This window comes from Cervus canadensis, chromosome 8 (assembly GCF_019320065.1).
Source record: "Cervus canadensis isolate Bull #8, Minnesota chromosome 8, ASM1932006v1, whole genome shotgun sequence".
Classification (NCBI taxonomy): Eukaryota; Metazoa; Chordata; class Mammalia; order Artiodactyla; family Cervidae; genus Cervus; species Cervus canadensis.
Window position 1 is genome coordinate 50,811,964 of NC_057393.1, and position 101,267 is coordinate 50,913,230.

The 101,267-nt window shown below is 42.8% G+C and overlaps 2 protein-coding genes and 1 long non-coding RNA gene across 6 annotated transcripts; 1 reads left to right on the plus strand and 2 right to left on the minus strand.

Moving 5' to 3' along the window:
* Nucleotides 1-7,726: 7,726 nt before the first annotated feature.
* On the minus strand, nucleotides 7,727-16,342 carry C8H10orf99 (chromosome 8 C10orf99 homolog). Its single transcript, XM_043477178.1, has 3 exons — nucleotides 16,168-16,342; nucleotides 14,292-14,381; nucleotides 7,727-8,637 (listed from the first exon to the last, which is right to left on the minus strand). Exons 1-3 carry the CDS (start codon nucleotides 16,235-16,237, stop codon nucleotides 8,552-8,554), a joined length of 246 nt encoding a protein of 81 aa, XP_043333113.1. The 5' UTR covers nucleotides 16,238-16,342; the 3' UTR covers nucleotides 7,727-8,551.
* A 9,437-nt stretch (nucleotides 16,343-25,779) lies between these two features.
* GHITM (growth hormone inducible transmembrane protein) lies at nucleotides 25,780-39,251 on the minus strand. Of its 3 annotated transcripts, none has more exons than XM_043476217.1 (9): nucleotides 39,128-39,251; nucleotides 37,406-37,570; nucleotides 36,336-36,435; nucleotides 34,720-34,831; nucleotides 34,159-34,300; nucleotides 31,101-31,209; nucleotides 29,425-29,613; nucleotides 28,653-28,824; nucleotides 25,780-27,121 (listed from the first exon to the last, which is right to left on the minus strand). In XM_043476217.1, exons 2-9 carry the CDS (start codon nucleotides 37,532-37,534, stop codon nucleotides 27,037-27,039), a joined length of 1,038 nt encoding a protein of 345 aa, XP_043332152.1. In that variant the 5' UTR covers nucleotides 37,535-37,570; nucleotides 39,128-39,251; the 3' UTR covers nucleotides 25,780-27,036. The 3 variants fall into 3 exon arrangements, with proteins under 3 accessions (XP_043332152.1, XP_043332153.1, XP_043332151.1); XM_043476218.1 differs by having other exon boundaries at nucleotides 39,105-39,245; XM_043476216.1 differs by having other exon boundaries at nucleotides 38,982-39,224.
* Nucleotides 39,252-39,423: 172 nt separating this feature from the next.
* LOC122446842 lies at nucleotides 39,424-68,716 on the plus strand. 2 transcript variants are annotated; one of them, XR_006271005.1, is made up of 4 exons: nucleotides 39,424-39,793; nucleotides 40,865-40,975; nucleotides 59,085-59,139; nucleotides 68,659-68,716. It is a non-coding gene; the product is annotated as an uncharacterized LOC122446842 (long non-coding RNA). The 2 variants fall into 2 exon arrangements; XR_006271006.1 differs by lacking the exon at nucleotides 39,424-39,793 and adding an exon at nucleotides 39,813-40,687.
* Nucleotides 68,717-101,267: the final 32,551 nt, after the last annotated feature.

Here is a 101,267-nt window from a genome sequence, read left to right on the forward strand (position 1 = left end):
GGAGTTTGTCATTTTCTTGGAGCCCGACTGTCAAATAATAGCAGGGAAATAGCCCATCCTCAGCATGGGAGGATGCTGCCTGCTAGACTCTAAAAGAAATGAGAGCAGGGGAGACAAAGGGGCATGCATGGACTTTGGGAAGGGCATGGCCTTAAAAACCCAAATAGATTCCAAGGATGTGTCCCGGAAGGCTTGGGTGGGGAGGAGGAGGAGATTAAAAGACGAAGAGGAGGGTTGTGGTAGGAAAAGGGGGGAGATGGTGAGGGGTTATCAGGACCACATCTCTGAGATCTCAACCCATTCCTATTCTGTCCACCAAGCCAGACCAGCTCTCCCAGAGGGTCTGATTACTGGTCTGGTCATCTAGCGGGGGTCCGCATGTGTGGTGGACAGCAGAGAGGGCCTTCAAATCTGTACTAAGCTGGGAGGCAGATATTGCCAGGTAACAGTCTAACCTCCCTCCCCATCCCCTGTGCCCAGTCGTAGCAGAAGCAGCAAAGCCACGAAAGCCTTGCAAGGAGGGGTGAACTATTTGAAGGCAGGTCGGAACCCCACTCTAGGACAGACTTGCTAACAGAGTTGGCCAACACAGGTGTGGACTGTCCCAGGAGGGGTGAGCTCTCTGTCCCTGGAAGATGTTTGGGCAAAGCAAGGCACTGCTGTGGGGGCCCTGGATGCTGACAACTGGGAGAAACACACTCAGGAGCCTTCCTGGTTGCTGATAAGTTTCCCTGGGCTGGACCCTTTTTTCCTTGCTCTGACAGTAGCCTCTGGTTGAAGAAGCAGCCTGTTTTCCTTACATTCACAGGGTATACAGGGTGGACACTTCAGTCCCAGGCTTGGTCACTCTCCAGGATGCCCTTGGGAGGGTATATCCACAGACAGAAGAGACCTACTTTGCGTCCTCGCTGGAGAGGCCTCCCTGACTGGGGTCCCAATAGTTCTTCCCTGAGGGCCTTGACAGGAGCAGACCAACCCTCCTCTATCCCCCTGTAGCAGCCCCCCTCCATCTACTGTTAGCAACAGTTAGAGATTCAGGCCAAGGAGAAGGTTAATGAGCAGTCCTAGAACGCTGGGCAATTTTTAGGCCCCATTAACCAAAACCTTTCTTGTTCAATCCCCTCGGGCTTGGCCCTGTGGCTGGAAAGATGCACTTTATTTATTTATTTTTTGAAAAGTTATAACAGTAATTTTTATTTTATTGACATATAGTTGATGTACAAAATTATATAAGGTATAGGTGTACTGATTACAAATAGGGAAAGGAGTACATCAAGGCTGTATAATGTCACTCTGCTTATTTAACTTATATGCAGAGTACATCATGAGAAACACTGGGCTGGATGAAGCACAAGCTGGAATTAAGATTGCTAGGAGAAATACCAATAACCTCAGATATGAGATAACACCACCCTTATGTCAGAAAGTGAAGAACTAAAGAGCCTCTTGATGAAAGTGAAAGAGGAGAGTGAAAAAGTTGGCTTAAAACTCAACATTCAGAAAACTAAGATCATGGCATCTGGTTGCATCACTTCATGGCAAATAGATGGGGAAACTGTGAAAACAGTGAGTGACTATTTTTTTAGGCTCCAAAAATCACTGCAGATGGTGACTGCAGCCATGAAATTAAAAGATGCTTCCTCCTTGGAAGAAAAGTTATGACCAACCTAGATGGCATTTTAAAAAGCAGAGACATTACTTTGCCAACAAAGGTAGATCTAGTGAAAGCTATGGTTTTTCCAGTAGTCATGTATGGATGTAAGAGTTGGACTATAAAGAAAGCTGAGTGCTGAAGAATTGATGCTTTTGAACTGTGGTGTTGGAGAAGACTCTTCAGAGTCCCTTGGACTGCAAGGAGATCCAACCAGTCCATCCTAAAGAAAATCAATCCTGAATATTCATTGGAAGGATCGATGCTGAAGCTGAAACTCCAGTACTTTGGCCACCTGATGTGAAGAGCTGACTCATTTGAAGAGACCCTGATGCTGGGAAAGATTGAGGGCAGGAGGACAAGTGGATGACAGAGGATGAGATGGTTGGATGGCATCACCGACTCGATGGACATGAGTTTGAATTAACTCCGAGAGCTGGCAATGGACAGGGAAGCCTGGCGTGCTGCAGTTCATGGGGTTGCAAAGAGTCAGACAGGACTGAGTGACTGAACTGAACTGACAGGTGTACAATATAGTGAGTCACAATTTTTAAAGCTATTTATAGTTATTATAAGATATTGGTTATATTCCTTGCATTATACAATATATCCTTGTAGCTTATTTTATATCTAATAGTTTGTACCTCTTAATTTCCTGCTGCTACATTGCCTACCCCCTCCTCTTTCCCCACTGGTAACTACTAGTTTATTCTGTATATCTGTGAGTCTGCTGAAAAGATGCATTTTAAATTGCACAGACATTTCTGCAACTTTTGTGTTGCAAAATGATGGGACAATGCCAGTCAACAGACTTGTACTAGAGAGGGATAGAGGGATACTCCACACGCTGTGTCTGTGTGTGGTGTGAGTGTCCCTGCTTTCAAATGGAAGAAGTTAAGGCACAGGGAAGGTAAGTCACTTGCGCAGGCTCACACAGCCAGTGAGAGAGAGTGTGGATTCATGCCCGGTTTAGCCTGGCTGCAAAAATAGTTGAACCTCTTTCCATGGCAGAGGACAATCACCATGAAGTTCCTGACGCTTCAGTTCTTGAGCCCCTTGCTCACACTTGGTCCTTCCATAGCCAACTTTGTATTTGTAGTTTATATTCTTTTTCTTAAAAAGACTGTCCCCCTTCAGTTGTACCTGTTTAGATCTGCTAGAGTGACTGGTTTGCCTGGGACTGAAGTAATTTCCAGGGATATGGGATTTTCAGTGCTAGAACCAATAAGATTTAAGGTAAACTGGAAGGAGTTGGTCACTCTGGGCTGGCCTCTGTCCTCAAACAAAGCACCCGAGAACCAAGGAAAACAGCAGCTCTTAATGGAGATTCTCACCCTGGACTCTGATCTTGACCTGGTGGTTCTGAGGGTCTGGAAACAGCCTGGAGAGCTCAGTTTCTCATAGCTGGGAAGGAAGGTCCCACCTGCCCTGAGACAGGTGGCGTGGCCCTCACCCAAATACCCTGGGCAGTCTCAGCACACCCATTGCCTTGTCCTCTACACGCCCATCACCCCTTGCAGGGTGGCTGCTCCCTCTCCTCTGGGTCTCCCCCCCCCCCCCCCCCCCGCCCATGGCACCTGCTGTGAAATACCTCATCAGTCATCTCTAGGGCAGGTTCCAAGAGCTCTTCCTCAGGTAGATGTACAATAGCTGGTCCAACTCTTAGTTAGTGGGAATTTGAGTGCCAGCTGCCAGCCTAGGCATGCATATGTGTTCTAGCTCCATTTGCCAATATGCCAGGTTAGGCTCTTATGACCTCTTTGCTCATATCTGATCTGAGTGCCTTCCCCCATACTCACATACATTCACATAGCTGCCCCCAAACACATGTGAGTTCTAGTCCCATTTGTGCACACATATGTGCACACCCACATGTGCACACTCATACACCAGTGTATTGCTCATGTCTCCTCATGTAAATATGCATGCCCAGGTCATATGTGCACACGTGCACCAGGAGATGTTGGGTAAAAAGTTCTCCCAGCTTCTGGTGTTGAGGCTGTGGCGAGAAGCAGATGCCTGCTTCCAGGCTCATCTTCCTAATGACCCTGCTCTAGAAGGGGGAAGGGTAGGTCTCCAGCACCCTGCTACTACCCCAGCTGTCTGGGATGAAACCATCTAGAGACAGACGTCTGCCCTTGGTACTCGGCATCCTGAGCTCTTCTTTCCAGTTGCTGAGTTCCAACAAAATGACCGCTCGTGACTGGAGAGCTGTGGTCCAAGGTAGGATTTGGTCCTGAGGATGAAGACATAGAATCAGGGGGTGAACCCTCTTTGAACATGACTGTGAGGCTCCGCCTATCTCAGCTCAGGTGAGGTCCTGAGGACAGTCCTCCACAGGTCTGGACCAGGTGTACTCACCTGGCTGAACTGGGGAGTTGCTTCCCACAGCAGTGGGTTCTGGATATTACTTGGTGTGAAATGTGGCCACCTCTGTCCCCTTGCTGTGTGCAGGCCAGGTATAGGGTGGCTGCCTCAGTTTCCTCTGACATGGAGACGGCATTCCTCCTCTTTCTTACCTGTCTAAAGCCTGACTTGTTCCCCGAACTGAGAGACTCTGCAGGAATCTGGAAAGAAAGTGAAAGTGAAAGAAGTCTCTCAGTCGTGTCCAACTCTTTGTGACCCCATGGACTGTAGCCTGCACCAGGCTCCTCCATCCATGGGATTCTCCAGGCAAGAGTAGTGGAGTGGGTTGCCATTTCCTTCCCTAGGGGGCAGGAATCCGGAGCTGCCCCCTCTTTCCCCGGTCCCGATCCAGCTGGAACTAGTACCCACTGGCTGGGATCCTGTGTTATAGTGCTGGCTCTTGGTCACTGTGGCATCCACACAGGTGGGCAGAAGCTCCAGCCCTGACGTCACCTGTTTTCACCTTATAGCGGTCTCCATTGTTCTTGCATCCTGCCACATGACTGAGGCTGGGTTAGGACACTCCCAAAAATGTCTTCTCCTCCAGAAAGCTGTTTTTTTTTTTTTCCCCTGGCATGCTTCTGCCCCCAGATAGAACTGGTCCCTCCTTAAGACCTTGACAGGGCCCTTAAAAGAATCCAGTGTGTAATCTGTCTGCTTTGATGTCTCCCCCAGGGTGCCATGAATCATTTAGGGGAGCGACCATGTTTCATGCATAGGTTGCTTTTGTATCCACACAGGACCTGTCCCTCAGTAGGTCCTCAGTGAGCAGTTGTTGACTGGGTGAATGATGACTGAATACATGAATCAATGAACAGACATTTGAGGGTATTTTGAGTCTTGGTTCCTGGTCCTAGTCAACAGCTGACACTCTGCAGGCCTTTGAAATGCTTCGCCCCCTCCATCCATCCATAAACTGGTAGAGTGGAGTAGCCAAAGGGGATACAGTGAAATGCCTGCTGAGCCAGGCGGGACATGGAAAAGTGTGAAATAGTTGAGGGAACGGCTGTAGGGGCCTACTGCACACATATAAGCACCCATATCCAGAGCATATTTAAGCCCTGAGTTGAACAAGTGAAAGAGTTACATTTTAATGTGCGTAAGGAACTTTTCAGTTCTGACAGCTTGTAATTTGATAACTTCCATTCTCTGGCTCATACTTTGCAAATCCTAAGGGGTAGGGCAATTGGACAGATTAAACAGCAGATAAGCCAAAGACCTCATGCAGAGATGGAGCTGTTGATAACAAGCCTGCCTCTGGAGCTGGCCACACGTTACTAGAATGCTTATAAACAGGCAAGGTCCAGCCACCACTTGGGAGACTAGACTATATACCTAGACACACCCAGATTCTAGAAGTTTTATGATGTTTCCATGACTGGGCAAGCGGCTGCAGAGTCAGGGGAGTCACATGTGGGGTCAGGCGTGAACATTAACCAGCCGGGACTCCAGAAAGTGGTTCAGCCTGGACAGTCTGCCCAGAGATAAGCTCAGGTGAATCAGCAGAGTGAGTGGGCACGCAGGGCTGTAAAGTGTGTGTGGTTTCCAACAGGAAGTTCTGCCATAGCTGGGGATGGAATTGGTTCCAGAGGACCTAGTCTTGAGTGGAGGTGGAGAGGTGGAGAGTCCTGGATGCGTTCAGTTTAGTGGAAGCAAATGAGGCTACTGTTTCAGAGCCAGACATTCTTTACTTCCTGATTTCCTCTCCCTCGTGGGCCTCTGTGATAGGCAGTCTTAGCCTCATTTCCAGATGGGAAACCTGAAACTCTGAGAGGTTATCTGAACTTCCTGATGTCACATGACAGAGGACACATGACCGCGTCATCATTTGAACCCAAGTCTGTCTGAGAAACCTGTGCCTTGTCAGTTGCAGTGGGGCCCTACCCAGTCAGGGCAGCCCCTTCAGTTGCCATGGAGATTGCACTCTTTCTCTAGTGACACTACTGTCACCTGCCAATATGTTAAGATTCTTCAAGGGGATCATTCAGGAGATAGAAGAATTCCAGTTCTGTAATGCAAAGTCACTTCCAGATGTCTGGTTTTCTTTGTATCCTCTTAGGTCCCCAAGAGCTTTTTTTTTTTCCCCCACTTTTTTGGCCATGCCTGTGGCATGTGGGATCTTAGTTCCCTGAGCAGGGATTGAACACACACCGTCTGCCTTAGAAGCACGGAATCTTGACCACTGGGCCACCAGGGAAGTCCCCCGAGAGCCTTGAATAGTGTTCTTCATAAGACTCTCCCTGTCCATTCAATACCTCAAATCCCTCAGCTCTGTATCTCCCTCCGCCACCCTGCCTTAGCTCTACCTCGTTCCATCTCCTCCTAATGGTTCTTCCTGCCTGTGTTTTCTCCCACCCATTGTCCTCAGGATAAGCTCTAAATACCTGATAACTTTTGGGTGCTCTAATGGTCCCAGACTGAAACCTCCCCAGTGTTCCCCATTCTGCTGTCCAGTTGCTGGATTCCTCTCAAACACTCAAGTCTTACCCCTGCTTACACACACACACACACACACACACACACACACCCGTTTCTTCTCCAGCTGGAATGCTCCCAGGACTCAGCGCGAGCATCAGCTCTTCCTCTTTTCATGTCCACTCCTGTGCCCAGTCCTCTGTTCTTACCTCACAACTGTGCAGAGAAGTGATAGCTTCTCAGCCCTCAAGGACTGTATCTGCTCATCGCTGAGGCTTGGAACTAGCACATTCTGACCATTGCCTACCCCAGGAATGGGTGACTGAGTGAGTGAATGGAGGAGCTCGCAAATGAAGTTTCTGGAAGGAACAGAAAGGTCTGGCCTAGGACAAGGTGAGGACCTTGGGCTTTCCCTGGGACCATTGTCCCCATTGCTGGGTGCCAGGGAACCTCTGCTCATCAGCCTCACACCTGGTGGGTCTGGCCTTCTCAGACAGCTGTGGGATGACGTAGGGAGGGGCTTCTCACCTTGCCGGGAGAAGCAGATTAGAAGGAAATTTGTTGAGGGTTAAGCCTCTTAGACATGGGCCATCTGTTCCCTCTGAGCCTCCTCTCCCCAGTTGTGTGTTCACTTGGACATAAACATTCCCTCCAGGATGGGGGCAGGGAAGGCAGGGGCTTTCTGGAACCAAGCTCCTCTGTTTGTGCCAGGCCCCTTGTGGGCACTTTACATCTGTCTACTTGTTGGGGCCTCACGTTAGCTTCTCTGAATAGGTCTTGGACTCTCCATTTTACAGAAACGGGAACTGACTTGACCAGATCACATGAAAATCCTGGGGAATGCTGGTGTGTCAGACCGAGACCCTTGCTCCCGTCACTGTTCCTCACTCCCCAGCCCGCTGCCCCCTTTCATGGTTAGATTGTGCTGTGATGAAGGTGTTGCCTGCAGGAGAGGCCTCAGGGAGTGGGTTTCCTGTAGCAGACAGCTGTGTCTCAGGTCTTACCTCCTGTGCTGGTAGGAGGTCCGACGCTTTGTGACCCCATGGACTGTAGCCCGCAAGGTTCCTCTGTCCATGGAATTCTCCAGGCGAGAAGACTGGAGTGAGTTGCAATGCCCTCCTCCAGGGGATCTTCCCAAACCAGGGGTCGAACCCAGGTCTCCCACATTGCAGGCGGATTCTTTATCGTCTGAGCTACCAGGGAAGCCCAAGGTCCTACCGAAGGTCCTACCTCCCATTTTCTCAAACAACCATGTGCCACGTGTTTTGTTTATTTATTTACAATTTGTTTCACTGCATGCTCTTTACAGCAGACAAACATCAGAAAATCAGGCAGGGGTTCCTGCAGGGGCCGTGGGATGTGGGACAGTTAGGAGCTTAGGTGTGTCTCGGGTCAGCTGAGCCTCTGCATTGCTGGTTGGCCATTCTTGGGTCCCTGTTACCCTTCACCCTAGCAGGCTCGGAAGTCTTTGGATTTGTAGCTCTTCAGGTCACGATGGAGTCTTGACTATCCATGCGCAAGGGGCCAGATGGAGACTGAGGCTGGGTGGGCTGAACCTGGCTCAAAATGACTCTGACGGTTGGTGACGTGATTGATACCAGGATCTGGAGTTCTGGAACTATGCCAGGGCCTTTGCTGCCTGAGATGAAGCCCTCCAACACCCTAGCTCACTGCCATGAGGCTTGAAAGGGGTAAGTGAAGCCCGTTGGTGCCTTCCTTGGATGTCTTCTTTCACTGGAGTTTGTATCTCTGAAGCCAGCATGAGCCCAGAGGGACTAAGTTACTTGCTCAAGACCATACAGCAGGAAACAGGCATTCCAGAGCTTGGACTTTTGAATCCATGTTGTGGTTTTCAGAAGATTCTGGTTCAGGCTTTTCTAAAAAAAATTGTGAGCACAGTCCAACACAGTAGGCAAGAAATGTGTTGTGTCTTTAAGAAAGGAAGCTCAGGTTCATGGGCAGAGGCTTTGTCATCAGTCCTGACTTTGAGGGGAGCACCCTGGGGGAACCTAAGGCTTCTGGGTGCCTAAAGAATGGAGCATGAGGGTTTCAGTGGTATGGAGCCTGCTTGGGGGAGCACTACACCTGTGGGAGTGCTCCAGGCACCACCCAAAAGCGGGGCTTTGGCTTGAGTTTGCATGGTCTGCAGTTTCTCATATGGTGTCCTAGGAAGGAGCAGCGGGCAGACAAGAACAGACAAGATCAGACAAGAGGCAGAGAGGCAGACAGAGTCAAGGTGGGGGAAAGGGAGAAATACAATTAAGATTAATTTTTAGATATGAAGATATGTTTTAAAAAAATCAAAGCAAGTGTCAGATCTTACCCTCCTTCTGGGATGCCCAGAGGGGGCCTTTCATTGCAAACATGACCAGCCCAGGTTATTTCTATCCCATTGGGGAGAAATCTGATTGATTACCAGAAGATGGAGGGAAGGTAGTTTATCTGTTCAACCGTCTCTGTCAAGAGCAGAGTCCACTAAAATTGAGGGGTCTGGAAGGTCTGTTTTTGATGGTGGTGGTTCACCCACACCTATTTGCAGACGCTTGAACCCTCAGCTGTCTCCTCTCTGTCTCAGGTAATGTGTGTCTCAAGCTTGGTTTGCATCTTTTGGTGAACCAGTCCCATTTGTGGGAGGCATAATCCATAAGGAAAGAAAAACCTGCATGCATTAAGCTAGTCTTCATAGTTTTGTTTTTAGCAGCAGAAAAACATTCTGGAAACAGTCTGAATATCCTGTGGTAGAGAAATGGTTAATTACTAAATGGTATGTTGTGATGAAAAAAATATTTAACAGTGATAAAGCCCTGTGGCTATGAAGACTATACAACACCTTGAAGGAAAATGCATACAATGCAATGTTAATTTTAAAAATAAAAAAAAACAAGGTATAATAAAAATAAAGATAGGTAAACATGTTTGCATGAAAAAAGGAAATATGAATGAGGATGGTTATTAAATTATGGTAATAAGGTTCTTTTTTCTGTTTTAGTTTCTGGATTATTACTATATGCAAGGTGGTATGCTAGTTAAGAACAAGGAATCTGGAGCCAGATTACTTGGATTCACAGCCCAGCTCTACCCCTTACTTACTAGCTGGGTGACCTTCAACAGCTGACTAAACTTCTCTGTGCTTTGGTGCCTTGTCTGTAATAATAAGAATAGCAATAAAAAAAAAAAAAAAAGAATAGCAATAGTATCTAACTCTTTGGATTATTGTGAGGGTTAAATGAGTTAGCGGATGTAAGTGCTACACAGTAGTTGCTATATAATTACTAGCTATACAAAAAATAAATTTAATTATTATAATTCTTCCATAGCTTCATGTCTTAATCATAAATAAGTGCTAATATTGGTGTAATTTTCTTTTTCTTTCTATTTGAAAGTGCTTTTGCCTTCCCATAGTGATAATCATAGTAATATACAGTGTTAACTACTCCTTTCTATTAATATCATATTGTGAGAGTTTTCTACTAGCATTTCTGATGGAGAACCATGATTTCCTGACCACTGCTTCCCCTCTACCCCCTGTCCCCGCCCTCAGGCCCCAAGACTCTCTTCTCTGGTTCCTACAATAAATAATGTGGTTAACTGAGTGCAAATAAGGATAGAGTTCTCCGCCCTTCCTTTGCAATGTGACTTTGCATCTTCTCCCATCACAACAAGGGGTCTATTTCGCTGCTCCTCGAATATGATCTGGTGACTTGCTTTGGCCCAGAGAATGAACTGGAAATGCAGGTGGACCAGTTCTGAGGCCTGAGGAGGCCTTAGGTACTTCCGCTCTGTAGGTGGAGCCCTGCAGTCCCTAGGTGAACAAGCCTGAGTTAGCCCGTCAGAGGATGACTCTTCCACACCATGTGGAAGAGAGTTCAGTTGCTCAGCTGAGATCAACCTGGCTTCATCCCACTGACCCCCCAAACATGTGAGAGAGCCTGGCTAGGCTCAGCAGAAGTACCTATCCAAACCCGTGGAAAAATGAATGAGCCCATCCAAGACTGGAAGAACAGTTCAGCTGACCTGTAGATTCATAGCAAATGATAATTACGTATTGTTTTTGGGCCACTGAAGCTGGAGGTGTTTTATTATGCAGCCGTGGCTGACAACTATAATTACAGGGAACAAAACCGCTAATCTGAGCCCCTCTGATGGGTCCACTGGGCAGGATGGGTACCCTCTCCACCTCCTGCACTGTTGCACTGAGCCCTGGTGTCTACCTTGCTACCTTCCAAAGTTGCCAAAACCCTCACGTCATCACACTCAAGGTCCTCAGTGGATAACCTTTGTCTCTGTAGTCTAGGCTCCTTTCTGAAGACAGGGGCAACCCCATGGTGGGGAGGAATATCTCTGTGTCCCTTTCAGCCCCTGTTTCCCACTATAGTTCAAGTCATTTTGTGGGGTTTCAAAGCAGGGAAGGTAGCATGGAGCTCTCAGGCCCTAGGAAACCTGCAAGATGGACAGGCGCTCTCTCAGACCCCAGGGACCCTCCCACAAGGCCTCTCCAGTCCTCCCCAGGAGTCCCGTTACTGACAGCCTCAGGACCCATGGAAGGAGGGCAGTCTGACAGAGGCTCAGTATCACAGAGTTTCCCAGCTGGTGAGGCCTAGACAGCTGTCTGTCTGACCACAGCCTAAACCTGACACCCCTCAAGTCCCAACAGAACCAACAAATGGAACATTCCTTTAAAACAATGCTGCCATATAGATGGTTACCAACTTTTCAAATGCTTTAGAGAAAGCCCTTTTTTTTAGTAAATTGGTAAACAATTTACCAATTGTGTAAGTTCAGTAAACTGGCCACTCAACACGTTGATTTTTGATGATGGTTTTGTAGAATTAATCCAGAGTCCCATGCTTGCCACTTCATGTCACTGCCACGGGCCTAGCATAGCACTTGGGCAAGGCCGTGCTCCGGAAAGACGTCTTCGATTGGACAGTAGGTGATATTGGCCTGTGTGTGTCACAGCTGGTGATGTCAGCTCAGGGGCATCCTCCAGGCAGCCCGAGGCCACTTTCTCTTTCAGCAGACAGTGCACAGGCACTCCTGTGTCAGTGAACCAGGGTACAGAGGCCAAATTCCCAGAGCCTGGCACGCCCGGCGCCCCTGCTATTTATTCCACAGTGGTGTGCGAGCCGCAGGGTCAGCCCCAGAAGACGGTGTAAGGGGGGTGGAACTACTACACCTGGGCATGCTCAGACTTCCTCTGCGGCCACAGCAGAGCAAGTTTACCAGATAGCTGGTGCCAGGCCAATGCCTGGCTTTATATTCACAACCTCACTGACTATGGGGTAATAGACTATGATCATAGAGTCTATTGTTATACCCATTCACAGGGGAGAAGACTGAGGCTTAGCAGAGCTGAAGGACCTGCTCAAGGACGCATATCTAGCTGGTGGTAGAGCTGAGATTCCAACCCAGACAGAGCTTCCCTTCCAGGAAGTCCGCAATCTCCCTTGGGTACCTGCGTGTCTCCGTAAATATGATGAGGAAACGCCTTTCTCTGCAGGAGGCAGTTGTTGCAATGGAAGACCCAAGTTTCTGGCTCTGCCTCATAACCTTTCTGAGCCTCAGTTTCAAATCTGTAAAATGGACCGTGCTGCCCTGGGGTGGTTCCAAGGATTTAAATGAGACTGCATGATAGGGACCTAGTAAAAATGCTTGCTTTGCCCTTCTTGTTCTAAGTTGCTTGCGGATCCCTGCAATGGAATTTAAAAGCTATGGACATCGATAGAAATCTAAACTCAGGATGGGAGCCACACACAGATTATTCTGAAGTATTGTGTGGCTTGAAAAAAAGAAAGAGCTGCTCTTGTGCACAAGGAGTTAACTCTGCTGTGTTTTCTATGAGTTGTGTGTGCGTGCGTGCACATACATTTTCAACTTCTCTTTTCTTTATTGTAATAAAAAACATTTTCACAGGGAATTCCCTGGTGGCTTAGTGGTTAGGATTTTGGGCTTTCAGTGTCGTGGGAAGTCATTCTGGCTTATACATGTGCTAACTTGAATTTTATGCTAAATAAAATAGCCTTTGTGTGCCTATCAAACATACATTGTACATCTGCTTTGAATATTTTTTAAAAAAAGGGCACTCTGACCAGAAGTAAAGAATGTCCAAGTTTAAAGTGTAGATTAAATGCTCCCCTTCCTAGGACACCAATGTTAATCCTCTGATGATAAGACTCACTTCCCAGGTACCAAGGCCATATTGACTTGCTGTGTACAGGATGGTCTTTTTTCTTTCCCTCCTAAAGAAATCCTTGAAGAAATGTGACCCTGACTTGTTTAATGGTCTTATTCTGACAAGATATGAAACTGGTGAAAACTCTTCTTCTCTTGGGCAATTTCTCAAGAGTCAACTGGGAAGCAGGCTTCTGGCTAGTGTTCAGTTTGGCCCAAATACAACTCTTTTCTATTCTTACTCTTGATTTTTTATTGATTATTTTCATTGACAAGTGCTCCTGAGCAAGTCCATCCTGGGGAGGGCATTGCAGGGTCTGAGCCCAGCTTGGCCTCCTCGTTGGGAGGGACTCAGGGAAACAGCTCTCCTCTGCCAGGCTGGGGCCTCCAGGGAGAGCCGGGCTGCAGCCAGCCAGCCAGCCAGCCTGGGTGGGGGCCTTACACTCGGGTTCAGGGTGTGAGAACCGGTTATTTTTACCCAGCCCCAGTGGGATGTGATGCCACTCTGGAAACGGGGGCTGTCAGCTTCTCCAGAGAAGTGGCCCGAGGCTGAGCCATGCAGCCTGCCCCCCTCCCTCTGCTTCACACCCAGGCCTCCCCTTGGCACACAGAACTCTTGACATCCAGGAGGGGTGTGGAGGCTCCAGCTCTGGTCACGGGCTCTCTGAGCCATGGCCCCAGAGGAGTCAGCAGAGCTGGGCCTTCTTAGACCCCTGAGATGGGGCCTTAGGCTGCAGAGACTAAGTGGGGGATGGGGGACAGGAACCCTGGGTTTGTGTCAGGCCTGGCTGGCTTTTCCCCCGGGGACTCTGCCTGCCCCAGGCCCTAGGACCTTCTACCAAAGGCCAGCCAAGGTTCAGCCGTCCCAACCTTGCATCCTGGGGCAGGCATGCAACTCCCATGCATTAGCCTGCCCTGGCCTGGTGCCCCAGTATCGGGAGCTGGGTGCCTGTAGCCCTCTGTTGGTCTGTCTCCCTCACCCCTCAAAACCCCTGCCCCCCCCAGGCCTTGTAGGAGAGGGCAGCCTTGCTCTTTGAGGCCTCACCCTGGCAGGGAGTCCAGCTCTGCACCCCTAGCCTGACGCCTGGGATGGGTGCTGCCTGCCTGTAACTCGGGACTCCTTGGACCTGTGTGCCCCATCCCCTCTGGTCACCCCACCTCATGGGCCAACTCACTCACCAAGCCAGCCCTGCCTTGGTTCATAGCTTCTCTGAGCACCTCACGACTCCCCATCTGCTCTGTATTCATTCCTGCCGTTTCCCCTCCTGCACCGTCCCTTCCACACTCCTCCTGCTAGTGCCTTGGTTTTCTTTCAGGTCTCACAAAGGTTGGCCCCTCTGATGCCTCCCACCCAGGGTAAGGACCTTCTCCATCCCATTTTCTAATTGCATCCTGTTCTTTCCCTTGAGGGAATATATTCAGTTCAAGGTGATTAATCTTTTGACTTTTTTTTGGGGGGGTGGGCAGGTCAGTTTCCTCCACTAGACTAGAAAGATCCATGAGGCCAAGATCACATCTGCTCATGGCTTCTCCACAAAAGGACCTGATGCCAGGAATGGAGGGTAGGTGGGCAGGGGACGCGTACACAGCCTGTCCCACAGCCTCCCCAGGGCCTTTGCTTACACCTGGGCAGTTGTGCGGTGCTTACCTTTCTGGGTCATCAGGTCAGGGCCCGGAATTCGGGGACAGCAGGGCTTGCCTTTTCCGGGCTTGGCATGATGCCTCGGGTGTCTTCTCCCTGAGAGGGGACATAGGAAAAGAGTCCCTCCCTTAGCACGCTTGGGGACATGGGGGACAGGGTCTGTGCAGGAGGGAACTTCAGCCCCCAAGGCCAAGGGCTCGGGAATATTTATTCAGGGAAACTCAGGATGGGTCAGGCTACAGGAGGATCCAGGGAGAGTGGGCCTTGAGGCTATCTCTTTTCCATAAATAACAAAGTCAATGTGGGGAGATACTCTGCCCTCAAAATATGTTCTCCTCATCTTCCTGCCCAAGAAACAGTTCGACACCATCACTTAGAAGTATCTATGCCCTTGGGACTTCCCTGGTGGTCAGTGACTAAGATTCTGTGCTCCCAATGTAGGGGGCCCAGATTCCATTCCTGGTCAAAGAACGAGATCCCTCATGTTACAGCTAATAGTTTGCAGGTGGCAACTAAGACTGGTGCAGCCAAACTAAAGAAGTAAATGTTTTTTTTTAAGAAGGATTGTCTATGCCCTTTGACATAGTAATTCTCTCCCCTTGGCAATCTAGGAAAATTAGCCTCAGTATAGGATATGTTTTATACAGACCCATATTTTTACTGTGTACTTAAAATAGCTCAAAGTTGTGAATCATTTAAATATCTAAACATGTAAATTCATCACAGTACATTCATGTAGTGGCAAGTTATACCTAAAATTATTAGTTAAATAGCATCATTTTGGGGAATCTGGTAGAGACACTCCTAGGATAGGAAACTTAATGAGGAAAGACATTGATCTTCACTGAATTGTCATTAAGGTAGCAGTGGTAATCTCTAATATGTCCAACAGAAGAGGTCTGATAAATCATGTTGCTATTGGCCGTGTTTATGAGGAACTCTAATCACTGTTTTCCATGTTGTATATGTGGCAATGTTCATTGCAGAAACTTTAGAAAGTGAATACTTTCTATAATCCTACTTCTCAGACAGAGATGGTTGCTGTTGACATTCTGGTGTAAATGCTTCCAGGTTTCAATCGTAAACATTTTTTGGTGACTATAATAATACAGTGATAAAACAGACACAAGATCGAACATGCAGAGAGATATCCATTACAAAGATGCGTGTAAGCATACTGAAAAGAAATAAACAAAAAGTTGAACATGGCCATTCCTGAGTAATGAAATTATGGGTGTTTTTCACCCTGGTATTTCTATATCCCCAAATTCAGATAAATGTTAAAATAACCATAACTGTTAAAAAAAACCCAGTTTTTAGAGGGTTAGGCAAGAGAAAAAGTTCAAAATATTCAGCAATCTGAATTGAGAAAGACAGGAGAGCTAAACACTCGTACCATAAAGGTGCAAGGGCCGTGTGCCCCAGTTCTAAATGAACATGCCTCCCCACCACGTTCTCATCCCATCTGCCACAGGTGTAGATTTGGGGGTGTTCAGACCCAGACGGTCTACTAATTAATGTATTCACTCATTCAACACAAATTGACTGCATAATGCATATCAGAGTGGCTCTAGAACTTCCAGGGAGGTAGGAATTAGGTGCAGTGCAAGCAGTGTGCTTACCACACAGACACAAAACCGTTTCCTTCTCCTTAGTGTGTGGGTGTTTGGGGAGCTGGGGCTGTGGACAAATTGCGGGGCTTAAGCCTTCTGAGCCTCCCTCTGGTGCTGCTACGGTGCACAGAGGTGCCATATGGGTTCAGGGGTGATGTCTTTCAGGGCCCAGGACTGCCTGCCCTCCATTTCCTGATTCCCACCACCCGAGACCACAGAATCCCTGCCCAGGGACCGGCACCCTGGGCGGGGACAGGGGAGAGTCCTACCTTCTGCGGAGAAGACGGACAAGCAGAGAAGCAGGATGCAGAGCAGGCTGGTGAGGACTAGAAATCTCATGGTGGCGGGACAGGAACTTCGCGACCCGGGGAGGCTGCTGTGCTGCAGAAATCCTCCCTCGGGGCCACCTGGGGACTTTATAGAGCAGCAGAGACAGAGGTGTTTCCCAGTGGGCAGGGCACCAGCAGCCTTGGAATTCTCATACAGGGTAGAGTCAGCCCCTCCCAAGAAGAAAAAACCCAAACCAGCTTTTCGAGAAGTTGAGAGCATTTCATGAACTGTAACACGCAAAGCTATAAATGCCCAGCCCCAGGAGGGAGCTCCCAGCCCTGGCTTCAGAAAGCTCCTGGGAGGGAAGAGTCATTTCCCAGGGTTGAACATTAACTTTTAGTGTCAGTAATCATTCTATCAAACACAGATTTTCCTGTTTCTTCCTTGGATGTGGCAGGGAGGATCATAAAATCCTTTGCAAAATCTCAGGGGAAAAGTCTTCAGCATTGAGTGAAAAATAGGGAGCACAGGGCAAGGAATCAGACAGCCTGGGTCTGAGTCCTTGGTCTGCCACATATCCATGGTGTGTCCTTGAAGTGAAAGTCGCTCAGTCGTGTCCGACTCTTTGCGACACCATGGGCTGTATAGTCCATGGAGTTCTCTAGGCCAGAATGCTGGAGTGGGTAGCCTTTCCCTTCTCCAGGGGGTCTTCCCAACCCAGGGATCGAACCCAGGTCTCCCGCTTTGCAGGCAGATTCTTTACCAGCTGAGCCACCAGGGCAGCCCAGGTGTGTCCTTGAACTTGCCATCAAATGTCTTTGAGTTTGCTTCATATCTGTGAAATGGGTACAGTGCTCCCTTTCCCACAAACCTGAACAAGGACATGTGTGAGGAGCCAGCTGAAACACGGGAGATACTTGTCCAACTGGAAAGGAGATGGATTGGTGGCTGCACCTTGATGGGTATTTAAGATAGTAATGAAACAAAAGAACATGCAGGTTAAGGATTAACGTGAGAAAAGACGTGAAGAAAGAACATCCTATGACAGCAAGCATGGGGGAAAGTTGGTCAATGGCACAGGTGGCTTGAGAGTCACCTACTCATCGGATACACATCATGGGCTCGGCTGTGTACCTGGCCCGAGGGACAAGGAAGACACTGTGCCGGGTCTTAGGGAGCTTCTGTTGGAGGCAGTCATGCAGACACACAGAATTTGCATTTGCCCTTGTGATATCATGTCTATCTGTCCTTTGCCTTAGTAAGTGTGCCCTTCTCACCAAAGAGCTGGCTCTGGTTCCCAGCATTGAAGGGCATGTGGAGAGATGGTAGTATCAGGTTCAACTCTCTAGGATCACTTTGGTTTCAGGCAGTCAGTTCAGACAATACCCACAGCCTGGGACTGGCCCTCTTCCCTTGCTAGAGATTAGACATTCAATTTAGATCACATTCTCAGACAGCTTCCTGAGCAAACTGCCTGGCCAGGGGATTTCTGACAGTCAGCCTGTATACTTTGATGTGTTTTCAAAACCTTTAGAACCAGTTCACACAAGGAAACTAGTTGGAGCCACTGAGCGTAAGGACCAAATGTCATACTGTGTTAGTTACTTGCCCGGCCCCTGCCGGATTCCCTTTCCAGGCTGTGTTCTGAATCCTGCTGGCTGTGCTGAGTGGGCAGTGGCAGAGGGTGTGATCAGAAAGACCCAAGGGGTCTACCAAGGGTGGCTTCAGAGCTGGTGCCCAGGAGAGGCACTGTAGGAAGGAGAGGCCGCAAGAGGATGGGGCTGGCCTTGAGGCTGCATTCAGCAGCCTGCACATTGTTCTCTCTTAGATTGCTTGTTATAGGTTCCTAAACTCAGCAAAGTTTCCTGTAGATGCTTCCTAAGATTGCGATTACATCCATGACCCACATCAAGCACTTTACCACTATTTTATCTAATTTTTATCTGGGGTTACTTGGGGTGCCACTGAGTTCTCTGGGCAACAGCATACCGCTGGCTGCTACTCACCCGTTACCTGCTGAAACAGGCACTCTTTGCATTGGCATGGTTCCTTTTTCCTTTTGGCACACCATCATCGGAGGTGAAAGGAACAAGCTACTTGGCAGAGGAAGTAGAGACTGGCCAAGCTGAACTCTCACTGCTTAGCAGTGGTGCAGAGGTTAGGAGAGAGTCAACCCTGAAAAATCATTGGAAGGACTGATGCTGAAGCTGAAGCTCCAATACTTTGGAGCTCTTCCCTGATGGGAAGAGCCGACTCATTGGAAACAACCCTGATGCCGGGAAAGGTTGAAGGCAAAAGGAGAAGGGGGCATCAGAGGATGAGATGGTTAGATGGCATCACCGACTCAGTGGATATGAATCTGAGCCACTTTGGGAGATAGTGGAGGATAGGGAAGCCTAGCATGCTGCAGTCCATGGGGTCGCAGAGAGTCAGACATGACTGAGTGACTGAACAACCACCACCCAGGCTAGGGAAGAGATTTGTTGAGATTCACACTCTAACTAAAGCCAGGACTTGGGTACTTTTCTCAGAACCCTCAGCCACTCAGCCAGAGAGTCAGAAATAGACATTAGGTTTTCAGGATGGCTTTTTTGTCACCATAGGACAGAGCCATGGGGGCACTGAACAGTTAAGAGCAAAAAGAACTGGCAATCTCAGGAGACTGTTACTTACACACTCACACATACGATTCACAGATTCTCAGGTGTTCCCAGGACCATATGTTTAAAGAGAAGAGCAGATTCAGATGTCAGAATTCCACCTCCTTTTCAAATGCTTCTAAAAAATTACTGAAGCAATCTCTGATGCATTCATTTGAATAACACAGGGTATTAAGTATAAATTTCATCTGAAATCCCACTCCCCAGAGACAATTCCTGTTCACAGATTTTTCACCTGCTTTTTTAACATTTCAAAGGTAGCTGTCAACTTCTTTAAAAAAGGAAGAAACACCTCTGGCTCTTTAGAATATTTAAAATCTCATGTCGAACTGAGAGAGGTGAAAATGAGAAGCATTTTAGCAGGAACACCTGTTAGTTTTTAAGCATATGAAGTTTGGGTACAAAAATAATCAAATTTGAGGCTTTGAATCCTTTCCAAAGATGAACTGGAACACTTGGCAGCCTTCCTGAGAAATAAGTCTCTGGAGACACACCTAACACACAGGGGAATTTACAAGGAAGAAAATATTTTCAAGTTAAGTCTGTGATTTCTGAGGTCAATTAGGAAAATGCCTGAAGCCCTTTATGGTAAGAACATTCTGGCTCGGGTCCCTCACTTCACTCTTGGTCATCACGCTTTTCTTCAAAGATGCTTTATGGACCCCATGATTGACCAGAAATGACTCTTCCTCTTTTATTTGCCCAGCAAATTACAGGTCAGTTTATAATACAGGGAGGGGGTCAGCATCCGGTGTGGTCCTTCAGTTGTCTTCTAATTTAATTCTCCTCCCACCTTAGGGATGCAGGCATTTCATTTCCATCTTGCAACAAGGGAGAGGGAAGTTTTCTTTCACCTAAACATGTTATGGAACTTCTCACCTGGAACCAGGTGTTGTGCCTCCAAAGCTGAGGTTCTTTCCTGACTTGGTTCCACAAGCACTCGTTAGTTGGAAATAATCCACAATATTAATGTTAAGCTTACATGCCATCCTCAAATCGCACCCAAACCTGATACTTTCTCTATTTTTTACAGCTAATCTGAACTTCCTCATGAGCCTCCAACCCACTGGATCTTGCCTGCCTCTGGGTTGCACTGCGGCCGGGATCAAGACTGGTGGATCCAGGGTCTGCGGCCTCCACCTTTGCCCTCACTGGTCCCCTCGGTTCTCAATGATGCTGCGAATCCTCCCACTACTCCTCTTGCCTTCCTCCCGTTGCCTACCCACAGTCACAGCTGTGGGCTACCCTGTCTCACCATGGTGGCTGCCAGCAGACCCGTGGGCTCCTCCATGGGCACATGCCAGAAAATGATCTCTTCTCCCACACCATGAAGCCACCTGAGGAGACTAGAAGGCACTGTCTTCTCCATCCTACAGCCACTCCGAGGGGGCGCTGTAGCGCCTGTGAAGCCACCATCTCTGAGTCTCTAACGGGACTAGTCCCTTGGCTTTCTGCTTTCTCACTGGAGTTCCTGGCCTCTCACCTCCACCCCTTCACACCCACCACATGGTTTTAGTCTGGAGTAGGGGACTCAGGACACTGGCCATCGCTGTCTCCCTACCTTCCCCTACACTTGTGAAAAGTCCAGGCTCTACAGCCACGTGATCCAGGCTCTAAGCAGAGCCCCGCCTTACAGTCTAAGCTGTGTGACTCTGGACAAGTTGCTCAACTCCTCTGTTCCTGTTTTTCTGCTCCTCTGTAAAACAGTAGTTGGAGAACAAGAGATCCCTTTGATGAAAGTGGGATGGTAAAGCATCGTGTTACATGAAAAGGAGTTTTTGTTCCACTAGGCAGTCAGCTGCCAGCAGTGGAGTGCATAGCTTTCCCTTCCCTTTTCAATAGCAACCTGTCTCCAAGAAATACCAACCTCCCACTTGTGTTCAAGAATGTACTATGCTTCAACGTCAAACAATGACTGTCTTTTCTTGCCACGATTCAGGGCAAAGAGAAAATAAGCACACGGAAATTCAGGTCTAAACAACTGACAGCAGACTCATTGATGAATGAGGACCTTGATGGAGAAGGGTGAGAGGACCAGCAGAGCCGGTGCCATTAACTTGGGCGGTATGGAGGGGAAGGATGCTAAGATTTTCCACTTTTGCCAGCACTCAGAGCTGGAGAATTGCAGGTAGGGTTGGGATGGATCCTGTTTGTCAGCATCTCTTCTGTGCTTAGCAAGTTTGGTAGCAGGCTTCCCAGAAGAGAGGTGTCACCTTCCCTTACTCTCGCCCCCACACCCAGCATCACCAGGACCAGGTGGATGCGTAAGGTGCGGCAAGAGCTGTGTGTCCTGGGCTAAACTTCAACCCTGACATCACTGCAGACACAGCACATCAGCACGTCAAGGGCCTTGAAGGCTCTGGGTTCAGTCCCACTCGGGTGAGATGGTGCCAAAGGCCACAGGGTGGAGAGAGGTTCTGCTCTCCCACTAAGTTTCTAAAATTGGAAAAGCTTCTTTTAAAGTGTTTCAATGTATTTTCTCTCCTCATGGACTTTCCTTTCTAAAAAACTACTTGTTGTGTATCCGACTCTTGGTGACCCCATGGACTGTAGCCCTCCAGGCTCCTCTGTCCATGGGATTTCCCAGGCAAGAATACTGGAGTGGGTTGTCGCTTTCTTATCAAGGGGATCTTCCCGACCCAGGGATCAAACCCATGTCTCCTCCATTGGCAGGCAGATTCTTTACCACTGAGCCACCAGGGAAGCTCCCCCCACCCCCAAACTATTTAGGGGCAGATATAATGTACTGAAAAAGATACTGAACACCCCATTTCCCTTCCAAATGCCCATTTTTCTGCCACTCAGAATTAACAAGTGAAAATCTTGTCATAATTTCTCCAACTCTTTTTTTGTCATGCCTCAGGGCATGCAGGATCTTAGTTTCCTAACCAGGATTGAACCCATGCCCCACGCAGTGGAAGCTCAGGGTCCTAATCATTACACTGTCAGAGAAGACCCCAACTTCTTTTTTAAATGCTTCTTCCACTTAAATGAGGTAGGTGATCGTACTTCTGTCTTTTCTGAAGCACCCAGTACAATGGTGACATAACATGTGAGCACACAATTAGGCCCAGACGCATTTGGTTTGCAGGCAGAGGCAGGGTTCTCTGCAAAGTAGGTCAGGATACGTCCCATGATGCCTTCTGTGGAGGCCGCCCCAGACATGCCCCTTCCCATCAAAGCTGGGAGACCCCTCCAGCTACCAACCCTTCTGCTGTACGCAGGACATCTGTGTTCCTGTGAGCACTTACCTAATTGCTCCTTCTCGGAACTCCTGGAGCCATTAGTCTGGATAATGCTTTTGTAGTTTCTGAATAACTACCTCACAATTACCTTGGTTTGTCTGTTGCCATTTCTCCTATTTTAACAACTTGTCACCAAATACAGTGACTAGCTCTTCACCTGACTTCTTAAAAAAGTGACATGTAAAGATTAATGCTGTTGTGTTAGCCCCGAAATTTCCCACCAATGGTAAAGGCTTGTCTCCAGCATTCTCTGCTCAAAGGTCACCAGGGCCAGGGCCAGTGGCTGTCTCTCAGTTTGGGAGCTCTTCTGGCCACCACCCATCGCCTCTGCCCATCTGATGCTGTCTTCTAGCTGACAAGTTTCCAGCCAAGATTTGACAGGAGGGCAAAAACGGGTCTCCTTCATTGTGGTTTGTTTCCACAGTTGGTGCCAGTTCATTCCTTCAAGCAGTACCAAACTGAACCAACTTGTTAATTCCCTACTCTCCTTATGAACATATCATACCAAAGCACAAAAGCTTTTTCTCAGCTACCACTGGACTTTCTGTTCAGAAGTCATCCTGCATTGCTGGGAAATCAGTCCATTCAGCCTGTGTTAAGTACACGACTGGGTGGGGCCAGGTTGTTCATACTTTTCTTGTGGAAGATTCCCTCTGAATCATCAGATCCCTGTTCTTACAGGACAATGAACTATGAGAAACGGAAAACAAATCACTGAGAACTACCATTATTTCTCCAATTCTAAGATGCCACTGATTTAAAGATAAGCTATTTGGTTTTGTGGGGGAAAAAATTACAAAATCAAATACACGTTTCAGAAATGAAGTGTGAAAAATACTGCATCTGAGAACAGGCAGCATGACTAACACGCTAATATATCAAGACATGACACCCTTCCTAGGAGATCATCATTAGAACCTCCGGTTACCAAGCCCTGTGATGCTATGTAAAACTGCCCTGGGGTGCACAGGTGAGCAGACCACCTTTTCCAGGCATGTGGAAGGTTAGGCTGGAGGGATGGTCACCTGATACCACACTTACTGGTGATCAGGCAGATTTTAACAAGTCCTTAGTGGAAAGCATTTGTTTTAAATATTTAAAAATTGTCTGAATTTGCCCAGTTGTGAGATTGAATGTCACGTTAGTCATGCCAGAAAAAAAACAATCCTGTATTTCTGGGTGTAGTCAGACAGACCCTCCCTTCCCTCACCCAAAGGCTTCCAACTGTAGCCAGTAAGGCTGCAACACAACTTCTCAGTTGAAGGCAGAGGACTGAGAGGCCCCCTTGAGGGCTGATATTCCATTAGGTAAAGAAGCAACAAGCTATGAGCAAAGTAGAGTGGAATGCTGAAGCTGAAGGGAACACTCTCTGCTGGTCCTGCCATGGTGCTAACTGGGAGCAGCCCTGTGTAGTATCAGCTGAGTATAAACCTCCTCCTTCCATCAGACTTTTCACTTATTTCATCTTTGCTATAGACACAAAATGCTCCTTTTGCTATTTTCAAGTGTTAATAATACTGAGAGAACTTTCTCCATCTTCCTGAACTATTTCAAAAACTACAAAGTCCTCAAGATCATAACTTTCATCTTTCCCTGAAAATGGCTTCCATTTTGAGTGCTAGCTAAACTGAGTACATTTAAGGAGGATTTCATCTTACTGATTACATCAACCTTAACTAAATGGCTCGCTTTGTAGCTGGACTGGGCAATACAAGTGTTTCTAGTCCTCTATATAGTAGGATCTAGGAAGTAAAACATCGATTACCATCCATTTACCCTTCAATGATATCAATGCCTTTTGAAAACACTAAAATTCTAACGTTCCAGGTATTAGTCTTTTCAGCTAAACCTCAACCTATTTAACTAGTAGAGTTTTTGATTATCAAAATAGGACTTCAGCTCTACGGCATTCATCACAAACTTACCAGTATAACTAGTTAACTCTACCACTTTATCTTTCCCAGCTATGACCTTGTGTTGTGCAAAGACTGAACCTGTGGGCTTTGGTTTACTCCTCTGCAAAATGGGGGATGCAGTGCTTGGCTTGAAGGAACGTTATGATCATACAAAGGACAGCATACAACATGGAAAAATTTCAATTCAGTCATTAGCTATTAACAACATACCTGGATCCTCCTACCCTTTTTGAATGATACAGATCTTGGGTGTACTCAATTTCAGGGACTTTAACTGGGACACATCCTACACAGATGAACAATTTTAAGAAAAACATGCCTGCCTTTCTTCCCAGATTAACAATTAAAATGCACATAAAATACTCAAAAGTCCAGGGCTCTAGGCCCAGCAGACACCACCAGCTGTGAGCAGGAAATCGGGCTTCACATCTTGCCATCTTCCCCCATGTCTCCGCCCTGACTTCATTGTATTGCTGCTGTGTAAAATGCCCTACCTTTTTTATGTGCTGTTAACTATGTTTACCCTTGAAGACTTCCTCCTTGGACATCTTAGAAACACTTTGTTCACTTCTCTTATGACACTCATCACAATAGATTGGTTGTGTTTACATGAGGTTGCTGTGTTTTAGAAGGCAATTTCTACTCATTATTGTCTCCCCTGGGTCCTGTTAGCATGGTGTCTGCTATACTCACACCTTCTGAATGTTCATTAGATACCACTCTAAGCAAACAGGCCTTTATTATTTTGTGTGATTTTCTGAAATCACATATCTCAGTTATCCTTTAACACTTCAGGTGTTTTAGAAAATGAGAAACAGATTTTTGCCCCCCTAAAGCCTATCATCAGTAGGTCTCCACTCTTCCCTATGAGTCATTTAAAGGTGAAAAAACCAAAAACCCAGTGGTATGTTAACAAGAGCCAGGGAACTAGAGATTTTCTACTATTATCATTTTAGACCTACTATAATATTTTAATTTGTAAGTATTCATATTTTATAAAACTCACTTTATATTGAAAAGTCTTCATTGTCTTATCTACAATAAAATACCCCCCCCCCCACTTTTCTAGATAAGCCTTTGCCTGATACCCAGTGTTGAGATGACATCATTTTGCATTGTGTATGATACTATGCAAACGTAAGGATATAAACTGTGAATTCTAAAACATGACTGACAACAGGACCTGTAAGATGACACTTTAAGACCAAAACTAAGGTAGACTAGGGAAAACAAATAGATGTTTCACAGTTCTTAAAAAAAAACACAAAAAACCTTCAAAACCAGCCAGCAACAGCAAGTAAAGCTTAGACAGTGTTTACTGAGTGCCCGTACATTTCACCTTAACCCTGTCAGGTAGTTCTGTTGTCATCTTCATTTTACAGACGAGGAAATGAGGGAGAGGTGATATAATCTGCCTGCAGTCACAAAAGGAATAGAAGAGTTAGGGTTCAAACAAATGCAGTCAAGCTGGAAGTACCACGGTTATGCTCATGACACTGTAGCTCAGTGGTCAACAATCTGGCTGCCAATGTAGGAAGACGCGGGTTCAACACCTGGGTGAGGAAGATCCCTTGGAGAAGGGAATGGCAACCCACTCAAGTATTGTTGCCTGAATATCCCATGGACAGCTGAGCCTGGTGACCTACAGTCCATCAGGTCACAAAGAATTGGACATGATTTAGCGACTAAACTACTACTCTATATACTACGTCAGTAAGACAGTCAGTTGCTTTCACAAAACCCCTATTCAATGGTATGCATATGGGTCAGCTGGAAAAATCACAGACCAATCACCATCTGACTAGAACCTTTATTATTTCGGAAATAAACATCCTGAAGTGAGGTGGTAAGAACAGTTTTTTTCTGGATTACTGTAATAAATATTTGTTGATACACCATCTCAATAATCATACACTTATTTCATTCCTAATAACTTCCAAAAATAACTCTTCTGTATCAAAAAACTTACAAACGGCACAAGATAACGGTCTATGGAGAAGGAAAATTCTGGTGGGGGAAACTCTAATGAAGTCTTTTCTCCATTACATTTTTGATTGATATAGTTCATGAAAAAAGCCTCACTTTGCCTTCCTTTTTGAATGCAAGAAATCAAATCAAAGGGAAAAACTTTCATAATCTCAAGTATAAATCACAGACAGGTTTTTCTGATAAAGTTTTAAAGCTTGAATAAATGAGAACGGCAAGCACGCATTCCTTTAAGCATCTCAATAAATTTGCAAAAATTTCCAGCGATTATGCACATACTGTTTGCATACTTAAAATGCAATAACATTGACGCTTTGAGTATTTTTTTTCCTGAGTGTTTTAAGGATATTTTGTTCCAGGTGATTCAAAAGTAAGACTTACAACATACATGTTATAACAGGAATTCTCCATGTGGTTAGCATTTTGAACTCTCCTAACAGTGTGAGACAACAGGAAGTCAAACATGATCCCATCTGTATTATAAGGAGAGCCTGGAGAATCATCTATGTCTTTGTTATCTGCTCAATGTGTCTGGTAGGTTCAGCAGAGATACAGTCATGACTTGTTTCCAAATGTCCAGACTCCCTCACTTGCCCACCACCATTACCTAAGTGCTGAGTATTCAAAGAAAAACTGCAGGTGACCCTTTACTTCTCTCTGGTCCCTTTACCAAATCCTTTCATCACTTATGACATTACTTGTTAATAATCCACATTCCAAAAAGAAAACTGCAGGTACACAAGTTTGTGAATTTTCACTAAACCAAATAAATTTTAAAATAGATAAAACACTCAAATTCCTGTGAAACAAACTTTGGTTTTCACAATCAGAACATTTTAGAATTACTCAGACACGAGAATTGAAAATGCATATGCTATCTGGAAGAGAACTACTGAATTTATTCTCCAGGAGAAAAGCAGACCTGAAGCATCACATTACTGACAAGTTCTTATCTTCTAAACTTCAACGAAAGCTGCTTGTACAAACTATTTAATGAGTATCTGCCCCTATTAAACAAGCCAGATATCTGATGTATTAAGGAAGTCAGAAGCTGAGTCACTTCACTTCTTCCTGTTGCCTCCAGTTGCTAGAATAGTGGCAACACGCATAAATATGTTTAATGTATCCATGTAGATTCCCAGCATCCTAGAAAAGAAATTATGTCCATTAAATATGATGTAGTTCTTATAACAATGACAAAAACTACTCCTTAATGAAGTAGAGAAAGAGCAATACTGATTATATGTCCTAGATAGATGAAATGGAAATTTAAAAAAAAGATGTCAACTAAGGAAGTCCTGGGCTTCCCTGGTGGCTCAACGGTAAAGAATCTGTCTGCTAATTCAGGAGATGTGGGTTCAATCCTTGGGTCTGGAAGATTCCCTAGAGACGGAAACGGCAACCCACTCCAGTATTCTTGCCTGGAATATCCCAGGGAGAGAGGAGCTCGGCAGGCTATAGTTGGTGGGGCTGCAAAAGAGCCGGGCCACTTGGCGACTGAACAACAAAAAAGGAAGTCTTAGACTAGAAAACTGTCAAGATTTTCTTTTGGCAGATTAATCTTTGTTGAAGGGCAGTTTTAAAAAAAACTTTATATTCTCTGGTACTCTTGAGTACAGTTATTTTGTTAAAAATAAAAGAAAAGGGTGATAGACAATGAACTAATCTAAACAAGACCAAAGAAACACCTTTACAAAAATGTGTTAGACACAAGTCTGGCATTTTAAAACATATTTCCTCATTGCCTCCCTGCATCACCTCCAAAGAAACTTGCTACAAATCTGTAAGCACTATAGGAACACTTAAAAAAATACATTTTTTCTTTACTTTTAAAGTCTGTTAAATATAGACTACAAAAATAATTTACTGACAAGAGTTTTATAAGGCTAATTAACAAAAATAGGTACAATACTCTGAATCAACTGAATACACACCTAATTATCACACTTAGTTGCAATATAATCAAACGTTCCGTGTACACATAGCTTACTAAGGAGAGACCAGACCAAAAAATTAATAGCAATAAAATACTAAAATTCAACATGGTTGCAGGCTGAACTCAAAAGATACGTCAAGTCCTAATCTGTGTTATCTGTGAATGTGACCTTATTTTCGGGTCTTTGTGAATGTAATTAAGATGTGAATTAAGAAGAGGTAACACTGGAGAAGGGTGAACCTTAGTCCAATATGGCACCATTATGAGAGACATAATATGCTGGGAAAGATTGAAGGCAGAAGGAGAAGGGGACGACAGAGGATGAGATGGTTGGATGGCATCACCGACTCATGTTGCTGTCCATGGGGTTGCAGAGAGTTGGACACAACTGAGTGACTGAACTGAACGGATGAGAGACAGAGACACAGGGAGCACATCACATGAACACAGGAGCAGAGGTCAGAGTGATGAACGCTAAGGAACGCCAAGGATGGCTGGTCACAACAAGAAGCCAGGAGAGAGGCATGGGCCAGATGCTCCCCTGGAACCCTCAGAAGGTAACAGCCCCGAGGATACCCTGATGTCACACTTCTGGACTCTGGAACAGAATAAACTTGTTGTAAATCACCCAGTTTATAATTTGTTACAGCAGCCCCTGGAAACTAACAGTCATAAAACAAAATAGGCCAAACCAACACAAACATCCTTATGCAACAAAGAAAGACATTCAAGGCTACTTACGAATTGATGGGATCATATTTCTGAACTCCATACATTGGTACTACTTCTGCACGCTTAATTACTTTCTGTGTATCATACAGAAGAAACATGCTGAAAAGAGCTAATCCACCATAAACTGCCACTGAGTACAGAGTGGCACCAGCCACAGTGGTGGGTGGAAGAAACATCGACCCTGAAATCAAAACGGGAAAAAAATTCTTTTGAAAGGATTTTTCTGTAACTAGGATTTATAATCAACATTACTCACAGAACTTTTTCTTTGGTATACTGCACAGGTAAGGAAACATTTGAGTAAGTGCACTGCTAGTTTTAAATACATTTAGTTCAAAACCCATTATACTCACTCCTGCATTGGGTCACTTGTTATTGGGTAACCAATAGAATTTCAGAGCTTACTGTTAAACAGCAGGACTACAAAGTCTTCTCCTCATTTAGCTAACAGAAGCCCCAAAGCTCCTAAGGTAAAACTTATACCTATCCAAATTCTAACACTTGTTATTGGGTCACTTCCTATTATGTGGATAATAGGAAGGTTCCTGCATCAGAGAAATTTTCATGTTCTCCAGACCAACTTTCTCATTTAAGATGCATTTGGTAAAACCAGTAATAATGGTTTGCCATTATGCCAAATGAGTAAATCCAGTCAAACTGGCATATATCTTTTAATCAACTTTAAAAAAGGACATTTACTACAGTCTCTCCATCAGAATACCAGGGTATGTTAGATGATTTCAGGACATCAAGAACCAAGTGTCAAAGCACAGTGGCTTACCTAGTGAGGACACAAAGACGACACCGAGGCCCACGCCCAGGGGCGCCCCCATGTTCAGAAACTTCTCACTGGGTGCACACATGGCCACGGTGGAGAGGCCTCCCACAATGCCAGCCGTGTACCATGCAGCTCTGACGAGAAGAGGCCCCCCTAGTATCGTCAGCGGAGCCACCACAGCACCCATCACACCTGGAGAAAGAGCAAGTGGGCACTTAAGCATTTACTACATAACAACCAAAAGGAAAATGCTTCTAACTAACCTGCCTTTTGAACATATTAGAGCTTACTGTTCAACAACAGGACTACAAAGTCTTCTCTTCATTTAGCTAACAGTAGCCCCAAAGCTCCTAAGCTAAAACTTATACCTATCCAAATTCTAAATCACAACAGTAAGACCATTTCTAGCCAAATAGTCAATACTCACAAGTATAAATACTAGTCTAGATTTTTAGTAACCTTGTCAAATTCAATGTAGCTCATTATTTGGATCTGAGTCTACCAAGTTTTTACAATAACATTCACATTTAGAAGAAATGAGATGGCTTAAAATAACTTTTTAAAAAAGCAGCAAATGCATACTATGTTATAAATAATTTTCTTCTTAAAAGCAGGATACTGGTATTAAAAGAAAATACTGGGATCTCTGCCCTCCCATTCACTAAAGTTCTGTCCTGTAAAGCTCCATGGAAAATACCTATGGTTGAATTACCTAAGACCTGCTGGGAGAGAGACTTGAAAGCCAAGGTTGGGAAGTCATGCTGTCTCATATTCACCCAAACAAAGACAGCACATGAATATAAATGATGTATTTCACACTGGAAATTCATCATATTGGGTGCCCACAACCTAATTTCCATGTACTAACCCATGTTAAAAACATTTCCCGTCTCCTTCCCTGGAAGTTTCACGGTAATGCTTATAGAATTTGTCTTATTTTGCGGTAGGGAACAAGCATCTAAGAAGTGTTTTTGTTCTGCACCTGGCTGGCTCTTTACTCAACCCAGAGGCAGATACTTGTCATGGAAAATACTTTATGTAAACAAGCATGTGTTGTTCCATAATTAAGGAGACTATTACAAATACCTCAAAGAATAATAAAACTGTTCCAGAATACCAGGGTTGGACAGCCTCTGCCTTGCCGACAGTAACTTTGGGTCAAGAACTATCTAAATAAATATCGATCCAACTAATGGTGTCACATGAGCTGTACAGAAGTACAGCTAATTAGAAGTACATTTCCAAAGATCTTTTTGATTGCTTTCTTCCCTATATTCCACTGCAAAAACCTCTGCTCTTATTTTTACCTCCTCTTTCCCTGGTGGAGACCTTCAGTTTTTTATTTTCTGAAAGATACACAATAAGAGCAATTCCTAAGTGATGTGTACCAGATCTGAAATCCTCCTGGTATTAGACAAAATACATAAAAAGAAACCTCTGCCTATCTAGGCTATTACCTGAGAATAGTGTAACACCAGGGCTGTCCACAGTCTTAGTATCAGAAATATTAACTTGCCAGAATGGAGCTCTGGCAATAATACAACCAGAAATAAGAGCAGGAAACTAAGTGTTTAGTAGACATGAGGCTTAATTCAATTGTGTGTGTATCATTTATGACTGTGAAGAGCCCCCAAAAGAGGTAGTATTTAAGACTGTTTAATAACAATTTTAAAACATACCAGAATGGAGTAACCAAGCAAGGTGCTTTGGGCCTGGGCTCTGCTCATATGATATTGACTGTACCAGCATTCCAGCTCCAATCATGGCTGCAAAGGTTGCACCAATGGTCTGAAAGACATGTATTACTAAGAAAAACCAATCCTTACACAACAACAAAGCAGAACCCACAAGTTCCAAGTTCAGTTAGTCCTTCCAATAGACTATGCTTAAAAAGATAAAGAATAATAAACAGAATCCTTTATTTTTCTAGCACATTAAAAGGCCTTGTGCTTACTTCAGTTTGATTAAATTAGCAAGAGCACCCCCTACTGTCATACATAAAGTTTTGCAGACAACTTTAAGTAAACGAGCTTTTATTCTGGGCTTCCCTGGTGGTCCAGTGGTTAGGAATCCACCCTGCAATGCTAGGGGACACCTATTTGATCCCTGGTCTGGGAGTATCCCACATGCCACGAAGTAACTAGGCCTGTGCACCACAACTGCTGGGCCAGTGTTCTAGAGCCCAGGAGCCACAGCTACCGAGCCCACGAGCCACAGCTACCGAGCCCACATGCCTAGAGCCTGTGCTCCACGACAAAAGAAGCCACAGCAACGAGCGGTCACGCACCACAACTAGAGTGGGCCCCGCATGCGGCAACTAGAGAGCCCATGTGCAGCAACAAGGACCCACCACAGTCGAATAAATAAATATGTAAAAATAAATCTTTAAAAAATTTTATTCCTGTTAGACAGAGGTGTAACAAAACCACTTTAAAAATCCCAGAACAATTATTTTAGATTACATTTATTTTGGCATAGCACCAACATTAAAAACAATGTCATGATATACCAATTAGAACATATATGGTACACTGCCTTAAACTCTATTCTCTAAATGAAAACTTGAAAAATAGGAGCACATAAAAAAGATGAGAAATAAAGAGTCTTCGTTTCTATCCTCCCAGTTTTTTGGCTGAATTGGCCCTCATCCCTCTTCTTTGCCTGTGTTAGATTTCCACTGTAATACATTTATATATTCTGTGTGCACAAGAAAGAAATGTTTGTAAAGCAAGAAAGATGATAATCTTCAGGAAATTTAAGGCAGAAATTGCATACTTGCAGCCCTTTGGCAAGATTAGGCAGCAGACATTTTGTTTGGCCAACTATTCAAACAAACAAACAAAAGTGAATTCATTTAGTTGGGAAGGCTTTCTCTAGATGCCAACAATCCCGTGTAGCATACCAGGCCTGCCTCACTCATCTGCCTCATCTGTCTGAACCAAGGACATCTGAATGGTCAACCCCTGTGGTAAAGTACAGGTAAATGTAACAGCTATTTTTGCTGAGAATGGGAAAGTCTTCACTCATAATACAGAATAGCACACTGGATTCTACTCCAACATCTTCCAACAGAGAAACAATTCCGTTCATGGATCTCTGCATTTTCAGGGTATTTAACACAACTGTGTATTTTTCTTTTAAAATTCTTCATGACGCAGGTCCATTTTTTGCCTTTTACGTTCCCATACTCTACACTTCAGCTACAGTGAACTGATATACTGCAAACACATCCCACATTCATGCCTCTTTAATTCTGCTTATTGTGCCAAAAAATACCTCACTTCCTATCTGGCTGACATATTCAAGGATTACTTCCTTGAGAAAGTATTCCTAGTAGGTACCATGGCTGTTATAAGCAGCGTCAGATGTCTCTACTCTGTTTCAAAAGCACAAACTTTGTGCTTGGTACTTTGACATCATGCGTATGCCTGTCACCTTCCAAAGGCTTCTTCATCTCTGTAGCACCTGTCTGGCTTTCTAAACTATTTTACTTAAGCAGCCCTAACAGCAGGTGAGATTAATCTTATGCCCACAGGCACCTGAGAATACGGTTCAAGCACAAAACTTTCTTGAAGTCTTATTTTAGGGGTTAAACTCTTTTGTATATTTTAATCTTGCATGTTTGCTTTATTATAAAAGCACTGCTTTAAACTGTTTACCTCATTAAAACTGACATACCTGATGAGAGTTCAACAAGCTGATTCTGTGCCTTCAATAACCTTGAGGCTAGGAGAGTCTTATACCCATCTGAGAAACAAGACCCTAATACTCAAGCGTCCAAATGGCTATATAACTGCAAATGGTTCTCCTTTTGGAAAGTACAGTATAGTGGAAATATTACAGATTTGGAAGTCATGGGGATCTGGGTTGCCAAGAGAAGAATGGAAAGAATCAGTGGGAATTTGCCATGAGAAGTCTCTAAGTATATCAGATAAACTTTCCCATCTCACCTTCCTTTCCAGTCTCACACTACTGCTTTAGTTTGGGTCTTATCCCTCGTTTCAGACCTTCAAGAGGTCTTGCTTCTCGTCTCTTCCACATTAGCTCTTAAAGCTCAAATACATTTCATACTTTTGCTGTTCCAGTATCTGCAATGGCCTCTGTTAGGCACTCTCCTCAGCCTGGCAATCAAACACACCCTTTCTAATTGTGTCTTCTTTACACTCCAGATCTCAAATACTCAAACTTCACTTGAATGGGATTATAAAGTCACTTGTAGTGACTACCTTCTCTCCTCTTTCCAAACTGTTTTACAAAACTGGACTACTCTGTCCTCTGAAATGAAACTCTCATTGAATATAAAGCCTTATATAGGTTCAAGGAGAATTCAGAGTAACAGTAGTAGTATTATTCTACTCTTAGAGTAGCTTGGGTTTTTGTGACAGCTATTTTCCCTGATCTCTAAGATGGATTTTCATTTGCCTTATTTTTTAGTGAACTCCTATAAGATAGAGCTGTTTTAAATCTCCTACTAGATACATAGGATGTTTCCTCTAAGTTTAAGTTCCAACACCTTTACTGCTACTAAAATACATATTCAACATGGAATAATACCTGACTTGCCTAAGAATGTATATCCCACTTTGTTTCAGCTGCACCAACAATTCATATATTACCTGAGCAAAAACATATTTCATATAGTAAGGTATTCTTTCCACTTAATACCCCTGCTCCAATAGTTTTCACCTAATCTTTTGCTATTTAGTGGGAAAGGAAAACAAAAACAAGCCGACTTACTATCCAAGAGCCTCTCATCATGAAGTTCATGAGAGCAGGAGTTCTGCTCACTGCCACGGCAGACAAGGCTGTTAAGCCAATACTCCCTGCTAAGTACATGTAAGTGGAGTGAATTCTATCCTTCACATACTGAGGCCAGATTCTGTAAGAAACACAACATGGTTAATTTACAGGATTATGAATGGGAATCTTGGTTGAATCATTTACTGGCTGGGAGACCTGGATAATTTAGAGCATTTTATTGCTGTAAATTTTATTCCATTATCTAGGAAATAATGATGTGTATGTTGGAGTTATGATAAAAAGTAACAAAATATATATAAGTGCTTGGCATACATACAAGACAACACATTTTCTCCTTACTTAAACACATATAACTGTGGTAAAGATTTCTATTTACTTTGAATAAATAGATGCCAAGGAAATAGATTGTTTTTATTCATGTATATCTCCACACAGTTGGAACACTGGACATAAAAGATTCCAAAAGTGGAAAAAAATAAAGATGAGAAGAAAACTGGAAGCTTTAAGGCTAGAATTGTTTGGGAACAATTTACTTACACAGCTTTCTCAATAGCTCCAATCTCATTAGACATTCCCAATCCATAGTAGCACAAAGCTCCAAGACCAACTGCGGCCCCTCCAGCTATAAACCATCTCCCCATCTGATCAACTGCAGAACACAGGAGGAGATACACATTAATACTGTTGTTCTTGACTAACATGACCAGACTTACTTAATCTGTAATTTCACTCTAACAAAATATGAGGACGCACTGTTATCTGCAGATGCAGGGGTACTTCTGTGATACACACTATTTCATTCATAAGAGATGTATATTCTCATGGCACTCTGAGAAATTAAAGATAACATTTTCAGTCAAATGTTATACAGTACTATTAACAAAGATGATCAAGAAAAAAAGAACCAAAGAAAAATGTAATTAGTGTTTATGCAGCTAAATCAAGGGAGAGGGTGCTCTTGTTTTCAAGAGTACTGAGAAAGAAACAATTTATCAACTCTTAACTGGATGGAGATATTAACAAAGAGCCTCTTACTCCCTTTAGTCAAAGTCTGTTCACTAAGAATGTTACTATGCGCTGAGATGACTCATATAATTTGGTTTCTAGGGCCAACTGACCAATAGAAATGCCCCAAGGAATGCCAAGTAGGGCTCTCTCCCATTTGCATACAGATGGTCCCCAACTGAAGATTTTTCAACTTTACAAAGATGCAAAAACAATATGCATTCAAGTAGAAACTGCACTTTAAATTTTTTATTTTGATCTTTTCCTGAGTTACTGATAGGCAATATAATAGTTTCCTGTGATGCAGGACAGTGATAGTAAGCCATAGTGCCCAGTCAGCCAGTTGATTGTGTGGGTAGACAACCCATACACTTACAACCATTCTGTACTCACCCAACAAGTCTGTTTTTCACCTTCAGGATTCAACAAACCACAGGAAGGAGTCAACACTTTATAAAATAGTTTAGCCCAACTTTAGGCAAATGTTATGTATTCTCAACACATTTAAGGTAGGCTAGGCTAAGCTATGATATTCGGAAGGTTAGGTATATTAAGTGTATCCTGAACTTCAGAGCATCTTCAACTTATGACGGGTTTATCAAGATGTAACCCCATTTTAAGTCAGGGAAGATAGGTAATAACCTTTCGCAAGGGTGTTAAGTAGTGTTTTTTGACTTTGGGTAGATGACCAATCAAGATTCTGAGGTTGCAAAGCTGAAAGCCAAGCTGTGGACTGAGCTGACTTCATTAAGGTATTGTTTCCTGAGAGGCCCTAAATGGGCCCTTCTTTTTTTTATTAACACCTATGTTTTGGTGATTTACTCCTGGCCTGAAGTACATACAAATATTATGTCTGAGTAAGAGTCTACACAACTTCAAATGACTTCATTAACAGATTATAACTTTCAGATTATAGCATAATAACTAATAACCCTTTTAAAAAAAATGGTGAAAGAAATTTTTTTCTGGGAGAAACCTGACTGGGAACCACTGAGCCCAGAGCCAAGTAGCAATCTTTGCAGGGTCATCAGATCCCTGAGGATGATTGCCCTTCCTCTCACAAGATGCACATATATACAGGTTTGCATACATTTTAAGGAGGTTGTTCATGGGCCTCTTGAAAGAGTTTACTAAAGGTTGCCACCTACTTTTAAATATTTTTTCCACCGATGGTTCCAAAGCTGCCTCCTTGAGTTCTTGGGTTGTTTTTCCACGTCGAAACCCAATTCTTGTCCTGGTGGCATATTCCTGACATAAATGAAAACAAAAATACATACCACCTACATAAAAGAATGTTAACAATAAAACAGAGGATCTTGACACTCTATAGATAACTCTGTAAAAAGTAACTTGATACTTTCTATGTGTGAACTTCACTATGAATGCAGCTTAGCTAATCTTTAAAAAATTAAATGTAGATCCTACCTGTACTCTAGGCTTTGAAGTGATTCACTAATTCATTACATTTCTAACTTCTCAGTTCAAGTTTCAGAATTACTTATTTCATAAACTACGAATTTTATTTATACCTCTAGACTTACCATTTTAAACACTAACTTTTAAAAGATATGCATTCAGTAAGTGTTAACTACATTTCTCTTCTGGAAAATGGGCTCAATTCTTCCCTCAACACAAAGTCAAAGGGAGAGAGGACTTCTACCTGTATTTCAGCTTTTTCAACAGTGAAACAGTTAATTTAAGAAGAAAAAAGTTGTTTCTCTTAGCTTCTGTACATTTCCATCTACCTCACATTTTAAAATTTATACTCCTAATCTGAATGCTAGAGCAGAAATCTAGTATAAAAGGAAATGGATTTCTCTCTAACCTGGCAGATTTTATTTTACCACTCTCTAAGCAAGAGCTGAAATGACATGGTTAGCAACTGGCCAGCTGGTAATATTCCCAGGGTCTTAAGCTTTTGACAACAGGATCCACCATTTCTTTGTTGAACCATATAGCTCTCAATCCTTCACAAATTACTCTAAATTCTCTGAATGAGAAGCTCCAAGAGCTGTAAGTAAAGGAGAAGTTACAGGGGTTCTTTTTCATATTTGATGAGGATGGAACAGAATGGTAAGAACCCTATAGGGAGAAAGTGCTGATTTGGGGCTTTTTCAGGGTTGTTTCAGTTAATCACTAATGATAAAGTAGGGAGCTTCATGCTTTGTCTAAAAAAAAAAAAAAAAAAAGACAGACAATATAAAAATATTATCTTTACCCTGCTGGGTGTTAAAAGCCATTGATTCTTCGTGATGGAATTCTTCACAACAGGGGAGGCCTTGGTGAAAGTTGGGTGGAAAACCCTGGAAGGTAGTGCTCGGAGACACACAAGTCTTGCGGCCAGCATGGTGGTGTACCAGGTTTACCAAGCAGATCTGAAATGCTAGAGACAGACAAAAATAACCCATTAACCAACTGAAGGAAGGACGCAGAAGCGATAAAAGCCAGTCATTTCCTAGTGGAAAAGATCAAGTAAAGAGACATTTTAAAGCAATAATAATAAATACTCTGCTTGTTTCTTGTTAGTTCAAGAAATCCATCCCACAAAAAGTTTGAGATAGATCACCAAAATGGGCTTAAATCTCAACAGGAACAGTAACAAGAGAAATTAACTTCTTTGAGTTACGTTGCTAATAGAGAATTAAAAGGGTGTGTGATGGATTTTATAAACGTGGTTTTGGCTGAAGATTTATACCAGTATTCAGTGGGAAATTATAAAAGAGGGCTAATAACAACTTTGAGCAGAGGAAAAATGCCATCCAAATAAGAAATGATTAACTCTTCAAGGTCATATTACTTCTCAAGGCTATAAAAAACATCAGTGGAAACCAAACATGCCAAATGTTGTTGTTTAGTTAAGTCCAAGGGGCTCTTTTCAGCCCCATGGACTGCAGCATGCCAGGCTCCTCTGTCCTGGATTTCCCAGGCAAGAATACTGGAGAGTAGGCTGCCATATCCTTCTCCAGAGGATCTTCCCCACCCAGAGACTGAACCTGAGGTTCCTGCATTGGTAAGCAGATATTTCATTACTGAGCCACCTGGGAAGCCCATGCTAAGTATTACTTCCGTTCGAAACAAAACATAAAAATATTCAAGGTACTGAAACCACCTAGGATATATCTTAAAAATGTAGATTTCTAGGTCTAACTCCTGTTCTAATGCTTTAACCCCTAGAAGAAAGACACAAGTTATATGTATTTTAACAGGCATCTCAAAAGCTAGGAATCCTTGCTTTTAAATATCTAAGTATATTTCCAGATCTGTCACGGGATCTGCGAGGTGTACAACACTGATAAATATCCTTCGGTAAAATACCATGTCATTCTAGCACTTTCACGCCATTACATCATCTCAGCCTAAAGCTGCTGTGCCTCTCAGTCCTCAACACACCTACACAGGAACGCCAGTTCAGTGGCCTCCAAGGTGGCAATTCTGCTTCTACCATAAGAAAAAAGTGGCCTTGTGCACAGGTTTGTTCTCTTCAACTCAGGGGCCTTAGCTACAAAATGCGTAATGTTACCGAGCCCTTACGCTTCCGTGCACATTCATGAGCTCAGGCGCTTGGTCCTCAGAGAAAGACCCTTATAACAAGACTCGGATGAGAGCCGGGCAGCAAAACTCGCACCACTCTACAACACACCAGACTCGGGATCCCCTTATCTACTAGGGCGGCGGCTGGGCCGCCCGGCGGCGGAGATGAATCAGCACCTCGCTGCCCGAGAAGAGGACAGAGAGGACGAGCCCCTGCCCGCCTACCCCAGGGCCCGCAGCCGCAACCCCCTCCACAGGGTCACCTGCAAAAAACTGACGGGCCGCCAGGCCGTGACGCAGTCTGCAGCGCCGCAGCCTCCGACCTTCCCACACGTCGGCAGCGGCCCCAGAGGGCCGACAGTCAGTAGTACAGAGTATCGCGGTACCTGTCGGCCCGGGGGAGTCGTACCTCAGTCCCTGGACACCTCAAGCGCGCAGTTCCCCCTCCGGGCCGGTGAAACTCAAGCACCCAAACCTCCCGCTCCCTCCGCCCACCTCTTACTGACTGTGCGCGCAGTCTCTTTAGCTCACTGCGTGACGCAACATCCGGAGAAGCCGCAAACACTACGAAGGACAGCCAATCATGAGCGGAGCCCTAACGGAAGGGTGGGCATAGTAGGAAGGAGGTGTTCCGGGTTAGGGGGCGGGGCCAGCGGAGCACGGTTAAGAGCGTCACAGTCAACGTCCGTTGTGGGTGTGGGCAGAGAAGGCGTTTCAGCCGTGTTTGCTGAGGATAGTGGGACGTTCTTTCGTTCTGGTGTCAACGGCAGGAATTACAAAAATTATTTTAAAATTGAAAGAGGATAGTATAAGAACTAAAAATTATTCTTTCGCCTCGTTTCTTTCCACTTGTTGCCTTTTTACGCCTTCTCAAGAACTTATTGCGAGATAGTATGCCAAATTGGGAGTTTCAGACCGGAACCAAGCGGTTTTTTGGGTACGATGTGAACTCTACAAAAGGGTGTGAGTCACGCAAGGTCGGAGAGCGAACAGGCAGATTTTTAGAAGTTTATTTCATTGTTTTGTGACTTACCCACGACATAAGTTCAAGATTCAGCGAATACTTGAATAATAGGTTGGTACAACAGGTTCTGCCTCTTATCCAGGGTTCTGAGAACTGCTCCTATTCAGATAATATTGAAAAACCTTTTTTTGGTACTCGAGGAAGACTTTTTTTCTTCTGTCTTATTTACTCATTAAATATTTACTGAGGCTAACTTTGTACCAAGCTCTGTACTAGGGACACATACAAATAAAAGATAACATTGTACCGTTGTTTTGGCGAAACAAAGGTACTACGGCGTTTAGTCTGGTGGAGATGAAAAATTGACAAAATATTTGTTAGTGATAAGTACTAAGAAGAAAAATAAAGCTGCGTAAAACACTAGAGGGGCGGTATTTCGATAAAGGTCATTAACAACATGTAAAATTCATGAACCTTATCTAAGCTATTGTTAATTGTGATTTATGATACTCCTCTAACCATGTAAATCTTGACACAAAGATTTGCGTTTTATGTGGGTAATAAAACTAACAGCTCACACACAGTTGTTTCTTTACCCTGAAAATGGCAGGAAAATACTGTAGAGAAATCTGTCACTTGAGATTGTGAACAGATCACGAATAATCTTTAGGCTGGTATTGTTTCCACAGATGTTAAGTGTTTTTAGGAAGGCGAGTTACCTAGTCACATACCGGGAAGATATGCTTAGTGTGGAGTCGGAGAGGTTTCGTTAGAAAACAGTTAGGAATCTATTGCAATTGTTTAAGCAAAAAGCGACCAAAGTTGGAATTAAGGTAGTGGAGGGACAGAGAGGGGGTTTATGACAGAGGTAAAAGAGTAAGGAGGAATTTGCAGGTTTTAATGACTGATTGAATGTAGCTGATAAGGATGAGGGAGGCACTCAACATAATCCTTCTGTACTGAATGGAGTGAGATCAGCTGGATAATTGCACCATTAATTTCGAGGTAGGATATAGGAAGAGCTACAAATGTGGGGGAAGTAGATAAAACTCAGTATGAAGTGTTCCATTGTAAGTTCTCTGATTCTAAGACCTTGGCGCTGTAGGACAGATAACAGAAAAAGTCATTAATCACTAATCCTAATGTAGGTACACTGTGCTCAGCGTGTCCTACTCTTTGCAGCCCCATGGACTGTAGCCTTCTGGGCTCTTCTGTCCTTGGAATTTTCCAGGCAAGAATATTGGAGCGGGTTGCTGTTCATCTGTTGATGGAGGCGTCCATACTTTGGCAATTGTAAGTAATGCTACTATGAACACTGGGGTGTATGTATCTTTTCAAATTAGTATTTCTGTTCCCTCCCCACCCCCCCAAAATATCTCCCAGGGAGTGGAAGTTCTGGGTCATATAGTAGTCATTTGTTCAGTTTTTTTGAGAAACCTCCTTTCTTTTTTTTTTTTTTTTTCATTTATTTTTTATTAGTTGGAGGCTAATTACTTTACAATATTATAGTGGTTTTTGCCATACATTGACATGAATCAGCCATGGGTGTACATGTGTTCCCCATCCTGAACCTCCCTCCCACCTCCCTCCCCATCCCATACCTCTGGGTCATCCCAGTGCACCAGCCCCGAGCACTCGTCTCATGCATCCAACCTGAACTGGCGATCTGTTTCACACTTGATAATATACATGTTTCAATGCTGTTCTCTCAGATCATCCCACCCTTGCCTTCTCCCATAGAGTCCAAAAGTCTGTTCTATACATCTGTGTCTCTTTTTCTGTCTTGCACATAGGGTTATCGTTACCATCTTTCTAAATTCCATATATATGTGTTAGTATACTGTATTGGTGTTTATCTTTCTGGCTTACTTCACTCTGTATAATGGGCTCCAGTTTGATCCATCTCATTAGAACTGATTCAAATGTATTCTTTTTAATGGCTGAGTAATATTCCATTGTGCATATGTAACATAGCTTCCTTATCCATTCGTCTGCTGATGGGCATCTAGGTTACATCCATGTCCTGGCTATTACAAACAGTGCTGCGATGAACATTGGGGCACACGTGTCTCTAGAGACGTGTGTTTCCTCGGTGTGTATGCCCAGGAGTGGGATTGCTGGGTCATATGGCAGTTCTATTTCCAGTTTTTTAAGGAATCTCCACACTTTTCTCCATAGTGGCTGTACTAGTTTGCATTCCCACCAACAGTGTAAGAGGGTTCCCTTTTCTCCACACCCTCTCCTGCATTTATTGCTTGTAGACTTTTGGATAGCAGCCATTCTGACTGGCGTGTAATGGTACCTCATTGTGGTTTTGATTTGCATTTCTCTGATAATGAGTGACATTGAGCATTTTTTCATGTGTTAGCCATCTGTATGTCTTCTTTGGAGAAATGTCTGTTTAGATCTTTGGCCTATTTTTTGATTGGGTCATTTATTTTTCTGGAATTGAGCTGCAGGTGTTGCTTGTATATTTTTGAGATTAATCCTTTGTTTCTTCATTTGCTATTATTTTCTCCCATTCTGAAGTCTGTCTTTTCACCTTGCTTATAGTTTCCTTTGTTGTGCAAAAGCTTTTAAGTTTAATTAGGTCCCATTTGTTTATTTTTGCTTTTATTTCCAATATTCTGGGAGGTGGGTCATAGAGGATCTTGCTGTGATTTATGTTGGAGAGTGTTTTGCCTATGTTCTCCTCTAGGAGTTTTACAGTTTCTGGTCTTACATTTAGATCTTTAATCCATTTTGAGTTTATTTTTGTGTAAGGTGTTAGAAAGTGTTCTAGTTTCATTCTTTTACAAGTGGTTGACCAGTTTTCCCAGCACCACTTGTTAAAGAGGTTGTCTTTTTTCCATTGTATATTCTTGCCTCTTTTGTCAAAGATAAGGTGTCCATAGGTACGTGGATTTATCTCTGGGCTTTCTATTCTGTTCCATTGATCTATATTTCTGTCTTTGTGCCAGTACCATACTGTCTTGATGACTGTGACTTTGTAGTAGAGTCTGAAGTCAGGCAGGTTGATTCCTCCAGTTCCATTCTTCTGAGAAACCTCCATTCTGTTTTCCACAGTGGCTACACTAATTTCCATTCCCTCCAACAGTATGAGAGTTCACTTTTTCCCCACATCCTTGCCAACATCTGTTGTTTGTGTTATTTTTAATGATAGACACTCTGATAGATGGGAGGTGACATCTCATTGTGGTTTTGATTTTGCATTTCTCTGATGATTAGCAATGTTGAGCATCTCTTCAGGTGCCTATTGGCCATCTGCAGTTCCTCTGGAAAAATGGAAGGACTGGGCAGCTACATGTAAAAGAATGAAATCAGAACATTCTCTAACACCATACACAAAAATGAACTCAAAATGGATTAAAGACCTAAATATAAGACTACTAGATACTAGAGTCATACTAGACTACAAGATGTCAAAGGCAGAACACCCTTTGACATAAATCACAGTAATATTTTTCGGATCCGTCTCCTAAAGTAAAAGGAACAAAAGCAAAAATATTAAAGTGGGACCTAACTAAACTTTAAAGCTTTTGCATAGTAAAGGAAACTATGGACAAAACAGGTAACTTACTTAATGTATGTGTGTTGTGTGTTATTTGCTCAGTAGTGTCCAGCTCTTTATGACCCCATGGACTGTAGCCACAAGGGCCTTCCTTTGTCAGTGGAATTCTCCAGCAAGAATACTGGCATGGGTTGCCACTCAGGGGATCTTTCCGACCCGGGGATTGAACCTGGGTCTCCTGCATTGCAGGCAAATTCTTTACTGTCTGAGCCACCAGGGAAACCCTAACTCAATGGGAAAAAATATTTGTAAATGACATAAGGGATTAATACTCAACATATATAAAGAGCTCATACAACTCAACATCAAAAACAAAACAAAAACAGCAACCCAATTAAAAAATGGGCAGAAGAACTGAATAATGTGGCTGTTCTAATCCATATGGGACCCAGGAGAGGAGAAAATGGTTTGAACTCCAAGTTTGGTGATGGGTTCTAAATCTGGGCTGGCAAATTATCAGACTGTCCTGAGCTTCCCAGAATGGAATAAACTAAGCTATCTGCTTTAGACTGACTGAGGACTCGAAAGCAACATTGATGCCAGATTAAGGGAAAATGTAGCTCCTTTTCATTCTCATTTTACTGGCAACTTTTCAGTGTCTACCTCACACAGAGATGCAACCAAATACTGTATATGGGTCAAAGGGGAAGACTATTAATGGAATAGTATCCATGGAGGTGCAGAACATTGGAGAAATCCTAAGAATTGTCTCATACTTCCTGATCAGATTGTAAGGAGTAAACTAAGATCCAGAAATGATCGTAAGCTTAAGAAAACCTAACAAGATAATGGTGGATCTGGGTCTAGAATCTACATTCCCAAATGAATGTAAAGACTGTTCTCAAGGGGTGAAAAAAATCTTCATACACAGACTTTAGAGGTGGGTTTGATTCTGGGCTACAACATAAAGTGACTGTCTCATTAAAGCAAGTTACACAAATATTTTGATTTCCCAATGCATGTAAAAGTTATGTTTACACTATGCTGTACTCTATTAAGTGTGCAATAATGGATTATGTCTGAAAAAACAATGTACATATCTTAATTTAAAAATGTTTTATTGCTAAAAAATACAAACCATCATCTGAGCCTTCATACTAGAAACATCAAAGATCACTGATCACAGATCACCATAACAAATACAATAATACTGAAAAAATAAAAAATGTTCTGAGAATTACCAAAATGTGTCCTAAAGACACAAAGTAAACAAATGCCACATGAAAAATGGCACCGATAGACTTGCTCACTGCAAGGTTGCCACAGGCCTTCAATTTGTAAAAGATGTAGTATATCTTCAAAGTGCAATAAGTGAGATATGCCTGGATATGTATAAAGAATCTGGTAAAGAATCTGCCTGCAATGCAGGAGATGCAGGAGACGCAGATTTGAACCCTGGGTTGGGAAGATCCCCTGGAGGAGGAAATGATAACCCACTCCAGTATTTTTGTCTGGAGAATTCCATGGACAGAGGAGCCTGGTGGGCTACAGTCCATGGGGTCTCAAAGAGTCAGACATAACTGAAGGAACTGAGCGTGCATGCACACGTGTGCTCAACGCACACGCACATACACACATCACAGCTATACTTTACACACAATACACGTGCTAGTTTATCTGTGACATTAAAATTTCATGGAGGAGGGCAATTAGGAAAAAAATGCAGAAAAAAATGCCTGAAAAGACTCCTTAAAGAAGAAATCATGAAAAATTGGCTGAGGAAACTTTAGTATAGAATCTTGGATTCCTCTGACATGGTGGTCTGCTCTGGTGGCAGGCCTGCTCAGCAGAAAAGTTTTAGTTTTCCATCTAAGATTGTATCAGTGAGATGTTGTTTGAGGTAGTTTTATGATCTCTTGGTAAAAATTCCATAAATGTGTTCTCTGTATTCCAGTATCTTATTTCTAGCTGCTTTAGGACATCTCTAACATGTCTAAAACCAAGTTATACTAAGAGGTGGTCCAGCAGACTGCACGTAAGAGGTGTACTCCAATATTCCTTTCTCCCTGAGCCTTCAAATTCTCTTATAGTAGTGCTCTTCAAGTGTAGGTCTTCCCTTGTGGCTCAGCTGGTAAAGGATCCACCTGCGATACGGGAGAGCTGGGTTTGATCCCTGGGTTGGGAAGATCCCCTGGAGAAGGGAAAGGCTACCCACTCCAATATTCTGACCTGGAGAATTCCATGGACTGTATAGTCTGTGGGGTTGCAAAGAGTTGGACAGGATTGAGTGACTTTCACTTTCACTCCAAGTGTAAGGAATAATAGGTTCTAGGTCCTTATGCCAGATGCAGTGGCATCACCCCTGAGCTTGTTAGATATGAAAATTCAAGGTTCCCCTCAACCTACTAGATCAGAATTTCTGGCTCTAGGGCCCAGGAAACTGTTTAACCAAATCTCCAGCTGATATTTCTGCATGTTAAAAATTAACAATCACTTTTTGACAGTATGCGAGAGAAATTTTGGCATCTCATAAACCCTCACATAGGGTGCTGTTTAATCCAAGCTTCAGTCGCTCAGTGTATCCGGCTCTTTGTTACCCATGTGTCTGACTGTTTGTTGGACTGTAGCCTATCAGGCTCCTCTGTCCATGGGGATTCTCCAGCCAAGACTACTGCAAGGGATTGCCATGCCTTCCTCCAGGGATCCCAACCCAGGGATCAAACCCAGGTTTCCCGCATTGCAGGTGGATTCTTTACTGTCTGAGCCACCAGGGAAGCCGAAGCTTTAGTTCATCAACTAGAAAATTATAAAGTGACTTCCACAAGCTTACATGTGTGTGCGTGCTAAGTAGCTTCTGTCATGTCCAACTCTTTGCGACCCCATGTTCTGTAGCTTGCCAGGTTCCTTGGGCCATGGAATTCTTCAGGCAAGAATACTAAAGGGGGTTGACATGCCTTCCTCCAGGGGATCTTCCCCACCCAGGGATTGAACCCACGTCTCCTGCATTGCAGGCAAATTCTTTACCACTGAGCCACCAGGGAAGACCTCACAAGCTCATAGTAACATAATTTAAATCCTGAATTCCAGGGAAGTACATCTATATTGATAATCAAACTATATATTTAATTTTCCTTAATACCCTTACATTCTACATCCTTACATGTTAGCCAGACTACTGATGATTCTAATCGGTGAGATCCTATAACTCTTTGGTATGTTAAAAAAAAAAAGCCTCAAGAAATCCTTCTCCATCTGGGCTATGTTGAAATCTGACCCTTATCTTGTATCTGGAGCCAGTAAGTGGTGGCATAGGTGATAAGGTTCTGCATCTCTTATGAGTAAAGTGCTTTAGGCGTAGCTGTTGAATTTTAGTTTTTTAAATGGAGCAAAGGCAAGGTTTCCTCATCGGGGGAGGGGCAGGCGTGTCTGTGTGTGTGTGTGTGTGTGTGTGTGTGTGTGTGTGTGTGTGTGTGTGTGTGTGTGTGTGTGTGTGTGTGTGTGTGTGTGTGTGTGTGTGTGTGTGTGTGTGTGTGTGTGTGTGTGTGTGTGTGACTACTGCTGCCAGGAAAGAATATTAAGGGACACTTGGGGGTTCAAAATTCTCAACCTCATTAGGATCTGCCCAAATGTTGCCACACCATTCTCTCTGCACCGATGCCCTCATCTTAGTGTGAGAGATTTGGCAGATTTTCCTAGATAACTCATGCTGAAACTTTATGATCCTTCCAATCAGGCCCCAAGTTTGATTCTCAACTACATCTGTTCTGTGATCACAGGAGATAAGAGATTGTTGTCATAGTGGTGTTTTTTTTTTTAATATTAAATTTTTAAAAAATTAATTATTTTTTGGCCACACTGTGCAGCTTTCTCATACTCATACTCATACATTCATGGGGTTCTCAAGGCAAGAATACTGAAGTGGTTTGCCATTCCCTTCTCCAGTGGACCACATTCTGTCAGACCTCTCCACCATGACCCGACCGTCTTGGGTGGCCCCACACGGCATGGCTTAGTTTCATTGAGTTTGACAAGACTGTGGTTCTGTGATCAAGTTGGCTAGTTTTCTGTGATTATGGTTCTAGTGTGTCTGCCCTCTGATGCCCTCTTGCAACACCTACCGTCTTACTTGGGTTTCTCTTACCTTGGACGTATCAAGGGAACATTTCATGCAAAAATGGGCTCAATAAAGGACAGAAATGGTATGGACCTAAGAGAAGCAGAAGATATTAAGAAGAGATGGCAAGAATACACAGAAGAACTGTACAGAAAGGATCTTCATGACCCAGATAATCACAGTGGTGTGATCACTCACCTAGAGCCAGACATCCTGGAATGTGAAGTCAAGTGGGCCTTAGAAAGCATCACTACAAACAAAGCTATGGAGGTGATGGAATTCCAGTTGAGCTATTTCAAATCCTGAAAGATGATGCTGTGAAAGTGCTGCACTCAGTATGCCAACAAATTTGGAAAACTCAGTAGTGGCCAAGGACTGGTAAAGGTCTATTTTCATTCCAATCCCTAAGAAAGGCAGTCCCAAAGAATGCTCAAACTACCGCACAATTGCACTCATCTCACACGCTAGTGAAAAAAAAAATGCTCAAAATTCTCCAAGCCAGGCTTCAGCAATACGTGAACCAAGAACTTCCAGATGTTCAAGCTGGTTTTAGAAAAGGCAGAGGAACCAGAGATCAAATTGCCAATATCTGCTGGATCATGGAAAAAGCAAGAGAGTTCCAGAAAAACATCTATTTGTGCTTCATTGACTATTCCAAAGCCTTTGACTGTGTGGATCACAACAAAATGGAAAATTCTTCAAGAGATGGGAATACCAGACCACCTGACCTGCCTCTTGAGAAACCTGTATGCAAGTCAGGAAGCAACAGTTAGAACTGGACATGGAACAACAGGCTGGTTCCAAATAGGAAAAGGAGTACGTCAAGGCTGTATATTGTCAACTCTGCTTGTTTAACTTATATACAGAGTACATCATGAGAAACGTTGGGCTGGAAGAAGCACAAGCTGGAATTAAGATTGCTGGGAGAAATACCAATAACCTCAGATATGCAGATGACACCACCCTTATGGCAGAAAGTGAAGAGGAACTAAAAAGCCTCCTGATGAAAGTGAAACAAGAGAGTGAAAAGGTTGGCTTAAAGCTCAACATTCAGAAAACTAAGATCATGGCATCTGGTCCCAACACCTCATGGGAAATAGATGGGAAGACGGTGGAAACAGTGGCTGACTTTATTTTGGGGGGCTCCAAAATCACTGCAGATGGTGACTGCAGCCATGAAATTAAGATGCTTACTCCTTGGAAGGAAAGTTATGACCAACCTGGATAGCATATTAAAAAGCAGAGACATTACTTTGCCAACAAAGGTCCGTCTGGTCAAGGCTATGGTTTTTCCAATGGTCATGTATGGATGTGAGAGTTGGACTGTGAAGAAAGCTGAGTGCTGAAGAATTGATGCTTTTGAACTGTGGTGTTGGAGAAGACTGTTGAGAGTCCCTTGGACTGCAAGGAGATCCAACCAGTTCATCCTGAAGGAGGTGAGTCCTGGGTGTTCATTGGAAGGACTGATGCTGAAGCTGAAACTCCAATACTTTGGCCACCTCATGTGAAGAGTTGACTCATTGGAAAAGACCCTGATGCTTGGAGGGATTGGGGGCAGGAGGAGAAGGGGACGGCAGAGGATGAGATGGCTGGATGGCATCACCAACTCAATTGGCATGAGTTTGAGTAAACTCCTGGAGTTGGTGATGGACAGGGATGCCTGGCATGCTGCGATTCATGGGTCGCAAGGAGTCGGACACGACTGAGCAACTGAACTGAACTGAACTGTGCAGCTTTCAGGATCTTAGTTCTGTGACCAGGGTTAGAACCCATGTGCTCTGCAGTGGAAGCCCGGAGTCCCAACCACTCTACGGCCAGGGAAGTCCCACAGTGATATTTTGATTTATACCCATTATTTGAGTTTGGGTTTCAAAGTTTCAGTGGCGTCTTCCCTGCACAGGACAGTCAGAAACAGCCAGCTGGCCCCACATGTTTATAATGACCTCTGTTGCCTTAACAAATAAGTGCCATGTTTTTGTCTTAGCAACTAAATGCTACAACTCTCAACTCCCTTCCCTGGATCCATGCTGCACCCCTTTCTATACCAGTAATAATCTGAGTCATTGTGATGCCACCACATGTCTGAGAAAAAGGTTATCTGTGCTCTCATCAAATATGTGAGCCATTTCAGAATCCTGTTTTGAGAGCCTATATCTCAAAAGGATTATCTCCTGGGTACCACTGATTGTATTAGCTTCTCATAGAAAACAGATGGTACATTAAAAGGAGACAGTTGAAGAGTCTAATGAAGTCACTATTTGCAAATGTGTGTGCTATGAGAACACCCACATGGGAATAGTAGAGCATCTTAGAATTAGCAGCAATGAGAAGCTGTTACCACCTTGGGCCCAGAGGGACAAGGGGAGGAAACAGTGGATCCTGGCAAGAGTTTCAGGTGTAGGAAAGAGATCATCAAACAGGAGCCATGCATGACCATTATTAAACCTATGGCATGGCAGGATGGGAGCCATGGGGATAAATATCCCAACCTCCTACCCTCTAACCTGCTGGTGTCTCCCAGTTACTGAACTCAAGCCAGAGGAAGCTGCAACAATGCATCCCTGAGGTCAATCTTCCAGGGCCCATGGCAGTGTGGATGAGTGTTGAGAGTGGACTCAAGTTCCTCACTTGTTATAGGCAGAATTATGGTTTCCTTCTCCCCCAATCATAAGCTGAAGCTCTAACCATCAGTGTAACTGTGTTTGGAGATGGGCTTTTAAGGAGGTAAAGTTAGTGCTCGCTTAGGCAGCACATATACTAAAATAAGGAGGTGAAGTTAAATGAGGTGGTAAGTATAGGGCCTTAATCTGATAGGACTAATGTCCTTGTTAGAAGAGGAATAGACACCAGATAATCTCTTGTACTCTCTCCCTCACTCTCATCTGAGACACAGTGAGAAGTCAGCTGTCTACAAACCGGGAAGGGAGGTCTCACCAGACGCCAACCCTGATGGCACTTTGATCTTGGACTCTGAGCTCCCAGAACTGTGGGAAAATAAATTTCTGTTGATTAAGCCATCTGATCTGTGGCGTTTTGTTGTGGCAGTCCAAGCAGTCTTAAGACATGATTTATAAGATGAAGATTGGAATACACGGCCCATGGGGTTCCTAGAAGGAATAAATGATGTAGCATGTATGAGGTTTCTGAGCCGAGTAAATGCACAATAATTAATAACCCATTTAAAAATATTTTATTGCTTTATTTTGGCCACAGTGCTTGGTATGTGGGATCTTAGTTTCCTGACCAGATGTCAAATCCACACACCCTGCCTTGGAAGCACAGTGTCTTAACCACTTGACTGCCTGGAAAGTTCAATAATTCTTTATTATGTTTATTATTGGTATTAGAGTTAAGTAGTGAGTCTCATGATTTTTTTTTTAAGAAACCATTTTTTTTGAGCTTCAGTTCTCTTTCTTGAGGTGAACCGAATAGGCTTTCATACATTATATATACTATGTGGTTTGGGATACACTTTTTAATGTATAATGTAATCTGTTTTTGTTGGTATCTCACTCCCCTCCCCCACCTCTGTAGCCCTTTGGATTAGTGTCTTCTTTAGAAGTTTATAATGTCTTCTTTACTGGTTTATAACAGATGGTTCTGAGCTCATTACTATATAAATATAGATTATATATTTTTTTCCTGAGTGGATTACTTTTATCAGTCTCTGATGAAGTTCACCTGCCACATTTCAAAATGTTCTTGTCAAATAGCAAGCCCAACACTATTTTCATTTTTGTCTCCTATATTTTACATCATGCCTTGCTTGTCTTTTTAATACATAAATGCTTATGGGCAGAAAGCACTCATTTTATATCATTTTATATGTCAGTTTCAAGCATCAAACACACTGATAGTTTTGGGAAATATAACGAAAATCTTTTCAGGAAAAAAAAATTCATATCTTAGAACTTGATTTATTTAGATTTATAGGAATGGAAGGTGTACTTGTAATAAAGCATGATCATCCAGATATTTTATGATAGGACTAGGCCACATGATCAAAAACCTGAAAGTGAGGGGCCCACATGGATCTTTAAAGAAAAGATAGCAATAGTGCAATAGTTTGTTAGCTATTAGGATTATACTGTTTTAAAAATATACAGAAAGTAGGCTGAAAGAATAGTTTAATAATTGATAAAACTTATTGAATTCTACCATGGGCAGGCATTGCGAGTTGTTGGTCATTTTATATTTATTATATTGCTTTATTGACTATGCCAAAGCCTTTGACTGTGTGGACCACAACAAACTCTGGAAAATTCTTAAAGAGATGGGAATACAAGACCACCTGACCTGCCTCTTGAGAAATCTGTATGCAGGTCAGGAAGCAACAGTTAGAACTAGACATGGAACAACAGACTGGTTCCAAATAGGGAAAGGAGTATGTCAAGGCTGTATATGGTCACCCTGCTTATTTAACTTATATCTATTATAAGTTAACAGATATAAGTTTCCTGAGAAACGCTGGGCTGGATGAAGCACAAACTGGAATCAAGATTGCCGGGAGAAATATCAATAACCTCAGATATGCAGATGACACTGCCTTCATGGCAGAAATCGAAGAAGAACTAAAGAGCCTCTTGATGAAAGTGAAAGAGGAGAGTGAAAAAGTTGGCTTAAAACAACATTCAGAAAATGAAGATCATGGCACTTGGTCCCATCACTTCATGGGCAAATAAATGGGGAAACAGTGACAGACTTTATTTTTTTGGGCTCCAAAATCACTGCAGATGGTGACTTCAGCCATGAAATTAAAAGATTCTTGCTCCTTGGAAGAATATCTATGACCAACCTAGACAGCATATTAAAAAGCAGAGACATTACTTTGCCATCAAAGGTCTGTCTAGTTAAAGCTATGGTTTTTCCAGTAGTCATGTATGGATGTGATAGTTGGACTATAAAGAAAGCTGAGCACCCAAGAATTGATGCTTTTGAACTGTGGTGTTGGAGAAGACTCTTGAGAGTCCCTCGGAGTGCAAGGAGATCCAACCAGTCAATTCTAAAGGAAATCAGTCCTGATTATTCATTGTAAGGACTGATGCTGAAGCTGAAATTCCAATATTTTGGCCACTGGATGCGAAGAGCTGACTCATTTGAAAAGACCCTGATGCTGGGAAAGATTGAAGGTGGGAGGAGAAGGGACGACAGAGGCTGAGATGGTTGGATGGCATCACTGACTCAATGGACATGAGTTTGAGTAAACTCCAGGTGTTAGCGATGGACAGGGAGGCCTGGCGTGCTGCAAGTCCATGGGGTCACAAAGAGTTGGACATGGCTGAGTGACTGAACAAAATTGAACTGAAGGCTTACTAGAAAGTCTCAGAGGCTTGACCTTGCCCTATACCCTGTTACCCACCCCACCGGCTCCCCCAACTTGAGAATCTAAATCTCTTGATTGGATTTGACCCAGGATGGGACTTTTTCAGGTGAGTGTGTGGGTGGTCAAAAAGGGCAAACAAATTAAGGGTTTTCAAGGTAGGGATTACGATGATGGGCCATTATAATCCATGCATCTTGGCTGGGTCAGATGAATGTGGGAAAGATGAAAGAAACTAAAAACCTGCTACTGTTAATGGGTTGGAAGTTTTAGAATTTGCATTATTTCTAGAGTTGGTGATTTCAATGAAATGAGGTTGTAGTGAAAAAAAAAAAAAGGAGTATTTGAAATTCAGAGTTTGGAGCAAGTGTGGTTAATGGTAATGGCAAGGTCATGAGTATGACCATGAGATAAGTGACTGATGTATGGTAGAAGAAAAGACAATTATTAGCGATGAAGAGCTGAGAGGTCCAGGTATTGGACAGATCTTCCAATGGATGCTGATGCACTGAGAACGGTGACAGGACTAGAGGTGGAAGGGAGGGTGGGTGTGTAAATGCAATATTGGCCCCCTAAACATGCCCATGTTCTAATCTCTGGACCCTATGTTTTCTTATGTGGCAAAAGGGACTTTGTATATATGTTTGGGTTAAGGATCTTCAGATGGGGAGTTTACCCTGGATTATGAGGTTAAGGGGAAATTTAGTCACAAGGATCATTATAAGAGTGAGGCAACAGGATTAGAGTCAGGGAAGGAGATGTAATGACAGAGGTTGGAGTGGGGGTTATGGCCCAAGGAATGTGGGCAGCCTCTCAGAGCTAGAAAAGGCACAGAAATAGATACTTCCCTTCTGGAAGCCCTACAGTCCATGGAATTCTCCAGGCCAGAATCCTGGAGTGGGTAGCCTTTCCCTTCTCCAGGGGATCTTCCCAACCCAGGGACTGAACCCAGGTTTCCCGTGTTGCGGGTAGATTCTTTACCAGCTGAGCCACAAGGGAAGCACAAGAATACTGGAGTGAGTAGTCTATCCCTTCTCCAGTGGATCTTTCTGACCCAGGAATTGAACCAGGGTCTCCTGCATTGTAGGTGGATTCTTTACCACCTGAGCTATCAGGGAAGCAAGAATATGGAGAATATTACAGTTCATGGAATTCTCCAGGCCAGAATACTGAAGTGGGTATCCTTTCCCGTCTCCAGGGAATCTTCCCAAACTGGGGATTGGACCCAGGTCTCCCACATTGCAGGCAGATTCTTTGCCAACTGAGCCACAAGGGAAGCACAAGAAGGAATGCGGCCCTTTATGAGATCATTTTAGATTCCACAACTGAAATATAACAAATTTGTATTGTTTTAAGCCAATAAGTTTGTGGCAATCTGTTACAGGGGCCATAGGAAATTAACACAGCAGGTACTAGAGTCATTAATGAATTAGGGAGAGGGATGGTAGTGGTTAGGAGAGGAGGTGGTAAAGGACAGAATTAAGAGGGTAACACCTGATACATAGATTCGAATGTTGCTGAGGTTTTAGATGGAGGAAGGAATTTTACAGGTGATGTATCATGAGGTCTAGGGTTTATGATGGCAGGTTTAGAAAACAGGATCAGATTAGGAAGGATCCAGATCACTATAGGGATATGTTGATGAAGAACCTGGAGATTTGGGGTTTCTGTGGCACCTGGATAAACAAGAAGGAGAGGGAAGAGTCCAGAGGTCTCTTGTCTCAAGGTAGTTTCATTTATTTATTCAAGACATATTTATTCTGAGGAGCATCTGTTATGGGCAAGAATGATTTGTTGACCCACAGGCAAGTTAGTGCAACCTCCTGGGGACTCCTGGGGACTGTTCTTCTGAATGCCAGAAATTTGAGTTGCTCTAAAAGGTTCCTTTCTCTCTTCTATGGGCAAAGTGATATGGCAGTCTGGATGGCGGAGGGGAGATGAGAAGGAAAGAACATTGATGGCAGTGATGTCTTATTTGGAATAGGAAGGTTGGGACTTTCATTTTCCCTGGTGGCTTGACAGGCCAGAGAAGAGAAAGCCACCTAAAATGAAAGAAGAATCAGACTGGCATCAGATTTCTTACGCACAACATCAGATACTAGGAGTCAGTGGAGCAATGCCTTTAAAGCTTTAAAGAAAAAGGACTTAGGACCTGGAGCTTTGTACTAAGCAAGAACACAAATTGAGTGTGAGTGTGGGTGAGACTTTGCTCTGGGGTAGATTCCTTGCCTTTTCCTCTGCCATGCAGGGGAGTTGTTCCAGAGACTGGCTCCCAGGCTTCTGTTTCACTGGCTTCTGGGTGAGTTCAACCAGCAAGAGCACAAGAAGAATGAAGAAACTAGGTTTCAATTCCTCCCAACCCCTCCCACCCCTACCCCTTCAGAGGAATCTGATCTTTGCTGTGTGTTCTCGGTGACTCCAGCTCCTGGATGATCTGGCCCAAGGCTGGCACCTGCAAACACCACCTCTTGCTTTGTCCCTCCAGCCTAAGGATGACTGTGAATGTCTACTCTCTGTAATAATTGGGTTGCCTTTCTCCTTGCTTGGTCTCACAGTTCTTCCATTATTTATGTTACCAATTGTTGCCATTAAATTTCCTGTTTAAATGCTTATAATTGTTTAACTTTTCCTGTTAGGAATTTGAGTGATATAATAGCAAGATAAAGTTATTTTTTGGAAATTCATGGATTCAGAAAGTTTTATCTCTGGCATAATCCTTCTTAGGAAGTTTTATGATGATAAAAAGCAAGGGAAGAATTCAAGAAAGAGGCTGGATCCACTCCAAGAGGACAAGAGGGAACAGTAGATCCAATTCTAGAGAGCAGTGAAGGAAAATCCAGGATGAGAACTATGCCACAGGCCTATAGCACAAACACCGCACCTTGAAGCAGAAGTTCAGAGGCCTCCAAAAAAGGCCATTTAAAACCTCTCCCCAAAATAAAATCTATGTAAGGCCACAAGCTGTTGTGATCCAAACTTGAAGCAAAATAAAATACGCAATGATTTTAAGCATAATTGATAGAATATAAGAAAACTCATTTCACCTTGATGCAAGGAGCATTCTTCCTGCTATGGCCTGAGGCTGTGACATTGGACTTGTAAAGAAAGGGTATATAATCATAGCATTCTGTTTGGCTTTGCAGTAGAAAATATTGAGTCATGTTAATGTAAATGCTGTTTATTGCTTTTTTAGCTCTTAAAGTCAACCTAAATACAAAGACTAGAGAACTCAATTGTGGTTGCAGCAGAGAATGTAAATGTTAACAACCTTGGTACTATAAGCAAAAGTGCAGTTGCAAGAGGTCAAGGGAAGAAAATTGAAGGGAAGTATGAGGCATTAATATTCTTACTTTGTGAATGAAAGAATTCTGAAATTGATAGAATAAGTAGAGAATGACTATATAATTTAAAATAATTAAGAAAACCAATAGTAGACTTATGAGCAGAATTGTAATTGTCAGATGTTATGAGATGGAGGATTAGCATACCTGGTTTCTATAAATACTTCCTCCAGTTGTCAGCTCAAGAGAGAGGCTGTTCTGGGGTTGGGGGCTGGGAGCAGGGATGATAGGGGTAGATTGGGGCAGGCTATGTTGCTTTCCACCCTCAGCTCTCTTTTATTCTTTAATTTGTGTCCATGAGGTTTTAAAACATGTTGGAATGAAAAAGAAGGGCTTCCCAGGTGTTGCTAGTGGTAAAGAACCTGCCTGCGAATGCAGGAGACATAAGAGACACAGGTTTGATCCCTAGGTGGAGAAGATTCTCTGGAGGACGGCATGGCAGTCTACTCCAGTATTTTTGCCGGGAGAATCCCGTGGACAAAGGAGCTTGGTGGGCTGCAGTCCATAGGGTTGCAAAAAGTCGTACATGACTGAAGTGACTTAGCACACACACATCCATGAAAGAGAAAAAAGTTAACAGCATTTATCTCTGGGAAGTAAAATTGTATTTCCTCCCTTCTTTTTGCTTTATCCTTTGAGTTATATATATGATTTCTATTTACTTTTCTATGGAAGCAGTTGTTTACTTAAAAAAAAAAACACAAAAGCAAGTGTTCCACTTTTCTTCATCCTGGGGAGAATTAAGCCCAAACTTCTTATTACCAAGAGCCAATAGTGAGTGGTAGTTCTGAGCATGGTTGAAATCTTACTGGCTATGTGATCTCAATCACGTTATATGACCTTTATACTTCAGTTTCTTACCTGTGAAGTTGAGATATTAAATATAGGACCCACCTCTTCATGACTGTTCTGAGGATGACATGAGTTAATCTACAGAAAACTTGTGGACTGGAACCTGGCATCCTGCAGACACTATACAAGTGTTTTCTATTATATTTTATTACTTTGCTGTCACAGATTCTTTATGATCTGACTCCCTGATACCCTTCCAAATGTGTCTCCCTTTCTACTTTCCTTTTGAACTGTTTGCTACTCTTCATTTCCAATCAAACTTTTCTTCAAAGTCCAGCTCATGCACCACTTTTCTATCTAACTTTATCTGATCTTTCAGCTAGAAGTACCTCCTCTGCAAACCGCAGTTTTCATCTGTGTTGTGAATAATTTTACAGTATTGAATACTTCCTATGCTGTATTCCGTTATTTCTGTACATATGTATATATTTTTCCAGTTGGGTTGGATGCTTCTGGAGGACAGAGTATTTTATTTTCAAGTATCTGGCAGAAAGTAGATGTTTCCAAAAATGTTGTTTTGAATGTATTTTAATGAGTCAGAGAAGAAAAGGATGAGCAATGTGATATCTTAGTTAAAATAAAAAGCTCAATGCTTTGCCTCTGTTGTAGAGTTGTGCTTGTTTCAATTTTTGCTTTTCTTTTGTAATAGGCTAGGGTAAGACTCAGAAACAGCCTTGATAATAAACCACATTTTCCATTTCTAACAACCCTTTAGTAGCTCCATGCTGAAGCTTATTAGAGTAAGGCCTTTTTGTTTACTGCACAAAGACCACTGTTTTTCACTAAAATGCTGACTCATTCCTTTATGATCTTTGATCTGGTTCAGTTTTTGCAGAAACAGCCTGTTTGCCATCAGCACAATTTTTCACTTTTGTTTCCATAGGTGGCGCTAGCTGTGTGTGTTAAAGCCACAAACTGGGGTGAAAATTAATCTTGTTCAGAAATAACTGAATGTCCATTTGCTTTTCATTCTTTCTCCCAAGCTTCTTGCTTCTTTGTATTTATTTACTCTTAGAGAATTTCCATAAGCAATGTTCTGGAGATGCTGCTCTCAGACAGGTCGTTAAAACCAGATCCATTAATCAGGTTGGGGTCATCTTCAACACCTTTGGGTAATTCAGGTTTTAAGGAAAACATTAATAATAAAAAAAACTTAAGTTATTTATAGTGATATTCTGAATCTATTATGCTATAGCATTAATTTAAGCAAATCGTGTACTTAATCATGCCTAGCTAAATACAGAATGCTAATTTATTAGCATTAATGGAAATATTCCTAGCATTTTGTACTTGATAATATTTTTATGCCTAACCTCCCTGCAGCCTTTTTATTACACCCATAAGTAATAATGCTGACACTTCTCTTTTCAATATTCTTTTTATATTATGAATGTGAGCATTTGATGTTATTATGCTGAAAGCAATATTTTCTGTTTGAAAAATAATTTACAGCAAGGATTTAAAGGTGAGCATCTTGTGCTTTGGCCCATGATTCTAAGGTCTGAAGAAATCTAGCAGTGAGCTCATTGAGATTGAGTTAATAAGAGTCACACACACACATATGTGCATGAACACATTGTCTGTGTGTAAGTTGACTATACTAGCTTAATGAGAGAGGAGCAATATCAGGAAAATCACAATGAATTCATGGAGGGAAGTGTAGCCAATCTTTAGGGCACTAATTGCAGGAGAAGGTGAATAACATTTTTGTAGGCAAGGATGTCTTCATGGGCCTGTGATCTATACAGTCACGCAGAGCTATGTACTTAGAAAAATCCAGTGCTTGGTTTAATGTTCTGCTATTACTCTCTAGAAAACATTAAAAAATTATTAAGAACTGCATCTTGCCTTGGACCTCCCACATCACATATGTGGTCCTGTTTTTAGGCTTAATAGCTTTAAAAACAGTTGCAGGGCTAGAGAGGAGAATTTGTAATAGGCGTCATAAACCTGTGTGACTAGCTTCACGGCTTTGAGAGTGAATGAAATGGCGAATCAACGAGATTCCCTGGAAATAGCCCCAGCACGGGTCATTGTTAATGGGCTATGGGGGAGCTGTCTCTGTGGAGCTGTAAACAGATGGCAGCTGAAAACTCTGTGACTAGCCTTCCTTACCCAGATTTCAAAACATGCAGTCAGCATTCTCATGCTGAGAACTTTTTAAAATTAGGAATTTTCGATACTGTTCCAGAAATATTCTTATCACCTCTCATTGCATTCATTTCCTGAATGGATGTCTGAAATTTTTTTTTTTTTTCTGGTAGGTAGAACATGTTTCCTTGCCAGTCTTGCTAAGGAAGACAAAAAGAGAAGACAGAAGTAAGTCACCTACATATTTAGTCTAGCGCAATGGTGACACACCTATTATTGCATTAGTAAATAGGGTGGTTTTGAACTTTGAAACTGAAACTCATAACTATATTGCTGATATCCTTTTGCAGAGAGAGATGGCTTTTATCAGCTGTTCACTTGCTTATGCAGAAAATAAATAAATCTGTGCTTAATACAATTTCTCCTCGGAGTGAGCTTGCACTGAAGTTTTAAAAATTAAATTCTGGGGGGGAAATCTGAGAATACCATGGCTTTGCCTCCTGCTCTGCATTCTAGATGCCTTTCTCCTTACACTGCAAAGGGTTTCAGGGGCTTATTTATTGCAGCTGCTTATATTTATATTATGGTGTCTAGTTAATAAGAGCATCTTCTCTGTTCTAGCCTTTACAGTACACATTTCAGCAGGGACAAATGGAGGGAGCACCCTAAAATAATGTTTAGATTCAAATTCTTTTTTATGTAGAAGAATTTATGTTCAGCATGTATTCATTCATTCATTCTCCACTTGCCATTTATTCTTGGTTCTTGATTTAGAAATGAATATGAATTTGAAGCTTGCAGGTTTACTCTGGACAGAGACTAATGTTGAGGCCATTGACACTTGGAGCTAAAGAGATTTTAACATTCTTTAGCATGACCCTTTCAGAGGAAGAAAAGAATTTGTTTAAAGCTGTAAGTTTATTAGTGTCCACCTGAAATTTTCAAGGAAGGAAGTCATCACATGTGACAGAAGTATCAAGTTTCTGGGCTTTCCTGCTGTCTCAGTGGTAAAGAATCGGCCTACCAATGTAGGAGACATGCGTTCGATCCCTGGTCCAGGAGGATCTCAACATGCCCCAGAGCAACTAAGCCTGTGCACCACAGCTGTTGAGTTTGTGTTCTAGAGCCCAGGAACTGCAACTGCTGAAGCCTGTGCGCTGCAGCGAGAGGCCACTGCAGTGAGAAGCCCGTGCACCACAATGAAGAGAGTCCCCTGCTAGATACAACTAGAGAAAAGTCTGCACAGCCACGGAGGCACACACAGCCAAAAATAAATAATCACATAAAATTATTTTTTAAAAAAGTACTATCAAGTTCCCTATAGCAGAGAGGAGCCAAACAGTTTTCACCTTTGCCATAAAATTTGAATTATTAAGATAGTGGGGATAGCTGTCGCTAGTATGTGAGTACCTAAGAGTCAGCACCTCTGAGTGGTAGAGTTGGGCTTTTTGTTCAAAAGTCCTTAATGACACCCACACTGAGGAATCAGATTTCTGAAGAATTTTACCACAGAGCAGTTCTTTATCTTCCCATTTCTGCAAGACATTTTCATATTTATTATACATTTTAAAAAATTTGCAATCAGAAAAGGCAGCTTGGAAAAAGTGTCAACTATAGTTAATTTCAGGTGTAAGTTAACAAACATCTGAAATAAAAACTAGGGTTAATATTTTCTTCCTAATTTAGTGTTTTATAAATATAAGATATAATGCTGTTCCTATAGTAAAGCAATTTATTTGAAAGTTTTATAGTCTCATTTTTATAGTCTTCCATTTTCCAGGGAACTATGGAAATATTTGAGAGCTGTCAGGTAAAATCAACATTTCTATAGAAATACATGCTAAAAGTTTATCCTTTTCAATAAAAGAACTTAGCAAAGTACTCAGATCCCTTTGATTTTCTTTGTCCCCTCTTTGGTTCTCTTTGACAAATTTCTAGGTCCAGGAGGAATATTCTGGTTTAATCTTTTTCCTAGAAAGGATGCTGCCTAGAGCAGGGACTTCCAATGAATGACCAAGGTTATCCTAGAGACTTGTAAAAAGTAAATACCCAGCAAAACGACAACAAAACTATGATATACATGACAATATGATTCCATTCATATAAAACTCTAGAAAATGTTGACTGCTCCAAAGTGACAGAAAGCCAATCAGTGGTTGCCTGGAGAGGGTGGAGGCACGGAGAGGCAAGAGGAAGGGATTACAGCAAAGGAGCCTAAAGAAACTTCTTGAGTACCACCTATATTTTTGTCTTGACTATGGTGATGGTTTCATGTATGTCCATACATCAAAAATTTCCAAATTGTACACTTTAAATATTGTGAAGTTTCTGTACATCAATCATACTTCAAAATGTATGCAATTTTTTGGTGTCAATTATACCACACACAAAAAAGCAAGTGCTCTACAGACTAAATATAAGAAAAACAAAACAACCCATAATCCCAGTGGTCAGAGATAAACACTGTTTTGTTTTTGTTTTTTTTTAGCTGCTCCACCTGGGACATGGGATCTTAGTTCCCCAGCCAGGGATTGAAAGCACAGAGTCTTAACTACTGGATCACCAGGAAAGTCCCTGTAAACACTGTTAATGCAACAGTTATGTACTTCTAGAACCTTTTCTATGAATGTAATCACTGCTGGTGTATCCATCTATCTCTTTCAAGGATCTATAATATTTTCCTGTTCCACCTATATAGGTATATATATACCTATATATGTAGGTAGATATAGGTATATACCTATATATATAGGTAGATATAGGTATATATGTATATACCTATATAGGGATACATATATACATAGGACATATATATATATATATATATATATATATATATATATATAATTTGTATATATGGAGAGTGAAAAAGTTGGCTTAAAGCTCAACATTCAGCAAACTAAGATCATGCCATCTGGTCCCATCACTTCATGGCAAATAGATGGGGAAACAACGGAAACAGTGACAGACTATTTTTGGGGGCTTCAAAATCACTGCAGATGGTGACTGCAGCCATGAAATTAAAGGAGCTTTTGCTCCTTGGAAGAAAAGCTATGACCAACCAAGATACCATATTAAAAAGCAGAGACATTACTTTGCCAACAAAGGTACGTCTAGTCAAAGCTATGGTTTTTCCAGCAGTCATGTATGGATGTGAGTGTTGGACTGTAAGGAAAGCTGAATGTCAAAGAATTGATGCTTTTGAACTGTGGTGTTGGAGAAGACTCTTGAGAGTCCCTTGGATGGCAAGGAGATCCAACCAGTCAATCCTGAAGGAAATCAGTCCTGAATTACTCATTGTAAGGACTGATGCTGAAGCTGAAACTCCAATACTTTGGCCACCTGATGCAAAGAACTGACTCACTGGAAAAGACCCTGATGCTGGGAAAGATTGAAGGTAGGAGGAGAAGGGGGCGACAGAGGATGAGATGGCTGGATGGCATCACCTACTCAATGGACATGAGTTTGAGCAAGTTCCGGGAATTGGTGATGGACAGGGAAGCCTGGCATGTTGCAATCCAGGGGTCGCAAAGAGTCTAACATGACTGAGCCACTGAACTGACTGACTGATAATATATATATCTATAAGGTCAACTTGCTGCTTTTAGGAAAATGACTATTTTCGAGTGCTCTGCTGTCCTCTCCCTCAGAGAAGAGATGCGGTGTTTTTGAAAGTGAAAGTGTTAGTTGCTTCAGTCTGGTCCGACTCTTTGTGACTCCATGAACTGTAGTTCACCTGGCTCCTCTGTCCATGGAATTCTGTAGGCAAGAATACTGGAGTGGGTAGCCATTTCCTTCTCCAGGGGATCTTCCCGACCCAGAGATTGAACCTGGGTCTCCCGCCTTGGAGGCAGATTCTTTACTGAGAGATTTGTCGGGGGTGCCCAAATCTTCCCTTCATCCCTTCGCTGCTATGTTTGAAGTGTTTGCCCATGAATGTCAGCCTGCCTGGGAATTGCCAGTCTCCCACATCCATGTCTACAAATCTACCTCAGAACTTTGCACAACAGAAAAGTAACTGCTGTCTCGAAAGGTTGGCATCCTCAGACATGGCATTCTCAAGTTTTGAAAAGTGGTATTTACCTGATTGTGAACAGTTTCTAGAGTGGAGTACATCACTAGCCTTGGGCGTAGGTGCTGTGATTCACTCTCTCCAGGCAATTTTGTCTGGTTCTGCTGGGATTGCAGTGTGATCCACGGTGCTCTTCAGCACCCCAGGAAAAAAAGCTTTCAATGGCACTGCAGTCCTTTCTGACCCACAGTGATTGCTTGTCTGCTTCTGTGGCTTCTAGTAGCTCTTTCCCTCACTTGAATAAGTTTCCCCTTCTGCTACTTCAAGCTGATATTCCTTAAAAAAAAAAAAAAAATATATATATATATATATACACACACACATATATGTATGTATATGTATATATATGTATATGTATATATATATATAGGTTGGTTATCCTGTACCTCTGCAACCAAGAGAGAAAGGAAAAAGAGGGCGAGATTGAGAAATAGAGAATTTTCAGTTGCTGTCTTCATTTCTTTTATTTCAGAACCCTTTACTTACGGCCGGGCCCATCTGTCTGCACTCTCTGCTCTCTTTACTTTTTAGCTTTTAAAGTTCTCAGGAAAGGATTTTGGGACCCAAAAAGTCAATAAGACTCAAAGAATTGTCAACATGCTTATACACAGAAGCTAACCAATCTCAATAAACCTCAAATAAGCACGGCTAACACTTGTCTATAAAGAATAGCTGTTTCAACTGTTTGCCAAAGCATAGATCTGTGAGCCATTTTATTTGCCATCTTCACAGACACAGTATTATTAGTCATTCACCTACTGGGAATATTTTCCAAAAAATTACTCCCCCGTGGGAAATTATAAAAAATTTAGAACAGTACATTTTAACTACTGAATATTAATGCAACCTTTTCTAACTTACTAATAAAAGAATCAAATCCCTGTTTGTGAATATATTAAAAAGTTAGACCAGGCAGTTTATATGCATCAGTAGTTTTTTTCACTGTGACATTCATTTTCACTTTAGAATTTAGACAGGATTGTAATGGGACTGATAAAAGCAAAACTATACTCTTTGAAATATGTGTTAATTGTGCCCATTTTTGTCTTCATGACAATTGATTGCGGTGTTTGCCTTGGAGATGAATGACTTAAGAGTCCTCAGTTCCATGTGTGATGTACACCATTATAGGGTATTACTCCCATCAAAAGGTTCAGTTACGCTGGTGGTAAAATTAAAGTGATTACCTTGACTTAGTTATGATATGTGATATGTCACAACTTGGATGTCCCAGTGGAATTATATTGATTCAGTAAAGACTAGCAGTTTAGGAATCAGGAAACCTGGATTTTAGTCCCACATCCATTTATAATAAAATTGGGCAATTATCAGTGGGCCTCATGTGTTGGGTGTGTGAATGTATATGAATGTGTGTATGAGTGCGTAGATTTGTGTGTATGTTTATAAAAATGGTACAAAGTAAGACAGTTAGCATAGCTGAAATATTGGGTGTGTTAGGAGTAGTGGTAGAAGATAGAGGTTTGCAAGGAGATCAGATCATAAGGGACATTATATACCATGCTAAAGAAAATGAATTTTATTTTATAAGTGCTAGGGAAACACATTAAAAAGTTTTTTTTTTTAATTTGAAATAATTTGAGAGTTGCAAAGATAGTACAAAGTCCCATATGCTATTTACCTAGCTTCCGGTAATTTCAATGACTCATTTATCAAAACTGAGAGGAGCCTGTGGCTGTTTGCTCGGTACTTCTCTGCGGCCGAGGTGCGCGCCTGGTGCAGGGAGGGGCGTGTGTGCCACTCGGGCTGGGACCTGGGTGCGGTGGCTGCTGGTGGCGCTGACAGCGGCCGCAGCGCTGGTACTCTTGAGCCAGGTGGGCGCCGCCGACCGCCAGTGGGCCCGCTTCCTGTGCCGCCGCCCTCGGCGCTTCACCAGCTTTGAACAGGTGGCCCAGCTGAGTGCCATCGTTTGCGGCCTGATGGCCTCGCTTCTCTTTCTGCTAAAACAAACAAAACTGAGACATTTTCATTGGTACAATACTAATAACTAAATTATAGACTTCATTTAGATTTTTATCAGTTTTCCCACTAATTTTTTCCTTCTGTTCTAAGATCCAGTCCAGAATACCACATTGCATTGGACTGCCATGCGTCTTCAGTATTTTCTTATCTGTGATTGTTTTGCAGACTTTCTCTTTCCTGACCTTTGCACCTTCATATGTCTGCAATGTGCTGATCAGGTGTTTTGTAGCTGTCCCTCAATTCAGGTTTGTCTGAAGTTTTCTGAGGATTAGATTAAGGTTATGCTTTTTTGGCAAGAATAGTGCAGAAGTTGCCCTTCTAGGTGCCTCACAGCAGATGGTACTTGATGTTGATATGTTATTATCAGTGATTTCAGCGTCATTCATTTGGCTAAGGTGAAGTATGCCAGGTTCATCCACTGTGAAATAATTTTTTTCCTTTGTGATTGTTAAATATTTTGGGAGGACATTCTTTGACATAGTGCAAATGTCCTGCTTCTTAATTTTCTGCCCACTGATTTTGGCATTTATCCACGGAGCCATTATTATTGTAGTGTTTGAGTGGTGGTTTTCTATTTCCATTATTCCTGCTGCATTTATTAATAGGAACCTCCTGTAAAGAAGAGCCTTGGCATTATTTTGAGGAATGATTACCATGATGCTAATATGTGGATGATAAATTGGAAAGAAGAAAGACTGGAGGCAGGGAGACTACAAGTTAGGAGACTGTTAAAATAATTTAGGAAAGTTGACAAGAGCATGAACTGAGGCAAGTGCAATGCAAGTAGGCAATTAATATGAGACCTATTTCAGAGGCAGACTACTGTCTGAACATGATGACTTGTTAGATGTGAGCAAGGAAGGCAGGCAGGCATCAAGTATGGCAACAGGTTTCTTTCTTGGAGATAAGGAATATTGGAGGAATAGGTGATTTCGGAAGAAAAGAGCTAAGGTATATTTAAGTATGTACGTGCAGAGTGGAGGAACCTTTGTGAAACATCCACAGAGGGTTGTGTAGTAAGTTGGTCATACAGAAGGCTGGAATTTAGAAGGGAGGTCTGGCACAGAAATAAAGAGCTGAAAGTCATCAGTAGGTTGCTGGGAGTTAGAATCCGTGGAAATGCACAACATTGTCTAGGAAAAGAATGTGGAAATAGAAAAACCCTAGCAGGCTAAGGATCACCAATATAAAGATGGGAAGAAGGAAAGGAGCTCACACAGAGAATGAAATTGGGCACCTGAAACAGTAGGAGGAAAAGTAGCACAGTGGGAAAGTGCAGGCCGAGTGAGGAGAGGTCTCATGGAGGAAGGAATGCTTCGCCACCGTCCGGGTTACAGAGAAGTCAGGTAAGAAGAAGACTGAAACAACATGGCAGCTCTGAGTGCATTTCATCAGAGCAGTTTCAGCACAATGGTGAGAGATTAGTATTACATACTCTGCCCTTTTCACACTCATAAGTTATGACCGTAAGTATGTTTATTTTTTATTCTTTAGCACGGGCCATTCCCCTTATTTTTCTGAATGCTTTTTTTGGGGGAGGACGGGCTCACTGCTCAGCTTGTGGGATCTTTATTCCCTCACCAGGGATCAAACCCCAGGCCCTGGTAGTAAAAGTGCCAATTCCTAACCACTAGACTGCCAAGAAATCCCCTCTCTGGGTGCCTTACATTAAAATACACATACACATTCACACACACACACATTATTATCTGGTGGCATGCTAGATAATTCATCATTCCCCTGAATGGCTGTGCTTCACTTGACTGGCACAGAATTACCTACAAGCATTTCATTATTGTATCTCAATTCAGTGTGTTTGGATTGAGTATTTGGCCAAGGTCTCCATGTACTCAGTGGATGGGTCAATTTGCTTTGCTTGGCCAGGCTCCTGAGTGCCCCCCTGTCCCCAGCCTTATAAATGTGTCATCATCAGCTGAACAGAGAGCAAGGTGAAAGGAGAAAGGATGGTTCAGCTCAAATCTATCCCCACGAGGGAAAAAGCAATTCAAAACATATGCCCTGCTCACAGAGGAGCAAAAGCATTATCTTTGTATAACATTACTTCAACATAGAGGTCAAATTTTCCTCAGTAAACTCAATTACTTCCTGTATTCTCTCTGGAAAGAAAAATATTTGCCTCTAGAACAGCCTTCGAGCATGGGAAATTAACCCTGGAATATGAATCATTAAAGCTAAAAGTACAAGATATTCTGGAAGCTGAGTTTGGCCTTGTAGCTATTTATTAACATTTGTAAGAAACTTCTTTTGATTGTAAAAACAATGTAATAATATAACAGAAAGTCAAAAAGCAGAAAAGAGAACCACTGCTAATCTTATTAGCATAGTTACTATCCTTTTTGAGTATTTCTATATTTCTTCTATATGTGCTCATATTTTTGCATAATTACAATCATACAGATTATATATAGTTTTATCACTGGCGTTTTTGGTTGACTCAAGCATAGTTCTGAGTTGCTAAGTAGCCTTTATAATTATTCTTTTTAAATGATTGCATAATATTCCATGGAATATATAGGCCATAAGTTAATTAAATATTCCTCTACTATAGGACATTTAGTCTGTTTCTAATTTATCACTATCATAAGTAAGGCTGTATTGAAAAATATTGTATGTGTGACTTTATCCCTATGTTTTATATTGTGTTGTAGGTTATATTTTCAAAAGTGGGATTACTGAGTCACAGAGGATGAACATTTAAACTTCATATTTATTTCCATATTGCCTTTTAAAAGAGCTTACTGATTATGATAACACCAATTAAAGTTTGCTAAGTGGGTTGATGTTGTTGTTCAGTTGCTCAGTTGTGTCTGACTCTTTGCAACCCCATGGACCGCAGCACTCCAGGTTCCCCTGTCTTTCACAATCTCCCAGAATTTGCTCAAACTCCATTGAGTCCGTGATGCCATCCAACCACCTCATCCTCTGTTGCCCGCTTCTTCTCCTGCCCTCAATCTTTCCCAGCATCAGGTCTTTTCCAATGAGTTGGCTCTTCACATCAGGTGGCCAAAGTATTGGAGCTTCAGCTCCAGCATCAGTCCTTCCAATGAATAGTCAGGGTTGATTTCCTTTAGGATTGACTGGTTTGATCTCCCTGCAGTCCAAAGGACTCCCAAGAGCCTTCTCCAGCACCACAGTTCGAAAGCATCAATTCTTTGGTGCTTAACCTTCTTTCAGGTCCAGCTCTCACATCCATACATGACTACTGGAAAAACCATAGGTTTGATTATATGGTCCAAAAGGCTAGAGCAGGGTCAGGTAGAATGACTCTCCCATGTGGAAAGAGGTTGAAGGGCACTGAAAGTTCCATCTAGGGATTTGCTGACAGTAAAACTTAGTGAAGCTGAAATTCTGCTGTGAACTTCAAGTCAGAGGTAGAATTTTAAGTAGGAGAAATAAAAGGAAATAGGAAGTAAAAAAAAAAAAAAAGAAAAGGTCAAAAATCTGATGGACACTTAAAAGATTGAAGAAGCAGTGGGGCAGAAAAAGCCAAGAGGGCGGGGCGGCAGGGTAAAGTACAAGGTTTGAAGCCTGTATTGGTTGTGTATGTATCAACTCACAGGAAGTGTTTCAGACACACAACGACACTGGACTCAGCAATAATTAAAAGTCGATTTTTACTGTCTAATGGATACTTGGAGTTTTTAACGGACTCCCTCATTTCATCTTCATTACAGCATGAACTTCAGCCACATGATGTGAAGAATGGACTCCTTGGAAGAGATCCTGATGCTGGGAAAGATTGAAGGCAGGAGAAGAAGGGGATGATAGAGGATGAGATGGTTGGATGGCATTACTGATTCGATGGAAATGAGTTTGGACAGGAGTTGGTGATGGACAGGGAAGCCTGGCGTGCTGCAGTCCACGGGGCCACAGAGTCGGACGCGACTGAGCTCAGCTGGCTGAACAGCGTGAACAGGTGCTATGACTGCTCCCACTTTCAGGTGACGGTGGCAAGGCTGAGAGGTGAGCTGGCCAGTGACTGTCCTAAGCGGCACAGTGGTCAGCTGTCAGATGATCTAATGCTTTTTACTTCGCCCCACCATGCTATCCACTCTGCTGACGTTTCAAATTTTGTAAACACACTCTGGGTATTAATATACCTCATTCTTCTTTCAATTTATGTTTCTCTGGTTTCAAGTCATGCTCGATATTTGAATAAGACACTTGTAATATAAGAATTGGGAAGAGGGATTACTTCATACAGTAATAGTAATAATATTTATTTAACCATTTGATATTCCCACTGCTAGAAGGACATCAGCATTGTTTTATTTCACTTAAAAAAAATTTTTTTTTTTTGGCTGCATGCTATGGCATATGGGACCTCAGTTCACTGACCAGTTCACTTTAGATCACTGACCCTCTGCCCCCTGCATTGGAAGGTGGAGTCTTAACTTCTGGAACACCAGGGAGTTCCTTTATTTCACTTTTGTGGTACTCAGCAACTGTTGTTGAATTGTCAAAGTTTTCATAAAAAGGTAGAAGAAAGTTGTTGAAATGTTGACAGTTGTCTTTACATGGTAAGAAAATGAATAATTGTTTACACCCTATACTTTGGCATTTTCTAAATGATATAAAATTGCTATTTTCTTTGAAATTAATAGAAAAATTTTAAAAGAAAAGAATTGGAAAGAGAACAAAAGGGTCACTTACATATCTGAAAAAACTGGCCACAGACAAGGAGGTGAACATATTCTAAATTGATATTGAGTCAGCACAAAACTAAGTGATGACATTCGACTTTCAAATTCAGGTTGTTTGCCTAACACCAAAGCTTCCTAGATCAAGAGTCCGCAACCTCTGGGATCTAATGCCTGATGATCTGAGGTGGAGCTGATGTACACAATAAAGTACACAATACATGTAATGCGCTTGAATTATCCCGAAACCCCCCCTTCTCATTCCATGGAAAAATTGTCTTCCATGAAACTTGGTCCCTGGTGCCCAAAAGGTTGGGGACTACTGTCCTAGATTATGGCTATGACTTATCATAAATATTTCATATTTAAAAATGAAAAGGAACACAGTTAAGGCTTATTATTCCAGTGTCCTGGCCACATTGTGCATGGAATTATATTGTGCATAGATAAGAAAAGATTGTCTTTGGAGTACAGTGAACTGAGGATGAAACCAGGATCTTCTACAAGAAGGCTGTGGATATCTTGAGCAGGAATACGATATCCAAATGTGGCCAAACTTCAGTCTCTATACACTGGTGCTGGATTAAATCCCATACTTCTACTTCAGGTGAAGTAGAAAGAAATGTCTTTATTGATTGGTTTGCCAGGCAAAGGGTGCCACAGTGGGCTAATGCCCTCAAGCCTGTGCCTTGCCCCACAGAGGGTATTGAGGAGCAGGGTTTGATCAGCTCATGGACATTCTTCTGATTGGCTGGTGGTGAGGTAATTGGGAGTCAGCATCATTAACTTTCCGGTTCCAACTAGCCTGGGGTTATATGTGCTGGTGAGCAGCATATAGTTAACTTCTTTCACCTGGTGGGGGTTTTGGTATGTGTAAAATAGCTCAAAGGACATGGCTCAGAATATTATCTATAGCCCTTGCCTGCCTGTGTGCTAAGTCTCTTCAGTCATGTCTGACTTTGCGACCCTATGCACAGTAGCCCTCCAGACTCCTCTGTCCATGGGATTCTCCAGGCAAGAATACTGCAGTGGGCTGCCATTGCCCACCTCTGAGGGATCTTCCCAGCCCAGGGATTGAACCTGCAGTTCTTACATCTCCTACACTGGCAGGCAGGTTCTTTACCAGTAGCGCCACCTGGGAAGCCCAGAGGACATGTTGCCTCCCTGTCAGGAAATCAAACCCTGGCCTCCCGAGTGACAGGTGGGGATACTTATCACTATACTAATGAGGACAGTGTAGTCCTTGAGGGAGAACTAAAGGCTCTTAACTTTGTTTAATGGCTAAAGTATTATTATTTTGTCCTGCTTGATTGTTTTTGCATTTTCTCACTTCTCTCATTAAATTTATTCTTTGACTGAAGTTTTCTACAGACAAAAGGCAGGCGGAGGACATGGGTGGGGGCCTATTCTGTGAAGGCCTCATAGGGTCCTGCTTGGTTACACAAGTTTTCATCTTAGTTCTGTTTTTCAACCGAAGTCCTAAGGAAGATGCTTGAGGAAGTGACGTGGATAGTCTTTGGTTTTGAAATGACACATGAATCTGTTTTTATTTCTGTTGATAACTTTCCTTTATGAAACTATGATGTTTAGATTAACACTGAAAAGATTTTCAGAGATTTCCCTGGTGGCCCAGGAGTTAAGACTCAGTCTTCTAATGCAGGGGGCATAGGTTCGATCCCTGGTCAGGGAACTGAAGTCCCACATGCTGTGGGGTGAGGCCCAAATATTTTTTAAAAAAGGACTTTCAAAAAATAAAAAATAAAAAAGGACTTTCAATTCAGCTTCCAAATGTGAAGAGCTTGGAATCTGTCACTCCTATCCTTGCAACAAGAAAAACTGGACAACCTGAAAACCAGTGCCTTTTCTTGGCTGTATTATGGGAATGAGGATGCAGGGGGAAACCACCATCTTGAAACCTTGGGTAGAGAACGAGTTCGTTAAAGAGAACAAGCACTGGGGCTTCCCCAGTGGTCCAGTGGTTGAGAACCCACCTGCCAATGCAGGGGACATGGGTTTGATCCCTGCTCCAGGAAGTTCTCACGTGCCACAAGGCGACTAAGCCCCTGCACAACTACTGAAGCCCACATGCCTAGAGCCTGCACCCTGCAACAAGGCAAGCTATGGCAATGAGGAGCCCGCAACTAGAGAGTAGGCCCCGCTCTCCACAACTAGAGAAAGCCCTCTTGCAGCAATGAAGACCCAGCACAGCCAATATATAAACAAGTAAGTTAAAAAGAATTTTTTTTTTAGAGATGCTTATAAAAAAAGAGAACAAGCACTGAAAATTAATAAAGAAAATGGAAATTGGTGTAAGTTTTTTTTTTTTTTTAGATCAACGGAGTCCTAGACTGGGGTTCAGGGCCACCTGGGCATATCTGGAAGGATTACAGTGTCTCCTAGGAGAGAAAGCCACCTAAAGGAGGAAGGGACCACGGAGAAGTTTTGACAGAGCCAAGGGGATGTGGTTGGGAGGACTTAGTAGTGTTTGTTATTCCAGTTTGTGCCCAAGTCTTTAATCCTGGGGGTTTGTAGACGACGTTGGAGTCAGTTGGAGAACAAGTATGCTGTACATACTCTGACAAGGCTTTTTCTCCAGGACACTTGGGCATGAGCCACACAGCTCTGACACTCCTAAAACAGAGCATAAGACAAGGGGAGAGGGACCACTGTGCACTGTTGATATCTTGGGGGTTCAGGAGTTTAGCTGCAGTGGGAGAAGGGACATCTGGCAGGAAATAGAGGGACAAGAACAGCACTCAGATGAGCAGACATGCTCATAGATACCCCTGAGACATACCTGGGGACTCCAAGAAACACTTCGTTGCCCAGGAGGGGCATGACCCACTGAAAAATGAGTTATTTCTGCTAATGTCACACTAGTAACTCCCACAGGCTGTGAAGGGCTGGGCAAAGTCTCATCACCTGCAAGAATAGTTTTGTGTCATCTCTCATTCTGGACATTCCTTCATCTAGCCCTTTGGTTGGCTTGCAGAAACATCCGAAACTCATCTAGGAAAATGCTTAGGAAGCAATATTATGTAGGATGGTTTTCTTGGTTCTGTTTCTCTGCTTGATTTTATTGTAGAAAATATGACTTTCATTAATATCTCCTTGAAATGGATAATGCGGGCCAGACTAGTGGTTCAATTCTTTGTGCCATCTAGGTTTTATCCTCCTTCAATAATAGAATTTAAAATTAGTTGAACGCTAAAGGACCCAGGTTTCTCAGCTTTTTATCTCACACTTTACAGGTTTCCCCTAAGAACACTGTATTTGCTTCTCAGGACTTTAGTTGTGTGCTTTATTTCCTCTATGGAAAGACCCTGGTAAAGTTTAAATTACAGTTAATTGATAGAGGCCAAGGAGGAAGATTGAAAAATTTAATTAGTTTCCCTGCAAAGTAATGTGTATTAATCTGACTTTCCACACTAGAGACTAACATATCTTAACTTAAGGGGCACACAAAGTGTTCTGTTTAAATATACAGGGTCTGAGTCATTCTCCCAGCTTATTTTCTGTCTAGACAGAGGAGAGAATCAAATCCCTTTTAAATTATAAAATTGTTCTGTGATTAGATATCATGGCTGTCTCCTGAGGCACTCACAAGACCTCATAAATAGCTAACACCTGTTAACACTTGATTATGTATTAGGAATGGAGCAGGCCTGTTGGTGTCCCGTGTTGCACGCCCTAAGCCCACCTTGGCCTCCAGCTGCGGCGTGGTGGGAGCTTTCAGCGCAGACCACCTCCCTTCTCACATACTCTTGGGACTCAGCTCTCTGCCTTACTGTCTTTCTCCAAGTGCAAGGGGCTTGCTCAGCCTGTGTGTTTGGGCCTGAAAGTGTGAGACAGGAGTTGGTGCCCCCACAGTAACCAACATACCCGGGTGGCAGGAATTGATGGATAAATACTCCAACCTAAACTTAGACCCAAGTTTCATTTCTGTGTATCTTCCCCAGCAGGACTGAGCAGTAACCACCAGCTCAGTCAAGCACTGTTTATTGGGTTTTCATCTTCCCGTCTCTCGCGAACTTCTCTAGCCACTCTGAAATGAACTACCTGAGCCCTCATCCTTGTCTCAGTCCCTGCTTTTGGAGAAGCGAAACTTAAGAGGTAGTTAGTTTGGAGGGTTACATAGGCTGATCTTGAACATACATTTGACTAGCACTTGCCTGTGACTGTTCATTGAATGAATACCTTTGAGAGCCTCCTGTGTGCTAAGCAAGGATTTTTGGTATTGAACAAAGCGAACAGAACATCTGCCCTCATGAACCTTTCATATTCCTCTTTTAAACTTCACAACAACCATGTGAATTAGATGTTATTTTTACTCCATTTCATAATTAACTAATATGGTTGAGGATTCTCAGCTGTTTGGGGATATGAACATGTTTAATTTTTCTAAAAAAATTCTAGCTTTTCTCTGTTGTTCCCAGATTTCTTCCCAGTTTTATAAATCTTCCCAGTTTTATAAATCTTCAGCCACTTTTTCTGATTAATGATCCTATTCCAGTTTTATGACTCATACTGCTCTTTTTTAAAATTGAGGGACCATTGATTTACAACGTTGTGTAATTTCTGCTATATAGCAAAGTGATTCAGTTATACATATATGTATATGCGTATATATATATATTCTTTTTAGAATTCTTTTCCACTTTGTTTTATCACAGGATATTGAATACAGTTCCCTGTGCTATACAGTAGGACCTTGTTCATTACTCACTCTCATGTAGGTTACACCTTCAACGTCCTAATCAGTTCTAAAGTGCCCATTCCTGTGCCTTTTCTCTATGCTTGGGAGGGCTTAAAAAATCCACTTGGAGACTTGTGTGAGGCATCAGTGGGGGGAGTGGTTTTTGGCCTTGGCAAACAACTCAGATGAAACTGTTGGAGGGGCTCACGTGATTGCTAACTCCGGAGCTCCATGGGGCAACCTGGGGCTCTGACCCTGTCCCCTGTTTTTGGGATGGGAGTTCCGCTGGCTTTTCCAGAGCTGGAAGCTGCCTCACACCTAGTCTTGGGAGAGTAGGTGGTGTCGAGATCATCTGGACAGAATATTTGGCTGAATCCAGTGAAGTCCTCTACAGAAACTTACATGATTTCAGCAGGTAGGAACCGAGAGCTACTCGTCTTGTGACCACCCAGAGCCAGTCTCGTGAGTATGTCCCCTTTGTTACTAAACCTGCCACCTACCAGTCTGGAAATGGTTTGCCGCTTTCTTCTGTCCCTGCCCTCCGTGTCCAGAGGGCCAGTTTTGAATCTCAGTGCCGCCCGCCCCCCGCCCACCCCACCGTGAAGCTCCCAAGGTTGGAAACTAACAACTGGGGAGGCAGTTAGGAAACTGAAGAATGGACCTTGGGAAACACCCAGGGGGTACTCCTGACTTGGCCATTGACCCCTCTCTATGGAGAGGGGTGACCTGTACGTTAGATGCTTTGGGCACCCGGTGAGTTCAGGGGCACCTGGAAAACGCCGACTGGTCTAATGCGAGTGTTTGAGGAACTGGGCAGAGAGCCCGGAGGCATGGGAGAGAAACACGGGGCTGTGCGGTGGACTGGGCTCTGTCGTCCAACTAGAGGTTGAGTTCAAATCAGGAAATTAGGAGAACTGAGGGTGGAAAGGATGTGCAGGTGTCCACTGCTCTGCTAGTTTGGGGCTGGCGGATAAATCGGGAGCACAGGAGACAATACTGGAGCCCTTAGCATGCAAAGCCAAGAGGGCTTATGCACCGCTGATCAAGTTCCGGGAGCTTTGGACAAAGCATCTTGCTTTGGTCTCCCATTGCCCACCAGGTGTGCGGACCAGTGTCAGATTTCATCCGAGGAACTTCCCGGGTTACGAAGCAACAGATACAGAGATACAGTTGAACAAAAAGAATTCTAAAGTCTCTGGTCCAGGGAGAATCTCTTGCAGTGACGTTTTCTTCTGAGGAGTTTATGATATTCATGCCAAACATAATGTATATGTCATTTGTACCTTTGCTACTGGGAAAAGAGAGAGGAGAGAGGGCAGATACAATCATCTTCATCTCACTTATAATCAGCTTAAAATAAAATGACATGATCTTTTAGGGAGGAATGGCAGATAGTCCTGTTTATTCTACTTTGCTTGGATTGAAATGGAAAATATCTTTTAATTCCTGGGTCAGCTTTGTTAGGCAGTGGTTGCCTGGAGAGCTGTGTTGAGAAGGAATCTGAGGCCATAAGCAGGTGTATGTAATAGGAGGTCATTAATTGGTATAAAATTAATTATCAAAGTCATGGGTGTAGGGAGGGAGAAAAGCTACACTTTGAAATTTATTTGGCATTCTTGGTCTGGTTTCATGTTAACAAGTTGCGCTTACTAGATGAGGCACCCTGAAAGTCTTCCAGAATTTTAACTTACTAGGTGTTACCATTAAGGTCCAGGGCGTCAAACTACAGGAAATTAAGCAGAAAACAAAATGTACTGTAGGATATTGGAAGTTCATTGACTCTTCAGGAAGGCTGGAGAACCTAGCTCATAAAATTGGCAGCAACCAAAATAACCTGGGGGCTTGCCTATGGCTCAGCGGTAAATCCACCTGCAGTGCAGGAGACATGGGTTTGATCCCTGAAACAGGAAGATCCCCTGGAGGAGGGCATATCAACCCACTCTGGTGTTCTTGCCAGGAAAATCCCATGGACAGGGGAGCCTGACGGGCTACAGTCCATAGCGTCACAAAGAGCTGGACACGACTGAAGTGACTGAGCATGCATGCAAGATAACCTGGGCCATAGGCAGGCAACCTTGGTATTCATGGATACTTACCACTGCTCTGGGACCTTCCCTGCAACATTCATGGGCTTTTGAAAAGGTTTTTGAAACTTTTTACAAAAAATTTTAATGTTTCATATAAAACAGTATAATGAAGCTCATTATACTGAGCTTTCATGCATTCATTCCCAGATTCCTTGATTATTATAATTCTGTCAGTCCTATTTAATCTATCCCCCATTTAAAAATAATTTTTTTGCTGGAATATTTTGAAGCAATTCTAGACATGGTAATAAATCACTTGTAAACATTTTATAGGTTTCACGCTCAACTTAAAAAAAAAAAACTTTACTTACAACACAATTACACTAACTCAGGATGCCATCTATAAACTACATTTTTGTTGAACTTAGTCATTAGTCGACCCTTTATTACTCTGTCAAGTTTCATCATTTCACGCCTACACTCTTGTAGCCCAGGAGTTAGGTTGTCCCTTGGTCATCCACTATGGGAGACGGCCAACCATCTTGGAGTTATCAGTACTCTCAAATAAGAAGGGTGTATCCCGTCTGGGCAGACACAATGGTAGATGAGGCATAGTAGAGTTTGGAACATGGTCACACAGTCATTTAGCCACTTGTCAAAATTGCCATTTATGTTTCCCATTTGTTTTTGACTTATAGCCTAGCATTCTTCTATAATTTCAGAAATATAGTTTGATAGTCATTGAGTTTTTATTTAAAATGATATGGTTTCCACCTGGTTGGAAGGCTATTTTCTTCCTGGGAGGGTTATTAGCAATTATGTATGTAAATCTATGCACGCTTTCTTTTGATACATTCTCTTGGGAAAAATTACACCAAGAAATTATTAAGGTACATGAAAACAACAGTTAAAATTCCCAGAGGATAATTGAGGCATTGAATATATTTACATATTTTAAGTCATCCAACCAATATCACTTGAGGGTGACAGGGTTGAGGAAAGAATGTTAAAATAGTAATTTCCCCTGTTTTGACCAATGAATGTGAAAAAGAATTAAGGTTATGGACTGTAGAGTACCCAGAAGTGAGATGGAGACGACTGCAGGCTCTTGGCTTTATCTGGCAGGATCCTTGCTTAACGCAAATTTCTGAGGTTTCCTTATATGAGAAATGGGATACATAATTCTTCTTCTTGTTTTGAATCACATATTTGCCATCATTTGCACTTCCTTTGTCTTTCATTATTTTTTATCTTCATTATCACTAGGGATCATGAGTGCTAATCACAATCTAATTTCTACTGTCAGCCATCACTGGGGACTACAATTATCGAAATAAATTCAGCAAATACCTATTGATTAGTATTGATATATCCATTATGGAGATGGAGAGCCTAGCAAGGTTTTGCATCCTCAGGAGGATCAGGGAAGATGAGAGGCAAACCCGCAAATAAAGGTATCAGAAAGGAGCTAAAGTAAAAAGCTTTTAGAGTTTAGAGACGGAAAAGATTATGTTTATTTTTGCCTGGAGAGATCAGGGAAGGCTTTCTGGAGTATGTGGCATTTGAATTGGCTTTAAATACTGGCTTAAAGCCATTTAATGTGGAAGAGGCACATTCCGAAAGTATGGGCAGGCTCTAGAAATTGCCCAGCTTAAAGGTGTGTGCACAAGTGCATGCGCGCGCGCGTGTGTGTAAAGGGAACAATGTTGATGAATCCAACAATCCCAGTTGGATTCTGACTGAAAACAAGACATTTCAGAGTTTATTAGGAAAGTCTGTAAGAGAAAAGGGTTTCCCAGATGCTTCAGTGGTAAAGAATCCACCTGCTAATGCAGGAGACGCAGGAGACTTGGGTTTGATTCCTAGGTCAGGAAGATCCCCTGGAGGAGGAAATGGCAACCTACTCTAATATTCTTGCCTGGAAAATTCCATGGACAGAAGAGCTTGGTGGGGTGCAGTCTATAGGGCTGTAAAGAGTTGGATACAAGTGAACATGCACACATAAGAGAAAAATCATTCAAAGTTAGTAAGAAAAGCTTTACAGAGAAATGTCATGGTCACATAGCTCTTCCTAGTTGGCAGCACCCTAGTGGGGTGCACACCTCCACCAGGCCCGGCTCTGTGGGACATAGTGGACCCAAAGCCTGCTTAAGGAGGTGCCCTGGTGACCAGTGCTCCCCGGCTATACCAGCAGACCTAACCCATGCTTCTTGGGGTTTTACATATGTCACCTCCTCATTGTGATTCCTGCTCTGTCTTTCGTAGTGTAGCCTCTGTGTGCCCCGGTACTGAACTGAATCTCAGAGACACAGTTTTGGGTGAAGTAGAAAATAATAGCTTTATTGCTTTGCCAGGCAAAGGGGGGATGCAGTGGGCTAATGACCTCAAAACTGTTTGTTCCAGCCTGAAAGTGGTTGTGAGGAGGTGTATAGTAATGGCTTAAAGAAGAGGGTGTGATCAGCTCATGGACATTCTTCTGATTGGTTGGTGGTGAGGTGAGTGGGAGTCAGCATCATCAACCTTCTGGTTTCTACTGCTTTGGGGTCTCTGTGCTAGTGGGCAGCGTGCAATTAACTTCTTTTACCTGGTGGGGATTTCAGGCTCTGCAAATCAGCTTAAAGGTGCTGTCCTCTGTATCCCTTGAGGAGAAATCAGGATCCTGCCCCAAAGCTGCACTATTGTTTTTTGACCCTGCCCAGCCTGTCTCAGCATCCCTCTCCCTTCCCTGGTTAGCAACTCTGTGAAACTGCCCTTTGGAACTCAGGGGTCACATAGGCTGAATGAAGCCTATTTCCTGCCAAAAAGGAACTCAGGGGATAGAAAGACTTTTGTGCCCAGGAGCCCCAGAATGTCCTGTTCGGTTTTGGTAGGGCTGGGCACCAATCCAGAACTGAGGGAGAGAGCTTTGCAGTTGAGTCTTGCTTTTGTTTTATACTAAAATCAGCAGAAGCTAGATCAGGAGCTCAAACTGTGAATACCTTTCTGTCATGGTCTGTGGGTGGGTTGAAAAAGAATTTCCAGACGTGAGGCAGAATGAGAGGAGAGTTAAAGTTTATTAGAGTGGGAGATGCTGTTAGAACAGTGGGTTGGCTCAAGGGAGAGCCAACCTTGAACGTGGGTCCTTGGTCCATTTTTATAGCTAGGGGACAAGGAGCAGGGCAGGAGTCTTGTGAGTCATTTTTTGACTGGATGAGGTAGGTATACCCGATGGGAGAAGAGTAAGGTAAATACGTTTTTCTTATATGAGGTAGAAGGGGAGACAGGCCTTACAACTCAGGAGGGTTCAAAAATTCCACAACTGTTACAACATGGTGGAAAGGGTGATCAGGGTCTGGTTTTTTTCCATTCCTGCATTCCAAGACACTTCTCGTTCACCTTGTTCTTCTGTCCTTGGGGCACCACACTTTTCATCCTGGGGAGGAGTGAGCCTGGGTGTGAATGTGGGCTCCAGCGCTTAGAATCTGCGTGATTTCTGGCAAGTCGTCTAGTCTCTGTTTCAGTGTTGTCTCATCTGTAACATGGTGGCAGCCATACTATTTTCTCCCTGTGTGTGAAGTTAATGGTATAAAGTGTTGAACAAGCTTGCTGACTTTTGCTCTCGCTGGTGCAACAGAGCGTGGGGAGGAGCCTTGGAGGGGGAAGGGGCACTGATGGACCTGTGGATGGTCTTGCATGTCAGGCCAGGAAGCTGAGGCAGGAGCCATCCTTGCTGCAATAAGAGCTGGGCGTGGGTGAGCGTCTTTATTTCTGAGCTTGAGGTTATTTCCAGCAGACTGGGAGTGAAGCTAATCCCTTTCTAGGTGCCGCAGGAAAACTGGGTCCCTCTCCGTGGTTTCTTAGGTTACTGGAGGAGGGCTGTGGACCCAGTGTCCTGCATAAGCCTGTCATACAATGAAGTGGCATGTGATTACATCAAAGGAGTGGCCGGTGGGGGCATATATATGACTCCTAAGGACTCATCGTGTGCCAGAAAGTGTCCCTTCTAAGGCAGGTCACACAAGAGTGCCAGGGATTACAGGATGCAAACGCTTGTCTGGGGAGATAGGCTTGTCAAGCTTAAAAGCCCAAGACCATGGTTAAAGGAGCAAGAAGTGAAAATTCAGGTTGACTGTAAATCTTTGAGCCATTTTGTGCATCGTGAAGGTATTGCTTTAGTCAACACAAAAGGCTTACACTGCTGTTCTGAACAAGTTTTGCAGAGCAGAAAATGTAAAAAAGTAAGATTAGCTCAGAGAAAATCAGTGCCCTGGAGCCCGTGGGGCTGCCCATCAACTGCAGCTCACTGGCCAGAACGAGCTTGGCCAGGATGAATTAGCCCAGGATGAATTAAGTTCCTGCAGTTCCTGCGGGCTGAGTCTGAGTGTCCCGGGAGGGAGCCAGCCCAGGGTTCAGCGGAAGGACTGGGAAGGGAGTGAAAGCCTGGGAAAACATTTGAGGTAAGCCATTGGTGAACATATATTCAAGGGCAGGAGAAAGGTCCTCGTCAGTTCTGTCCTGGGTAAGCACAAGGCTCCTGGCCCCCAATCTCTTGCCCAGGAACCTCTCACTGAGAAGATAACCCCCTCTAAAGAGTTCTTTATCCAGAGTTGACTCAAAACCATTGAGAGAATGTCAGCTTCTGAATATGACAAGAGGCCACATTGTCCAGTGGTTGCTATTTTGTTTTTTTTCTAGGAGCATAATAAAATTTAGAAAAACTGATGAGGGCTACTGCATGTTTTGCCTCCTTGTGAGGGTGGCACTAGGTAATGGTATCTGTCCAGCCATCTTAGCCTAAGAAGCTTTTGTCTAATCTAACCCTCTTATTACAGAAGAAAGAAAAATGTTCCAGACACAGGGAACTGTTTACCTGCAGGTTCTCAGCTCAGCCTGTAAGTGGCAGAGGCGAGACAGGGACCCAGGTTCTCCCAGGTTTCGATTTTAGTATTTAATACACTTACCACAGCAATGTGCTGCGATTCTCTTAAGTTGTTTACATATTGTAATTGCCTTAATATTCTCTTCCCTTTATCTGTTTAGATAAGCACCGAAGATTATGGGTCTCAGTCTGTACAAGCTGGCTGGCATCACTTGGGATATTGATATCACAGAAGGGAAATGGAAGTAGGTAGCAGCTCTGTTTTAGGTTCTTGATGTTTCCAAATGTCTCCAATGATGAGCATTTGTTTGAAGAGTAAAGCTTACAGTAGGGCACAGAGTATCTTTCTTTCCATCAGGAAGATGCCAACAGCTCACAGCATCTTTCTTAGGGCTTCTGACATTTCCCAGAGAACCTTGCGAATTATTAGCAGTGACTTGGACAAATGAAGGACATTAAACATTTTGTAGTACCATGTTTTGCCAAATGCATTATACTCATCAGTAGTTTGTGAGATGATTTTTAGTTGTATAAAGATCAGACCTTTTATTAGTAGGTATAACTAGGTATTTATTTTAATATCTGTAATAAATCTGTAATGCAAAGATAATTAGTACAACAAACCTATAACGTTTTCTTGCTTAGAGTGAAGCTAATTATGAAAGGAGGTTGATTTAAAGAAAAATGTTAAATAACAGTATAAGTTTAAGTGCTACTCAAATTTGGCAAAAATTAGAACAGACATTACACATCTACATACACGTTTATAATTTGGTGAACTGAGGCCTCATATAACTTGTATCAATTGAATGATTGTAATAGTCTGCAAAACTTGAAAGCACAACAAATGGAACCAACAGTTAATTTATAATGGAGATTTTTATTCCCATGAATGGGGGAGAAGTTCATCTTGGCCTTTTCACAAATAGTAAATATGATCCAGTGGTTTGCCCAAGTGGATTTGGGATTCTTTTCTCGGTCCCAGTGTGGTACCCTACTGCGGCACTCATCCCACTGACTTCCCCTGAAGGGTCTCCTCTGGTGATTGATTAGGGTTTGGAAGAGGGAAGAGGGGCTTCCTCTTGTCCTCCAGTTTCTCTTCCAGGGTTATCTCTATACGGCTTAGTCAGCCCTGCCTGGCATAGGTGGCATCACTCCATCCAGCCTGTGATGCAGGTAGTCTGTTCTGCCCACCTGCACTTCCCCTGTACAGCAGTTTCCCCTCCCACTCCATGAGTGTACACACACACACCACCCCCCACCCACACACACACCTCCAGTGAGTGTTCACACGCAGACCTCAGAGACAGTTTCTTTGCTTTTCTGAAAGGACCTTGGAGCCTTATGGATGTTTTCTAAGTGGATTCATTCTGCTGGACCCAGGTGGGTCTGGGGTTGTCTTTGCCTGTCCTATCCAGCTGCACCTTTCTGCTAACTTTCCTCTCTTGTTCTCATGTCTTGTGGGTACCAGATGCATCTGTGGGGATTGCTACTGAGCTGGACTCTCTCTAATCACACGACTGCAGTCTCCCTGATAGGTGGGGGTGAAGGCACAGAGGCTCCATTCACAATCTCCACATGTTTCCTCTCTGTCCATCCCTTTCCTCCTTGCCTTAGAGCTCTTCTTTCTTCTACCTGGCTCTCTAGGTGACATCCAGCCTCATGGCAATTAGCAATGAACAGGACAGAAGTGGTGCCCGCCCTCACTGAGCTTACATTCCACTGAAGCTTGAAGATCAGAGAATTGACAAGTAATATAAAATAATGCAAATTATGATAAAGTTTTCTAAAAGGAAGGAGGCTGAGATATAAGTAATGCTGCTGTGACTATCTCATGCTTCAAATTTTGCTCATTCTTCAGATTATGATAGATTCTTAAAAGTGGAATTGTCAGGAAAAAGGTGATCATTTTCCAGCTTCTGAATACATATTTTCAAGGTTTCTTAGGTGGAGATTATAATTCAGAGAAGTTTAGGATTTTTTGGGGGTTGTGTCCCTAATATTTTGAGCTAGGAATTAAGGAAATAGTAATTTAAAAAAACAATTGTGGGACTTCCCTGGTAGTCCAGTGGTTAAGAATCTGACTGCCAGCACAGGGGATATGGGTTTGATCCCTGGTCTGGGACGATTCCACATGCCGCAGGGCGACTAAACCTGTGGGCTGCAGTTACTGTGCCCACGCGCTGCCACTACTGAAGATCATGCGCCCTAGAGCCTGTGCTGGGCAAACAAGAGAAGACACTGCAGTAAGCCCACACCCTGTAACGAGAGTAGCCCCTGCTTGCTGAACTAGAAAAAGCCCTGGCACAGCAACAGAGACCACAGCCAGAGAGCACAGCCAGAAATAAACAAATACAAAAACAGTCATGGGACTTGCCTGATAGACTAGTGGTTAAGACTCTGTGCTGCAAATGGAGGGGGTGCCGGTTTGATCCCTGGCTGGAAAGCTGAGATCTTACTTGCCATGTGGCCCAGCCAAAAGAGTAAAAACAAACAAACAAACAAACTCACAAACAAAACAGTTTTGTATCAATCAAGGTCCAATAAGGAGACAGTAGCCACACAGTTATTTAAGTAAGGAAGTTTTAATGTAAAGAATTAACTATATCAGTGTCTTACCTACTAAGGAGTAAGAGTCATATAAAACACGTGAATGGCAGATAAAAGGGAAGAGTCACCATCTCTAGAGCTGTGACAGAGAGCTAAGGAATAAACGAATCTTGAAGAGATTCCTCCATTTGGGCAGAAGTCTAGATCTCATTAGAGAGGGTGTGGCTGTGTTCACGGGGTGGTGAAATTTGCTGCGGTGTTGCACCTGAGGGACTCACTGGCCACCTAACCTCCAGGGGACCAGGGGAAGTTGTCCCCAGAGATGTGCCTTGTACAGAACTTGTCAGGGACATACTTGTGAGGCTGGTGTTGCTGAGACTCTTGGGGGCAGAAGGGAGTGTAGTGTCAGTGCCTCCAGCCAGTGGCTGCCCTAAAGGAGCAAACAGAGGGGATGACGCCAGAGCCAGGAGGAGAAGGCCATTCCTCCTCCAGGGTCCCCCCAGTGCCCTTCAGCAACTAAGCTTTACGATGTGCCAGTTGATAGGGATACAATGTCCCAGCATCCCAGGAGGCCAACAGAGAGGGTGGATTTGGAACTGAGAGGCAAATATATCAACTCCTGTTCTTCTTTGGTTGAAGATCACTTCTGGGGACATTAATTCACCAGTACATTTGGCCACATCCTGTACAAGCCAGTCATATTTTTGTAGCTAGAGAAAACCCTCAATTAATTGACCTGTGATAAGAAGTGCTCAGTTTGTACTGAACAGTAGATGCCCTGGGGATATGGATATAGCGCCCAAAGCATCTGCACTGGGTGCAATCCAATACACTGCATAATGTGTATATATATATATTTTTTTAAGTTTTTTTTTATGTGGACCATTTTTAAAGGCTTTATTAAATATTGCTTCTGTTTTATGTTTTGGTTTTTTGGCCGTGAGCCATGTAGAAATCTTAGCTCCCCAACCAGGGATCGAACCCACACCCCACTGTATTGGAAGGGGAAATTTTAACCATTGGACCACCAGGGAAACCCCAGCACACACAGTGTATATTTGCTCATCTATTTTCTGCATTGTCTGTATCCTCACTCTAGAATGTAGGCTCTATAAGGGCAGGAGTTTTGTCTGATTTATAGATTGCAGCCAGAACAATGTGGGATGCATAGTATAGGCTCAATTCATCTTTGGTGAATTAATGAATTTCCTGTGAATCTCAGGGAGAGGATGTGAATATCAGTGGCGTCAGTGTGCCTGGAGTTTAGGGGCTTCAGAGATCTCCTTCCCTGTTCTTGAGCTGGTAAACAGACACATCCAAAGCAATCTACACCTTCCTGTTCCAAATGACTGAGTGCACACCAGTTTTAAGATGGTCAGGCAGAACACAGTTGCTCATACTTCTGGACAACCAACACAAAGCTTGAGATCGCTCGTTTTTCAAGGGTAGTTGCAAACCATAGCAGCTACACTGGCCCAAGCTGACTGGGCATATTTCACTGCAAATGGGAGATGCCTATGACTGTTGCTGACAAGGGGAGGCAAACCCAGTGCAGACAGCCTTCCTCAAGGGAATTAACCCCATCTTTTCTCATCAAAATATTCTTAACTCCTCAGCTGTGAATGTTCAGGAATCTTTACACATTAACTCCTTAAGGCACCATCAACACTGTTCTCTGGCTGCAGTGTCAGAGGAACATTTTCCCTCCAGGTGTTTCATTTACTATTTTGAGAAAGGTTCGATATTTCAGGAAAATTTATTTTACTGTGGAATGAAAGTCTCTATATTTATCAATTTTGTCTAACATCAAGTCATCTTGGACTGTAATATAAAAGGTCACATTTTAATCTTACCTTGTACTTTTATACATCAAGAATTTTTTTTTTTTTTTTTTTTAATGGGATTCAGGGGCAGACCCAGAGTCAGGATCTGGACTTTGGCATCTAACTAGAGGTCCAGGTAACTCAGGTGGAGACAAGTACAGATTCCAAATTAAGCTGGTGATAAATTTAGAGAACAGCATAGAATTTATCCCTGAGCCTGTGGTTGGGGCTTTTAAAATGATTGAGGGTATGAATGCATGATTCAAAACTAATCTCAGGAACCAATACAAAGCTCAGAAGCTTTATCAATGCTAGCTAGATCAATGGGGTTTGAGATGAAATGTTATAAATCAAGTGTGAGCAGGTGTTAATCCAAATCCTGCCTCCAGCTTGGAAGGTTTTATGTGAGGTGAGAGAGTCTCAGGGAAGAAGTCACTGGAAGAAAAGACACTTTTTTTTTTTTTTTCCCCAGGGAGGGCAGTGTCTCAGACTTAGGACCCTGGAATTCAGGAATCAAGTCTGTCAGAGAACATGCCCTTGTCTGCACTGCAGTTCTGAAGGGTTTTCACTTCACCTTCTTCAGATTTAGATACCAGGGCATATGGGAACATAGACACATGGTGTTTTCAGGGTTTGGCTAAGGACTGAACCTTTCAGTGTGATGTTTTGGGAAGGCAGCTGGTGAGGTGGGAAGGCTCATGGGTTGCGAGACTTTTGAGGCCATCCAAATGTCCACATGTGTTCACCAGGCAAAGTGTTCTGGAAATAAAGAATGATGGCTCCTCAGTCTAGCAGATCCTCTACAGTCTAGTGGCAGGTCAGGTGCATGTTGGTCAGATAGGCCAGTCTTGGGGGCTGGAGTTTTGCCCCAAGAAGCTTCTCCTGGGATGCTGAAGGTGAAAAACGCCTCCCAGAAGAAGTGCTTTCCCAAGTGTTCATTAAAGGATCATCTAGCTTTCATCTTCAAGAGGCACAGTTTGTCAGTTCATCTTCCAGATTCTACTTCTCATTCTCTCCCCTTTGTATTTTCTGGATACATTTATTGCAAGACTGCTATCCCTTTTTTTATTTTCACCATGAAATGATGGGGAAAAGTATTAATCAATTTTGGAGAACTTCAGATGACTTAAAACCCAGAGTGTGCCCCACGAAAGTGAAACAAAAAAACCAAAGAATCCAAAACACGCTCACATTGTAATAGCTGGTAAAAGATCAGGCTTACATACAGAGGTAAGATAACCAAATGCTTACAGTTGATTCTTGCTGGAAGTGGTACCTGGGGCACTGGGCTCTGCAGTCACAAAGCAGACACTGCCACTGCCTCAGAGGATTTCCCAGGGGATTTTGGAAGCATCTGTTTACTCACTGGTTTCTTTCATCCAGGACTACCCACTTAATTCATATATTAGAAATGCCACTGGGCTCCTGGGTACCAAAAGAATCACATGATTAAGAGGTGTCGGGCTCTGTCAGAAGGAACACAGGCTTTGGAATCAGATCTGCGTTGTTCAGTAGTTGGTTCTGTAATTTTCTTGACATATGATCCTGGGTTGGTCTTCGCATCAGTTTCTTCAGCTGTAAGATTGGAATAAATATATCTGATTTGTAGAGGAGATTTTAGAAGATATATGTATCTGCAGTTTCTAAATATATGTATATCTCCTAAAATATTTACAAGTGGCCTAAGATGTAAGGTGTCACCATAGTGGATCACGTAGGGCAGAGGTTAGTCTGCACACTCATTCTTTAGTTGCAGACCCTCCACAGTCCCAGTAGGCATTTTATATATCAGCTACCTGTTTCCATGTAGCAAACCACTCAAAAGTTAGTGACTTAAAACATAGGATTCTACAGCCTGGACTGCTGCTCCAGGTGGCAGGGGCTGGGGTCACTCTCATGGCCGTAGGCACTCGAAGCTTGGCTGGGCAGAGACACAACTGCTTTACTTACACGTCTGGTGCCTCTGTTGTGCTGACTAGGACACCTTGGAACTGGCCGTGTACCTTTCTATGTGGTCTCTCCAGCAGGGTGGCCCACCTTAGCTGGTGGCTGAGAACTCCAGAAGAGCCAAAGAGAAAGCTGCCAGGCTCTTTAGGGCCTAGGCCTGGAGCTGGCATGGCATCTCTCATGCTGCATTCTGCTGGATCAAGAAAGATCTCCCTCTAGCTCTGATTCAAGGGCAAAGGATATGTACTCCATGTCTTGATGGGAGGAGAAGCCAGAATTCATAGCCATCATTTAGCTATGACAATCATGGTATAAAATTAATCACTTTTCCCAGCCCTATCTTGACCACCGGCAGTGCATGTTGGCAAATCCTAAATTAGGAAGATATAATTGCTGCCACCTGCCAGAACAGAAACAGGTGCTATTAACAGCACTAGAAATATGTCTGGGGTTCTGGGAGCAAGGTGGGGGAGAAAATCATCTCTCCCTGAGCCGTTTTCCAAAAGTGGCACCTTTGCAAACATTTTGAATGTAATATGTTGACATAATGTTTGTTAAGGCTATGATGAAGTGAAGCTGGAGGAAACTGTTTAACAGCAGCACCTTGAGATGTATAGATAATGCACTGCAAAGGTAAACACCGTATGTACTTTCCTTCCTTATAAACAATGCAGACCTCTCTCCCTGCCCCAGCTGCTAGATGAATATGGACTTCCTTAATACTAGGACCCACCATGCCTCTCACAGGGCCAGAGCACCGTGGAAGCTGCTGTTATGAGGTCATGTGTATGCATGCATGTACGTGTGTGTAAATGAGTGTGTATAAGCATGTGAGTGTGTGCATAAGCATGTAAAGATGAGTGTGTGAGTTGTGTGTCCGTGTGGATGTGTCCATGGGTATGAGAGTGTGTGTGAATGCAATTGTGTGCGTGGGTATGGAGACTGAGAGCATGGGAGTGGAGTAAACCCAGAACTGGGCAAAGAAAGGGAACACATGGAGTCCTGATTCAAAGTGATGTGGTGAGGACCTGCCAGCCACTTGGAATATTGCCTGGCTCCAAAGCCTGCAGCTCCTGCTGCTCATTGCTGATGGTGACACATTGGAGTCTTTTTAAGTGATTGAAAATAAATGATAATGATTCCTGCCAGCCCAGGATTGGCCGAGTCTGGAGAGTCTGGGGCCAGCACTGGAGGGAAGGGAAAACACTGAAGGTGCAGGGGTGGGGGATGTTCAGGGTTTGAGCAGGAGGGTTCTGTGAAGCAGACACTGGGTCCAGAGCCTACCCTGCTCCCACACTATCCTCTTCATCCTGGCAGTGGGCATCCTTGAAGAGAGGAACACAGTGCACTGTGAACTGGCATTTTTCTTCTGGTGCTTTTGAGCGCAGTTCCCGCCAGTCTCTGGAGACCCTATTGTGTTCGTCCCGGGCTCAGACACATATTCCTGTTTCCTAACCACTGAACGTCCATCAGTATAGAAGCTAGAAGGAGTAAAGGGTAATATGTAGAAGGAGTAAAGTAATACGTACCAGTTTTCTTTCTTTCTTTCTCCCCCTGCAACATTTCAATATCAAGATGAGATTTTGTCTTTGTAACTTGGAAATATAATTTTCCCTCATCTTGGTTCCACTTTTAAATTCCATATATTTCTGTTTTTTTTTTTTTTTTAAAGTTGAGGATGATTGATGGGTTTTCTGTGAAGGAAATAATAACAAAAAATAACTCACACAGCACTTTCATATACATATCTTACTGTAGTACAGGCATATTTGGGAGGTAATTTCATGAATGATTTGTTAGCTAATAATTATTAACACTGATTTGAGTATGTACTTTGTACCAAGCACTGTTCTAAATATCAGTACAATATACATGCTATTCTAACTTGCAGATGAGAAAAACATGGCCCAGAGATAGCAGGCAGCTCTTCATGGTCACACTGACAGTAAGTAGTGTGTTAAGTTTCAATCCCAGGCTTTCTGTCACCATGAGCACCCACGGTCTGGGTCAGCAGACTATGCTGTGTCAGTTAAGAGTGTGATCCAAATACTCAGGTGTCACTCATCAGAGAGTAAATTTATTTTGACATTGACCTTCCATTGGATCTTGCCCCTAACTCTCTTTAAGTCCTGTCTTTTTCAGCATCAACTGCTTTGATTATTTCAGGGGACCCCTCTGGTGCTTTCTTGTGTCCATGAATTAGCTCTAGTTGTGATTCTCTTGCTGGGACAGCAGAAATTAAAATCACTCACTTCCATTGCATATCCTAATGACTTAGCTTTAAGTTTAAACATTAACACGGAGGGAAAACTACCACTGCCAAAGTGTGACTGCAGCCATTTCCTTATTTGAGTTCCACATCACCCTGTTAGGTGGTGGTAGAGATGTTATTATCATCCCTGCTCCCCCATTTAATAAATGGGAACCTGCAACTCAGTGAGGTTATTTGGAAAACCATAGTTGGTAAAGAGTGGCATTAGGTTGAACAGAGCTATTTGTTGTTGTTATTGTTTAGCCACTAAGTTGTGTCTGACTTTTTGTGACCCAGATGGACTGTAGCCCACTAGACTCCTCTATCCATGGGATTTCCCAGGCAAGAATATTTGAGTAGGTTGCCATTTCCTTCTCCAGGGGATCTTCCTGACTGAAAGATTGAACCCTCATCTTCTGCATTGGCGGGCGGATTCTTTACCACTGATGGGGGAAGCCCTAACAGAGTTATGTTTGATCCCAAATGACCACATATTATTAATCCCTGGAAGCTCTCCCTTATTAATCCCTGGAAGTTCTCATGTATACTTGTCACTATGGGTGTCCACTGCTTTGACACTTATTTTTATGACAAAACATGTTATCTGTATGGTAGAAAGAACTAACCCATCGAAACTAAGAAGCACTCTTCTGACTAACTCTTGATTCAAAGAGAAGATAAAATCAGTATGACAGAGTACTTACAAATGGACAGAAAAGAGAACAAAATATATGGGATACAGCTAAAGATATGCAGAGAGGAAAATACATTGTCCTTAGATGCTTTTATAACTTAAAAATTAAAAAATGAACTAAGTTTTCAGAAAACTAGAAAGTGATAGCAGAATAAGCTAGAAGAAAATGAGGGGTCTAATATTTAGGAAATAGAGAAGAAAAATAATAAGCATTATTAAAACTAAAAAAACAAAATAGGAAGCTCCTTGTGTGTTGGGGGGGAAGAGGAGAAGGAGAGGGAGAGATGATATTAGAAAGTGGCTATGATCAAAGCACAGAAAAAATATTTCTAGAAGTTAAGAGAATGTTACATACAGTTTTATAGAAAAACATTAAAAATGTATATAAAATGGACAATTTTCTGTGAAAACATGCATTACTAGTTTTGATTGAAGAAGAGATAGAAAACTGGAAGGGACCAATAATACAGGATAAATTGGAAACTTTAGTAAAAGTCACCATTTAAAAAGGCACCAGGCTCAGATGGGTTTACCCTTGAAATATATTTGTTTATATATACATATATATATATATATAGTTAACAGGACTCTTCTAGATAATAGGAGTTTTCTTTTTAGTTTATAAAGCTGGTGCAAGCTAATGACAACAGTTTAAAAAAAATAACACAAGGGAGAAAACTGTAAGCCAGTTTCACTTATGACTATATTAATAGATGTAAAACTTCCATATAGAGTGCTAAATTATAAACCAGTTCTAACAACACATTAAAAGAATAATATAACAAAAATAAATAAGCACAAGGAACTATTAATATATTCAATAGCCTGTGATAAACCATAATGAAAAAAATATAAAAAAAGAACATCTATATGGGTATAACTGAGTCACTTTGCTGGACAGCAGAGTCTGGCACAACATTATAAATCAACTATACTTATAAAAAAATAAGATTGTTTTTCTATCAGTACAAGGAAGTTTCAGTATTAAGAAATCTTTTAACATAATTCATTATACCAACAAACTGTGCCCATGTTCTTAATTCCTAGAAAGCCATTTGATAAAATTTTGAACAGCTAATTCTAAAAAAACAAAAAATGTAAAACCAAAATCAAATAAACCAAAAAGACCTAGCATAGGACATAGACTATTTACTAGAAACTAAGAATAATCGCTATACATGGTGAAATACCCAAGTCATTGTCCTTAGACTCAGTCCCAGGACATGCTCGCCTGCTGTCTTCTCTGGCCAGACACACTGCTTTAGATGCATTTTACATGCCAGTGACTCACAAGTGGAACTTTCAGTTTGAGCCTCTTTCTTTAGAGCAGATTGATAATAACTGCCTACTCTGAATATTCAGTTGAATGCCTTGCTGTTGTTCAAGTCGCTAAGCACGTCTGACTCTTTGTGACCCCATGGACTGCAATATGCCAAGCTTCCCTGTCCTTCACTATCTCCCAGAGTTTGCTCAAACTCATGTCCACCAACTCATGCCGACCAACCGTCTCATCCTTTGTCGCCCCCTTCTCCTCCTTGAATGCCTTACAAGTTTTCTGTGGCCACACTGGAGCTCGGGATCCCTGTTCCTCCTTGAAGCTGATCCTCCCCTGCTGTTTTCTCATCTCAGTAAATGGCACCACTTTGACCAGAGCCCTCTTTGTCCCTCACCTTTTAATTTCACCCATTAGCAAATTCTGTCTTTTCTACTTTAAAAATGTATCTTAAAGCCATCTCCCCTGGAGATTAGGGGACTGGTGGGGAGATAATTAACTTAGAACACCCATATTTGCATTTTACAACTTGTTACATGCATAGCTTTTGTAATTTGAGATCTAATAAAGTAAAAGGTAAAAGAAGAGAAAAAAATCACTTTGACATTGAATCATGAAAAGTGCTTCTCATTGCCTTTTGAAGCCACATTTCTGAGAAAGCTTTCTGACTGGAATAATAAATTGTGCATGAAAAACATAGAAACTGAGGAGAGGGCAAGGTCACCATTGAAATGGAAAACTAAGTGACTCATGGTTGAAAACTCTCCGAATCACTGGCGTTCCCCTGATCGTTGAGTGGAACAAATAACTCCCCAAACAAAATATAAGTCTAGATTTCTTTGAGAATGCCACAAGTGTGGTTTCTTTCCTTTCTCCCTTTGCTCCTTTTCCGTCCCCCCATCTCTCTCTCTCTCATAATTGGAGAAAATTTGTATCAGCCTATCAGGTAAGTGGTTTTCAAAAATGTAACAATGTTTTCAATATTATATTATGAATATGACTAATATTATATACCATAAAGTTTTATAACAATTGGCTCATTAGTATATAGGCTAGACAACCATGAAGCAGTTGTATTGCTGCTGCTTATCATTGCTTCTAATTGCTCTTATCAATGTGTGAATCTTTATACCTGCAAATTAATATGAGTTTCTTTTTCACATTATCTTTTAATTTTTGATGTCTAGTGTTAGTAATATGTATAACACCCGTAGTTTGTATCATATAAGACAACATTTGTGTAGGTACTGACAGATGATTCTTCCTGTAAATGGTGATGGAGGCTTATGACATCCATAAATATGGTACAGTCTTATAAATGTATCTTACATATGATTTTCCATTTTCTTTTCTCTAACTTTATTGCAAGAGTACAGTATACAATACACATAAATTACAATATGGCTTCCAGTCAAAAGTCTAAGTTATTCATGGATTTTTGATTGCATGGGGTGTCGGTGACCCTAACCCTTGCATTGCTCAAAGGTCAACTGTATTGAAAATGAATTTGGATTGGGTTTGATGTCCTAGTGCTCTCATGTTTTCTGATTTGAATCTCCCTTTCTTTTTCTCTCTTATTTTAACAGCAGGATTTTTGTTGTTGTTTTTGTTTTCTTTTTTGACTGTGCCACAGCCACATGGCTTGTGCGATCTTAGTTTCCTGACCAGGGATTGAATCCAGTCCCTCAGCAGAGAAAGCACGCAGAGTCCTAACCATTGTACCACCAAGGAATTCCCTGCAGAGATTATTTTATTTACTGGCTTCTTTTAAGTGCTCAAACCCCCTGGATCTAGTGGTGCTAGTACGTTCTCCCTAAGCCCATCCCATTCTATCATCTCCTTCTGCTTTTTCTTCTCTACAGTCTGAACACTAAGCATCAGGACTGGTGATTTCTGCTTGATAGTGTAATTTCTGCATCTAATGACTCCTGTTTTTGAAAGCTTCATGATGTTTTTACCCCAGGAAAATTTCTGTTTGAAATTTCCGTAAAGCAGAGCCCCCTAGGCCTGAGACCTGAGGACCAAGCAGGCACTCAGCCTAAAGAATACCATGTTGCCTTCTCAAAGAGTTTCCACAACACTGGGCTTCCAGGTGGGCAGGTTAAGAGCCTGAATAAGATTTGTCTTGCAGGGAGTCAGCATGAATAATTGAAGACACCTGCCTTGCTAAGCCCCCTGGTAGCTCAAGAAAACTCAAAAAAGCTGTAGTCTTGCATGAGGCTCCTCTTACACTTGCTACTCATGGTCCCTGGAGACCCACACTGGCAGAAATGCCATTCAACAGTCTTAAATGTGGGGAAAAAGCTACCAGTGGGTTTGTAAGTGGGACTGTAGCAGAATTTCATTCACCATTTACTTTAGTAAGACATTTCTAAACTTCCACAGGTTACAGCAAAACCTGACCTGTAATAGTTTTTGTTTTTTCTCTCTCTAACCCAAAAGTCAGTGGTGGTTATAATTGCTTGAAAATGTGAAGTTGCTTCTTGATAGGTATCAAGAGGCATTTCAGGGATCCCCAAGGATTGTGGCAGTATCCAACTGACTTTGAGCTAATCTCATATTCCTATATTCTAGAATAGCCTCACAGAGTCTGGAGAAGTGAGGTGTCTTACCCAAAATCACGTGGGCAAGGAACAGCAAAGGAGGTGTATCAGTTGGGGCCACTTAGGAGATGGAAGCCAAATAGTAATTTGAAAAAGGAAGTTTCATATAAAGAATTATTTACTGAAATTTTAGTAAGGGGGATAGCAAAGAACTCTAAAATAACTCTTGGGCTCTGGGACAATACCCAGAGAAGGACTAACTTAGAAGGGGAGAGGGACTCAGACCTCATTGGAGAGGATGTGGCTATAACCCACTGAATGGGAGAGAATTTCACCAGGTTGCCTGGGCCAGCACTGGTCTATAATTGACTCTGGAGCTATGGGCTATGGGCTGAGGCTGATAAACTGGAAATACCCACAGTGGGGAGCCAACAGCCCTAGACTGACAGAAAACTACCTGCTGGGATGCTGATGAAATTTTCTGGGAAGCTACCTATGGAGGGGTGCTGCTGAACTCACTGCAAGGAAGCCAGCTGGGGCACCCATGGAACTCACTGGGGATCCATTTGCTGGGCAGAAATGCAGCTGAAGTCTCCTTTAAAACTTCTGGGAAGCTAGCTGGAACACCCTGGAACTCACTGGGATTCCATCTGCAGAGCTTCCACTTACATTTGCTAGGGGAGAGCTTCATTTGGTGTCATTCACTCCGGCCCCACACTGCAAGAGCAAGAAGCAACCAGCAGGAAGGGATGCTCTTATCCCAGTGTTCCTACAGCGCTCCCTACTGTCAAAGGTTATTATTGTGCTGTAGGTGGAGGAGATAACTCCAGCATCTCAGGTAGGGCAGTGATTTGAAGCTGAAAGTAAATGGTGGGCTGCATAGGGGACATCGAGGGCTTCCCAAGTGACTCAGTGGTAAAGAATCCGCCTGCCAATGCAGGAGATGAGAAATCCCATGGACAGAGGAGCCTGGCAAGCTCCAGTCCATGGAGGTTGCAAAGAGTCAGCCATAACTGAGTGACTGAGCATTATAGGGGACATTCAGACTTAGTTCTTTTACCTTCTAGTGAGCTCACCTGTTTACTACATTATGTGGCTTATGTGTGTGTGTGTTTGTGTTAGTCATTCAGTCGTGTCTGACTCTTTGTGACCCCATGGACTGCAGCTCGCCAGGCTCCTCTGTCTTTGGGATTTTTCAGGCAAAAATACTGGAGTGGATAGCCATTCCCTTCTCCAGGGGATCTTCCTGAGCTAGGGATTGAACCTGGGTCTTCTGCATTGCAGGCAAAGTCTTTACCATCTGAGCCACCGGGGAAGCCCCTTATGTGGCATATCCTTTAAAAGAATAATTTTATTTAGTTTTTATTTTTGGCTGTGCTTGGTCTTTGTTGCTGCTTGGGCTTTTCTCTAGTTGTGGCGAGAGGGGAATACTCTCCAGTTGAGGTATGTGGGCTTCTCATTGTGTTGGCCTCTCTTACGTTGAGGAGCACTGGCTCTAGGGCATGTGGTAGGTGCAGCTTCCGGGTTCTAGAGCGCAGGCTCAGTACTTGTGGCACATGGGCTTAGTTGCTCCGCAGCATGTGGGATCTTCCTGGATCAGGGATGGAACCCATGTCTCCTGCATTGGCATGCAGATTCTTTATCACTGAGCACCAGGGAAGCCCAGCATGCCCTTAATGATGATTGTTCTTTTCTTCTATTTAATTATACACCAAGAGACAGCAATCATGATAGAGTATTGGTGTAGATATTGATAGACAAAAAGAGATCTAGAACTTATTCTAGATTTTATTACATTATCTGATTTGAATACTTAAGGCAATGATCAAAATTTAACACCAGAGGGAATTCCCTTGGTGGTCCAGTGGTTAGGACTCCACATTTTCACTGCCGAGGGCATAGGTTCAATCCATGGTCAGGGAACTGACTACAAGCTATGTGGCATGGAAAAAAAAAATAGCACCAGGCACTTGGGCTCAGCTCTGCACTGCCAAAGAAATACTAGGAGAATTGAGACAATTAAATAGGAATTCAGCCCCCATTTTATTCCCCAACATCACAGTCAAAGCACAATGAAGGATCTGGGGGAGAATATCTATAGTGAATTTGTCAGGTAGAGACCCTTACTGTCCAATAGACTATCACTAGACACATATGGCTTTTGACCACTTGATACATGGCTAATGCAATCAAGAAGCTAAATTTCTAATTCAATTAATGAATTATAATTATTTAAGTTAAAAATTTCAGAATGATATTTAATTCAGTTATTGAAAAACTTTTATGTATGTCTAGAACAACTTTGAGGAACACATGGGAGGCTTTATGGGCTAGGCCTGAAGGGGGCGAACTTCATTTTTGCTCCCAGTCCATTGGCTAGAAGTCAGTCACTTTTTCACAAGGAAAACTGTGCCCCTGAGTGAAAGGGAATCCCTTTGGTGGATGACTAGCCAGGGTCTGTTTCCTGAGGGTTAGGTAGAATTAAAACCACCTGGGGTGCCAGAGGAAGGCCCTGTGTGGTTTAGAGTAGCAGTTCCCAACCTTTTCTGCACCAGTAACTGTCTTCGTTGACGATTTGTCCACAGAAGCAGGGAGTAGGAAATGGTTTCAGGATGATTCAAGAGCATTATGTTTATTGTGTACCTTATTTCTACTATTATTACATCAGCTCTGTCTCAGGTCATCAGGCTTAGATCCAAGAATGTCCCAGGGACATTCTGAATGTTCTTACTATGGTGGTTTTGTAACCCCTGGTTCAGAGCAACCAGCTTATCTCATCTCTTTGGACATCACGGTCAATTCAGAGTTGAGGAAGTGATCTAAGTTGATCCAACTGGAGTGAATCTCAGGACCTTGGCAAAGAATGCCAGAATACAGACTGTCCGCAGGGTAATGATAGGAGGTTTAGAGCTGCTCTGCCCATGAGGAGAGAGCCTGGATTGTTGAAAGACATGGTCAGAAGCCTCAGTGAGCCTGTTGAGAGGAAGCCAAGCCAGTCCTGCTGATGTCATGTGAGGTCTAGATGCAGACTGTTTGAAGCTGTTGTTTAGTTATGGGACCCAACACATTCTCTTTTAACCTTAACCAGTTTGTGGCTTGTAACCAAGGTAATTGAACCCACGGTAATTGGGTTCTTTTTTTTTGTTGTTGTTGTTGTTTTTTTTTTTTTTTGGTTATTTTTAAATCAAGATGTATTCAAGCTACCTTGGGAAAATGAAGGTGAATTATAAGGTTATGCATGGAGTGAAAGTAGAATCCAGCAAGGTATAACTCTAGGAAATAGTTGCTCTCTCTACCCTTTCAGTGTTTCCACAGTCTCACACATTCTTATATCTCTGGATCACTGTGGGCATCTGCTCTGTAATTCATAATTGTGATCTGTACTCTGCCATTCTATTAGGGTGATCAGATGGCCATGGTGCATAGTCTATTTTATTTGTATCTCTTATCCTGGCATCCCTTCTGGTTGAGCATGCATCCTGAATTTTTCATTTTTAATGAAATATTCTTAATGAATAACTGAAATAAACCCGAATAGATTTGGCAGATCTTTACTTTGAACTTTTTGCTTTTACCAGTCTTGTCATGTAAAATGTGAGATTCCAGTGCAATACAGTATCATTTTAAACTGTGGTTAAATCGGAAAGGAGTCCTCAATAATCTTCCTCTTTTCTCGACCTCTAATATTAGATGTGATATAACTAACACCCCTCTTTAGTCTCCTGCCTCTGGATTTCAGTTTTATTCTTCCAGTAGTCTCAAGACTTCTTCAACTATAGAGCACTGATAATAAAACTTCTAGGTTAATGGTGAAAAGATTCTCCACCGTGAGGGACACCCAGAGAGGTTCACAGAGTTACATGAAAAAGAGGAGAGGGAGGAGGGAGATAGGGATGAGCAGGAGGAGAAAAAGGGGGACTCAGGAGGAGAGGGACAGATCTATGCAGTTCTCTGTTCCCAAAGTGTTCTCCGTAGCCCAGACACCCACAAAGATTCACAGAATTGGATTGGGAAGAGAAGGGGAAAGGAGGAAATAGAGGTAACACCCCTCTTTAAAGGCCAGTATTTAGGGTGCTCACTGATAAAGTATGTGCTTTAACGAGGGACAGCTACACTAACTCTCTGGCCTGGCCAGCTCTAGGAGAAGTATTCCAGCAAGACCTCTGACAGTCATTTGTCCTACCAGCTGGTGGAGCTGTGGCCTGAGCCTTTGAGATGTACAAGTCTATCCTCAGGTCATTAGGATATTTAGGAGAAACTATATGTGACTTCAGTGAACGAAGTGCAGAAAATAGAGGCCGAGTAGTCCTGGTACAAAGCCCATCAAGGTCATTCTGAATGTTCTTAGTATGGTGGTTTTGTAAATTACTGTGTGGTATACCTCTATAACTCTATTTTTGGCAACACTTTTATAATTTGCAGTCGTCATGATTGCCTAATTTGAATAATTTTTTGTTCCTTCTTTCATTCTCAAAAGTGTCTCAGTTTGGATGATAAATTATGTGGTCACCCTTGTTGTGAGTCCATTTCACATCCATTTTTTAGTTTCAGCTCTCTTTGTTAATGGGCTCATTCCTTTCTCTCCCCCTCTCTCAAAAAATTGATGCTTTTGAACTATGGTGTTGGAGAAGACTCTTGAGAGTCCCTTGGACTGCAAGGAGATCCAACCAGTCCATTCTAAAGGAGATCAGTCCTGGGTGTTCATTGGAGGGACTGATGCTGAAGCTGAAATTCCAATACTTTGGCCACCTCATGTGAAGAGTTGACTCACTGGAAAAGACCCTGATGCTGGGAGGGATTGGGGGGAGGAGGAGAAGGGGACAACAGAGGATGAGATGGCTGGATGGCATCACCGACTCGATGGGCATGGGTTTGAGTAAACTCCGGGAATTTGTGATGGACAGGGAGGCCTGGCGTGCTGTGATTCATGGGGTCGCAAAGAGTTGGACATGACTGAGCGACTGAACTGAACTGAACTGAAGCTAAAATTCCTGAGATAATCTGGTCCAACTTGTGGGAATACTGGCTCATTTGTCATTGGTGACCAATGAATTGGCTACTCTTTTTTTTAAAAAAATATTTATTTGGCTGTGCCTGGTCTTAGTTGCAACACGCAGGAACTTCAACTTTCATTGTGGCATGTAGAATCTTTACCTGTGGCACCTGAACTCTTAGTTGTGGTAGGTGGGATCTAGCTCCTGACTGGGAATCGAATCCAGGCCCCCTGCATTGGGAGCACGGAGTCTTAGCCACTGGACCACTGGGGGAGTCCCTGAATTGCCTACCTTTGAACCAAGAGCTTGTACTAGGTCCAATCAGCTGTGGTGGGGTTGCATGGTGTGGAGCTGTCATGTGATAGAAAACATGTTTGTCCACAGAGAAGTACATTTCACTTAAAAAGTGAATATGGGCATGGTCATAAATTTGAATTCCTATGTAAAAGCACTTAAAAAGAACAATCAACTCTTAGAAAAATTGATACTTGAAAGTTGAAGCACTGATTACTATTAATAATATCACTTAATAGAATTAATAGGATCACAGTTGTGTCCCCAGCATCTGTAAAAGTGCTGGATTCATATAATAGTTATTCAATAAATATATATTAAATAAAAGAAAGTAAGTAAATTTTAGACTTTGGGCTCAGAAACAAGAAAATGCTGTCTACCTTGGAAGAACTTGGACCCATTGTTCGTCATGTGTTGTTGCTCCATTGAATAGTGATTCTGTGGAATATGGCAGCAGGCTGAGAGTCAGCCATGATGGAATCAGGGTAGCTGTGATTAATATCTTGTCTTCTGTTTCAGGTTTAGATTTCCTAAAAATCTGAAAACGGAGTTAAAAAAATATCTTTTAAGAGCACCCTATAACCTGATAATAAAGCCTAAACACCTTCTTTGGCAAAAAGAGCAGCTTCTTCACAGTGTTGCCTATGCCCCTCTCTGTAGCCCACTGTACCCCATTCTTTCTGCTGGCCTTCCTCTAGACAAGCTACTCCTAACTATTCATGTTACCTAAAAACTAGATTTATCTCTTGGTGGGTGTAGAGCCAAAAGATACAATCAAGCCAAAGATCGGGAGAAAGAAGGATTTACTATTGCAGCAAGTAAGGAGAACACTGGGTTCTTTCCCAAAGCAGTGTCTCCCTAAGCAGCAAAATTGAAGGCATTTTAAACCAAGGGTACATGTGTATTAACGAAGGGGCTTGGGCAGTTGACAGAATCCAAGCTTTGGTTGACTGATGTCTAAACAGTCAGAAAAGGTCAACGTCATTTTCCCTTCAGTTCAGTTCAGTCACTCAGTTGTGTCCAACTCTTTGCAACCCCATGAACTGCAGCATGCCAGGCCTCCCTGTCCATCAACAGCTCCCATAGTCCACCCAAACCCATGTCCAACCATCTCATCCTCTGTTGTCCCCTTCTCCTCCTGCCCTCAATCTTTCCCAGCATCAGGGGCTTTTCAAATGAGTCAGCTCTTTGCATCAAGTGGCCAAAGTATTGGAGTTTCAGCTTCAACATCAGTCCTTCCAATGAACACCCAGGACTGATCTCCTTTAGGATGGACTGGTTGGATCTCCTTGCAGTCCAAGGGACTCTCAAGAGTCTTCTCCAACACCACAGTTCAAAAGCATCACTTCTTCAGTGCTCAGCTTCCTTTATAGTCCAGCTCTCACATCCATACATGATCACTGGAAAAATCATAGCCTTGACTAGATGGATCTTTGTTGACAAAGTAATGTCTCTGCTTTTTAATATGCTGTCTAGGTTGGTCATAACTTTCCTTCCAAGGAGTAAGCATCTTTTAATTTCATGGCTGCAGTCACCATCTGCAGTGATTTTGGAGCCCAAAAAAATAAAGTCAGCCACTGTTTCCACCGTCTTCCCATCTATTTCCCATGAGGTGTTGGGACCAGATGCCATGATCTTAGTTTTCTGTATATTGAGCTTTAAGCCAACCTTTTCACTCTCTTTCAATTTCATC

What these genes read in the sequence shown, in the direction of transcription:
- C8H10orf99 (XM_043477178.1), bottom strand. Translation starts at nt 16,237, where the DNA reads ATGAGATTTCTAGTCCTCACCAGCCTGCTCTGCATCCTGCTTCTCTGC. An exon ending in GTCCGTCTTCTCCGCAGAAG is followed by an intron (nt 14,382 to 16,167) that starts GTAGGACTCTCC and finishes GTCCCCTCTCAG; the next exon opens with GGAGAAGACACCCGAGGCAT. An exon ending in TGACCTGATGACCCAGAAAG is followed by an intron (nt 8,638 to 14,291) that starts GTAAGCACCGCA and finishes GCTCCTTCCTAG; the next exon opens with GACACCATATGAGAAACTGC.
- GHITM (XM_043476217.1), bottom strand. Translation starts at nt 37,534, where the DNA reads ATGCTGGCCGCAAGACTTGTGTGTCTCCGAGCACTACCTTCCAGGGTT. An exon ending in TGCTTGGTTACTCCATTCTG is followed by an intron (nt 29,614 to 31,100) that starts GTATGTTTTAAA and finishes CTCTTTCTCCAG; the next exon opens with GTGTGATGGGTGCTGTGGTG. An exon ending in AAATATGATCCCATCAATTC is followed by an intron (nt 27,122 to 28,652) that starts GTAAGTAGCCTT and finishes TTTCTTTTCTAG; the next exon opens with GATGCTGGGAATCTACATGG.